This window comes from Pseudochaenichthys georgianus, chromosome 11 (assembly GCF_902827115.2).
Source record: "Pseudochaenichthys georgianus chromosome 11, fPseGeo1.2, whole genome shotgun sequence".
Lineage (NCBI taxonomy): Eukaryota > Metazoa > Chordata > Actinopteri > Perciformes > Channichthyidae > Pseudochaenichthys > Pseudochaenichthys georgianus.
In genome coordinates, this window is record NC_047513.1 from 6,157,126 (window position 1) to 6,289,202 (window position 132,077).

Below are 132,077 nucleotides of genomic sequence, written 5' to 3' on the forward strand. Positions count from 1 at the left end.
TTGCCACTATGGGGCTCAAGCAATTGTCACCTATATAATACAGATCTAGTTCAACCCTCTGAAACCCATACATTATTTAATCTGGCAGAAAAGTGTTATTAAAATAAAAATGCACAAAGTAAAACAAATCTCAATGATAGTACAGTTCCATGATAAGAAAATCAACTGTGCATTTATATAAATACAAAATGTCTCTCAGATCATTTAGTTACAATTAATTAAATTACATTTAGTTTCTTCATTTTGAGGCTGCATTCAGACAGAGGGGAGAATGGTTGGTGGTGTCTTTGTGATTTCATGCTTTGATATTAAGGAAACACTTTGATATTAATGTACTTGCATTTATGTGAACCGAGATAATTATCAGTCTTGATTCATTTACATCCCACTTGAAAACAACATCCGATATTGAACATGCAGACTGGGACAGACGTAAATAATAAGAAAGGATTGGACGGACATGTCTGGAGAGATAACAATGTCATTAATTAAATGATGTGTGTGCTTTATTTTCTGTAGTTTCCACATCCTTTTCTGGTGAATCCAGGCACAACTGCTGTCATTTGGCTTTAATTGCAGGTAAAAGTGAGTTAGTGGTATGCTGTGATATATTTACAGAAGAGTTCTCCTTAAAATAACTGCTCTTTAAATAATAAGTAAATATTCAATCATTAGTCATTTTGACAAAAAATGTTCTCTGGAAATGTTTCAAATTGTGTGGTGTGAATTAATTGGGAAAATATAAAATGTTACTAAATGATAAACTTAATTTAAGTAAGAAATGAAGCTTAGCGCATGTTCAGACAGGAAGACCTAACACTCCGTATTGCTCGTCATGGCAATACTTGCTCCCTGCATCTAAATGACAGGGAGCGCCACTCCTCAGCTAACCTATCACGCCCCTCCATTTACAAGCCTAATTATCGCACCTGTTAATCCCTCTATATATGCTCTCCCCTTTCCTATCAGCTGTCTTCCAGGTGTCAACGCGCAACCAGCAGCAGGGCTTCGTCCCAGCTCCAGGCATTATTCATCAGCTCCGCAGTCTGGCGGATTAAGCTACAGGCGGCGTTCCCCAGTCGGCTAGCGGTTCCAGCCGGCCGCCCCGCAAACCCGGACGCGGGAGGAAAAGATAAGGAAATCGGGCTCCACGGAAGTTCCTCCGGCTTAATGGAAACGGGCTACTTCACCCAAACAATTGACGCACGCCTTCAGTCTCTCAAGAGGGCATCACTGGCTTCAGGGCCGCTCAACTGCGGCGCTTCCGGCTTCACGCGGAACGGATCCTCATCGCATGCGAAGCTTTACCCATTCTGGCTTCAAACCACAACCCCTCCTGCAGGCAGGCAGGGCTCAAGCTACATCCCATTGAAGCTACTTCCTCCTGCGCCTCACTCTAAAACAGGCGTCAGGGTAGCGCTGGAAAGAGGCAGTTGCACCAAATTCACGAGATGTTTCGTTATATTGTCATGACATTCGGGGCATGCAGAGCGAGATCACTACCCCTTTAAGAGAGGGGTGTGGCGCGTGCAGGTGTGCTGGGCATGGTATGGCAGAGCGAGCGGGATTCATGTTTTCTAATAAACGAGGCAGCAGAAAAAGGAATGTCTGTGATCTTACGAAACAGAAGAGCTAAATAAATGCAACGACCTCCCAAGAAGAGCTCGCCTCTCTCCAGTCTTTCCGACTCCTGCCCCCCACTCGCCTCCAGAAACAGGTTGTTGTCCCTGTTCTGGATGGGCCAGTCGTCCTCCTCACCCGCAGCAGCTAGAGCGTCCGCCCTTTGCTTCCTGTCGGATGATGGGAGACGCACACAGTGAGAACATGCGATCTGCTGGCTGAGAGCCGCGTCCGCGTGCTCTGGCCCCAGGCAGGATGCGCATATCGGGTGCAAATCATAGCTCATGATATATCCTGTATTGCACGAAGGACACATGCGGATACGATCATTGCTGCTCATGATTCTTTCTCGTGCTTCAGTACTGCTGGTTGCTGAAGAAAAGAGGGAGCAGATTGCCGGGCCACCTTCCTATTTATATCGGAAGGAGGCCCGAGGGTGGGGTCCACCTGGCGGGTGGGCGTGGACTACAAGTGTTTCAGTGCTGCGCGGGGGCGCAGAGGGATAACCCAATAGCGATAGCCTTAGAGGGCGAAGCCATATACGAAATAGAACACATTTCATTTAAACAAGTAAATACAATCAAATTAAAACATGCAACATACATTACTGGAATACATAAATAAATAAAAAGACAGAACAATAAAACAAAACAAAAGAACATGTTGTGACGACCCCTCCCCCCTTCTGCCTGTCTGTGCTCCCTGCCTTGCTGTCCTCTGGCAGGTACTGGCAGTGTCGTCCTGTTTGTGCCCGCCCATCTAGAGGCGGAGCCTCAAGAAGGCATAAAGGCTTGCCCAGCTGGGAGGTTCACTTTCTGATCCTGATCCTGGCCTGCTGCAGCAACCTCAGCCTTCCACCTGTGTTTGTATTTTCACAAATAGAATAAAGATTTCACAAATCTGAAACTGTGTTATAAAGAATCTTTAGACTCTCTGGGATAATCCAGTCCAGATTTGATGAGTGTAGGTCTAGTGGTTTTAGATCAGGACCAGGTCTAATGTGGTCAGGATGCGAAAAAAGCACTGAAATCTCCCTTGTTTGTATTTTCGCAAATAGAATAAAGGTTTCACAAATTTGAAACTGTGTTATAAAGAATCTTTAGACCCTCTGGGATAATCCAGTCCAGATTTGATGAGTGTAGGTCTAGTGGTTTTAGATCAGGACCTGGTCTAATGTGGTCTAGATTAAAAAAAACGGCACTGAAATCGCCCTTGTTTGTATTTTCACAAATAGAATTAAGGTTTCACAAATCTCAAACTCTGTTATAAAGAATCTTTAGACCCTCTGGGATAATCCAGTCCAGATTTGATGAGTGTAGGTCTAGTGGTTTTAGATCAGGACCTGGTCTAATGTGGTGAAAATGCGAAAAAAGCACTGAAATCTCCCTTTTTTAATTTTCACAAATGGAATAAAGGTTTCGCAAATCTCAAACTGTGTTATAAAGAATCTTTAGCCTCTCTAGGATAATCCAGTCCAAATAAATCTGCTATGCAGCGATTTAAGAGGTTCAAACACGGAGGATTGTTCGCTCAGCGCTGTAGATTAAATGTCCCTTAACTTTCCCCTTAACTGCCGAATCGGATGCTCTGAATCGGAAGCCAACTTCAGCGTCGTAAACAAGTAGAGGTTGTAGTCTACAGCAGTAATTAATATATTATAGCCTACTGCTTTGGCACTAACGGTTGATAACCGTTTATGAAAATAAAACCAATTGAACTGTACTGAAATAATGACAAGTTTTATAATTGTCTTGGGCTCCTGCTGTGTTTTTAAAGCCTTTGTAAATTATCCATGCTATTTTCTATTTAGCTAACGTCGAAGTAGTGTATGTGAAATCAACCTCACAATAAGATGTGTGTATATTACAATTATTAATGTCATATTTCAAGATGATTACTTAGATATTACAATATGGTTGGTTGAGCTGGAGTTCATTATTGAGCTTACACGTTAACGTCACAGTCATCTGAAGAACGAACCCAAACCTTGTTGTTTTTATTAATTGCATTACCAAATTGATATCAAATAAACAGTAAGCATTGGTAACACAACTTCCAAAGTTACAGTAAATTAAAAAGGACCCTGACTCGGACAATACACAATCCAACATGTTCAACAGAAGAGAATAAGTTATATTGTTTGTACACATGGTTCTTTACATATATATCTGTTTGTTTAAAGTGTCCAGGTGATGCAGACAGGCTGGACCAGAGAGTGAGAGACAGAACTGGACTCCTCACAGCAGCGAACTTCAGCACAGGTATAAATACTCTATTTTTCATACTCTACAAAGAATCAAGAAAGATATTGGTTTAAATGAATGAAGTATTGACTTTAATACACTGATATACATTCCATTACACAATACTAAATACTAGATCACCTACACATCAGTTAAGTTGAGGGTTTTTCCCATGCAAAAAGTTACATTTAGATGTTAAAAAGCAATATGACTTTGTCAGCTTTCTAATTTAATGTATTGAAGGCAAAGATATTTAACACATAGTGAGAACTGCTACTATTTATCTCTCAATATTGTCTGTAAAAAACGTGGTAAAAGTTATTCTTTCAGTGAGACAACAGAGCAAGCTTCTACAGTTGCACTACGTTTTGATAACAGTTAAATATTATTTTGATAATAAAATATATTTCAATGTTGATGAATTTCATACTGTTCATTCATAATCTGATTACAATTAAAAAATAATTATATCAACAGCCCCTAAACACAGCTCTTTCATAAATAACACACTTGTTCTGCAATAATGTTTTATGTTTCCTGTCATTTTTGTTAGGAAAGGACATGCCTGAAAGACACGACTCAACATTTTCTCTTTCTCTGAGGGTCAAGAAGAACATCCAAGAGGAACATTAAAAGCTGATGTTATGAGATTTTAAGACCAGTACAGGATATTCACTAAGAAATTGTTGTGAAAACAAAGATCTGCACACCGAATATTTTTGTAGTCTACCAGGAACATCATTTGTTTGTGACGCTGCCTGCACCTCAGAGAAGGGTGGTTCAGAGAAGGGGTGGTTATAGTCAGGCTTATAAAGTGTGGCGAAAAACATAATCAGCTGATGGGATGCATCTATTTCCACATCTACACTCCATCAGCTGATTATTTCTATTTGCCTCACTTTATGAGCTTCACATCACTTGTACCTTGCACCGCAGAGTTTGCAACATCACAAATAAATGGGGCCAATCTTCAGTAATCTAACATTTTCAGTAAGAATAATGGACGAAAGGAATGCAAATGCAAATACAATTTATTGAAATGTGAACCAAAAGTTAATCAAAAATGTTTTAAATAAAAAGCACATATGGACAGAAGGTGTAAACCTATTAAATGTATAAGTAAACACATTTAGTCAAATAAAGTGACAGACTAGGCCTGTGGTATCAGCTTTGCCCAGCATGGGCTCCTCCATCAGGCCTGGTCCTCCTCGCTGAGGAAAGACCCTCAGTCCTCTCCAAACCAACAGACAGGACGTCCATCACACGGAGGTTTCTCCCTGAAGTCTCTGCAGCTCTCTGGATACCACACTGCTCAATCCGCTCTCTGGATACCACACTGTCTCAATCCGTCCACACTAGAAGTTATACAAATGCCACTTTCGTCTCATCAGGCCTGGTCCTCCTCGCTGAGGAAAGACCCTCAGTCCTCTCCAAACCAACAGACAGGACGTCCATCACACGGAGGTTTCTCCCTGAAGTCTCTGCAGCTCTCTGGATACCACACTGTCTCAATCCGTCCACACTAGTAGTTATACAAATGCCACTTTCGTCTCATTAGTATGCATGGCATGTGACAGGTCACCCCGCCCCTTTTTGGCATTTTTGACCGGAAGTCCCGCCCTTTTGACCGGAAGTCACGCCTATTTTGACCGGAAGTCCCGCCTATTTGAACCGGAAGTCCCTCCCCGTTCGACCGGAAGTCCCGCCCCCACTTCCGGCGGATGTCCCGCCCCGCTTCCGGTTTACAAAATTAAATTAAAATAAAAAAAATGAGAAAAATAAAATGCCGTTGTTTCAATCAATTAGTATGCATAGGATATATGTCCCGCCTCCTAACCACTTCCTGTGTGGTTAATCCTGTATACAGTATTGAATGTAACTACTAAGTAATGTAAATACTTGAAATTAATCAAAGTAAAGCATCTAAAAAAAAACATATATTTAAAAAAAGTCAGCCTCTCTGTTTTTGCGAACAGGACATGAGGGGAGAGACCATATGGTGGTCGAGGGGAGGGGGGAACACACACACACACACACACACTTTCCCCGCCCCTCACCCCTCTCCCGTTAGAGATTGTTTAAATAAAAGCCAGCGTCTTTTGGTCACTCTTCAATATTTTTCAAGTCGAGAGAAAATGGCCAAGAGACGTCTTGATATGAGTTTAATCAGCGAGACACCGGTTACAACTTACAGCCATCCGTTGGGTGCTCCAATCAAGAAACGAATGCAGTTTGTATGCCGGGTTCAGACGCCTACAGCCGAAGAACTTCACGAAGAATGGATTCTGAAAAATGGCGATGTTTGGGGTTATATATTCAACTATATGGCTAATGAACTGCATTTCTACAATCTGAAGAATGGAGAAACGTATGGACCCCGTAGTGTTAAAGGAAACACTGACCTCAACAGATTGGGCTGTGTTAACTCTGGTGTCTTCCCGAGATCTACACGCAACCATTGTATCGGAAGAAGTAGTGCATCAAGAAACCATCGTGGAACCACCGGTGTCCAAGATATTTGCAAAGAAAAGCAAAGAAACACAAACAGCATGCGAGATTAAAGAAGAGTTTGCATCGTTACCCCTCAATGTGAAGGAAGAAGAAGGAGATATTCCCACACAGCCAGAAGGGAGAAGAGTCCTGACAAGCACCGTCTGGGAAACTAAAAGCGGACCCTCTGGGTGTTGGTATTACCGCTCAAGCCGTTTGGTGACGTTGGGTAAGGACCCCTCTGATGATTTTGTTTTGGAGTATTTTAATTCTACCTGCGGGGTATTTCAAACGTCCTTGAGGGTGCCTCTGACTGCATGGCTGGAAATGATTGATGGAAAAGCTACAAAGCTTAAAGAACTTTTTAAACAGAGTCAGACATCGATGGACATTATACTGGTGAAAAAGACCCTCACGTTTGCAGAGGACTCCGCCCCCCAATCAACATAACAAGTCCCACCCACCTCAGCAGATCAGTTTAAAAGTAAGGACCCCGCAAGGACATTTTTAGAGAGCAGCAACCATGGATCTGAGAAAAACCAAGTCTCTCCCCACGATCTGCAGCCTGGATCAAACGCCTACAGGACCGCCATCCTCACCAACAATTTGGACACCAGATCTCGACAACTATATGGCGGGTATTGATATCACGGGGTGGCTGGATATGCCTCAACCTCCATCTACTCCACCCGAGTCTCCAGAGGAATCAACAGCAGTAGGCATTGATTCGCCATGCTTTCCTTGTGCTCCCGAGGGTGATGCTACAGAACGTGTTAGGACATCGGCATTCCTGAATACGGTAAAAGCAGTTGTAGTTCATCTGTTGGATAGAGTCGTGTACCTTTACAGAAAGGAAACATGTAACGGATGTCAAGTCGATCACCCCAATCAGATGCAGCACGAGTGTTTATTCCCTACCGGTGAATACTATCTGGATCGAAACTATGATGAAGTGGTAAAGAGACTATGGACCGTTCGTTTCATTCCAGCCATTCGGGACGCTCTGCACCAGAACCACCTTCATGTGTCGGAGAGGTGAGTCTTTGGAGCTACCGAGGCGATTCTGTACAACCTCAGAAACACCAGACTCTTTGAGGCTAAAATCGAGAAGCTATACGAACAGCTTGTAGAGAACGACGAGACCCAACTGAAGATTACAAGAGCAGCTTGGGCCTTCTGGCAGCATTAGGAAGAGTTTTTTATTTATTTTTGATACTTTTTCGTTAAAGTATGTTTTATTTTAATTTTACTTGATATAGTGTGTCCTTCCTTTTATTATTCTCTGCTTGGAGAAATGTTGTATATACATATCAATAAAATGCATTGTAAGAAAAACTGTTGTACTCATTACCTCATCGGGCTGTAACAGGAAACATGTCTGAGAAACGTGTTATGCATAGGGTGTATTACACTCCATCTAATCCAGGGAGTTTAGGAGGTCTGGATAAACTCCATAGAGCTGTACAGAATGAAATGGGTAAACAAATAAATGTAGAGATTTCAGACAGCAGTGTAGGTGCCATTTGACTGCTTGGCTGAAAATGGTTGATGGAAAAACTACAAAGCTTAAAGAACTTTTTTAACAGAGTCAGACATCGATGGACATTATACTGGTGAAAAAGAATCTCACCTTTACAGAGGACTCTGCCTCCCACTCAACATAACAAGTCACGCCCTCCTCACCAGATCATTTTAAACTAAGGACCCCTCAAAGAAAAACATTGTGTATTCTACCTATGTAAAAAGAATGTCGGGGTTGTCTCTGTATCAAGAAGATGTGTTTAAAAAAGAATTTTGTGAAAAATACCAACTGTGTGAGAGACGTCATAAAGACACTCATTTTAACCACAGTGTTTGTTCTCTACAAATGTTTTAAGATTGTTACAAAATGTAAAAAATAAAAGGTATGGAGACAAAATTAATTCAGGTGACTCTGGCTTTATTAGGAAAACAAACATATAATACAAATGGGTTAGGGGTTAAATATAACCATCGTGGACTTAATAGTCTAACAAAATTATTTTATCTGAATACATTTGTTCTTTTTAAGAGCACTTTTTGAAATTATTTATTTATTATTTCAGTGGAACAATCCAGTTTTTGTTAACATTAACGCTTTCTTCTCTTTTTCTTGTGTTACTAAGATACTTTTAAACACACTTTGGTGTATGCAACACTTGTTCAGATAAACAAGGTTTTTTCTTTTCTAATAAACTTACATATTTTAGTTATTTTATGTTACCAAGATACTTTGAGATACACCCTGATGTACGCAACACTTAACAAAGGGTATAATATGAAGTAGTTGGTAAGGAAGGGGTTTTTCTTTAAGGGTGCAAAACTTTAGAACAGGGTAAAATATTCATTAATTTGTATTGAATTGAGTTTTCTTTTTTTTGATTTTCAACATACTATATGACTTTTACATATTTCTGATGTACTATACTTTTTTGACTTTTTTCTGTAGAATCTTGACAAAACTATTACTTGTTCTTAAATGATGACCTATTGCTGGAGATGAGATGAAAAAGCTACAACGCTTAAAGAACTTTTTTTCTAAAAACTCTCAATTCTATAATTGACTCCCCCATTCAACGCAATAAGCCCCACCCCTCCGCTCAGCAAATCATCTAAAACGAAGGACCTCGCTAAGACGACCGTTGTAAACTACCCGAATCTTGCAATACTACTGCTGCTGATTTTGCTCCTTGGGCCAAAACACACAGTGAAAGCGGTGTTGGTTGATATTGTGGAGAGGGTGATACATCGGTACAGAGAAGAAATATGCAACGGGTGCCGAGTCAGTCACCCCGGCCAGAGGCAACACGATTTTCTGAATGACATGTCCGATTTTTACTTCAGAAACAATTACAACGCGTTAATGAAAAGACTCTGGCTCACCGACTTCATTACTGAGATCGACCAGACTCTTAATGATAAAGACATTTTCACGGATGATTGGAGGATCCAAGGCGCTTCGGAGGCTTTTCTTCACAATCTCAAAAATTGCAGACGCCTCAAGGAGAGACTTGAAAAGATCCATGCCGAGTTGGATGGAGAAGAAGAAGCCTAACAACCAGCAGTTGGATGGAGAAGCCAGGGATTTGTTCGATACATTGACTTTTTTCTTTAAGTAAAATAAAAATGGGAAACTACTATGCAAAACGCTCTGTATATATTGATCATAATGTAGTCATTACCCTTTTAATAAGTGTGGTGATTGGGACGATTGAAAACAGAACGAGTAGTGACCCCTGTGTAAAAAGAATGGCCGAAGTTTGTAAACTGGAAGACATTTTGGATATCGTTCTTTCTGGCAGTACTATTCCGGGTCATTGGGAAATGATTGTAAACGAAACATTTAAAGTGGTCCTGGAATCTTCATTTTCCGAAACATTCTATAACATTATCTCAGAAATGAAACAAACATCAAAAGTGTATCATGTGCTCTCATTGTATGCTCTGTTTGTAGATGTAATGCATCTTTGCGTCGAAATCAGCATACACGTGAATATTTTGACCGAAGTGAAAAAACTCCATCACGATATCTCCAGTAATAGAGAACCGCAGTGACGCGTCCTAAAACCCGGAAGTAAGTTAGCATTTTTAGCACTTCCGGTTCCTTCGTCAAAAAAGCAATGTATTTTCTCCATAGGGTTTTGGAAAATAGCTCGAAATAAGGTCTGTGGTTGACACAAATTTAAGAGATAAATCACGTTTTGTTCTACGACAGTAGATACATCAGCAGTGACCCCACTGGTGATTTTTGAAGAGTTTACGTGTCTGAAAAACGATGGTTGTTACCGAGTGGCTGAATAGGACTACAGAAATGGTCGAGTCCGTTGTACGTCATTACGCCTACACACGTAAACACTCCCGCTAAGTTTGTTTCCCCCTGTGTTCTGCTTGAAAGCAAGTACCTGCCTATCTTTAGTAGCCTATCTGTAGTCTCTTTAGTATCTGTATATCTATATCTTACCATTAGAATCTCTATTTTTGAAATGGTCATTTTTAACACCGTAGTTTTATAAATTATAGAATAATTAATTACCAGTGTTTTCCAATTTTACTCGGCAGTTCATTTCGTTGGCTAACGTTAGCTAAAGCTAGCGCTACTAGTTAGCTACGCAATGGTTTGTTGCTTTGCTCCGGGTTGCAGCCACAGGTCTTCGCATGAAACGTGCTCGTTCTATCGTTTCCCGGCCAATGTTTTCCAAAGGAGAGTCTGGATTCGTGCCATGAGGTAAGCTGACGTTACATTGTTGTCCATGTCACGGTGAAATGTAAATGATGGGTAGTGTATCGCCGTTTTAGAGATGGCACTGCTGAAAAGACCGCAACATAAGTAAAGATAATGAATACATCCTATTAAAACCTGTGTGGCTTATATGATAAGTCTAATTAGTACAAGCAGGATAACGTTTCACCATGTAACTAAAGATTGTAGTCAGGGAAATCAGTTTGACATATTGAACTAATAACAAATCACCTCTGGCTGGCAGAGAACTCTCTGCTCCATAGCTTCTCTTGGACGTAACATCACATGTACATTTTACATTTATATTCAATTTAATATTCCATCCCTAACATACTTTTGTATATATAATAACTTATATTTTGTTTTTCTTGTTATGCTGCTGCAACACAAACATTTCCCCAATTGGGATCAATACAGTAATATCTTAATTAATTAAGAAATATAACTATTATAATTAGTGTAGCAGCTGACACCTATTTTCAATATGGATTAATCTACCTTTATTTCTTTAGTTCAATTTTGATCTATAAAAATGTCAAAATAGTGAAAATGTTCACGAGACAAAGTGCAAGGTTATATCTTTAGATGTTTTGTTTTAGCCTATGTACTGTATGTCTTAATGCTCTTATATGTGACGATGTGACTTCCATGAAACTAATATTTTATATCTTCCCAACAGACGAGCTGACAGGAAGCCTAACCCCCTAAACGCACCAGGAGCGTCTGCGCTGCGCCGCGTTACGGCCGCGCCGCGGCGGTCGTAAGGATCGCGGCCACTCTAGTCAATGGGTGCTATTCCACCACACGCGCCGCGTTACGGCTCAGACGCGTCCCAGAAGCGGCTCGGCGCAGCGCTTCTCTAAAATTAGGATGAATCCTATTTTTGCCGCGGCGCAGCCGTAAGGTAAGGTCGGACAGGCAGCCCCCCCCTCGCAGGAAGTGGAAAGGTGAGCATCCGGGCCAGGCCCATCCTGCGTATATACTAATTTAGCAGACCCCCCTCCTTCATCACAACACCTCCACTACGATACGCACAATGGACGACGAGGTGTTCATAATGGAAGTGGAGAAACACACCATTGTATACGATGTAACCAATGCTTTTTACAAGGACAACATCAGAAAGGACAAGGCCTGGTTTTTAGTCGCTGCAGTTTGTGGAGTGGAAGGTAACAACTACATATTAATGTTTTAAAGTTAATTAAGAACTGCGAGGCTGCACACACGACGCTCCGCTTCCGCAACGTTTTGAAACGCGCCTGGTGTGTTAGGTCGCAGGAGGAGGTCGCAGCGTGGCGCAGCCGCAACGTAACGCGGCGCAGACGCTCCTGGTGTGTTTAGGGGGTAACACTCTAACAACCACAACATTGCAAAGGCGAGTAAATGTAAATTAAACGATTCACAATTTCTTAATTTCTTCTTCTTTCTTGCAGTGAGGTGAAGCTGACCTTGCACTTGGTGCCAGTAAGGATGCTCCTCACGCAGGTTGAATGTTTCTCCTTCCTTACTGACACAGAAGCCCTTGACTTGCAATGCTTCACTAATTGTCATTTCCCTGGCTCCGTAGGGACACTTTACCTCCAGCACAGCGGGAGACCCTTCCAGACCATCTGGAGATGCCCCCAACACTCCTGATTGGGAGAGCCACAAACCTGACTCATGGACCTGCATCTGGGTTGCAGTGGTGAATGCCCTGACGCCCTCACATTCATTCATAGTCCCCCACTGTACAGACAAAACACCACCAAGGGCCTGTTGTTGCCCTAGCACCCTGGCACTAAGGGAAGCAGTCACACGCTTTGACCTCAGGACAGCTCCAAAGTTGCTGGCAGTCAACCTTCCTTTCCTGAACCAATGCCAGTTTGGGTTGGTTCGCTGACCAGTGGTAGCCACCTGAATTGCCCTCTGTTGCTCCTCAGACAATGCCATGCTTGCCACAATTGCCTCAGGTCCCTGATGCCCAACAGATTTGAGAATTTCAGGAACAGTAAGTGTTTCCAAGCTGTAGTGTTCCTCTTCTGGCTCGAGGGAGAGAAGCCAAGACATTCCTGAGAACCTGCCCCCGAGTCTGTCCCTCAGCCAGTCACGATCTCCGGAGGTGGGCTCTCTTGTCAGCGGGTTGAATGAGTTATTGGTTGGAGGAAATAGCTCCTCCACTGAATGCGTACGTTTAGCTGCCTTTGGCTTCTTCCACTGACAGGGGGTGTCAGTGCAGCTGAAAGTGTGGATGGCTAATGCAGCCGCATGACTGCATCTCCATTCTCCACCTGGGCATTCACATTTTGTGGAGAGAATTCCCTCTTCTCCTGTAGATACCTGTGGTGGTGGGATTGTTTTATTATTTCAAATATATTTACATTTGTAATGCCTTCCTTTAATTGTTTATAGCCTACTGTATGTTTATTTCATGGATATTTCTGTGTTTTCTGGTGTGTAATATTTGTAATCTCGGGGCCTCTTCTCTTTAACGTCTACATGCTACCACTGGCTCAGATAATGAAGAACAACAAAATAAGTTACCATAGCTATGCAGATGACACACACATTTACGTAACAATTTCACCAGGAGACTATGCTCCAATTCAAACACTGAGTAAGTGCATTGAACAAATCAATGACTGGATGTGTCAGAACTTTCTCCAATTAAACAAAGATAAAACTGAGGTAATGGTTTTTGGAGCCAAGTCAGAACGTATAAAAGTTAGTGCTGAGCTTCAGTCTGCAATGTTCAAACCAACAGATAAAGCCAGAAATCTAGGTGTAGTCATGGACTCTGACCTGAGGTTCAACAGTCACATTAAAACAGTTACTAAATCAGCCTACTATCACCTAAAGAACATATCTAGGATTAAAAGACTAATGTCACAGCAGGATTTGGAAAAACTTGTCCCGTTATCTTCAGTAGACTGGACTACTGCAATGGTGTCTTCACAGGTCTCACTAAAACATCTATTAGGAAGCTGCAGTCCTCACTAACACTAAGAAAGTGGATCACATCACTCCTGTTCTGAAGTCTTTACACTGGCTTCCTGTGTGTCAAAGAATAGATTTCAAAATACTGCTGCTGGTTTATAAAGCACTGAATGGTTTAGGCCCAAAATACATTTCTGACCTCCTGCTAAAATATGAACCATCCAGATCTCTCAGGTCTTCAGGGACTGGTCAGCTTTCTGTCCCCAGAGTCAGAACTAAACATGGAGAAGCAGCGTTCAGTTATTATGCTCCAAGTATCTGGAACAAACTCCCAGAAACCTGCAGGTCCGCAGCAACTCTTACTACTTTTAAATCCAGCAAGAAGACTTTTCTTTTTGTCGCTGCTTTTAATTGAACTATTCACATCTTAAACTGCACTGTAACTTTTATCCATGTATTTTTTCTTTTAATGTTTATTTTATTAGCTTTTCTTTTTAATGACTGGTTTTAAATGCCATTTCTTAATGTCTTTCATTTTTTGTAAAGCACTTTGAATTGCCATGTGTTGAAAAGTGCTATATAAATAAACTTGCCTTGCCTAATAAAGATTTCATGTGACACATAAAATGGATTTGTTGATGGGAATTAATGTGAATAAATTAACTCTAGGTTAACGGTACTCTTGCTATAACTACTCACCGACACTATAAACCTTGTCCCTCATGCTAGCCCTGACAACACCGGTAAGCACACCTTCATCTAGGCTGCACTGTTTTACGTGTCCTGACTTGTAGTGGTTCTCTCCTCTATCTACACTCTTCTTGTCATCTTTGTAAAACGATATCAGACTGGTCATTGACAGCCATGACTGCTAGTTAAATTCAGTGTGGCTAAAATGAAAAGCTTTGTTAAAATATGCAAGCACGCGGAAGTCAAAGTCAGCTTTATTGTAAACAAATTCTACATGTGTTATACATCCAGAGATATCGTTTCCCACAGTGTGACATGTAGCCTATACATAAAACAAAAAGGGCCTAGATAAACGGGGTATACAGTTTAAAATGTTAATATATTTAAAGTGTTCAAAGTGCAGTTTCAGTGCAAGTCAGTTGAAACGATCTTAAGTTGGCGTGACGTTGAAGTCGTGCGACCCTGCTGCTGTACTGGCTTGTAGTTCGTTTATAGCATAACGTTAGCATTTCGCTTTTGGCGACTAGATTTATGATTAAAAAATTATAAAAGTAGGAGAGACATGTGGAGATTATCCGGCTGAACAAAACGTGATCCTTCTCTTAAATGTGTGTCAACCACAGACCTTATTTCGAGCTATTTTCCAAAATCCTATGGAGAAATTGCATTGAGTTTTTGACGAAGGAACCGGAAGAAGTTTACATCCTGGTTTTAGGACGCGTCACTGCGGTTCTCTATTACATCCACATTGTCCAAAATGTTACTATGGACATGCATTAAAGTCAGATGTGTCAGTCTCTTCTGTGTCATATTACTCTAGTTGTAGAGGTGGTGGGCTGAGGAGTAGCTGGTGGTCCACTATTTTTATTGGGTTGTTTGTTGGAGAAAAAAAATCCAAAATCCTTTTTTGCGCCATTCTAGAAAGTTGTCACTCTGCAGTGTGTGTGTCGCGTCAATTATGTCACTCCCCCACGACCTACGACCTAGATGACTCGGATTTTATTTATTTGGAAAATAAATTCAAGCCACCTGATATATACAAATATATACTATGACTATTATATGCTACTGTATACAGCTAATTTTATTTTAAGTAAAATCATAACTATTTTATGTAGTTTAATCATTTTTATTTAGGTGGTCACTCAGTTTTTCAAATGTACACCACTCGCCAACAGGGGGTGCTGCAGCACAAAACAGTGCAAAACACTGTGGACGCGCAAAAACTCAGTCTTTCCAACACAGTATGCGTTTGACCTTTTATTTCCAAAGCGAAAATGCAATATTCCATATTCATACACGTATATCCTTGTATGCGTGCGTGCGAGAGTGCGTGCGTGCGTGCGGTCAACACAAATTGTCCTTCTCTAGCTCACTCCCCCATCTATTACAAAGTGCGCAGGTAAAAGCAACCGGATATAAGCACAAACGTCACCACACAAATCCAATGACACGCCCACCACCTATAGTGACTCAAAAAACATGTATCGTAACAAACACAGAAATGGCCTCATATGTGGCTCCTACATTCCGGCCCCTAATTATATCAACATAATAATTACACAACTGAAAAATTATGTAGGAGACAATCAAGGAAAAAACTTTTAAGGATAAAAACGTCCTTTGTTCAAGTGTCCTTTTCTTGTTTAGGCAAAAAATAGAAAATAAAATAAAAAATATATAGTTTGTTAGCCTATGAAGGAGTGATCTTTACTATCACTTAATACAAAGTCGGAAAAAACGTCAATGTCAAGGTTTATGAAGTTCACTAATTTCCTCACGGCTCGTCTGCTTCCTGTAGAAGGCAGATCTTTGTGATAGGCATGTCTAGATAGCTAGTTTTTGTCTTCACTCGCACCTGACGTACTCGGCTTGGTTTTTAGCAGCAAAAGATGGTTAGGGGTTAGTGCTTCCAAGTCATTGGGATCTGTGGATGCTCTCGTTATGGGACGGCTGTTGATGATGGATTCGGCTTCACAAAGAACCGTGTGAAGACACTCTTCATCAAGGTTCTGTGCCTTCAGGCTGGAATTCAGAACCTTCCTCACAGATCTGATCAACCTTTCCCATACTCCTCCATGATGGGATCCAGTAGGGGGATTGAAAGTCCACTTTATTCCTTTCTGAAGGAGGGTGTTGTTGATTTTAGCAATATTCAACCTTTCTATTGCCTCTCTCAATTCACGCTCAGCTCCGACGAAGTTGGTTCCATTATCTGAGCGTAATTCCAATACTTGTCCACGTCTTGCGGTGAAGCGTCGAAGAGCATTAACAAAGGAATCTGTATCCAAGGATGAAGCTACTTCGATGTGGATGGCTCTTACTGTTAAGCATGTGAAGAGAACACCATACTTTTCAACTATACTCCTTCCTCGCTTGACCTCAAAAGGTCCAAAATAGTTAACTCCAACACGAGTGAATGGAGGTTCATCTGGAGAAACTCTGTCTCGAGGTAAATCTGCCATCTGCTGCATTCCTGGAGCTCCATTTAGTCGCCGACAAACAACACATTTTGACAGGGTTTTCCTTATAGCCACACTAGCACCAGGAATCTAGTATCTTTGTCGCTGGCTAGATAGCATGTGGTTACGACCACCGTGTCCCACATCTTGGTGTACTTGCCGTAGAATGATGTCAGAAATGTGAAGATCTTTTGCCAATATAGCAGGATGTTTAGATTCTTCAGGCATTGCTGCTCTACTGAGACATCCTCCCACTCTCAGAACACCATCTTCAAGTACTGGGTTGAGCTTGTAGATGTGACTAGTCCTTGTCACACCTTCTCCCTTTTGCAAGCCTTTGATTTCATCAGGAAACCTTTTTCTTTGGCAAAAGCAGATAATTTCTTTCTCAGCTTTTCGGAGGTCCTCAATAGAAAGAAAACCAGAGACCACCTGAGCCTTGATAGTCTGCATTTCCTTTTTCATCTCTCGGTCTTGTTGTTCCTTATTCAAGCCAGACTGAGCAAGAGTCAGACTCAATTGCTTCCTCTTCCGATTAAGGCACAGCAGCAGGTTTTTCAACCTAAGGATTCAGGTGGATCCAAGAAGAGAAGTGATTGATCAATCGGGTTACAGCATCCATCTCTTTTTCAACCTGCACAGCGTTCACATTCAGACTTATCTTGACCTCAGGGTCTTCTGGTGCCATTTCAGAGCCACCAGGGTTCCCAGGCCACTGTTCTTCAGGTCCAGTGAGAAACTGAGGTCCAGACACCCATGTGTCATCTTCCAGGAGCGTTTCCACTTTGACTCCCCTGGAAGCCCAGTCGGCAGGATTGCTTGCGGTGGGAACATATCTCCACTGAGATGGATTTGATACGCTGCGTATTTTTGAAACCCTGTTTGCGACGAAGGTTCGAAACCTTAAGGTCTCATTACTGATGTACTTCAGTACGGAAGTACTATCAGTCCAAAAGATGGAGTCTTTAAGTTGCATTTGCAGCTCCTTCCTACACATTTTGTCCAATACGACTTGCAAACACGGCAGCCGTCAATTCTATTCGAGGGATGGTTATTGGTTTCAATGGGGCCACTCTAGATTTTCCCATAATGAAGACACAGTGCACTTGTCCTTTGATGTTATGTAATAACAGGTAAGTCACTGTTCCATAGCCGTCTTAGCTTGCATCTGCGAAGTGGTGTAGCTGAGCAGAGGTCACTTCCCCAAAATCCACGGGTTTTAGGCATCTGTCAACTTTAAAATCTTCGAGATTGCAGAGCTCCTTCAGCCAACTGTTCCACTCTTGTGCAGCTGAGGCTGGTATAATATCATCCCAACCAAGTTCTCTTCTGCACAAGTCTTAAAGAATCATCTTGGCTGATAGGACCACAGGTGCCAATATTCCTAATGGGTCAAATATTGAGCTGACCATGGAAAGGATCCCTCTTCTGGTTATGGCTTTGTCCTTGATCATGATCTTGAACTTAAAGACATCTGACTCAACACACCACTGTACGCCCAATGCTCTTTCCACAGGGAGTGTGTCATTATCCAAGTCCAGATCCTTAACTTCTTTAGCTCTCTCCATCGAAGGTATAGCAGCAAGCACGTTACGTCTGTTGCTAATCCACTTTGTGAGATGAAAGCCCCCTTGAGCACAAAGTGCACAAAGGTCATGATAGAGTGCCACTGCCTCCTCCTCTGAGACCACAGATGTTAGACAATCATCAACATAGAAATTGTGCAGGACAGTGTTGAGTGCTTTGGGGCTGAACTGCTCCCGATGGTCCTCTGCACACTTTCTAAGGGCAAAACTAGCACAACTTGGCGACGATGTAGCTCCAAACAGATGTGCAACCATTCTGTACTCTTCTAAGTTATGATCTCCATTCAATGTCTGCCATGAATACAACAGGTTCCTTTCTGAATCTTGTCATGACTCCAACCAGTGTGCTGGTAAGATCTGGTCCCTGTCGGAGCTGCGCATTCAGCGATGTTCTCTGGAATGTAGCTGCACAGTCAAATACGACCCTGATCTTTTTCTTCTTTGGGTGGTATACACCATGGTGTGGTATATACCATACCCTGCCGTCACTGCGTTCCAGATCCACAACTGGCACTTTCTCTGCATAGCCCTTCGAAAGGATGTCATTCATAAAAGCGGTGTAATCAGCATGAAATGAAGCATCTTTATCAAACCTTCTCTTGAGGCTCAGTGTACGTTGTTCTGCTACTCTCCTGTTGTTTGGCATACTAACATCCCTTTTCCTTAAAGGTAAGCCAATACAGTAATGGCCATCCATCAACTTAGCAGACTTTGTGACGTACTCCATAAAGTGACAGTCCTCTCTTGACGGTCCCATCTGCTCATCCTGACTGCACTCAGGGAAATCAGCCTTTAGCTGCTGCTTCCACAGATCTTCAAGGTTTGCAACAGATATCCTATTGACAGTGACATCTGGCTGTCCACAAGTCATTTCACTACTCCTGTCTCCTCTGAGAGGTCCATTGACAGTCCAACCCAGCATAGTTTTGACTGCGTATGGGCCCCGGTCTACACTCCGAATAACTTCCCATGGCTCCAGTGCCTGAGGAACATTAGTTCCAATCAACAGGTCCACATCTGAATCAATCTCAGTAATCATTACATGTTTCAGGTGTGGCCATCTCTGAAGGTCTTTCTGCCGAGGAATGTTGCCTCGATGAACTGGCATAGTTTTCTGAGTGTAGGTGTCAGGCAGCTCACAATAATGACTGCTGTCTAATCCAGCCACATGCAGGTCAGAAACAATGTGACTTCCAACTATTTTCTCCTGACCCATTGTCCCAAGGAGAATGTCTGTTCTTCTTCCCCTGAGATTCAGTTTGTTCATCAGCCGCTCCGTGCAGAATGATGCTGATCTCCCAGGATCCAGGAAGGCATATGTTATGATTGTTTCATGTCCCTCCTTAGACTTTACTTTAATAGGCACTATGGAGAGAGTACAATCTCACCGGCCCCTGTAAGACCACTGGACTGAACGGAGATCAGAGCACTGCTTATAGCTTTTCCTTTAGCTTGCATTGTGTCAGTTTCTTTCTCTTTCTGATAGATATGAAGTATGCTTGGGTGCTTCAGACTGCATACTTTGCACGAGAGGCATTTCCTGCAGTCTTTACTCATGTGCCCAATACACAAGCATCCAAAACACACACCATGTTCCCTCAAGAAAGCGATTTTCTCACTATGAGCCTTTCTTTCCAGTTGAACACACAGATCCAGTGTATGTCCACCTCCACAAAACAGGCAAACACTTGTATCTAGTGAGCCTCTCTCCTTCATTCTTATTCCAAGTTCCACTTTTTTTTCCACTGTCGTAATAGTAGTAGCAAAGCTGCTTCCCCTCCTCCTTGAACGAGGTTCAAACTTAGCTTTCCTCACATCTTTGTTGGCTGCTGGTGGAGTATCCTGTATATCTCCAAACAGTGGATCGCTCACAATATCCACCTGTCTTTCAATGAAGTTAACAATATCCATGAATGTAGCTCTCCGGCCCTGCCTTTTCTGTAAGTCATAGGCCAGAGTTCTCCATTTGTCCCTATATTTGTCGGGCAACTTTTTTATGATGGCTAGCATATTGCTAGGCATGTTCAACTCCCACATGTATTCAAACTCTTCCATGATGTTGCAGCATCCTCTCAGAAAGAGACCGGAAGCTTGCAGAGCTCGCACATCTTCTACTCTTATTGGCTGCCATGAAAGAGCCTTTTCCATGTAAGCTGAAACAATTTTCTGTGCATTACCAAAATGCTCCTGAAGCAAAGCCTTGGCTTTGGCATATCCTCTGTCATGGGCCATATGCTGACAGCTTCTGACAAGCTCCAAAGGCTGCCCCCTGGTGTACTGTTCGAGAAAATACAGGCAGTCTTTAGGGTTGTGAGTCTTCTCCTCAATGCTGTGCTCAAAAGCTCTTATGAATACTTGATATTGAAACGGAGAGCCATCAAAAATCTGAATTTCTCTTTTAGGCAGAAAAGAAAGAGACTGTTGCTGAACCAACATGGATGTTATTGCATTTTGTCTTTCTAAGACATTCATTAAAGGATTCTGAGCACTGCTGCTTGGTGCCAGTGCTGCTGGGTGATTGCTTTGGTGCTGTAACTGTGGATGTGATTGTGTTGAACTTTGATGTATATTGGCCTCTGAGCTTCTTGTGGCTTGATGTTGCAGATGTCCATATTCTACTTCATGTTCTCTGTGCGAAAACTGTGCATCAGACTGGCCACCTGTAGGCCTGTTTGTGTCAGGCACAAATGTTTTTGCTCCAGCACTGAGTGTGGCTTCCTTTCGTCCCCTTTCCAAATAAGAATGTATGCCATTGGGACTCACAGATGTGTTACTTGCAGCACGAGACCTTCCAGAGCGTCTTAGCACATTCATTTTAGCCCTTGATGTGGCTATTTCCACTTCCATTTCCAGTTGCTCCCTCTGTTTCCTGAGCTCTTCCTTCTTTTTTATGAGCTCTTCCTCTTGTTCATCCAATGCATGCTTGTCTTTTAATCACATTTGTCGTGCCATGAGAGCGGCCATGTCAGCCTCAGCTTTGATGCATGGTGATGTTGGGAACATGTGCAATGGTGCTGCTCGGTTGTCTCCCAGTTTCAGAAAGCCATTGCTTGACATCGTCGATAAATCCATTATTGCATTTCAGTGTCTTGGCAAACCATACATTTTGTTTTTCCTGTTCGTCTGCAGGAAGAAGAGGAATTACAGACTTGTGTAACAGGATGGTTTCTTTAACCAGTTGAATTAAATGTTCAAGTTGAGTTTGTATTTGTGAGGCGTTGTCATCCCTTTGCATGAGATCCTTCATTGTTTTAATCACACTTTTCATTTTGTGAACCTTTGATTGACGTTCCTTTTGGAGCTTTTCCATTTTATTTGCCAAAGCCTTGGCAGTGAGTATCGACTCTCTCTTTTGTTCATCCATTTTTGCCACATTGACATCTGAATTTGATCCACTTATTGACATATCCTTTTAATGTTTTAATGAATGAATGACAAATGCTCCAATCCACACAACCTCTAGCGGCACAAACCATCACACGCAAGCAACAAGTCAGTCCCCAATGGACACGCAGCAGTAACTTATTCACACTGTGTTCTAACAAACATTTACACAGCATGAATGAAGAAGTCACATACTGCTCGCTTCTGATGCTGTGTGGATTGTCCGTCAGTCTTTCTTTATCCTCCTGGCAGTACGCTGAAGTTTCCTTAAGCCGCTCTCCAATACAGCGGCGAACACGGCGTTTCAATGTTTCCTTTTAATTCCACAGCGTCACAGATCGATCCTAGGAATCTCCGTAGCCTCGATTTCCGTAGATCCACGCTGTGGTACAAGTCTTTTTTTGTTGACTTAATATTGCGGCAGTAATCTTAAACAAAGTGCCGCGAGGGACTAAACAAGAGAAAAAACACTGTGGACGAGCAAAAACTCAGTCTTTCCAACACAGTATGCGTTTGACCTTTTATTTCCAAAGCAAAAATGCAATATTCCATATCCATATACGTATATCCTTGTATGCGTGTGTGCGTGCGGTCAACACAAACTGTCCTTCTCTAGCTCACTCCCCCATCTATTACAAAGTGCGCAGGTAAAAGCAACCGGATATAAGCACAAACATTTCATTCATCTCATTTCAGGTTTCAACGCACAAACCTCCTCCACCCCTTCGCCTCCTGTCTCCTAATACAGGGCCAAGCTAAAACCTTCTCCCTTCAGATCGGACCGAACTACTATCACCACCACCAGTGTCTAGACCCCGGTGGGGGGTTCATCCAACCCAGTCTCACGGCATTTCGTGTTCACCATCACGATTTGCCCCTTTTTTTCGTGTTGCACAGCACGATTTTAAAAGCAATGTATTTCTACTGGTAACGTGTTTCGTGCCTGCAGGCTGCAGCACGTCTTTTTCTCCGGTCGGGTCGTGGAAGACCGGAAGCTGTGTGGTTCATAAAAACATGTTCTTACTCAATATCAAGCCACAATTATTGCTTTTATTTTAAATCGTATAATTTCGGACTTTTGTTGCCGTCTGTGAGGAAAATAAATGGGGCTCAGAGCCTCAGGATACTGAAATCTGTATTTTTAAATATTTGTTCCTTCTAATTTGTTATTCTTTTCAAAATAACACACTGTTATTTACTCACCAATAACACACAATTATCCTTGCTTTTATTTATTGGTTTAATTCCATAATCTCGGGCTTTTTTGGTGTCCGTCAGGAACTGCATTTCAAAATAAAAATAACCGGAAACAGACGTAGGCCTATAAGGGACATTTCGAGCATCATTGCGATTGTCAACATTTCTGAGTTTAGGATGGCCGAAGACACTACACTACCCATAATCCCCAGCTATCGTTTAGGACTACAGTCCCCGTAAGGTTACGCAGAGCGTCAAACAGCTGTGTGAAATGGAAATAAACCACGCCAGACTATCCAAAACTGGAATCGAACACCCCCCCAGAACTACACATGCTGGCTATTGTGTTTCGCAAAATGTTCTATGGGACGTCTCTACTGAACGTTTTCGTTTTTCCCACAATTAGAAGTTGCCAGTATTAAACACATTGGTGTTATCAAATGTAAAACATATAATTAATAAATGGGTGAAAATCGCTTGTGTCCATAATGCGCAGCATTAAAGGTGGGGTAGGTAAGTTTGAGAAACCGGCTCGAGATCGCTAGAATTTGAAAATACACAACCGGAGAAAATCTGCCACTTCCTTATAGAGCCCCTCCTCCAACACACACGAACGCGCACATGACCAATTAGGGCACGAGATAAGTTTGTGCCCCGATGGAAGGCTGACAGGCAGGTAGGCCATCCAATCCGTTTAGCCGGCCCGGCTAAACGGATTGGTTGTACTTTTTACAGTATTACGGCTTCTACAGATGACATTTTTTTATGGATTTTTTGTCAAAGCACTTCAGATATTCATTGCTATCGGGATGTTAAGAGCATTCCATGGAATATAACAAAAAGTGTATCTCGAGCCGGTTTCTGAAACGTACCTACCCCACCTTTAATATATAGCATTAATATATACCCACATGACAGCTCATTGCTACTTTGTAATTCTACTCCACTACAATTCAGAGGTTAACCTGGTATTTTTACTCCACTGCATTTATTTGAGTTACTTTGCAGATTCTGATTAATTATGTGAAATATAAACAACCCTTAAATCAGACTTTAGTTACACGTGACCTGAGTAAAATTCAGGTAAGGTGATTGTCAAGTGCCAACAATCAGGAGAGATATTTGATAGTTGGTGCTTGAGAAGACTAAACATGTATCTGCAATTGACATGAATGGAAACAAGTAATAAAGTATATTCATTACTCGTTATTCTCTACTAATAGTTCATTAAAGACTGTATATTATGGCTATTTTGCACATCCCTTTCAAGATTTTCAAAGGTTTATTGACATATCATACACAACTACGGTGTAGTTATGCAATGAATGAAAAACTTGGGTCACAGGTTCCTCAACAGTGCATTACAAGACATCTATAAATATGTGTGTACCTCCACCATTAAACTGTCATATTCTGCACATTTCTTATTCTATCTACATACATAAGAGTATAATTCATATGTATAATTTCAGTTAAAATAAGTGCTTCAACATAGTTAATATTGCAGGAAAGCAATATATTAGATGTTAAGTACTTTGTCAGGCTTAATATTTATCTGTAGATAGATACCCCCAAAGTGTTTTTCTTATTTAAAAGAAGACCTTAATCTGTTATTTAATGTTTAAATAAAGGTTAATCCGTTTTTCTGTTTTGCACCTCCTCCTATTAATATCTGTGTACATCCTGCACTAAACTGTTTTATTGTAGAGATCACTTATAGTATCTTCTTGATTTTTTATATTCTATATTTCTATATTTCTACTTTCCCCCTATGAAAGTATGTACTCTTAATATTTTTTTAATCAAATATAACACATAAAAACAATAATTCAATAACGTGCTTTAACCACTAGGAGGTGCACACGAGGTACACACAGCCATAATAGCTTTGTATTATTAGTGTGTTTGTACAACATCTGAAGATGTATAGTTTTATGCATGCTTTCACATCTTTTTACAGCATATTGCTATACTATTTCAGACTCAGCATGAGAATTGTCGTGGTAGCGTAAAGTAATACAGACGGTTTTAGAGCATGGTGGTTACTTTATTCAGGCTTGTACTTTCCATGTCATTTCGTAGAAGCATGACCCGTCGTGTCCACATCCGGTCTCAACATCCTGTTAGCTCTATCACAATAAAAGCATAACAGCTAACACCACATCTCCCTGTCTTAAGAAAACAGAACAGACTGTCACATTTATATACTGTGACTCAGAACATGCTAAATCAGGTGATAAACTGAAAACTCTGCAAGAACCTCAGAACATGTCATCACACTTCTTTCTGCACAATCACAATACTCAAAAATAGAACATTGCACTCTTAAGGCTTCTCATGAAAAACAACAAAAAACAACCACTGAGTCAGGCAATATCTTTGTGAGCATAAGTGATCTAAACAGCAAAACACAAAAGTATTCAACATTCTTCCCTTTTCACATCGTCTTTTTTTTTCACATTCATTTGTCTCCCCCCCCTCCAGTTCACAAGTCCAGTCTGTGAGGTTTTACCACCACTCTGCCATACCTAGTGGTAGGGCCGTGTGTGTGTGTACGGACAGGTGTGTGTCCCTTGGGAGTCTGTGTTGGTGACTCAGGGCGTTCTGGAGAACCCAGTGTAGGCTCACCTGGTTGGGGTGGTGTGCTGGGTGTTGGAGTGTGAGGTGTGTGTGGTACAGTCTTTGGAAAAGGGACAAGATGGTGTCTGTTCCGCCTGATGGTGCCTGAAGGCCCGTCCACTATGTAGGAACGTGGAGCTGAGTGCAACGAAACCACTGTGCCTTGAGACTTTGTATCTGTAATCCACACTGGCTGACCTGGTGTGAGCTGACTTAGATCTCTCACACGGTGTCTTTTGTTGAAATGTGCAGTGTCCTTCACCCTCCTCTCTCTTTCTTTAGCTGCCACAACAGTGCTGTCTGGAAGCTTTGGGTGAGTAGAGAGGGATGCTGGGGCACTGGAGTGCGCAGTCTCCTGCCCATGAGGAGCTGGGCAGGACTGTAGCCATTAGCAAGTGGTGTAGCTCTATAGGCCAACAGAGCCAGATACGGATCCTTAGCTTTCTTTAGCAGCTGTTTCACAGTCTGAACGTGACGTTCCGCCTCCCCGTTACTCTGAGCGAACCTAGGGCTACTAGTGACATGTTTGAACCCGTAGGCTACTGCAAAGTCCTTGAACTGTTGACTGGAGTACTGGGGGCCATTGTCACTAAAAAAATTCTCTGGGACCCCATGTCTAGAGAATATTGATTTGAGATGCACAATAACATCCTGAGATCGTGTGGGAGTTAGTTTGGCAATCTCTACATACCTAGAGTAGTAGTCCACTACTAGTAGGTAGTTATCCTGGTTGAGTGTGAATAAATCAGAACCTACTTTTTGCCATGGTCTCTCTGGGAGCTCACTGGACATTAATGGCTCCACAGGATTGCCACGCTCTTTGATGCATGTTTTGCAATTTCTCACCAGCTCGTTTAGTTGGCCGCTCAAGCCAGGCCACCATAACGTCTCTCTGGCCCGATCTCTGCACCTGGTCATCCCCTGATGTCCCTCGTGTAGTGCATCGAGGACAGTGTTGCGCATCGCTGTGGGAATGACTAGTCTGGAGCCCATGAGCAGGAGTCCATTATGTACAGTAAGTACAGCTCTATCAGGTCAGTAAGTTTTAACTGGACCTGTGAGCTGGCTGCGGTCAGGCCATCCTCTCTGACAGTGTGACATGATCTCCGAGCAAACACTGTCTTCCTGCAGTCGCTCTCTCAGTTGTGCCATGTATGTTGAGCTGGCGGGCATGTTATTGATGATTTCATCCACATAGATGTTTGTGTCTTCCATTAAGTCGTTGTCTGTCAGTTTTGAACTTTAGTTTTGACTGACAGGTGAGCGTGAGAGAGTGTCGGCTGTAAACAGCTCTTTGCCAGGTGTGTGTGAGATTGTGTAACTGTACCTCATGAGTCTGAGTCGAAACCGCTGGATCCTGGGAGGAAGCTCAGTTAGTGCCTGGTGACCTAGCAGGCTGACAAGTGGCTTGTGGTCAGTTTCCATGGCAAAATGTTTCCCAATTAGGAAGTCTCTAAAACGCTCGCACCCCCATGTCAATCCTAGCGCCTCCTTCTCCACCTGGGCGTACCTCTGTTCTGTCTCTGTCATAGAGCGCGATGCGTACGCGACTGGTTTCCACTGCTCTCCCTCCTTCTGTAGGAGGACCGCACCCAGTCCGTAGGAAGAGGCATCCGCAGACAGTTTCAGCTCTTTGTTGGGGTCGTAAAGTGTCAGCACTGGAGGTGATGTGAGATCATTTTTCAGCTGGTCAAACGCTTTCTGTTGTGCACAGCCCCAGACCCACTGATACTTCTTTGAGAGAAGGTCTCTCAGCGGCTTGTCCTTTTCGGCTAGACCTGGAATGTATTTTCCCAGCTGGTTTAACATTCCCAGGAAACTGCGAACCTCTCCTGTGTTGGACGGCTCTCTCATGGACATGACAGCCTTTCCCTTGTCTGGGTCTGGCTGCACGCCGTCAGCTGACAGAATATGACCTAGGAACTTGACTTCACGTTTGCTTAGCTCACACTTCTCCATGTTTAGTGTGACCCCGGCGTCTTGGAGCTTGTTGAGGACAGTGTGTAGTCTGATGTCGTGCTGCTGTTGATCTCTCCCCCAGATGAGGACATCATCCATGTGACATACAACCCCCTGCAGCCCGTCGATAATCATTGACATGCGCCGCTGAAAATGTTCTGGGGCTGACGCTATGCCGAAGGGCAGTCTGTTAAAAAAGTCTGTTAGTAAAAGCGCCCAAAGGGAGTTATGCACGTTGTGTACAGTACCGACTCGGGGGACAATGGAATCTGCCAAAATCCTCTGTTGGCATCTAACTTGCTGAAGATCTGGGCTCCTGCCAGAGATCCAATTGTCTGCTCAACTGAAGGCAATATGTATTTCTCTCTGCGAACTGCTTCGTTGAGGCGGGTGAGGTCGACGCAGATGCGCACTGAGCCAGTCTTTGTAGGCACCGGAACCATGCCCGAACACCAGTCGGTCGGCTCTTCAACTCTGGAGATGACCCCAATGTCCTCCATTTCTTTGAGCTCCTCTTTCACTTTGTGGAGTAGAGGGATGGGGACCCGTCTAGGTGTGGCCAGGGAATAGGGAATGGCGTCTGGCCTGAGTTTAATAGTGTATGGCTGCTGCATCATACCTAAACCCTGACACAACTTTGGGTAGGACTCTTCCATCACTGACTTCTCTATGCTGTCTGCTCTGTAGACTAGTTTAAGCTTTACACTTGCTGGTCTGCTTAACAAGGCTACGCTTAAGTCATTGACAACGTAAACATCCTCCTGTATCACCTGCTCTCCTTTGCATAGTGACTCTCTGTATCTGCCTAAAACAGATAGAAGCATGCGACCTGGGCCAAATAGTGGTCTGTCAGGCTTAGCTAACTGTGTGTTGCTCTCAGCAATGGCATAGTAGGTCTGGGCTGGAATAACTGAGACATCAGCTCCTGTGTCTATCTTAAACCTGACCTTATGGTCCCTTATAGTCAAATCAGCATACCATGGGTCTAAACCTGCATCTACTGAGCCTAGGAACAAGGGAGTGTCATCATCATCATAGCAACTTTCTGTTTCTACAGCATGTACTGCTTTGGTAGATTTACATACTTTACTGTAATGACCTCTCTTTCCACATGCATGACATGTCACCTCTCTGGCTGGGCACTGTGCATTTGCATGACCAGGGAACTTTCCACATCTGTAGCATGACTGGCGATCAGATGATGGCTGTGGTTTTGTTGATGGGTGCATTGGTTGATGAGGGGACTTTGGGGTGAATGGGTATTGTCTTCTGCCTTTTGTTACTGCATCAATGTCCATTCTACCCCCTCCTCTGAGGTCTGTTTGCTGCCTTTTAATCACTTCGGACTGTCTGGCCATATTGACTGCTTTTTCGAGCGTCAAATCCTTGTCTAACTGCATCCTCTCAGCTAGACTGGTGTCTCTCAACCCCACTACGAGCCGGTCTCTTATTAACTCGTCGCGGAGTGCTCCGTATTTGCAGTTTTCTGCTAGGGCATACAATGCAGTAATGAAAGTGTCTACAGCCTCGTTTGGTTGCTGCACTCTCTGATTGAATCTTGCCCTCTCATATATCACATTCTTTCTAGGCACAAAGTACGTTTCAAGTGTGGCTTTTACCGAAGTGTACTGCTGTCTCTGTGCGTCGGATAAATCATGACCCCGTAGGATGTCGTCTGCTTCATCCCCCATGCAGTAGATCAGCGTGTTCACCTGGTTAGCTTCTGTGCTAAGATGGAGGTTGCTGGCCAGTCTGAATCTCTCGAACCTACGTATCCATCGCTCCCAGTCCTGAGGCTTTGCAAAGTCGAATGCTTCAGGTGGTTGGATGGTGAACGTAGCGCTCGGAGGAGCGTTAGCATTAGCCTGTAGCTGGGGAGGTTGTGGAGGCTGTGCAGCCGGTGCGGCTGCAGCTCCGTCGTCGTCTAACATCTCGCCGCTTGCAGACGTTAACTTTCCACAACTCTCTTTCCAACTTCAACCTAGCTCTTTACCGCTGCCCACGTTCTGACACCATGTCGTGGTAGCGTAAAGTAATACAGACGGTTTTAGAGCATGGTGGTTACTTTATTCAGGCTTGTACTTTCCATGTCATTTCGTAGAAGCATGACCCGTCGTGTCCACATCCGGTCTCATATATCCTGTTAGCTCTATCACAATAAAAGCATAACAGCTAACACCACAAGAATCACTCACCTTTCGGCGAAATTCGCCGTTTTGAATCCAAAATAGGTCGTTTGTGTGATTCATGTAGATCTGCAATAAAAATATGTTTGGGGTATGGGGGGGGTCTGGGACCCGGAGTAATCTGCGGCCGCGAGCTGTTATGTGCCATCATGACACGCATGGTGTTCTTTTTTTATATATTATAATGCAGCGCGAACTGTGTGCTCGAGTCTTCCTGCCTGTTGGCTCTGCTGCTCCGCGATGATGGTCTAGCTTCAGCAGCCACATTAGCTACGGGTGCGTTCGTTAATATTAACTGTGCGGTCCGGAGTCACTGTGGCACAGACTGGACCGCTGGTGAACAGCTGTTAGAACGGGTCGTTCAGGTGTTCAGAGCAGAGCTCCCTGTCGGAGCGCAGAGCGTGATGTGCACTGAAAAGTTTTTCTGTCGCAATATTATCGTTGAGCTAGCTAGCTAGCATACATTGTCACTATCTGCTAACGTTAGCTTTAGCCTTCGTTTTCTAATAGTTTTTTTTCATAGGCGATAAACGGAGGTGGTATAAGTATAGCTCTTGTACTTGAGTAAAAGTAGAAGCACTCAGATATTGTACTTCAGTAAAAGTAGAAATACTCAGATCTTGTACTTCAGTAAAAGTAGAAGTACTCAGATCTTGTACTTGATTAAAAGTAGAAGTACTCAGATCTTGTACTTGATTAAAAGCAGAAATACTCAGATCTTGTACTTGAGTAAAAGTAGAAGTACTCAGGTCTTGTACTTGAGTAAAAGTAGAAGTACCAGAGTGTAGGAATAGGAATACTCTGTTAGTAAAAGTACTGCATTCAAAATGTTCCTCAAGTAAAAGTAGAAAAGTATTCTCATCAAAATATAGTGAAAGTAGTGACAGTAAAAGTAGTCATTGTGCAGATTGGTCCATTTCAGAATAATATATATGATATGTTTTATAATGATTGATCATGAAAGTGTTCTCAATGCTGGTAAAGGTGCAGCTAGTTTGAATGAATTTGTAGACTGCAGGGTAGCTTGTGGATTTACTCCAGGTGGAACTAAAGTCTGATTCAACACTTGATTAGATTTCACATCATTCATCCAGATCTGTGAAGTAACTAAAGGTATTAAATACATGTAGTGGAGTAAAAGTACACCATTTACCTATGAACTGTAGAGGAGAAGAAGAACAAAGTAGCAAAACATTGAAATACTTAAATAAAGTACAAGTATCTCAAAATTGTACCCAAGTATAGTACTTGAGTTTATGAATTTAGTTACTTTACACCAGATGCCATAAAGATAGAAAGACTCAGCCTTGCACAGAGGCATGACAATAGATTTTCAAAATGCTCAACAGTGCTGCCAAAATTATAAACTGACTGCTACACAATTAAAATAAATGCTTTTATATATTTCTATTAGATGTGACTCTTTACCATTTCTGTTATTATTAACACTGCTGCTTTAGTTGTTTTGACTGCTAAAATCCTCTGTTATTCCTCATTTTAAAGCCGATATTCTGTGGGGTCGGGGGGCTCGGGTCCTTGTCACCTTTTCAATACCTGATGAGTTTGCATCCCTGATAATACTTAGTAAGGAGGTCATAATATTTTTGACTCATGGCTGAAGTTAAGTTTCTCCAGCTCTCCCCAGGTTGGCAAAAAAATGCATCTCAAAATGCATCAGATTGATGCTTTAAAATATGGAATATTCAAAATGTTCTTCCGGGGGAGCATGCCCCCAGACCCCCCTAGAGGGATAATATCCTTCTCACCTTTTTTCACCCCTGACCCGTTTTCATGCCTGATTCTTACATTCAAAGAAAATCAGTAATATCTTTAAAAACTACAGTCCTTTTATATCAGCTGTGCACCGTTATGGTGTAAATATAACCTATCTATGAATTAGATTAAATGTAAAAGTCAGCCGAATTAGTGTTGATACTGCAAGGAGACGTATTGTGTGAAGAGAAATTGAAGATGTTGTTTAATTGTTGATATATTTATGATCCACGTCAACTATTCAGTTTCGGCGGCATTTCTTCCAGTTTTTCCAAAGGTCTTCTCATCAGGGCTCTATAAATAAAGAACTACGGCAGATCTGTAATATGTAATGCAGCCGAACCGTGTATTACAATGCCGTTATAGCGGCTAGCTAGTGTAACGTCCGAGCCATTAGTAATTATGCTAATGAAAACATCAATCGTTATGTACTTTTATATTACGTTGATGTACTGTAACAGGATCTAGTGATGGTTTTGTTCAGCATTGCCAGCTTCACTGTTGAGCTTTATGTTGTGCCCAGCATTCTCTTGTGCTCTGAAATGAAAATGTGGATAAGCATAAAACAACAGTAAAATAAACACTACAATACAACTTGTTATTTGACACACACAAGGTTGTTCATTTGTGTGTATAAATATACAACACAGGCTATATACATATATATATATATATATATTTACATATACAAGTATAATTAATACAACTGTTAATTTTATTAGAGTTTTGACACATATATCTTTATTTATATATGTATAAGTATGACAACTTCCTCGGGCGATATCACATGGTATACAGTAGCTAATTAATCTGGGTCAAAACGTGTTGTGCCCACATGCAAAGGTTGTAAACTCTGGCTTATCCCTGCGTGGTATTATAGTAATAGCAAACAGCAACGTTCAACTCCTCTAATGGTATATTGCAAGTGCAATAAGAAGCTACAGGGACGTTAATCTACGTCGGTAATATTAACTTTATTTAATACAAGATTGACATCATACAGCCCCTGTAGTATAATATTTTACAAATGATGAATTACAGCAAACATGTGCAATATATCCATTATTACAGCTCCGTGGGCTGGCAGTAAGGCAATATGGGTCCGTTCTTATTGTGCATCCATGGGTAAAGGTAAAACTCATGTCGTACTGAACACGTAACATGAACGTGCCGAGCGGCGCGGTCCCGTGGGTTGGATGCGCGTTCATAATGCAGAGGGAAATAACTCTCAGAATAACGTTATTAGCACATTTTTACAACTTGAGGAACGAATGTTTTTAATAAGGGCTATACAAGTGTTCATACTGGGTAGTTTATTTAGTTTAAAAAAAATTATCAAACGATTTACAGACCACTCTTTCCCCATGTAGATCAATGGGAAAAAGTGTTTCCGGGCCTGGCAACCAAACGGAAGTGTAGTACCGACGTTTGGCCACCACGAATATTTTCATCTGAGTCCGGCGCACATCCTGGGTGCTTGGTGTTCGCCCTACCATATGTGTTCGGGGTCCGTCACTTACCAATGACGTCACGCATTGTGATTGGCTGTACGGCAATCGCACGCTGATTGGTGTAACTAGGGACGCTGACTAGGGTATACCGGTATACCGGGGATAACGGGTCACAACCGTAAGCGACCTGTTATCATTCAGGAAATGACAGCGAGGCATCTGGGGTGTTTTCTCCACATAACTGCTCACGTCACTGTCATTAGTATTTATGTATACATACTAGGGCTGTACCCAAATATCCGAATATTCGTTCGTTGGAGTACTATTCGGATATTCGTTTTGTTTGTTTTTTCCCCGTTTTTTTTTCATATTGAATTGATTGAAATCTCCAATATCAACGTAAGAGCTTGTGCCTCTTCGGGGGGTTCTAACACTTAACCATAAATGTTATTGTTTACTTTCTCCGTCTTTATATGTAGATATCACTTTTCTCCGTTAATCTCCGTCACATTGTTTCCATAGCAACAACAACTTCCTGTCAACAGCGCTACCTCTCCTTCAAAATAAAAGCATGTCCATAAATAGGAAGCCAAGCCAAATTACACTTAAGACATATACAACTGCAACGAAAGTAACAAACACAATGCGATATATTTTTCAATTTCAAATAACACAAATTGGGTTACATTAACAAATAACTATAAAACAACAATACTGTAGAATAACAAAATGAATGCCGTGAATACACCGAAATACACGTGTTGAAGCGGTTCGCTGCTGATAACTACGGCAGTTAGCGCGGGCCGACTATTTGGACAAAGTAAAGAATGATGTGTATGTTTAAATGTTAGCACCCCCCGAAGAGGCTCAAGCTCTTACGTTGAGTCTGGAGTTTCAATACATTCGGAATTTGGCCGTGTAAAATGTCCTCTTGGGTTGCCGTACAGCCAATGCGTGACGTCATTGGTAAGCGTAACGGACCCCGAACACATCTGGTAGGTCGAACATACAGTGGGGCAAAAAAGTATTTAGTCAGCCACCAATTGTGCAAGTTCTCCCACTTAAAAGGATGAGAGAGGCCTGTCATTTTCATCCCAGGTACACTTCAACTATGAGAGACAGAATGGGGGGAAATAATCCAGGAAATCACATTGTAGGATTTTTTATGAATTAATTGGTAAATTCCTCGGTAAAATAAGTATTTGGTCACCTACAAACAAACAAGATTTCTGGCTCTCACAGACCTGTAACTTCTTCTTTAAGAGCCTGCTCTGTCCTCCACTTGTGTATTAATGGCACCTGTTTGAACTCGTTATCAGTATAAAAGACACCTGTCCACAACCTCAAACAGTCACACTCCAAACTCCACTATGGCCAAGACCAAAGAGCTATCAAAGGACACCAGAAACAAAATTGTAGACCTGCACCAGGCTGGGAAGACTGCATCTGCAATAGGTAAGCAGCTTGGTGTGAAGCAATCAACTGTGGGAGCAATTATTAGAAAATGGAAGACATACAAGACCACTGATAATCTCCCTCGATCTGGGGCTCCACGCAAGATCTCACCCCGTGGGGTCAAAATGATCACAAGAACGGTGAGCAAAAATCCCAGAACCACACGGGGGGACCGAGTCAATGACCTGCAGAGAGCTGGGACCAAAGTAACAAAGGCTACCATCAGTAACACACTACGCCGCCAGGGACTCAAATCCTGCAGTGCCAGACCTGTCCCCCTGCTTAAGCCAGTACATGTCCAGGCCCGTCTGAAGTCTGCTAGAGAGCATTTAGATGATCCAGAAGAGGATTGGGAGAATGTCATATGGTCAGATGAAACCAAAATAGAACTTTTTCGTAAAAACTCAACTAGACGTGTTTGGAGGAGAAAGAATGCTGAGTTGCATCCAAAGAACACCATACCTACTGTGAAACATGGGGGTGGAAACATCATGCTTTGGGGCTGTTTTTCTGCAAAGGGACCAGGACGACTGATCCGTGTAAAGGAAAGAATGAATGGGGAAATCGTGAGATTTTGAGTGACAACCTCCTTCCATCAGCAAGGGCATTGAAGATGAAACGTGGCTGGGTCTTTCAGCATGACAATGATCCCAAACACACCGCCCGGGCAACGAAGGAGTGGCTACGTAAGAAGCATTTCAAGGTCCTGGAGTGGCCTAGCCAGTCTCCAGATCTCAACCCCATAGAAAATCTTTGGAGGGAGTTGAAAGTCTGTGTTGCCCAGCGACAGCCCCAAAACATCACTGCTCTAGAGGAGATCTGCATGGAGGAATGGGCCAAAATACCAACAACAGTTTGTGAAGACCTTGTGAAGACTTACAGAAAACGTTTGACCTCTGTCATTGCCAACAAAGGGTATATAACAAAGTATTGAGATGAACTTTTGTTATTGACCAAATACTCATTTTCCACCACAATTTGCAAATCAATTCTTTAAAAATCAGACAATGTGATTTTCTGGATTTGTTTTCTTCTCATTTTGTCTCTCATAGTTGAGGTATACCTAGGATGAAAATTACAGGCCTCTCTCATCTTTTTAAGTGGGAGAACTTGCACAATTGGTGGCTTACTAAATATGTTTTGCCCCACTGTATATGGTACCTACACCAGTTGTTAAACAACATCGTTATGGGGAAATGCAAGTTTGTGTCCAAATGGTTGGAAGATAATGAGGAAGGACAATCAATACTGTATAGTAAATGTGAGGTAAAGTGTGTCGCCAATGTAACCGGTTAAAACTCCAAGTGGCAATGAGGTCTTAAAATGTATGGAAAGGGTCTTAAAAAAGGTCTTAAAAAGTCTTACATTTGACTTCAGGATTCCTGCATATACACCGTACCCTGTTACATGATTCACTAGGAATTTCTCAACATCTCTTGGCAGACACAAGCCTTTCATACTATCAATAAGGGATTTTTTGGACCAAGCACTAATCAAAATATTGACACTGAAAGCATTAAAAAAATAAGTATGAGGAAATGTAATTTAATTTTCCTTTGGAATTTATCAGATGTTTCTTCCCTTCAGTGATTCATCATTCTCCACCGAAATCTCAATAACATGCAAGTCATGATGAGCTTTTGTAGCCTGTGTAAATGTGTGAAGCGACATGCTGTATATGGTCTGGTGCTCAGGTTTTATGTGGCAATGTATCTCCTATGAGCACGGTAGTCCATTTGTGCCTACAATCAATGAACTGCAGATATACCTGTTCAATACTATTATTAAGACATGGCTATAACAATGGTATTTTAGTGACCAAAAGATATTCAATTAACCTTCATATTTGACAAATAAAAGCAGCAACTCTTTACATTTCAAGCTGGAACTAGAGAATATTTCACATTTTTGCTTTACACTCAATATTTCCAGTAAGTTTAATAAATAAATGATAGGAATAATACATTTAATTGAACATCTAGATCTTAACATCTACGAGATGGATTAACCTGAAATGTTGAACATGACATGGATGATCACTTGACCTTTATCTCTGGCATGAAGTTAAAATGTATCGTGTAAATAGTCTGGACAACTTATAAATAGATTGACATTTCATTTATTGCAGACATTCCTGATCGTCTCAGGATCATTTGTATTAACTTTATTGATCCCTTGATCTTAGTCTAATATGTGCATGCTAACATATTAAACTAAGATGTTGAACATTGTTAGCTTTCGTCCTGCAAAACATAAACATGTTAGTATATAAATGTTAGCATTCATCTTGAGAACTACATCTTTTCTATATACTCTGCAGAGTAATAAATGAATGTCAGACTGGTTGAAATGTTGTTTAGTGTTTTGTTTAGTTGACTTAAAAATTGCAATACACTCTAGGGGAGACACTACAGGGTAAACACATTTCACTAATACATAACACCATCAAAATACCCCTGTTAATAACTTTTTTTAATTAGAAGTTTTCTGAATGTGCACTATCTTATGCTAACTTTTGAAAACAAATCTACAGACGCAAATGAAGTGTTGTAAAATGTCGTAATGAAGATATTCTATGGAAGCTAAATAGCGCAAACTCTCAAAATTCACCAATGCACGAAAAATGTGATTCTATGGTGTGTTTCCTTAAATAAATTGATGTTGATTTATCACATTTGTGAAACAAGTAGATATAATTATTATAATATCACACCAAGCTCATCCTTTTACTTATACCCCTATCCACATGATGGCTTAGTGTGAGACTTAGCTAGTTCCTTTCAACCAGTTTCCGTTTAAAAGTGAATGTGAAGTCCCAACCACTCACCTCTCTGTGAATGGCTGCCCTCACAGAGACCCTTTGTTTATCACGTGACATTAGACACAGATCTTCAGCCCTGGTATCAGTCAATGAGGCTAGTTTACTCATAAACTATCAACAGAGCTGCCGTGCAAACAGCTCCCCTGAAGTCCATGCTGATGTTCCAGAAGAGAACAGGTTTCAGCGCGTTCATGTGTAAGGACGAGTTTTATTTCCTGCTTAAGGCAGTTAATGGTAACAGGGTGGAAGAAATAGGGATTTTGTTTTATCTCTTTTTGTTTGCATCTTTGTAGGCATTAGAGTTGTCTGGTTATGGATTTATTTCAAATACTTGATTACAGATTTTTGGGAGATAGAAAAAATTGGACCACAAAAAAGATTTTGGGGTAATTCCATGGGAGAATATCTACATTATTTCTGATTTGTTTCCACTCTTTAGATCCAGCAATTTACAAATATTTCAATTTATTATTAATCTGGCAATTATTTCCTTGATTAATTATATATTTTCGTTAAATAGACAATCCCAGTTCTCTTAAAGCGATTCTCGACAATTATTTTTCTGTCGATGGACTAATCATTTAATCAAGACCGATCGTTGCAGCTCGAATACAGATACAGGTTCGACACGTCTTAAAGATCCAGAAAATATGTCAGTTTTGGTAATTCTTTATTGAAAGAGTGAGATAATAATTCTGGTAACAAGTTAAAAGGAAAACAATGGGATCATTGAAAAACAATGGATTCATGGAAAGGCCTATATTGCACATTTCTTCAGAGTGCAAATACATAAAACATCCCCCCATTGATTTTAGAGGCTGTTTGGGTCACTTCCTGGTTCAATGGCTGTTACAACCTGTTAAGCCCTGGAACAGGGGGGCCACCCAACGTTTTTTTTGAGACTGTGTCTCAGGTCTTCTTAACATTTATGAAACTATTAATGTGTACCACCAGATTAACGGGAAGAAACTCAGCTATCTGAAAATATGAACAATTTTTACCAAAACAAAACAAGTCTCATAAGAAGCGTCTAAATTACCCCTGAGCTGACTTTGGCACAGAACTCAAGATAAAGATACCCTTATCACTTATCGTAACTGCACATACAATATATCCGATTAAAGCTGAGACTCCACAGATTATATAGGTATATAGTATCATCACTGAGCGATCCGAACTCGCGACAGGGGAAGCAAACACAGACATCACAACACGTACCTTTACGGAGCTTTTACGGGAGATCGTCTCACCGTAGCTGTCAATCTGATCAAAAGACGCGTTCAATGGCATTAAAACGAGAAAAAAAGCGGCTGATTTGGTTAATCCATAGGTTAATAATGTGTCTGTCGCTTTTGAAAAATTATTTATAATCCATAATTCCATTTTTATGTAACTATCGGAGAAAAAGCTGCTAATGGTAGCCAACAGAGTGTATGCAGCTTCCGGTTTTGGCCACGCGTCACTCTCACTCCTTATTTGATAACGTGTTTGTGTGTGTAGAACTTTCCCTCGATTCCATTGGCTCCAGCGGTTATAAAGAGATTTCATTCGTCAAAATCGACCAAGGGGGGCCAGAGATATGGAAAATCCACCCAAATGACCCCAGAAGTGTTTTTTTTGTTGCTAAACCTCTCTAAAAAGGTCAAATGTCACTTATTTTGCATCAATCATGATACAGGGTACTTATTATATGTTGTACTTTGGATTCCTAAAGCTTTTAGTCTACTAACCCATCATCTAAGGTTAGTTTTCACTATAAGTACAAAATAATTTTTGGACGGACACTATCATTTACAGTTTTTTACTATGTTTAATCTGAATTTTCTTTAAAATAAAAACATCTATATTGATTCTGACTTTTCTACATCCAGCTCACAGGTTTATCATTACTTTGAGAGGAAAGATTATTAATGTAACCCTTTTAGAAGGGAAGATATAGTAATTTGTTCTGGGAATGTCACTTTCGAGCCTGAGACCTGAAAAACAGGCTCAGGGTTGATAAGTGTAAGCGACTGTGCCATGAAAGGAGGAATACCTTGATTAACGATTATGAAAACAAAACGGCATGTCCAAACTAAGGTTCATTTACAAGTCTCTGTCACCTAAACACACACTAGTGGCAATAAAGGCTCAACACAGTCACTGATGTGCAGTGTGGCCAAGAGGAGGGGATGTACGGGGAGCAGGTGCTCCTTTGAAATAAGGGAGACAAACGGGTCCAACTGCTTTCCTGTCCTAGATTCATCTAATGCTTTCTACATTTATGTAAGACAAGAGGGATAGAACGGTCAGTTTTACTGAGAGAAGCCACCTGGAGGCAGTATAAAGTCATCTTATTTCACTTCAATTAACTAGGAAGATGCCGTTATGATAAAGTTGAATATGTCTTCTTTAAGAAAATGTGTGGTAAAATGACAGAATCAAAATGTGCTTTGTTGTTTTGGTGTACAACATAAAAATAGTAAAAGGAAGAAATCAGAAAAATACAGAAGTAAAGAAACATAAATAAAGAATAGTAGAAAATGAAATAAAGGTATGAAAATATACAATAAAATGATGTACATTAAATGTTACAGTGAACCCGATAGGTCAACTTTGAACCAGGAAGTGACCCAAACAGTTTGAATAATTACTTGCCAATGAATTACCAAACACCATGGGACCCCTTGGTCCACTGATTTAGATAATAAAGGTAAACTAAACAAAACCAGTCTGAATGTTATATTGTCACATCTTTAATAAGAAAGGTGCAGACCCTGAGATTTTAATAATGCTGGATCCTACCTTTGCTATAATGAAACAAAAAGGGTCTTTGCGTGCTCTCTCACTTGTTTGCCTTGAGACTATACGCCCCAAGTATATAACAAAGTCTTGAGCCATAACTAAAGGCATGCAAGTAATCATCATTTTCATTATTGATTAATCAATAATACTTTGTAAAATGTCAAAAAGTATGGAAAAGTGCCCATTCCAAATTCCTTAAGCTTATGGTGCGGTATGAAAACACTTGTTTTCGCTAAGTCACAATTTGAAACTCAAAGATATTCAGTTTGCTATTAGAAAACAAAGAAAAGCGTAACATGCCCACAACTGAGGCACTGGAAAAGGCAAGAGTTGGCATTTTCTATGTAAGAAATACTTAATCCATTCATTTAATTATCAAAGATGCCAAATAATGTTCTGTTGACCTTTTAAACTAAGATATAAGTGTAACATATTGAGGTGTCCCTTTTAATCTGGGACATACACATATAAATCATGGCCAAAACTAAGAAAACAAAACTTGGTTTGTCATTTATTTATTGATTAATTTGATTTCAAGTTTGTTGTTTGTAAAAAGGACTATTCACATAATACAAAGTTTCATAAGTTATGGTGTTTTTCAATACATTTTGTAGAAAAAGTGTAAAATTGGTGAAAACCTGCAATCACAGCCAATAGAGAAAGGATAACAGCATCAAATCTTCCATTGAGTAATGTGGCCAAACGAGCTGACCTGGGTACAGAGTGGGAGGAGACAGAGGAGCATCAGAATGGGCTGAGCCTCACCTGCTGTATAACTGTATCTTCAGCAGAGGAGAGCACAGAGAGGACACAGTGCTCAGGTCAGAGAAGGATGTGTGTAAGACTGAACAAAAGTGACCTGAGAGGGAAGGAGGAGACACATGAGAGGAGTGAAAGACTGAGCTTGACCATAGCACCTGTGCCTATAGTCTAAATAACCTTTTCAGTAAGTGTTTTTGCAACTTCCTCCAAACATGGGAGCTACATGGCGATTTGCTCTTCTTCTCTGCATGGTCCTGATGTTGTCCAGAAGCCTCGCCAATGAAGACACAGGACTCAATGCTGGGACCACCTCGAGCCCCGGGCACCAGACGGACTCCGGTCATGGGACTGGAGAAGAGGACAGTAGTCATGGAGAGAGTGGACACGAAGGAGAGCCCATCACTACTCTACCCATCGTGAGCTGGAAGTGGCACCATGTCTCCACTCCGTACATCGTGGTCCTGTGGATCCTGGTCAGCTGGCTCTGCAAAATCGGTCAGTCCCAGCAAATATTGTCCATGGAGGGGTTCGAACCACAAACTGTTATTGGCGTATTTAGTGTGGTTGTAATTTAATTCGAGTGATATTGGATGATAGATTAGTCTGTCAGTGGAGAATGAACATTTTCAAGGTTAGGGTGGTTGATGGTAGCTGTGGGAGAAAGACTTAAATTAAAGGGACAGTTCCAACTTAAATTAAAATAAATGTTAATATGTACTCTAACCTGAGTGTTTCTCACTTGCTTTATGTGAGTTGCCGATTGTTTGAGATCTGGCCGGAGAGATGTTTGCCTTCTTTCAAATATAATAGAACTATATAGCATTCGGCCAGTTGGGCTCAAAGCAAGCAGGTCTCACTTCACAACCTGGTTACTCAAGATAAATCATTGACCTCATTGTGATCACTTTCATAGGAACTTATTTTCTTCCGCCAAACTACGCCCGCCCACTGGGTATTTATTCAATATTACCGTTTTAAAATGGATACAATTATATATAAATCAATATTTTGGTTTCAAAGAAAACCCTCTTGCATTTTGGCTGAGGTGTTTCAAATGAAAATGCTTTGAAGAGACATGGACGAAATCCATTTCTGAAATAATGAAGTGGGCGAGAACAAGCTTGACCTCTATTAAACTTCTCAGCAGGTGAAGCCAAAGTACTTGTGTGTCCTAGAACACTGTCATTAGCATTGCATGTGTTCACAACAGAGGCAAATGGGTTGTTGCAGTGTGGACAATGTAAATGCCGTTATGTTGACCTGTGTGTTTGTGTACACCTTCACTGACATAAATATGGGACTGTGGTCATCTGTAAAAGTTGCAGGAAATGAATGGTGTTGATAACCAAACAATGTAGTGCAAGTAGTTACAGTCGTTAAGTCTGTGTTGGAAGATTCTGTGCTGCAGCACCTCTTTTCACCCTCTGTCTGAAACCAGAGCCCAGCCTGCTCTGATTGGTTAGCTGGCCGGCTCTGTTGTGATTGGTCAACCGCTTAGAGATGTCCCGCCTCACGTATGTGTTAGAGCGCTAGCTAATAGAGTGTTACACAGTGTGGGAGACCATTTACATGCACACAAACCTATATAACACAGTACAGGAAAGGGAAAAAAACTAAAGAATAATTGGGCTATTTTCTCAAAACTTTAATTATGTTTAGAACCTTGATGTGCACATTTGGTTTTAAGCGTGCTGTGAATTTCTAGAAGAGCATAGTTGTTGATGTTTGAGGAACTTTTTTTGAAAGGCACTTTAAAAAGAAAGAAAAACTTTCATAAAGTACATTTGTGTAAACTCAAACAATATGTGCACAGTATAAATGTTGACTTTATACTTACTCACACGAGGGCACACAATGGAATCAGCTTTCTTCAGATCTTATTTCCTCTTTCCAGAGTCACAATGTAGGCTTTCTTTCATCCTCCGCATTGCTCTGTACTCATCCAAGAACAATGGACACTAAACGCAGGTTTGTTTATCTGTTACAGGCTGGAAGTTTCCTCCTTACTTTCACTATCTGCTCTGATCTCATTTGACTCATTATACAACATCATTAAATCCTCTTTCTAAAACAGTTTTGCTTTAACTTAAAACTAATCACACATTTGACATTCCTTAAATGGAATAGCATCACACTAAATCACACATACACTTAAGCTTTTGCTTTGTCCCAAATAACACATTTTCATAACAGCCCAACAAACAATAGCACAATGATCCTTTACTCTAGCTACTGTACTGTACTGTACTGTACCCCCCAGACACAACTTCTATATGACCTCTCTTCCACCATGAAGTTGACCTCTGCTAAAAGTGTGCACAGATCTGTGATGACCTTCTAATGATTGAAAGGTTTAAGCTAAAGGCCAGCCACTGTACAGCAGGATGATTAGGTCATTAGTTACTAAAGCTGAATTGGTCCGGTCATGCTCGACAGTGCAGCTAAATGCATTTAGAGCACATCATGAGCCAGAGGTGGGATGTGATTAAAAAGGCTACATTTAAAAAGGTACAGCACTGATATACACATGCTTGTACTCATTTCATGCAACTTTATAATTGTATAAGTTTATACGTTTTTCACAGCTTTACGTACAGATTACAAATGTTGATCCCTTTTGTGCTCAGTGGATTTCTAGTTGAACACTTTAAAAAACCTCTTCAGATGGAAAAGGCACAATGCTGAAAACAGTGCAGTTTGTTTTACTAACTTGTGAAAATATATATTATATTTCTCAAATATTTCCATATGAGAAACTTGAGATGTTTTCAGATAAACTCATTCACACCTGTTTCTGTGTGAGAGCTTATATCAAATCATCAAACCAGTCCATTTTACCAATGAGACTATTGTCCTTTGTCCTCAAACAGGATGGGACACCTGGCCTAAAAAAACATCCAGTAAAGTAATAAATGCTTGGGAATTCTGGGAATTAGCACAGTATGTACTTGTATGTAGTAGTTTTAGTAAACTAATATACCTTGACTTTGGAGAGGGTCATTGGAATTTATAGGAAAATGCTGTTGGTATTCTATATGTTTCTTATAGTCTGCTCTAATCTCATGAAAAGATGAAAACCAACAATGTCCATCTCTTCATACTTTACACCTTCCTCCCCCGTGTGTTTCTCAGCACCAAGCCCACTGAGTTCTGCTGAAGACATAGATCTTTAATCATTTCTCTCTAATAGTTACATTGGATATGTAGCAGTAGACAAAAGTTCCTCCTTTAATATTTTATTATGAAGTGGTGCACAATAGCACAATGTAATGACCACCAGCGTTAACATTGGTTCCCTATGTGCCGCCACATTACTCACCCAGTAGAGCTGGTAACCCATGTGGGGCTCACTCCACACCGTGGGGGCCGGTGTTTGATTCCATTCTGGGGACCATTTGTGTGTTTCTCCCCTCTAGTAGCTTAAAAAATATAATAAATAAATATTGGTTACCTATTTATATATTACGCCTTGCTTTCTCTTTGCAATTCTCCCTTCTGCCAAGTAGGAATTGCCAGTAAAAGATATTATGGATAGTTATTTTGTATTCCCTGTTACCTTTTACCGTTGCCGAAGAGTATTAATGCAAATGCTGTTGAAATAAAAATAAGGAGGAAAAAAACAAATTGAGTTTGCCCTTCGTTGTGGTTTGGGCAGTGGCGAACCGTCAGGGCCTTCAAGGTATTCAGCGAATACCCTGGAACACTGAGATAAAACAAACACAAAATCGATTTAATTATATAAATCAAATGTACTAAAATGTATATAAAATGAATAAATGAGAATCGTATATGCGTTGTTGATCTGTAATATTACAGTGTTACGTTGATTTGTTTGTTCTTCTCGGTCCATGCACTACACATTTCAGTGGTTTTGTGTTAGAAAAGAAAGCAACCAATCAGATCTTGTTCTGGGTCTCTGGGTAGAATATCCTTCAACCAAGTTATTCTATATCCTTGATAGAAGTGGCGAACCGTGTCTATCACAACTGGACCTTCTGTAGACACACACACCCCCCGCCGGAAAAAAAAAATGCAGCTAATCAGCGTCGTCAGATCTGATGGTCCAAGGTGTGTGTGTCTACAGAAGGTCCAGTTGTGAAAGACACGGTTCGCCACTGGGTTTGGGGAAGTTAAAAAGGTCATCTGTTTCCACCTTAAACAGCTGGGTACAAGTAATGTGCGGGGTCAACCCACATCTGGCTGCTCCTGCTGTTTCAGGTGAGCTTAAGTCTTGGATAGAAATCGATAGCATCGTAGCTCCATTAAATCATAGACTCTCACGTCAAGAACTGGGAGTCTTTAACTAGGATTGAGTAACATCAGCGTCAATCATTGCTTGAGATGAAGCCCTTGGAAATGTTACTAAACACAAACACACACACACAGATAGGTGTTGGCTTAACATCAAATGACCTCTGCTCCATCACTAACTCCCTCAATGCCAATGCCTGTGAGACACACACATGACAAACCTGAGTTGATCGGAGACCGGAAAGACCAAACAGAGTAATGACTAAGTGTTCCAAACGTGACTGAATAACCAGAAACCTTTCTTGGACATCCGTTACTCATCCCTTAACCTTCCAACCTAAACACACACACACACACACACACACACACACACACACACACACACACACACACACACACACACACACACACACACACACACACACACACACACACACACACACACACACACAACCTTGGTCATAGAGGCTTCTGCACTCTTCTGAACTGCCTTCACACTGCTGACCACAGACTGTGGAAGGACACAAAGTCACAGTCTGAGCTAGAAGGATAGAGCACTAGAGTAGTGAAAAGATAATAACTGATAGTAAACTAGAGTGAGTGAGAAAAAAAAAGGAGGGATCAGAGGTGTGACACTTCAGTCTGGCCTTGGGACAGACATTTCCATTCCCTGACATCAGAGATAAAGGACTCATTTGTTTTGGTTCTCTGTTTTTTTATTAAATTGGTCAAATGCAACGCTGTGGATATGTACACCTCTGGCTGCTGGGGCCAGTGTTGCTCATCTTCCTCATCTCAGGAGTCACAAAGGTGAAGGGGGACGTGGTGCATCAAGAACCCCATCCGAAGCCGCCATCTGAGTTCAAATCAAATCAGACTGAACACGGCCATGGATCCAGCGTCATCACAGGAATTCCCGTCGTGACTTTTAAATGGCACCACGTGGAGACTCCTTATGTTATTACGTTATGGATATTGGTGGCTGGCGTGGGTAAATTGGGTATGTAAGAAACAGTTGAAATGTGCTAGAAAGTGTTTTTTATGCAGGCTGGTAAATATGGACTACAAGTAACTGATTTCCAGCTTTGTAAGAAATCTTCTTCTCCTTTACTTTAGTAAAAGTAGTAATACCACATTGTAGAAACACTCTGTTGAGTAAAGGTTTTCTTCATATAGAGTGGATGACATTGCCTTAAATGTTCCTCTATACCACTGAGCAGGACTGTAATACATTTATTTTAAACTTTATTGACTTTCACCTCAACATTGTACTTAAGTACAATATTTGAGTACATGTACTAAATGACATTCCACCACTGCCAGTTCCTAATATTTTCTCATCTCACAAACATAACAATGAAATAGAAAGCAAAGCTTCAAAGTTAATATCATACATAGTTTAAATGTTGCAGTTTGACAGATTCCTTTGAAACAAGATGATGTTGAGATATTTTTAACCAGCATGTCAAATAACTACAATATTCCTTTTGTAACATACCCTGCAATACTCGGTTCTTCTGCATGTAGCCTAAGTTTTAATTATTTGTATCATCTCGTCATGGAATTTTGTTTTGTAACTTTCTATATAAGGAGCAAATATGTTTTTGCCTTTAAGTGCCATAAAAATGTTTTAACTTAACGGTTTCTTTATGACAAATTCCTGACATGATATGTCAGGTATCAATCAAAGCTATTTGTATTCACAGTAACACTTAGCATAATAGGGGCTATATGTGAATGCGTGTGAGTGGATTAACAAAACCAAAACGTCTAACTTTAGTTTTATTTCATGTTCATTTAGAACGCCATTGTTAATAATTAAAATATGATTGAGAAATTGTTTATTAGGGTCTTTAACAATGAGAAAGGATGTCTTGGGTAAGTGTATTTTTTGTAATTGCAGCATGATATGTCTCTAATATTGTAACGAACAGTGTCCCTTCCTGCAGAGTGAACATGAGCGTGTGTTATCAAAGCAGCAGGTTGTTCCTGAGAACACAAGAGTTTCTTCTGTTTTTACTGCAATAGAAATTCCACAGCTTGCCAGGAAGAGTGTTACACCTTTTATAACCACCTCATTGTATAATATTGGCTTTTATTGAACACCACAAACTGTATCTAAGCTGTATCATGTTTACACAGATCTCACTTGCTCTGTAGGCTCAAGCACAAATACAAACACTGCATCATGTTAGACCTTCATCCAAATGTTCCATAACTTCAAATACTTTTGAATGGAACATATTGGCACAACAAAACCGGAGCTCTGTGGACTGGAAACAGAAATCGTTTTGAAATGGGTCTCCTTTTATGCTTCAGTTAGTTTGATTATTAAATAAACTTTAGTGACACTTTGACAGACCATTAAGTTTAGTTAACCTTAAGCAAAAGTCTGTGTTTAGTTACTTGGAGGGATTAAGAAACCTTCATACGCGCCACCATGATGGTTAATCATATGCCCAGAACTAAAAGTGGACCCTTCTCAGTCGAGTGCAACAGTTGATCATTTGCAAATATTGAAACCTCACAAACCGTTGTGTTTTTATGGTGTATTTATGATGCAATGAAAGAACCGAGAATCAATTCTATTCATTTCTCTTGTCAATAATTCATGTCTTCTCTTTCCTTCTTTTCTCTTTTCTTCTCTTCTCTCAGTGATTGAGTCCAACCACCATGTGACCAACATCATCCCGGAGAGCGCCCTGCTCATCTGCTTCGGCTTCGTCCTGGGGGGGATTATTTGGGGTGCCGACGGGGTGCAGACCTTCACGCTGACCCCGAACGTGTTCTTCTTCTACCTGCTGCCTCAAATCATCCTGGACGCAGGCTACTCCATGCCCAACAAGCTGTTCTTCAGCAACATGGGGGCCATCCTGATCTACGCCGTCATCGGGACCTGCTGGAACGCTGCCAGCTTGGGGCTGTCGCTGTGGGGGTGTCACATGGGAGGAGCCATGGGTAAGAGACACTCCAGCTGTTAACATGTCGGGGCCTCAAACGCTTTAAGTCACACTGAGTTTCATTTTGAGTGGGGTGGAAGATAAGAAGTGGTTATTGATAGTGACACAATAAGCTAAAGAGGCAAGAGTTGTCCACTGGGGAGGGGCGGGGGAACAGAGGGGGATACATGATGCAAAGATACTGTACGAGGGGAAATGGATAGATGAATGCTGGTGTTATGAAAACAACAGAAAGTTAGCAATTAGCAATTCAATGACCATACATCTGCTTCCAAGTTTTGGACTCCAGAACTTACTGGAGGATCATCTCATTTTCAACTTGGATCAAGTATCATAGTATCGATATGAATAATTAGGTGTGCTACTTGCTAATTAGGGACGGGAGGGTAGTTAGGAAAGATTACAAGAGGAAAGGGAAAACACTAAACAGAAAAAACTGAAAACACCTTGTGAACCACATTTAATTGCAATCCATCAAATAGTTATTGAGATGTTGCAATCTGGAGTAAAACTGTGGACTGTCAGACCTACTGTACTTAGCCATCCATAGAGCCTTGCTGCTTGTGTGACTATGAACATTGAATTAATAGAGGGCAGGGATTGATTCAGCAAGCCCCGTCATTGGATTTTAAGGCAAAAAACAGTTTGCAGGCATGGGTGGAGTCCTGAATGGGCACCTAGGGGCCAAAGAAGCAACATGGATAAAGACATTGGGAAAATAACCACAAAGTCACACAAAACTAAAAAAGATGCATAAGAACTACAAAGACACACTAAAAGATCTCCGTAAATTGTAGGTATCTTGCTCCTCTGTAGGACCCAGAGGCCAAGTGTCTCACAGTAGGCCAATGATTGTAGGGCAATTAAAGAACCTGATTTCTTACATATATTAACTAAAGCCACATGTGGTGTATCTCTGTGCTGCAGGCGACCTGGACATCGGCCTGCTGCAGTACCTTCTCTTCGGCAGTCTGATCGCGGCCGTGGACCCCGTGGCCGTAATCGCCGTGTTCGAGCAGGTCCACGTCAACGAGGTGCTCTTCATCTTGGTGTTCGGAGAGTCGCTGCTCAACGACGGCGTGACCGTGGTTCGTATGCTATACGCTTTAGTTTTGTATTGTTTCTTGTGAAGCAGAACAGGTTGTGAGTTTGCTGAGACATTCATCATTGGATAGTCCACTTCTCAGATTTGAATGCAAACAGTGTGCACTTCAGAGTGAGGACCTTTACCCTGACTCAGGTATTATCACCTCGTCTGAATCACTCTGCTCTTTAAGGAAGTTGATCTGATAGGACATTTTGCTTGTATGCGTTATAAATCATTAAGTTCCTTTCTATACATTGTTAAGCAATTAGAACTGAAAAAGAATAACATAGTGTTCCTTTAAACTTAACACACCTTACTGTCAATAATCCGAACCAAAATATGAGGAAATACCAGCAAACTACTGTTTTTTCCCCCAGTTCTTCAAAGATTAAATTATATGATATGGACATTATTACTCAGGAGTGTAAACACACCTTTATTTGAAGAAAATACGGAACACAATCTGTGAATTGGGAGGGACAATATCATCTCATTTCAAAACACTGTATTATTTCTTAACTTTTAAAACAAGGAGTCTGGTAAATGTATCTGCATAGAATAATATCACACAAGTACAATAAGAAGGGCTCAAATCACAGAAAACCATGTGCACAGCCATTCAAAGACAGACCATTATAAACAAATTGCATATAAATAAGATGAATAAATAAGGACAAGTAAAAGCATTTCAAATGAATAGACGTAGATCAGTCCGGTAATTATTCTATCATTGATTTTCCTCATTTCCTTCTTCTTCTCCTAGGTGCTCTTTAATGTCTTTGATGCCTTTGTGTCGCTGGGAGGACCACAAATTGATGCAGTGGAGATCATTAAAGGAATAAGTAAGGAGTGACATTTACTTACCGTTTAGTATGGAATAATGTATGTGGGTGTGTGGTGTGTAGATGGTCCTAAAAAATTAAATTAAATGTATTTAATTGATCTAAAAATGAGGCCTTAATTGATATTAACTTAAATTCTAAGATTGAATTGTTTATTTCTGACATTCATTCATTCATCTGACAAATCATTTACAAAATGCCTCTCACATTAATGTCACACAGATTAGTTTAGCCAACACATTTTCTGCTATGTCCAATTCTTTTTACCATTTGAAGTAGATTTTTTGGACCAACAAAGTCATGATTTACATTAAGTGTGTAAACAAAGAGAGTCACACACAGCTGAGAGCTGCCGAGTTTCATAAAGACTATTTTAAAAAACAACGGTCTGATTTTATCATTGCACAACAATGAACTCAATGGTTAGAGGTTATATATAGTAATATAATATAATAACAGTAATAATACAGTAAACTATTAACACTGTACATATTCTTGTTTGCCCGTGGATGACGAGGCTCCATTAAAAATAAACCTATTGTTAGTGAATTACTGAGTTTAGGCACGTTAATAACGTTTTAGTGAAGTTGACTACAGCAAATTCATATTTGTTAGTGCTTTCATGTCAATTTGGCGAACATATGATACATTAATGATCGTGAGGATCAGGGCCGGCCCTAGACTTTTGGGGGCCCTAAGCGAGCTTTGGCTTGGGGCCCCCCTCACTCTAGCGCGTTCTCACAACACGGAACCAACTTTTGTCTTATGATGTTAGCATAAGCACACATATTGTATAAATAAGCATGTAAACACCGTGGACCTAATACTCCCCCGGGAAGATTTGTTTTTAAATATTGAAGTTAAAAGCATCAATCTGGTGCACTTTGAGAGCAAAATTAAGAGATCTATGCATACATCTCTCAACACCCATTTGAAACATTATTTTTATTTATTTTTGCTAGGGGGCCCCTAGTGGCTGTGGGGCCCTAAGCGGCCGCTTATGTCGCTTAATGGGTCGGGTCGGCTCTGGTGAGGATGATGATTAAAAATCGTTTGTTTGAGCCGGGCTGCATTTCCTGATGAAAAAACAAACCGATTGTTTTTGTAGTTGTGGTACGCCAACGTGGATTAAACAACATTATTTTGTTAAATACAAACATGGGGATGTTTTGTAAATGATTACATGCAGAGCCGGCCCGACCCATTAAGCGACATAAGCGGCCGCTTAGGGCCCCACAGCCACTAGGGGCCCCCTAGCAAAAATAAATAAAAATAATAATAATCTCAGTACACCGTCGCCGTGATAAGTATGTTTAATTAATTTTGTTAATATGCCTAGATTGTCTACTCTCAAAGTCATGTATTATATTATAGAGTCAATAATATAATACATTAACTGTGCTTTACCTGAACCTCATCATGACATTAGAGAGGACGGCAGGATTGTAATTTCCCGTGTTCAGTGAATGCAACAGAGGCAAGACTCCCAGGGGTGCCCAACCTTTTTTGAACCGAGAGCTACTTTTAAAGTTGCCAGTCTGCCGAGATCTAACAGTCCAAATAGAGAGGCGTAGCCATTACTGACAGCCTACTACCAGGTAAATACACACTTCTACTTGTATAAAACTGACCTTTGTACGATGACTACTTCATAAAATACTGCAGATCCTTTATCTTACCTCTTTCTAATCTACACACATATAAGTATTTAACTGAAGTAACACAACAGTGTTGTTGATACAGAGTTGGAGTTTATTCACACGTCACATACTACAGTGGGTAATGTCTTCAAGAAACATTGAACAGTGCTGCCACATATGACACAGGAAAAAAAGAAAAGACACGGAACCCTTTCTTTGTCATTATATACAAATAGGGTTGCTACAAAAGTATAAACTAGGCTTACTAATAAGACAACTCAGATCTGAAGCTACACAGGAATCTGCTGCCAAAGTGCAATAAAAAAGATAAAATTAATAGAATCAAACCCTTTTTTTGTTACATTTTAGTAGAGTATAAAAAGAAATGCCTTTAAAATAGGATGCAAGCAACACTAGTTTCTTAACCTGAATTGATAATAGACTATAATCAATTTAAGTTTGCATTCTTATTGCTACGATGATCTCGTAAGAACTCAGATGCTCGATTCCGTTTGCTGGGTAATATTCTTTATTGTAAATAAACCAAGCTATCCAATAATGACTACTAGGATCTACTAAGATTCTACATCGAATCACTAGGTTCTACTAGGTCTTGTAACATGGTTCTCTGGTACACAGGCATGGAGATAACGACAAGACAAAACGAACCAACACCAGACAAAGGGAGAGAAGGACTAAATATACATATTAGGTAATGGGGCACAGGTGGACACAATCAGGGGCGGGAACAACAATCAGTCTAGCTGGTGCCACACGGACAGGAAGTGCCGACACCTGGAGAGAGAGAGAGAGTATAGTAATTATCATCAACAGACCGATAGACAAAACACAACTAACAGGATACTAGCACTAAACCACGTATACCATTTTGTACAATAATTATAATGAATAAATTCAAACAAACTAAAACTTACAGCTGATTAATAACTGTATCTAACTTGAGTTTTTATTATATCAAAAACCTGTTGAAATGCTACTGTTATTTTTACTGTCCCCAAAAAGCGCGTCGGCAGCCTCCAGGAAAGCTTCTTTCACAACTTCGCCATCTTTGAAAGACTTCATGTGTTTCGCAAGAACGTGACTGCACGATAAGATGCTATGGTAGCAGCTGTCACTACCCGATCCGTCCCCCTGCCCGATCGGTACTGCGCATGTGCGAGATGGTCCGCCATATTGGACAGCTCCGGACGGCAACCCAAGATGGACACTTGACACAGTGGCTTTTAGCAAAGCTCAAAAACTCGAGAGAGATGAGTCACGGTACGTCCACACAGCAGCTTCAGAAGCAACTTCCACCGCTTCCAACGCTTCTCTGCCCATTGACTTTGAATGGGGATGACGTCACTTTGCCTCGCTTTTCCCCGAACTGCATTGTGGGGGAGCGAAGCGAAGATTTCCAGGATGTCCAGGATCTCCAGGATTCAAAAGTTGAGCAATGTTCAACTTTTGAAGCTGAGCTGGAAGCGCCAGCCAATCAAACACGTTTATGCAAATCTGACAGTAGAAGCGCTAGCCAATCAAACCGCGTGTAAGCAGGGAGAACCAGACCGCAGTTCATTTCCTCATAATCCAAACGAGAAATTACGGTAGCAAATCACCCAGTTCTTTACGACCAGAACTATTAACGGGATACAAACCGGAGGAACCAGGCATGGAGGGAGGTGGCAGAGACAGTGGGTGAAACTGGTAGGTTTTCGCCTGTTTGGGGAGTTTATATATATATATATATTGCTCACATAAAATCCCCGGGGTTTTTTGCTTTGTATGTCGGGTGCGGGAGATTCATGTGATTGATTGTTGGTCGCATTGCTCGCAAAAAATCCCCAAGCTGTCGCCCAGCTCCAAGATTTTCAAGATTTTTGAAAAGCTGCTGTGTGGACGTACCGTTATTGTTATTACAACGTGACTTCACTATTATTTAACAACTCTTTTTATTGGGTTATTTTATTTGGGGTTAGGTACATTGTCAGAATAAGTGAGAAAAGGATTTAACTTCTGTTAGACAGCTATCATACTGAATACATATTTACTGTGAATGTATGCAAAAATGTATGGCATATGGCTATCTAACAGAAGTTAAATCCATTTCTCACTTATTCTGACAATGTACTTAACCCCAAATAAAAGAACCCCATACAAAGAGTTGTTAAATAATAGTGAAGTCACGTTGTAATAACAATAACTCATCTCTCTCGAGTTTTCTTTTTGAGCTTTGCTAAAAGCCACTGTGTCAAGTGTCCATCTTGGGTTGCCGTCCGGAGTTGTCCAATATGGCGGACCATCTCGCACATGCGCAGTACCGATCGGGCAGGGGGACGGATCGGGTAGTGACAGCAGCCTTGCTCTTGTTGTTGGGCCTGGTGAAAATGGACTGCTGTGCATTTAGCTGTCCTTTCAGGCCCCTCCCCTTTTGGAGCGTAGGGCAGAATTAGGAGGGAATTCCTTCTCGTAGCATTTGTGCACTGTTTTGAAATGCCGCTCCTAAATTACCCTTCTTCGATAAAGCCACGCTCGCATTGCAGATGAGACAGATGGACTTTGAATTGGAATAGATAAAAAAATAATCATCCTCCCACTCGGAGTGAAAATTATATATTTTGGGCTTTTTTGCTTCTGCCATAAAGCCACACCCCGACACATGGGGTCACGCCGGCCAATCACAAAGCTTTGATGCGTTCAAGTGCATTATTCTGGCACAGGAAGATTATGTTATAGGACATTAACGATAAAACAGAATATTGTTGTTCTATTTTTAGACACATCTCGCGATCGACTGGGAATCACCCCGCGAGCGACCGGTCGATCGCGGGGTGATTCCCGACTAGTTGGGCACCCCTGCTCCAGATCAACCAGAGAGTTGCATGGAAATAAACATCTGTCTCATTGGCTGACTGGTAGTGAGCTGTGACAATGTTTAAACTGTCAGTCAGACTCAGAGTTTTTGAAGATGGACATAAGAAAAACATTTCTTAAAAAAGACGACAATTCTCAAGTGGTGGTTCACTCAACAACCCCAGAGCCACGACTTGAGCCAGGTAAACAAGGTATGTAAATGTCAGTAAACTTCCAAGTTATGCGAACATATAAGCAAAGCATAAATTACAGCTACGTTGACATTACTTTGAATCGCGGGGTTAAGCTAAACCGTTAGCAAGTAGCTATAGCTAGCCAGATATATTAAATAAACACGTTGTCATAAAATCTAAATGTTGTGTTTTTGAGCGTTACCTAGTGGTTTCAAAGAAAGCTCTCTGGGAAATGTTGACTTACTGTTCGACATGAAGCTAGAAGCTACCTTACAGTACACAGTTGATCCTGAGTCCTATCAGTTAAAGTGTTTCATCGTTAGCTTAGCTAAGCATCAACCTAGCACTGAAATATATGGATGTTATGTGACAGTATTTCTGAGAAAAAGTCAGCTGAAATGGTGGCATAGTTGCCACTGCTTTACGTGTCGACAGCATGTTTGAACGTATTTCAAGGTTGCCAACTTTGGGTACTTGGCTGGAGTGAGATTTTGATATCATGGGTTTAATTACACATATGCACACTAAATGACTGCTATCGTGTCAGTAGCGGGACCTTAGCATATATATAGGATATACAAATACACAATATTGGACACAGACCATAAAGGGCACAAAGTTTCATTCACTAATGAAAGTCAATCACATGTTTGTTTCCACTGTTTTATTGTGTGCATAGGCCTGTCGCGATAAGCAATTAATTGACTTATCGTAGGCTACGATAAATAAAAATGAATTCGATAACTTTTCTGACCTCGATAAATTCCCATTTACATGAGGATGTGACTAGCAGTTTGAAAGGATGTACTTGAATTATTGTTATATATTATCATTATGTCAGTGGTCTAAAATGGTCATACAACGGTGCCGACAATATTATCGTTTATCGCAATAATTTCCGGGAAAATGTATCCAACAAAATTAATTATCGTGAGAGGCCTATACATGAAACACACACACACACAAACAAATCTACAGACTTACTCCAAACTGCATATTATGCCCTGAGTCCCCTGCAGTTTTGCTTGCAGAAAGGACTGCTCCACCCCCAGACAAAATGCCACACCCATATAATTCCCTCATTTTATTGGACACCAGCATGTCAGGTGACATTGTGTATATTTAAAAATATTAAAAATATTTAGAGGGCCAGTGTGAGGTCGAAAAAAGTGGTGTGTTGCCTGAGGGCAACAGTATGCCATAGAGAGGGTTAACACACTCTCACTCTCATATACTCTTTGACTCTATTTTGGCCTAGTAGAACCATGAGTAGAACGTGTAGGAATGCACGAGTCAACACGTTCCATGCTCTCTTGAGAAATCTGATGTACAAATTAATCTGTCGATTGAATGTTTCTCATAACTCTGTCATTATGCTGCTTTTAAATCCGTGTCTCAGTGCTATACGATACCAGTCACCTCTGTGGAAACATTGGTATAACTGCCTTTTTTAATTTATATTTGAGTGTTGTATGTCTTTTAATAATGGATCAAGAGTCTCTTTAAATAAAGCTGATGATGATGAATAAGCAGCAGACTTTTACTTTTTTATCATTTCTACTTGGCGTCTAGTGGCCGGGCTTGCCACGGAGCCCGGTCGGGCCCAACCCGAAAAGGCAACGTGCGCAACACCTCCGCTTCTCCGTCCCGCGGGCCCACCACCTACGGGAAACAACGATGGGGTCGGGTGCGCTGCCAGAAGGGTGGCAGTGAAAGCGGAGGATCTCGGCGGACGACAGAAGCTGGCTTTGGGGACGTGGAACGTCACCTCTCTGGGGGGGAAGGAGCCGGAGCTTGTGCGGGAGGTGGAGCGTTACCAGTTGGATCTGGTTGGGCTCACCTCTACGCACAGCGTCGGCTCTGGAACCTTACTTCTGGATAGGGGTTGGACTCTATTCTTCTCCGGAGTTGCTCAAGGTGTGAGGCGCCGGGCGGGTGTGGGGATACTCACAAGTCCCCGGTTAGGTGCGTCGTTGTTGGAGTTTACCCCAGTGAACGAGAGGGTCGCCTCCCTACGCCTGCGGGTTATGGGGGGGAAAACTCTGACTGTTGTGTGTGCTTATGCACCCAACAGCAGTTCAGAGTATACGGCCTTCTTGGAGACCCTGGAAAGAGTCCTGTATGGGGCTCCTGAAGGGGACTCTTTAATCTAGCTGGGAGACTTCAACGCACATGTGGGCAATGATGGAGACACTTGGAGGGGCGTGATTGGGAGGAACGGCCCCCCTGATCTGAACCGGAGTGGTGGTTTGTTACTGGACTTCTGTGCTAGTCATGGATTGGCCATAACAAACACCATGTTCGAACATAAGGATGCTCATAAGTGTACGTGGTACCAGAGCACCCTAGGCAGAAGGTCCATGATCGATTTCGTTATCGTATCATCGGACCTGAGGCCATATGTTTTGGACACTCGGGTAAAGAGAGGGAGGCGGAGTTGTCCACTGATCACCATCTGGTGGTGAGTTGGGTCGAGTGGCGGGGGAAGCCTCTGGATAGACCTGGTAAGCCCAAACGTGTAGTTCGGGTGAACTGGGAACGTCTGGAGGAGGCCCAAGTTCAGGAGGCCTTCAACTCACACCTCCGGCGGAGCTTTTCGGGCATTCCTGTGGAGGTTGGGGACATTGAACCAGAGTGGTCGGTGTTCAAAGCCTCTATTGCCGAAGCCGCGGCGGGGAGCTGTGGTCTCAAGGTCCTAGGTGCCTCAAGGGGCGGTAACCCTCGAACCTCCTGGTGGACACCGGTGGTCAGGGAAGCCGTCCGACTGAAGAAGGAGGCCTTCAGGGATTTGTTATCCCGGGGGACTCCCGAGGCAGTTGCAAGGTACCAACAGGCCCGAAGGGCAGCAGCCTCATCCGTGGCCGAGGCAAAGCAGCGGGTGTGGGAGAAGTTCAGAGAAGACATGGAGAAGGACTTTCGGGCGGCACCAAAGTTGTTCTGGAAAACTGTCTGACACCTCAGGAGGGGGAAGCAGGGAACCATCCAAGCTGTGTACAGTAAGGATGGGACGTTGTTGACCTCAACTGATGGAGTGTGAGGGCGTTGGAAGGAACACTTTGAGGAACTCCTGAACCCGACAACTCCGCCCTCTATGTTAGAGGCAGAGCTGGAGTATGACGGGGATCAACACCAATCTCCCGGGGGGAGGTCACTGAGGTCGTCAAACAACTCCACAGTGGCAAAGCCCCGGGGGTGGATGAGATCCGCCCGGATATGCTGAAGGCTCTGGGTGTTGAGGGACTGTCATGGTTGACACGTCTCATCAATGTTGCGTGGAAGTCGGAAACAGTACCGAAGGAGTGGCAGACCGGGGTGGTGGTTCCCCTTTTTAAAAAGGGGGATCAGAGGGTGTGTGCCAATTACAGAGGCATCACACTACTCAGCCTCCCCGGGAAAGTTTACTCCAAGGTACTCGAAAGGAGGGTCAGGCCGATTGTCGAACCTCAGATTGAGGAGGAACAATGCGGATTCCGTCCTGGTCGTGGAGCGACGGATCAGCTTTTTACTATCGCAAGGATCCTGGAGGGGGCCTGGGAGTACGCTTATCCGGTCTACATGTGTTTTGTAGACTTGGAGAAGGCGTATGACCGAGTTCCCAGGGAGTTACTGTGGGAGGTGCTGCAGGAGTATGGGGTGAGGGGGTCTCTACTCAGGGCCATCCAATCTCTGTCCTCCCAAAGCGAGAGCTGTGTCCGGGTCCTCGGCAGTAAGTCGAACCCATTTCCGGTGAGGGTTGGCCTCCGCCAGGGCTGCGCTTTGTCACCAATCCTGTTTGTAATATACATGGATCGGATTTCGAGGCGTAGTCGTGGGGGGGGGGGTCTGCAGTTCGGTGGACTAAGGATTGCACCACTGCTTTTTGCAGATGATGTGGTTCTGATGGCTTCATCGGTCTGCAACCTTCAGCACTCACTGGATCGGTTCGCAACCGAGTGTGAAGCGGCTGGGATGAGGATCAGCACCTCCAAATCTGAGGCCATGGTTCTCAGCAGGACACCGATGGACTGTCCACTCCAAGTAGGGAATGAGTCCTTACCCCAAGTGAAGGAGTTCAAGTATCTCGGGGTCTTGTTCTCGAGTGAGGGAACAATGGAGCGTGAGATGGGCCGGAGAATCGGAGCAGCGGGAGCGGTACTGCAGTCGCTTTACCGCACCGTTGTGCCAGAAGGCAAAGCTCTCTGTCTACCGGGCCATTTTCGTTCCTACCCTCACCTATGGTCATGAAGGATGGGTCATGACCGAAAGAACGAGATCGCGGATACAAGCGGCCGAGATGGGTTTCCTCCGCCGGGTGGCTGGTGTCTCCCTTAGGGATAAGGTGAGAAGTTCGGTCATCAGGGAGGGACTCGGAGTTGAGCCGCTCCTCCTTCGCGTCGAAAGGAGCCAGTTGAGGTGGTTCGGGCACCTAGTTAGGATGCCACCTGGGCACCTCCCTAGGGAGGTGTTCCAGGCACGTCCAGCTGGGAAGAGACCAAGGGGTAGACCTAGGACCAGGTGGAGGGATTATATCTCTTCGCTGGCCTGGGAGCGCCTTGGGATCCCCCAGTCAGAGCTGGTTGATGTCACCAGGGAAAAGAAAGTTTGGGGCTCTCTGCTCGAACTGCTACCCCCGCGACCCGACCATGGATAAGCGGGAGAAGATGGATGGATGGATGGATCATTTCTACTGGATCTTAGTATGTAGTAGTATCATGCGCAATACGGGTGTGTGATTGACCAACCGGCTCCCACTGCTCTTCTGTCTGTTAACGTTGTTAAGAGTGGTGGGGGCAGGGAGGGAGCGGATCTACAGCTTGAGCAGCTGTCAACTCAACATTGTAAATAACCAACCAAAAACGATCGCCGGTTCATCTTGTTTTTGGCGTGAGAATAGTTTGGGCAGCGTGAGAGCGTGACATTGAGAGTGAAAGCGTGTGTCACACGCCAGATGCGTGAGAGTTAGCAACCCTGCGTATTTGCAGCAGTAAATGTGGCTGTTTGGCCACTGACGTTGCCATAACAACACCTGAATATATATGTGCAACCTCTTTTTGTGACAGATTTTTGCATGAAATTATAATTCTTCTGAATGATATTCCTATTGACAGCTAGTTTCTATGTGAACATTATGAGATGGACAGCCAGAGAGAATAAATGAAAAACAGTTATGAAATACTATATGACAGTAAAACAAGAATACAGTTTAAAAGGGGAGTGATTTGTAAAATATCCATAAAGAAAAATCTGTTTACAGTTCTGTTTCATATGGGTGTTGAGAGATGTATCCATAGATCTCTTAATTTTGCTCTCAAAGTGCACCAGATTGATGCTTTCAACTTCAATATTTAAAAAAAAATCTTCCCGGGGGAGTATTAGGTCCACGGTGTTTACATGCTTATTTATACAATATGTGTGCTTATGCGAACATCATAAGACAACAGTTGGTTCCGTGTTGTGTGTAGTGAGAACGCGCTAGAGTGAGGGGGGCCCCCAAGCCAAAGCTCGCCAAAAGTCTAGGGCCGGCCCTGATTACATGTCTCTTATTTAGCACAGAATATGATCCTATCCGTGACATATGGATCTTAACAAAGATCTGCGGTAGATCTATCAGCTGTTTATTTCACATGAGTTCCAGTGTGGCAGCTTTCTAATCACTGCTCCCCCATGATCCATTGCCGCTGGTTTCATTATAATTTATCAGGGGGGGTATCAAGTCATGCGGGGGGGTTTCCTTTCAGCGAGGATCGACTCCGTGCCGATCACTGCGGTAGGGACGTCCAAAATTACCTCTGTATGTTATATTAAACATTTGGGAAAACGTTTCCCAATCGTATTGATGTTGTTTTTCAATATTGGTTATCGTGAAGTTGGTCGTAAATGTAATGTTGAGTGGCATTAAATAAGTCTTAACACGTTTTAAATCTAACTTTCCTTCCTTGGAACCCTGGCATGAAGACACGTTTTCAGAACATAACTTTTTACACCTCTCTCTCTGCAGTTTCCTTCTTCGTGGTGGCGTTTGGAGGTTCTCTCGTTGGCTTTGTGTTCGGCCTGCTGATCTCTTTTCTGACCAGAGGCACCAAAAACATCCAGATCATCGAGCCTGGCTTCGTCTTCGTGTTGGGATACCTCTCCTACCTGACCGCGGAGATGCTGTCCCTGTCGGCCATCCTTTCGTCAGTTTGTTTTATTACTTTTGTGTCCATGTTATTACACCCTCTGGGCGAATGAATCATGGTTCCCACAGGTCCTGAAAGCCCTTATATTTGTGAATTAAAAGGGAAAAATCAAGGCATTGAACCTTTTTGAAAATAGACATAGGCTTAGGTATTTTTTGGTGAAATTATTGAAATGATGCTGGGTAATCGAATTTGAGGAAATTGGGCCCATAAGAACTTATAGGAACCCTGATTTATGGAAGGAGACATTAATCCATAAAACTGTTTATTTATAATAAATGTATTCCTGTGTTTTTGGTCTGTAGGATCGTTTTCTGTGGCATGTGCTGTCAGAAGTACATCAATACGAACATGGACGAGCGGTCCGTCACCACAGTCAGATATGTGATGAAGGTGTTAGCCAATGGATCAGAAACCATCATCTTTGTATTCCTCGGCATCTCGGCCATTGATAAGACAATCTGGGTGTGGAACACTGGCTTCATCCTGCTCACGCTCTTCTTCATCTTCATTTACAGATTCATCGGTGAGATTTGTATCTTTTGCTGTCAGCAAACAGTACGATATCTTATATCAGAGGTCACAACCAGTCTGTATGTGTGTGTGCTGCAGGGGTCTTTGTCCTCACCTGGATCCTGAACAGGTACCGACTGGTCCGCGTGGAGTTCATAGATCAGCTGATCATGAGCTACGGTGGCCTGCGAGGCGCTGTCGCATACGGCCTGGCTACGATGCTAGATGAGGCCAAGATAAAGGAGAAGAATCTGATGGTCTGCACTTCTCTAATCGTCGTGTACTTCACTGTAATTCTTCAGGTAACTATTTGAATTTAGTCACCAAGCTAAAGAAATGTATTGGCACCTAGTGTTCTACTTCTCTCTATCTTTTAAAATGTAATAATGGGCACTACAATATACATTTGCAGAACTGTTTGCGTTTAGTTGTTCCCTAAGTCAGAACTGATAGATTTTCTCAACATACTTACAGTATACGGTGGCCGACAAGTGCTAACACGCTACAACGGCCCAAAACATTTTCATTAGGACAAACGGCTGCAGTTTCAAGAACAATGCAAATATAAAAACACAAATGTGCCAAAAATCATGCAAATGAAGAAACATCTTCACCAACGGGCATTTAGAAAACAATCATCAACTTGACCAAACATGCGCAGCGTTTACTACGAGCACTGCATACAAAAAGAATCACTCAAACTTAAAATGTACGTTTTATTGGTTTATTTTAACAATGTGAGCACATGATTCTTTCGATATTATTGCAGATCTGATGTAAGCTAGCTAACTTAGCTAACCTATTCATTTCAAATATACTGACAAAACACTTACAAATGAAAGAAAGCAGACAAACTCTGCAACAGTGACAGGTGGCCAACTTTATAATTCCTGAATCCTTGCTATGCATCAGTTTGTTTGTGCAGCACTTTTAGTAAATGATGCGCATGTTTCGTCAAGTTGTTTTCTAAATGCTGCGCGCGCATGTGTTATCCATTTGGTGAAGATGTTTCTTCATTTGTATATGTTTTGGCGCATTCGTGTTTTTTATTTGTATCGTTTTTAAAGGAGCAGCAAGTTTTTCCTAATGGAAGGTTTTTTGGCCGTTGTATCGTGTTTGCACTTGTAGGCCACCGTGCATACTGCATGTAAAACTGATCTTTAACTTCCAAACGTAGTAACTCTGAAGGAGTTTAAAGCAAGGGTGACATATTTTCAGTCCAGCAGGTCTATGTGCAAATTAGTTTTTGATCATTTTAAATAAAACTTTAATCTATGTATTTTTGGGTTAATTGTTGAAACTCGATGTTGTTTCCATTTTTTTGGTGTCCCTTTTAAGTTATATATATATATATACGATCTCAAAGGGACACCTGATTTTAGTAAAGGCTAAATAAATAAAGTGTTTTTGTAGCTTTCCTCCACAAACACAGCTTCATTTGGCAATCTCTCTTTCGGTTGCAGGGAATAACAATGAAGCCTCTGGTCAACTGGCTTAAAGTAAAGAGGGCTGCAGTGACTGACATCACACTCGTAGAAAAGCTCCAAAACAAGGTAGAGCTCAAAGTTAAACAGCAACAAGAATAATAAGTTACATGGCTGCACTCCAGCTGTTAAAGAATCTCTGCTCCTGTTGTGCAGGTGTTCGATCACATGCTTGTAGCAATAGAAGATATCTCTGGACAAATAGGACATAACTACATGAGGGACAAGTATGTAAAGACATCTGAAAATATGACATTAATAAATTAGATGAACTGTTTACGTGAAGCTTTAATCATTTCCTCTTTCTCTCTGAAGGTGGAATCACTTTGAGGAAAAGTGGATGTCGAGGATTTTGATGAAGCCGTCGGCGAGGAAGAGCCGCGACTACGTTTTCAACGTCTTCCATCAGCTGAACCTCAAGGATGCTATGAGCTACGTGGAGGAGGTGAGGAGCACAATCAGCCTCAAGCCGATTCAAGTGTAATTTGTCCAGGTGGACACATTTTATTGTCATGATCTAATAACCCATGCGACTCCATTTTTTAAAAGTTGCTCTGGAGGACAAAATGTCAAACAACAGCTATACCATTATATTTTAAAATATTTTCAATTTTCACTTAATGTCTTAAATCTTTCAACCAACTAAAGTCTTAATCAAAGCCTCCAAATAATTATACCTTTTCATAATGTTAACCTTTTATATGCAAGTTTGTTTTCAAAATACCACTGTTGATTTTGAATCATTCTGATTTGTTCCTGCTGGAAACCAGGAAAAAGCAAACATTAGTATGCATGAATGGATTTCAGTGAAGACATCTGTTGTTATCTTTTGTAATCTTGTTGCAGTTCTGACAGCCGCGGCGTTATGGGTGGGCCTACTGGGCCTAGGCCCACCCACTCTGGCACTGGCCCCACCCATTCATTGATCAAAAATGACTGGGCGAAAATATAGTTTCCAAAATTTTTGATCAAAATCAACAATTACATAATAAAATAAAAGCAAACATGTGTTTCCCTTTAAAAAATAAATAAAATTAAAAGCAACATTAATTAACGTAATCAGGCCTAACTCATAGTCGAAGCGCGGGAGCAAACACATCGTAGAACGTCTCGCGGCCGCGCGCAGACAAAGGAGGACAGTGGACTGGACAGACACAAAAAATATACCGCACTCACTAACGATGTCACAACAATCGATGTTCAGGTTTTTTTTAAAGAGCAAGAACAGACAACGGAACCACCACATTCATCATCCTCACAGGTGCCGCCTCAGAGAGATGAGTGTGTTTAATGTTGTGCCCGCTTCGCTGCCCACTGGTATGAAAAGTACACATTCTTGGAGTATAGCATTAGCAAGGGCAGTGTGTTTTGTAAAATGTTCCAGCATTTTAGAGAGAGAGGCGGGGCCGGCGGAGAAGATACATTCAGTCGCCATGGTTACAGGGACTGGAAACACATCGACTATGCTCTCAGTAAACACGAATGTCATTCTAGGCATAGCCTATTTTTATTAGATTATTAACAAAAATCGCGAGAAAACATTTGAACAGGCTCAGCCGAAATTACATTGGCCCACCCACAATTGAAATCCTGGCACCGCGGCTGAGTTCTGAGTGTCTGTATTTGTCTTCAGTTCATCATTGACAGACTTTTAATAGGAGCTGAGGTTGAACTTCCCAGGATTTGGGGGAAAATAACCTACAACATTGCAAAAATATATGCCATATGCATTAACAGAGCCGTAATGATTGGAAAATTCAAAATGAAAAAGCCAGAAGTGTCCGTAGTAAGGCACAAGGGTCAAAGAAAACAGACGTAAGCTCTAGTGCTGATCTAAGTTCTCTCCTCTCGATGTTGCAGGGTGAACGTCGAGGCTCTCTGGAGTTTATCCGCAATGAAACTGCCATCATCGACTTCAAGAAGAAGTTTTCTGACGACTTCTCAGAAGTCATGCCTGACATCACAGCGGGCACGTCAGACGATCACGGTGCAATGTCTCCGATGAGGTGAGCAAATAATTAGCCTGATTCACACATCAATCACACGAGAAGGCAGTCTATAAATACACCAACAAGTTCAACCAGAAAAATAACCTAATCACAAAACTCTTGAATTCCTTTCATTAGTTTTATTCAGTTTCAATAAATATAGATTATTTATAAGCAAAAAAAAACTAGCATTAAAAGATTTGGATTGAATATCTCCTTACATGATATCTGCTTAGACACTGCTCCCTGGTGACTAAAAGCAGTCACATCATCTTTTCTCACCCTTGGAAAAGCGACTGTGGCTGCGAGGGAGTGTGGTCGTCTTTCAACCAGAAGGTTGTGGGTTCGATCCCAGCCCATGCAGTCAACATGTTGATGTGTCCTTGGGCAAGATACTTAACTCTGAGTTGCTCCCGATGGCATGGCCAACGGTGTGTGAATGTTAGGTCCTAGAGCAAGTAAGATACACTGCTCTGTATGTATGGGTGAATGACATAGTCTGTAAAGCGCTTTGAGGGGTCTTAAAAAGACTGGATAAAGCGCTATATAAGTACAGTCCATTTACCTTGGAAACAAACCATACACATAGGAATGATCTTGCACAGACCATGCAGATCCAAATCTCCACCAGATTTGATGAGAACCATAAATGAGTGTTGTACTTTTGTGTGATAACAACTGACATATTTAATTCCTGCTGGAGAAGAGACCCTGTGCCATCGATAAGCCTGGACATGCACGAGCAGACCATGAACGGTATGAGGGAGTCAGAGGACATCAACACTCACCACCTGCTGCAGCAGCACCTGTACAAGGGCAGGAAGCAGGTAGACATACTCAGTCTCATTACTATACACAATAAAGGGATACTACAGCAATAAAGTATTGCACTTCCATATTGCTCTATGACTCACAAGAGTACATATTTAGTTTTTAAAGGAAGATTGGTCAAAATGAATGCTTCAGAGGGCAAGATATCCAGATTTTAAGTCACTGCTAGCACCAGGAATGGGGTAGCCTTAATTTCCCATAATGCAACATAATGGCTTTATGCCACTTGCCATATAATAACCCACTTTCCTACAAACCCTGCCTGAGTTCGTCATGATCAGTTATTCTTTAAAGTGAGAATGATCAAATTGTCAAGTAAACTGAACTTGTTTTTTTATTTTGTGTAAAATCCCTTCAAAAAAAATCGTATTCTCATTTTCTCTCTCAATTTCTGGCGTGCAGCACCGCCACAGATACAGCCGGAGTCACTTCAACACCAACAAAGATGAGAATGAGGTGCAGGAGATCTTCCAGAGGACCATGAGGAACCGTTTGGAGTCCTTTAAGTCCACGAAGATGGGCGTCGCTCCACCAAAGGCGATATCCAAGCACCCAAAGAAAGACCAGCAGCACAAGGTCATTTCATTACGTACATGGGATTTTAGGCAATTCCCAAAAGGGCTAGGTATGGCTGCTGTTATTAATAAAACAGGACAACATGATTATATTTATTAAAGTATTCCAAAAATGTACACTAAATGCAAATACACCCAGCCCTAACAGTACAAATGTGCGTTTTATTGATGTACGTTTCACATTTTGTAACTTATTTTCAAGTTGTTATTTAAAGATAAACTGATTATTCTACCTCCTGCAGATGCCAAATGGAAAATCAAGGGACAAAAGTAAAACCAACTATTCTGGTGATGAAGGTTTGTTTCTGTTTTCATTTTAAAGGAACTTGTTAATTATACGCCTGGAGCCAAAGCCCATGTGTTTCATGAAAACCTGCTTTTTGAAAAACTGTTTTTAATGTTCTTTCTAGATGTTGAGTTCTCAGAGGGAGACAACGCCTCTGGCTACGAAGCTTCAGGCCATTCATTCCCAATGAGGGTCACCTACAGGGCAGGAGGTCAATAAACCCATTATCTATTCCACTTATCTTTAACCTGTGATGGGAGAACTACTAAGAGTACCAATACAACTTTTTATAAATAAGCTATTACATGTCAAATAAATTCAGTCAAATTCGTATATATACTGCATATATATAAGTATTTAAAACAGAACAAAGAATATTTAGAGTATTGTTTTTCAAGAGAAAATACCCCATTTGAATACAGTATATACGACAATAATAGAATTTGAATGCATCTCCAAGTCTGGAAATATGTTACTGTTGTAGATGCCTACGTTTGGATTAGTTTAAAATACTTGTACAGTTAGGTATTTTAGAGTTGGAAATAGTTGGATAAGAAGGAATTAATAAAGTTACACTGCATGAATGTTTAACAAAAAAAAAGTCTTATAAGCTTTGCAATTTTTGTTACATTTTTTAGAAGTTAACCTCTTGTGGGCTTCAAACTGTTGAGGGAAATCCCTCTTTGGTAAAAGTACCATTAACTCCTTTTAAATATATCTCCCCCAAACCCTGTCAGCACTAATCAGTGTCTCTTTCTGGTGCAGCTGGAATAGAGAACCCGGCCTTCATGCCGGACCTGTACCCCCTGGCCCCGGTGCAGACCCTCCCCTGGCTGTTGGAGTCGGAGCTGGACAGCAGCAGGGTGGCCCCCTCGCAGCGGGCCCAGGTCCGGCTGTCGCGGGGGCCCAGCGACCTGCGCCGCCTGGCCCCTCCGCGCATCAGCACCCGCTCAGACAACTCCTTCCTGCAGGCCGACGTTCCTCTCACGCCTCCACCCCCAGCCACGCCCCCCCCACCACCATACTATTATGATGGCTCCATGTAGCAGCCTCCAGGAGACTCAGAACCTGACCTCAGACTTTGCACCGTCTACTCTCAAAATATTGACTAGGGAATGTTTTCTTTTCCGGCCAGATGCTTAATCTCACTCCTGAGTGTTTATACGAAACATTCACAGTCCCACAACCTTTGTGCCCCCCCCCTCAGCTCCTCCTGTTGCTCTAACTTCACCGTCCACTGAGCAAAGGGAAACAGCACAGACCCCGTATGCACTGTGGTTATTCAGCAGCACTTCGTAAATCAGTCCCTATGGAGTATCTTATCCGTGAATGTGATGGAGAAACCTTTTTTTAAGAATATAGATATTTAGAAATTGTGTGTTTATAAAGTGATCATTTCATTAGAGGGAAATTCCAGCTCTATCATTTAAAATGTAGTGTTTTTTCCTATTTATCTCAGACCTACGGAAGTCCTTAATGGCCATGGTTCAAAAATTGTATTTCCTTCGTCTTTTCTACAATCATGAATTAATTTCATTGTTCTCTCACAAGTTATTCATGTCATTATCTGGAAATAAAAAAAATAGTTTTATCAAAATAATAGGATCATTTGCAAAAAGATATCGAGATAACAATAACTTTCTCAAGAACGAAAGAAATACGTTTAATGCTACACAACATATCTCGTTATCTGGGGAAAACATTTGTTTTTGGGGGAAATTAACATAAATAACATTCAAACTTGGGAATACAATTTATTGAATTTGTTATTACAGGAAAACATGGTTTATAAAATGTTTGAAGATGGCTGTTTAGGGCTTCCATACAGAACAGTGCCTGAGGTTGAACCTGAATAACACCATTGTAAAAATGTCACATGTATGATAAAGACATATTATATTTATTCACACATCTGTGCCTAAGCAAACTGACAAATACTGTATATTATATATTCCTCCGGCATAGAACACTTTTACTGACTACTTTGAATTGAATGCATTTTAACTATAGATTGAAAAAATGAAAATCAAATATTTGTACAGTCAAATTGTGTATGTGTGAAATCATTTGTCAAAAATGTATCCACAGCTGATTTGATAAATCAATAATCATTGATTAATTCATTTATCAATAAAAAAGCAAAACACGGGCTGCTATTCTCTTGTTTATATTATTATCTGTAACTGCTGATAAAAAAAGCTTTTTGAGCTAAATCTGGCATATTTAAATCCAACAGATAACTAGAATTAACACATCATATAAATACCTCATTCGTGAAATTAAGGTTTTTTTTTTAAACGCTGCGACTCTTACCCATACATTAACAATATTAGTAAAACCCCTTACAATTACGTTTTAATGAATCACTCTTTAATATTTACCAAACATTCAGTCAAATTCATTTACCACACAATATTACACTTCTCATAAGTATCCAGAAATGTTTTTTTATACAATTATTTAATAAAAAAAAGATTTACACAGATTTCATTATAAATAGTCCATTTCTGATGTTTCCACCTGCTTTGTGACGTAGTCTAAGATGATCTTTTCATTCCCAGAATCCTTCAGGTAGAAATGGGATCCATCCAACATCCTGATGGTGAAATCTCCTGAAGTGATGCTTTTCCACGCTGTGGATCACATTCATAACTATAATTAGTGACATAATGAACCTGGAAACAAGTACATTTACAATCAGCACATACAGCATGACATGTGTTTGCTTATTGTCTAATATGTATGCAAACAATATTAGCTTTAGTGTCACTGCAGGCTATTGTTAATGAAGATGAAGTGTATTTATTCTATTCAAAAGGGATAGTGCATAGTTATAAACCACAAAAGTGTCCATATCAGATTCTAGCTTTAATTTGCATCTTCAGAAGCTGTTGTGCCAGATTAAAAGGCACAATAACAAAACATAAAGAGTAGGCATAATAGAAGGTAAATAACAAAGAACACAAAATATCAGATCCCAAATGTATGCTCGTCAGACAGAAGCTTGTCAAGTAGACCATAAAATAGGTTTGTGTGTGATTTTAAGACTCTTGTTCTGTACATGTGAGAATTAATCAGTAATATTTCAATATTCCGATGCAGAAAACCAAAAAAATCTGCTACATTTTATAGCTAGAATGCATTCCTGAAACCAAATGTTCTATTCCTGCAGAACGTGAGAGGAATGACCTTGTAAGTCATGAGGAATGTCGTCCTTTCCATCAAAACAGGTGAGCGGGCAGGAGAGGAATGGATGTTCTGGCTTGTTGCACCTGCAGGAGAAATAGCAACAACACACATTACAAACATTCATTCTGCATCTGGATCTGACCTCTGAAAAGTATTTCTTATATCTCGATTAAACCAACCCAATTGATGACGTCCAGTAAGAGCATTAGGTTTGGATCTGGCACTGGCATTATATTAATTATCTTCTCATTTGCATTTCATTTGAAAACAGAAATGTAACATCGGATGAAGCTAAAATAGTTGTTACATTTTTTTTTAACATATTACAATTCAAAGGGGGTTGTGTATGGAAGCTAACAAGAGACAGAAGTATTTGAATTTTATTAGAAACCAAATTTATAGCATTGAAAATAATTACTTTGAAAATCATGTATCTGAATGTGTTTGCTCCGAATTTACCTATGTGAAATAAAAATGTAAAAATTAAAGTGAAAAAAATTCAAATGTTCAAATTCAGATCCCAAAAATTCAAGTGAAAAAAATTCGGTGTATAAAATTCGATGTCCAAAATTGCGATGCAGCATCATCCGGGCTACTCAGACAGGATAAGCAATCGAGTCCTAATGCAATCAAACCGACTTCTGGCCTATCAGAGCACGGCTTTTTCAGTCATGCGATCACAACAACCCGGGAGAAAAATTACGGAGCACTGAGGTTACCTACTGTAACCCCAGCTTCGATGAGTAAATGGTGTAGCCCTCTAAGGCTATCGCTATTGGGTAATCTCCCTGCGCTCCCGCGCAGCACTGAAACACTTGTAGTCCACGCCCACCCGCAAGGTGGGCCCCACCCTCGGGCCTCCTTCCGGTATAAATAGGAAGGAGGCCCGACAATCTGCTCCCATACAAAATAACTTTTCTTCAGCTATTCGTAGAGCCAGTGGGGCCCAGCGCTTAGAGGGCTGCGCCATTTACTCATAGAAGCTGGGTTAAAGTAGGTAACTTCAGTTCTATTTCGTATATGGCTTCGCCCTCTAAGGCTATCGCTATTGGGTTAAGGGCGAAGCATGATGTAGTCTGCGCCGCACTGGGTCCGCCCGGCACTAGAAGCACAGACACACCTGCTCAATAACACCCCCCTGCCTGTTGTGCCATGCGTAATGGCGCATCCCCGCCCTGGAACATAGCAAACATGCCTATCTTCCTGACGGGGTGAAGGCTGGGAACAATACATACCGGCCGCTGTGAGAAAGTAGAGACGAAGGTCCCACCTTGCCCAGCGATCATAGAGGGGGAACAGCTCTCTGCGTGTCAGACAGGTAGGAGAGCGCTCAGCTGGATCCCTGACGTCACTCACTCTGACCAGGCACTCCGTACAAAGTGTGTCAGAGGAAAAAGGAACATCCCTCCTATAAGAGGGAAAAAGGGCCGCTCTCCGCATGCCGAGAGGCAGGCGAGGGACGCACAGCTGGCTCCCTGACGTCACTCACTCCGACAGGACACCCAGTACAGGGTGTGTCAGAGAGGAATGGGAGAGATTCCTCAAATAAAAATGAATAAATGAACAGGGGGAAGACCAAGATGCAGCCGTGCAAATGTCTTCCACTGACGTTCCTGCAAAGCAAAGCCGCGGAGGAGGAAATTCCTCTGGTGGAGTGCGCTTTGATATTCTCCAGGGGCTCCACCCCAGAGGAGACATATGCCTGCGCCACCGCCTCACACAGCCAGTGTGACAGCCGTTGTGCAGACAGAGGTTGCCCGATCGAGCGCTCTCTATAGTGCACACACAGGCGCTGAGAACGGCGCCAGGCCGCCGCGCGTGCCACATAGCACGACAGCGCGCGCACCGGACAGAGGAGATGAGATGTGGCTTCTTCCTCCAATTTGTGAGGAGGCGCAAAAAACCCGTCCAGGGTGATCACTCTTGACCTGAAGGAGCTTGTGATGACCTTTGGCATAAAGGCTGGGTTAGTGCGTAACACAGCCGAACTGCCATCCCCTTGGATCCGGAGGCATGACGGGGCCACAGAGAGAGCGGATAAATCACTCACCCTTTTCGCTGATAACATTTTAAGGGGAACCTGCTCTAACGGTTCAAATGGGGCTTTGCTTAGTGCTCGTAACATCAAAGCCAAATCCCACTGAGGCGCCAGTGCGCGTGATACCGGTCTGAGTCTTCGTACTACTCGCAGAAAACGTTTCGTCAGTGGGTGACTGAACAACGTCCCTACTCCGAAACCCACGTGACAAGATGATATGGCAGCCGCATATACCTTGATTGTGTTGAAAGACAAATTCCTGTCCAACAACAGCTGGAGGAATGACAGCACGTGAGGCAGGGGGCACGTGATGGGGTCCAGGCTTCTTTCTACACACCAACGCTGGAACGCTGCCCACTTGGCTGTGTAGGACGCTCTGGTAGACGCGGCCCTGGCTCCCTGAATGGTGCGTGCAACATCTTGAGAGAGACCCAACCTCTCCAAGTGTTCCAAGCGTCCCCACGCCACGGAATTTCCCATGGCCTGCCTGACAGCATACGCTGTAGGCATGGAAACCAGGAAGCGCCCGTGCGCTCCGGGGCAATTAGGATCACTGACAGCCGCTCCTCCTGCACTCGGTGGAGGGAGACGGGGTAGGAGTCGTCCGACTCCTGCCCAGCACTCGGCTCCAGAGACATGCTGCCGTCCCTGTGCTCCTGGACGGGCCAATCGTCCTCCTCGGCCGCAGCAACTAGAGCGTCCGCTCTTCGCTTCCTGTCAGCTGATGGGAGACGGGCACAATGTGAGCAAGCGACCTGCTGGCTGAGAGCCGCGTCCGCGTGCTCTCGCCCCAGGCAGGATTCGCACATTGCGTGCTGGTCATAGTTCATGATATATCCTGAGCCACATGAGGGACAATCACGGACGCAGTTGTTGCTCATGATGATCTTCAATTTCTGTGCTTCAGTAACTGCTGGTTTGCTGAAGAAAAGAGGGAGCAGATTGTCGGGCCTCCTTCCTATTTATACCGGAAGGAAGCCCGAGGGTGGGGCCCACCTTGCGGGTGGGCGTGGACTACAAGTGTTTCAGTGCTGCGCAGGGGGATTAACCAATAGCGATAGCCTTAGAGGGCGAAGCCATATACGAAATAGAACAGTGGGGCTCGCCGCTCGGGTAAGTAGTCAGTTTGTGCTCTTTATTTTACAAGCAGTGAGGGCTCGACAGCATTTGTATCTTACATTAGCTAGCTAAATGAGTGAAGTAGCCTTGTGCCTTGCTGTTAGCAAGCTCCGTAGTGTTATGCTGTGTTCGTTATTCTCGCGTCCAGGAGAGGCTTTAAAAGGAGACTAAATGGAGTCTCTGAGAAGGTTCAAATGGTTACTTTAATTAAAAATATGGCGCGGTAATGTTACAAACAGAAGATTGTTCAGTCAGGAGAGAAAGGCTGCAGCTTCTTCTCCCAATGGCGGCCGTCAAGAAGAGAGCTCACAAGCCTTCGTCTTTCCCGCTTGCTGGCTGTTTGCTTCTCCTCTCTGGGAGCTGTAGTGACGTAGGAGACTTCCCCCCTCGTTCCTCTGTGTCCGATATTGCGTTAAACAGAGGATTTCGACATTTTACATTCATTGCTTACTTCCACATGCATTTTGTCCTCCTTATCTCTTTCATAACTTTATATGTAATACATGTTAACGGCATCAATAGCCACTTAGTCCCGGATGTCGTCATGAAGGATTTTCAGAATAAAAGCTTGGTATTGAGAACTTCTGTTTTTTTCCAGAATAAAATAGCATTTAAACTGACGGTATGTTTAAGCTACATTATGCTCTGCTTGTAACATAAGGACAACAGTTCCACACCGGAGTTGCCCAAAACAATCATTTATTGTATGCAACACAGTGGTTACAAACAACAATAAAACAGAACAAAGGAGCGGTGTCCTGCTGCACCGAGCAGGGCAGCTGAGAGAGAGCGAGAGCCTGTTCTGCAGCCCTCTTATATCCTGTAATCAGCACCACAGGTGGGTCCCATCACTGCTGATTACAAGGAAACACACAGGTTACAGCAGCACCACCTGGTGGACAACCACAGGGTTGTCACACCCCCCTCCATAAAAGAAGTGTCCCCAAGACACTGAAACATCCAAACAAATAACCGAGCTTATACTTACAGCTACTACATGAAACATACCTTTATTTAATTTTTCCTTACAAAATAGTTTATGTTTATGTTAAGCTCCAGGATAATTCGGGGAAACAAAGATTTTTTGAGATTGCTTCAAATGAACCACCAAAAGATCTCCATCTACTCGCTGGTAGGAGAATATATAAAGATCTTAAAGTCCGTTACGAGAGTCAACTTCCATTTGTGGCATGTACTGAAGGTCTGCTGAGGAATGGGAGCTTCCAAACCCGAGCGAACATGCAGGGCAGCTCAGACGAGGTATTTGAAGCTGTAGGTGGCGTCGCAGGACAACCTCGAGCCCTTTCAGCGACAACACAGGTCCTGGCGGTGAGGCCTCTTCATGTGCCGCAGCTTCTGCTCACAGTTGCAGGTAGTCTGAGAGCAGTCCTTGCAGAGGATGGGCTCCACCCTGTAGGGGTTAAACCCAACCTGACACTTCCGGCAGAGCTGCTTGTAGTACACCTTACTGGTTCCAGGGATGCACCAAATATACGCACTCTCCCACCAGATGTTGCATTTCTTGCAGTGGAAAAAGCCACACCTCTGCTCCAGGAACTGAAAGCTGGACCCCTTTGTAGACCTGTGGAAAGTTGTCTTGAAGTCCTTCCTGGTGTCCTCTTCGCCACTGTCACCCTTCTCACATTCATGCCCTGACTCAACCTGATCCACGGATTCGTCTGCTTCTCCTTCACCTTCACCCGCATAGCTGAGTTTCTTCCTGGAGATTCTGTGGTCAAACACGGGGGAGTAGATTGACACAGGCCGCAGGAAGCACATGTGGCTCACCGGTGTGGTGCAGTACGGGGCCTTCCCCTCTGCTTTAACCAGCCCCGGGCTCTTGGGGGACTTTGACAGGGGCACTCCCTCTGAGCAGAACAGCGTTTTATGACCCAGCGAGCACTGCACGGTTTTATCCACTTTGACATTCACCTGCACGCCGCACTCTTTGGTCATGACTTTCCGCAGTGGGACTGGTGAACTGGGGTGAACCTGGGACAAAAACTCCTGCAAAGTTGGATCCTCCTGCTGCTGCTTTGCCAATTCACTACGAGAGAGAGACAATGGAACAACAGGTAGCGCCAAAACAATATTCTCAGAAATGACTTTTTTATCTTGTGCTTTATAGGTCTGGGCTCGTGTTACTGCACAAGCTGGAACTACCTTTGTCAGCTTCTTCTCAGGGTCAGCACGCTCGCCCCTCACTGGCTTAGAGGACACCACTGGTGAAAGAGGCACATCAGGCCACACTCTGCCGCCAGCCAAGTCATTTCCGAGGATGACTGCCACTCCCGGAACAGGCAAAGATGGCCGGACTCCCATGGCAACCTCACCCTGCCGTAAATCACAGGACAACACCAACCGATGCTTTGGAGCAGACAACAACTGCATCCCCATTCCCTTGAACCATACACCACTTCCAGTGTCCGTTACCGAGGAAAATGGAAGAACACCCTCACTTATGTAAGAATCGATAGCACCTGTGTCTCTCAGTATCTTAACAAGAAAATTTTGTTCACTTCCTTGCAAAGACACATAACCCTCTCGTATGAAAGGGGCATACCCTGGATCAATTTCATCTGCCAACTGGGAGGGGCGAGGTTTCACCTCTTGCAGGGCTGGTCCGTAGTTAGAAACCGCAGCAGCAACTGGTTGCGGGGTAGTATAGAGTTTAACCGCTATAGCGTCATCCCTAGCGTCATCCCTAGCAACCTGGTGGGGAGAAGCTGCAAGGGCAACAGGCCTGGGAAACTGAACATTTTGGAGTCCCTTGGTTTTTGCAAGTACTGGGCATTCCTTTTTCTGGTGTCCTTTACCCAAACAAAAGTAACAAGTACTTGGATCTACTTTACATATGGGGTCACCAGACCAGTTATTTCTGCCCCCCCAGTCAAATCTCTCCCCTGAATGAATCTTGTGTGTTAACGTGTATTCATCAGCTAACACCCCGGCGTCTGTTACATTTTTAACCTTATTCTCATTCAGGTACGTAGCAACACGTTCTGGAAGAATATCTTTTAATAGTTCAAGAAGGAACAGTTACCTTAAATCATTAAGATGTACTACTTCGGAAGCCGTGACCCACCGATTAAATTTCATCGTCAGCTCCCGAACAAGTTCCACATAGGTCTGTCCTTCTGACTTCCTTAGCTTCCTGAACTGCTGACGGTAGGCCTCAGGCACCAACTCATAAGCTTTTAGCACTGCAGTCTTTACCCTTAAGTAATCTTCACTGTCAGCCATACTTAATGCAGAGAATGCTTCTTGAGCCCTACCAGTTAACACACACACTGTAACAGCATTGTTTTCTCTGAATCAGACCACTGTCGTCTTTGGCTAAGTCGCTCAAAAAGTCCAAAAAAATTATCTACAGTCTTCTCCTCGAATTTCGGTAACAACCTCAAGTTATAAGCTACATCAAAAGTAGCTGGTGACACCCCAGAAGAAAGCTTACCCTCTTGGATGAGGTCCAACTTGTAACGCTCTTGTTGCAATTCAGCTTCCCGCACCCCTGTAGTTAACCTTACACGCTCCATCTCAGTTTCCTGGTCACGAGCTCTAGCCCGGTCCTCATGAGCGAGACGTTCACTGTCTTGTTGGTACTGCAGCAGCATTATTTCCTTTCTCTGTTCAAATGTCATTTCACCAAAGTCAAACAAAGAAAAACCTGCACTTCTCTGCCGCTCTGGATTTATATCTGCCTTCGCCAACTCCTCCTCGGAGCCATCATCGACAGCCCCTGCTGGCAGAATTTCTTGCAGTATCAACTGGGCCTGTAACATAGTCACTATGGTGTCTTTACGACCCTGCTTTGGAACGTCTACCTCAAAATGCTCTGCAATTTTTAACAGTTGGTCTTTAGTACATTTTTCTAGTAGTTCCACACTGGGACACTTCACAAAATCTGTCAATGTAGCCATGATTATGCAAACTCCCTTGAACCCGGTGCACAGACACCTAACAATATATATATTTTTTTGTAACTGCCTACCCAATATTAGCCATCTTGTCTCACCCTAGTCTTCATGCATGCCACAACAGGTGTTTTAAACACTTACCCAATGACCCGGTAAAGCCCCAGCGAAGCTGTTACTCACCAAGACAGCCACGGACGTGTACCCATGACAAAAAAATGTCAAATCATGTTTATGCACAAAAATAACAAACAAAAATAACAAACCAACAAGCTCCCATGAAGGAGATGTTGCTTATGCCTATCAGGAAAGGTACTTCCAAAGCTACTCCTTAATGCCCCACACCAGGAACAAACTGTCTACACAATCAAGGCAAACAAATCAAGTAAACCACTATCACCTGGTTCTTGGACGGGACGAGCCCCCATATGTTACAAGCTGGCTCTGCTTGTAACATAAGGACAACAGTTCCACACCGGAGTTGCCCAAAACAATCATTTATTTTATGCAACACAGTGGTTACAAACAACAATAAAACAGAACAAAGGAGCGGTGTCCTGCTGCACCGAGCAGGGCAGCTGAGAGAGAGTGAGAGCCTGTTCTGCAGCCCTCTTATATCCTGGAATCAGCACCACAGGTGGGTCCCATCACTGCTGATTACAAGGAAACACAGGTTACAGCAGCACCACTGGTGGACAACCACAGGGTTGTCACACTATTAAACATTGATTTGAATTTCTAACAGTAGTTATCATTAATTGAAGTGAATCACAACGTTACCGTGTCCTTTTGTGTGTGTGTGTGGGGGGTTTGACGGTTTGCAAAGTAACGTAACGATCACTTCGGTTAGATAAGTCAAGTAGACCATGCTACACGATACGAAATACTCTCTTACAAAAGGCCTGCATTTAAACATGTTAATGTTACTTTAGTAAAAGTATGCTAGTATAATTACGAAAGTGTTGTTAAAGTATTTAAAGTAGACACAAGTTATACTATTATATTATATCATTTGTTTTATTGTTATTACCGATGCAAGAGTTGACTTAACTGTTGTAGTTGGAGCTCATTTTGAACAATGAGCTAACTAATGATTACTTTCATAATGGTTTAATGTGCTGACTATTTTCTACATTAATAGATGAAGGTCTGGTTTGTTCAAACTCTCAAAATAGTAGGACATGCTGTCATAATTACCCAGTCCTAAGTGACACCTTTAATATGTTAAAGCTGTTACATAAATGTAGTGATGTAAAAACTAAAATATTCAAGATAGTGTAGTGGAAAAGAGATAATGTTTTTAAAAATGTTTTACTAAAACAAAATCTCTTGTTTTGGACTGACAGTAATGATTCAAGAAATAGTAGATAAATAAATACACACATCAATCTGTGTGCATTTGTTGTGGATGGAACACAACAAATGGTGCTCTTACCTGTGATGCCTCCTCCACACATTATAACCAGACTGTATCATTCAAACTATAAGTAACTGTTGGGGAAATATTTTCCAAGGCCCATAACTTTGACCCAGTTTATCAGTTCAAACTGTCCTGACTGAGCACACGCACCTCGTAACCTTGGCTGCTGTGCTCTCAGTGTTCTGTCTCCCTGTTCCTGCCTGTTGGCGTCAGCTGATAGAGGTGTTATGATTCTATGTTCCTGCCTGTTGGCGTCAGCTGATATGATTTTATCTTGTTATGCAGCATGTTGATGATGATCTCTGAACTAGCTAAATACATGGGTCTGGGGTAGAGTTCTTCAGAATTGACGTGGCAACTCTACCGTGAAGTCAGAACCTCTGGCTCTTGGACTTGTGATGTGAATTCTCCGGCCGAAGCTCCAAATAAACCATCAGTGTTTGACATCAAAGCTCCTGCTCTTCCCGTGTCTCTCTCCTGAGTCGGTGACTCCCACTGCATTGCTCCACAGAAGTTTCCCTTACAGTAACAGTTCTAGCTACTTGACTTTAGACAAACAATTCAAAAGACAAAATCAACAATTTATTGAAAGACCAATCTTTATTTTACGGTGCCTCTCCTTTTGTTTGTATTATTAAACCCTGTCAAACTAAAAAAACTGATCAACTCAACAGTTAACTTTATATTTCTTATTGTCCAAAGCATCTATTTCACTATTTGTTCCCCTCTCATATTCACAGGATGGATGATTAGAGACTTTGGGGGAGACCTCAGCTTTATGAACGTCCTGTCTGTTGGTTTGGCCAGAGAGGGCTGAGGGTCTTTCCCTGCGAGGAGGACCAGGCCTGAGGTTGGAGGACCTGCACCAGCTGCACCTACAGAACTTAGCCCATGCTGGGCATAGCTGTTACCACCTGCACAGGCCTAGCCTGTCACTTTATTTGACAAAATGTGTTTACTTAATCAATTAACAGATTAACATTTAGTGTATTTTATTTCGTTTTTATTTAAAAAAAAATTGTGATGGTTCATGCTTGATAACTTTTAGTTCACATTTCAATAAATTGTATTTGCACTCCTTTTGTCCGTTATTCTTACTGAAGATTGGCACCATTTATTTGGGCATATCCAGTCTCTGTGAGTGCTCTGTTTGATTCTGAAATTGTATATATTTATATAAATATATACATAGGCTATATATATGTGTGTGTGTGTGTCCGCATCTGTAGCCTGTTATTGTCTCATTATACCGCACTGTGAATGAATCAAAGTAAATATATAAGTCGTCATGAACACATCTGTCCATCAGACAGAGGGCTGCGTCTCTTTAAAATGACTGCTCAGAGGAGAGGAGTTCTCATTTCTCTAACCGCCTGCTGCTTCCCCTCCTCTCTCCTCGGTTCTCCTCCTCTCTCCTCGGTTCCCCTCCTTGGCTCCTCCGCTCGCATCTCCTGTAGTTGGGTGGGGAGAAGGGGGTATCATGCACCCCCCTGAAATATACTTTTAATCAGATTTTCTAGATTGAAAAAATGGTGTAGAAAACGATTAGCTATGTTAAAAAGTTGAAAAATTGTCCCACGTATATTTTTTTCCCAAATTAGTGTTTATTTACCCTAAAAATCGAGTTTCACTCTTTTTACACCTTTCACTATATCTCAGCCATTATTGCAGATAACTGAACAAATAAGGTATCCAGATCCATGTTTTGAGGGTCAAGGAACACAATAAAACTATTCTTAAAGTGATCACATGTGTCTGTGGCATGCTATTATGCTAATTAGTGCCGCCATTACAATAAAATAGCATTTTAGTCTTGTACCAAGAACGATGTATTTTGCACCGACCGAGAAATATTCTTATAATCAGTGTTTCCTAAGTGGAAAAAGTATGTAGAAAATGATGAGCTATGTTAAAATGTTGTCTGGATGTCCCACATGTATTTTTTATGCAAATTAGTGTCACAATTGCCAACAACGGAATGTTCACACTTTTCACTCTCTCAGCCATTATTGCAGATACATGAACAAATAATGTGTCTAGACCCATGTTTTGATGGTCAAAGATCACAATAAAACTATTCCCAAAGTGATCAGATGTATCTGTGGCGTGCTATGCAAATTTAGAGACGCCAATATTGCAGTACAGTAAGTGAACACATAGGGTGTCCAGACAGATGCTGTGTATTTAACCAATATTTATTTGTTTTGTACTAGCCTACAGCAAGGGTCAAACATCATAATATAAGTATTGATGTGACTACTCTTTCCCATTCCAGATAAGCAGTCAAGGTTTGGCTCTCCACTATCTGATTAATACTCAATTTGAATCATCGTTTTCAATGCTATCATCAGAGTCAAATTCCTCTTCCTCTTCGTCTTCCTGTTCACGCTCTGTCGTGTCCAGGAGATCAAGCAGGGAGGTTGGCAGGACAGGACCACAGGACCACCGGTCTCAACACTCCATCAGTCCTCATCCATCCCTGCTCCTCATCATAGGGGTTTGGTTTTTCTAATTGGTTCATCAGCTCGCTTGTATAGAGCGACGCGATGGTTCACACGTTGGACGTGCGGCTTCAGAGCATCATAGCATGGAGGAAGGCGAGCCAGGTCAACCTTAGACTTGGCAGTGAGTTTATCGTCCTGCCCCACCATTTTGAGCAGCAACTTGGCACGGACTACGTCCACTGAAGACTCACGACTCTCTCCATATATCAGACAGGTGAATTGCTCCAACTGCTTCAGCACCTCAGGCTTGACATTCCAGTTGTCGCCGAGTTGACTGAACGCCCTGTGAAACTTCGGGTTCTTCTCCAGCTTTTTCAAGGGCCCCACCTTCCCCTTCCCTTTGAAGGCACTGGGGCAGTCTTCTCCGCTGAACACATGGAATCCAAGAAGTGTGGCACAGTAGTCTTCTCCCAGGGATTCTGCGAGCTCAGAGAGGTTGAGAAGTTGTCTATGTTTCCCTGACCCCGTATCCAGGTATATAGTCAGCCTGATGGCATGAGCGTGGTAAAGAAGAATCAAAGATATCTGTGTCAGGTGTTCAGACTACAGCATTCTTGTACCCAGGGGCAGCAGCATGATGAAGGTAGAGTACCACCCTTGTATCAGTCTCTTCCTGGTTGCTGTAGATAGTGGGGAGCTCACGTACCTCAACCTGATACACAATGAGACATTGCACTTTGATCAACAATGACAGAGACTAGACACAAATCACAGATAATCACTTGGAGTATAATTAAACCATCAATCACTTTTAATATGGGCTTTCAATTTACCTTGCCATTTGAGGAGAGAAGTTGACGGGCTCTCCCTTCCACGACCAGCCCTGTCATTTCTATTCTCTCCAGCCTTGAAGCTGCCTGTTGATCACTCCATACTCGCAGCAGGAGCTGGCAGAGTTGCTTTTTGTTGACATCATTTGTGAGAAACATCTTGAAGTCATATGGCTTCCTGGTTGCTGGTCCAGCCAAAATGATCTTCTCTGAACTGCCACGTCTCAAGCTCTCCTGTGCTTTGATAGATCCTGGATGGCAACTGTCAGTCGAGAACAAAAAGTGCTTTTTGGCCATCATCTGATCAAGCAATTGTAGGCATATCTCCCCACAGGTTGGAGGAAGGTTGGTGAGGACATGGAGCAGAGCCATGCCATCCTGGATGAACAGGGCATCCTTAGGGTATGGCAGATCCTTTGGGGTGGTGTCCGCCAGAATGTAAAGAAAGGGTCCAATCATAACCACATGACGGACAAATGTATCTGGCCAACACCAGATGATGGGTAGGGCTTTCATACAGACACCAAGATCAAATGTATTCAGGACCCACCTCTGATCCACCTGATCAGTGGCTAGCTCATAACGCTTCAGTAGCTCACGAACAACTGTATTGTCAGTGATTGGTTGATGGATGAGCGTGCCGTGAAGTAGTCCACTGTTGGTTTTCTGAGTGGAGGAGTACCAGTTGCAGAGGTGAAGCCCCCAAGTCCAGGCACAGGCTGCTGTCCATTGCTTCCTATGTGCCTGATAAAGAGCCAGCTGTAGTACACTTGCATCTCAGTTGCATAGACTGTGTCATTCTCTGCTGGCGGTGTGAATGATGAGCCGTCATTAAACTTTGGGTCGGCGCGAGTGAAATACAAGGGTGGGAGTGTTTCTGGTGTGTTGACTTTCAGGCTACGCTGTTGCGACTTGTCGATGACGGGTAGCATTCGGACCTTGTTGCTCTCAAACCCAGGCTTGACCACCTGGACCATGATTCCCCCAGCACTGTTGACAATGTTGCTGCCGTGCACACTGGGCGTGGTTTTATTCAAATTGTCCCACTCACAGTGGAATACCATGTTTCAATCTCCTATCACAATTGCGGGTGTCCGATAGGATGAGACTTTGTCCAGGACCTTTGCCAGGGCAGTTTCCAACTCCAAACCAAATCCATAGCTTTCAGTAGTGCCTGTGTAATATTGTGGTGAGCTGCTTGCTTCTGAACAAGTGCCTGACAGTCACACAGAGTAGAATGTGTTTTGGTAACTTCCATTCTCCCTCTGACCTCGTCCGGTTTCTCAGCATGGTTATGGCTGGCAAGGAAGACATGGAGACGAATGAAAAGATGAAGCGCCTGGTATTCTCCATTGGGCAATAACTGTGCCATGCAGTGTCAGACATTCTACTCTGTGTGACTGTCAGGAGCTTGAGACTTCAAGATGTTTCTCACAAATGATGACAACAAAAAGCAACTCTGCCAGCTCCTGCTGCGAGTATGGAGTGATCAACAGGCAGCTTCGAGGCTGGAGAGAACAGAAATGACAGGGCTGGTCGTGGAAGGGAGAGCCCATCAACTTCTCTCCTCAAATGGCAAGGTAAATTGAAAGCCCATATTAAAAGTGATTGATGGTTTAATTATACTCCAAGTGATTATCTGTGATTTGTGTCTCTGTCATTGTTGATCAAAGTGCAATGTCCCATTGTGTATCAGGTTGAGGTACGTGAGCTCCCCACTATCTACAGCAACCAGGAAGAGACTGATACAAGGGTGGTACTCTACCTTCATCATGCTGCTGCCCCTGGGTACAAGAATGCTGTAGTCTGAACACCTGACACAGATATCTTTGTGATTCTTCTTTACCACGCTCATGCCATCAGGCTGACTATATACCTGGATACGGGGTCAGGGAGACATAGACAACTTCTCAACCTCTCCGAGCTCGCAGAATCCCTGGGAGAAGACTACTGTGCCACACTTCTTGGATTCCATGTGTTCAGCGGAGAAGACTGCACCAGTGCCTTCAAAGGGAAGGGGAAGGTGGGGCCCTTGAAAAAGCTGGAGAAGAACCCGAAGTTTCACAGGGCGTTCAGTCAACTCGGCGACAACTGGAATGTCAAGCCTGAGGTGCTGAAGCAGTTGGAGCAATTCACCTGTCTGATATATGGAGAGAGTCGTGAGTCTTCAGTGGACTGATGAACCAATTAGAAAAACCAAACCCCTATGATGAGGAGCAGGGATGGATGAGGACTGATGGAGTGTTGAGACCGGTGGTCCTGTGGTCCTGTCCTGCCAACCTCCCTGCTTGATCTCCTGGACACGACAGAGCGTGAACAGGAAGACGAAGAGGAAGAGGAATTTGACTCTGATGATAGCATTGAAAACAATGATTCAAATTGAGTATTAAATCAGATAGTGGAGAGCCAAACCTTGACTGCTTATCTGGAATGGGAAAGAGTAGTCACATCAATACTTATATTATGATGTTTGACCCTTGCTGTAGGCTAGTACAAAACAAATAAATATTGGTTAAATACACAGCATCTGTCTGGACACCCTATGTGTTCACTTACTGTACTGCAATATTGGCGTCTCTAAATTTGCATAGCACGCCACAGATACATCTGATCACTTTGGGAATAGTTTTATTGTGATCTTTGACCATCAAAACATGGGTCTAGACACATTATTTGTTCATGTATCTGCAATAATGGCTGAGAGAGTGAAAAGTGTGAACATTCCGTTGTTGGCAATTGTGACACTAATTTGCATAAAAAATACATGTGGGACATCCAGACAACATTTTAACATAGCTCATCATTTTCTACATACTTTTTCCACTTAGGAAACACTGATTATAAGAATATTTCTCTGTCGGTGCAAAATACATCGTTCTTGGTACAAGACTAAAATGCTATTTTATTGTAATGGCGGCACTAATTAGCATAATAGCATGCCACAGACACATGTGATCACTTTAAGAATAGTTTTATTGTGTTCCTTGACCCTCAAAACATGGATCTGGATACCTTATTTGTTCAGTTATCTGCAATAATGGCTGAGATATAGTGAAAGGTGTAAAAAGAGTGAAACTTGATTTTTAGGGTAAATAAACACTAATTTGGGGAAAAAATATACGTGGGACAATTTTTCAACTTTTTAACATAGCTAATCGTTTTCTACACCATTTTTTCAATCTAGAAAATCTGATTAAAAGTATATTTCAGGGGGGTGCATGATACCCCCTTCTACCCACTAGACTACTGTGGGTGGGACTAAGTCTCGAGGATAGGAGTCGAGGAGGGGAATTAGTGAAATGAGAAAGGGCCTAAGTGTCTCTTAGTGAATGTCCTGTGCTGCTCTTAAATCTCATAACATCAGCTTTTCCTTTCCCTCTTGGATGTTCTTCTGGACCCTCGGAGAAAGAGAAAATGGTGAAGCAGTCCTGTCTCTCAGGCCTGTCCTTTCCTAACAGAAATATCAAAAAACATATTATTGCAGGGAGGTGTGTTTGTTTGTTCAGGGGCTATAAATATAATGATTTTCTTTATTTGAATGTGTTTTTTAAATCCAACAGTGTACTACAAAGATAATCAGATTATGAATAAACCGTTCTAAATTCATCAACATTGAAATAAATGTATTATTAAAATAATATTTAACTGTTATCAAAACTTAGTGCAACTGTAGAAGCTTGCTCTGTTCGGTTGTCTCACTTTTAATGTTTTTTTACAGTCAGTATACAGCAGAGACAAAGGGTCGCAGTTCTCACTATGTTCAATAATATTTGCCTTAAATACATTGAAATGTGAAAGTTGAACAAAAAAGTGATGTTGCTTGGTAAAATGTAACCTTTTGCTAAGAAAGTACTCTCAACATCACTGATGTGTAGGTCATCTAGTATTCAGTCATGTTTAATGGCATGTGGCATCAGTGTATTAGAGTCATTACTTTATGCATTCTTTGTAAAGTATGAAAAAGGTATACCTTGGAATCCGTGCTGAAGTTCTCTGCTGTTAGGAGTCCAGATCTGTCTCTCCTCCTCTGGTCCAGCCTGTCTGGATCACCTTAAGGCAGCATTTCTCAAAGTGTGGGGCGCGCCCCACTGGTGGGGCGCAGAGATGTGATAGGTGGGTCGCGAAAAAAAAAAAAATAATTCAAATTTTTTTTTGACATTTTTTTTTCAAATGTATTTATTATTTATACACTGGTGGAATATCAAAACAACGGAACGCCCGGGGTGCAAAACGTATCAATGAAAAGCGACCCTCTACCACACAAAACAACACCTGTAGATAACCCAATTTGTGTTCTTTGAAATTGAAAAGGATATTGCATTGTGTTTGTTACTTTCGTTGCAGTTGTATGTCAGTTAAGTGTAATTTGGCATGCTTTTATTTTGAAGGCAAGTTTACGCTGTTGACAGTTGTTGTTGCTATGGAAACAAGAAACGTTTCACAGCGGGCGGAACTTGTCATAAAGTCCGCGATAATAAAGCCCACCCATTTAGAGGGAAGATATGATTGGTCAATTGTACTGTCATTTGACATTACTCTCGTTCAGTTACTATAGCTGGCCCTCTGTGAATTCATAGCTGGACGTCCAATCAGCTCCTGTCTTCACAGACTCGCAGAGAGGAGCTTCTTTCATTTAACCCTTCACATTCAAACAGAAACTGAATAGGCAGATTCAAAGGATTTATTTCTTTGGAAATGTTATTTTAAATAGAATTTAATCAAGTTATTTTTGGTAAAACTATTGACAAATATTACTAAAAACATATTTAAAAAAAATATATAAAGAAAAATATAATTTGTTTTAATGTTTTTAAATATTATTTTGTAGAATATCTTAGGCCCTCAGAGACAGGCTCGCCACTGGTAAAAATCTCTCATACACACGTGTGAAACGCTCTCACAGACACACACAACAGCGTTGCAGTCGGGAAGAAAAGCAATGTGGAGCGAGAGAGCGAGAGAGCAAGAGAGAGAGCACACCTTTATCTATTTAATAAAGTTGTACAAAATAAAGTAAGAAATCATTCCAATGTGTACTATAGGACAGTAAAAACTTTAAAAGGGGAGTGATTAGTCAAATATGCATAAATAAAAAGAAAGAATGCTAACTAGGTAACATAAGATAAGAATAAACAAGTTTAAATGATTTGTTGTGATCATATTCTAAAGATGTTTGGATTATTGAAAAGTATACAGCTCCCTTTCATCTGAGTGTTGAGAGCTGTATCCATACATTCATGTTGGGCTCAAAGTAGGGCTGCTCGATTATGGCAAAAATCATAATCTAGATTATTTGGGTCAATAATTGATATCACGATTATTAAAAACGATTAACCATTTACTTTGAAAAACATCAATTTATTGAAGAAAATAATTTGAAAAGTATGTTTTTAACAGTTGATTACCCTGAACTTTAAGTATAATTCAACTGAAAAACCTATTTAAAAAATAAATAAAATCGTTTTATTTCGATTATGTTGTTTTCATAATCGTTGCAAGCCAAAATCGTAATTGCGATTAAAATACGATTTAATTGAGCAGCCCTAGCTCAAAGTGCACCAGATTGATGCATTCAACTTCAACATTTAAAAAAAATCTTCCTGGGGGTGCATGCCCCCGGACCCTCGAGGATGTGACGTCCACCACCAAATAAAGCAGGTTAAAATAATTAAATTGCATACATTTTATTTTAGTAAACACTGAAAACGGGTCCCACAGACCCAAACAGCACTCAAAGGTTAAAGGTAAGCATATAATAATGTTAAAATGTGCTAAATATATACACTGCAAAAAAACAAAAAAAAGGAGTAAAAGTAGCTCACGACTTGTTTTATTTTTTGAAAGTAACCCTCATCCTAAAAAAAGTTGGAGACCCCTGTTATAGAACGATACATTTGACAATTTTAAGCTTGGCCTATCATTTTATTGGAGCGATGAGGAACAGGTGGGGCTTGCAAAGGCCCACCTGTTCAAAGTGGGGAATGACAGAAAAAGTTTGAGAACCACTGCCTTAAAGAGCCTGTGACACCATCCCAACAACTGTTGTGCAATGAAATATTGGGCTACTAGTAATCTCGAACCGTCAGTTTAAAAAAGAAAAAGCGATACCGTTTCGTTAAATATCAATAATTTCGAACATCGCGGGGAAATTCCTTCACTCATTTTGAAGTTTTGGGGGAAGCCGGAAGTGACGTCAATGCGGGAACGCTTCGAGAGCCAAACACGGACAAAGTGTGTTGTGTCATGCGTAGAAATGGTGAATTACTGAGTTTAGGCACGTTAAGAACGTTTTAATGAAGTTGACTACAGTATATTCATATTTGTCAGTGCTTTCATGTCAATTCGGCGATATAAACATAAATGATCGTGGTGAAGATGATTACATTAGGATTACAAATCGGGAGTGAGAGCTGCTGAATTTCCTCCCGTCGGATGTGATATAAAAACAAATCGATTATTTTTGTGGTTATAAACTCAAGTGGATGAAACTACATTTATTAGTGCTTTCATGTCAATTCGGCGAACATATTATACATTAAATGATGAGTGAGGATGATGATTAAAAATCGTTTGTTTGAGCCGGTCTGCATTTACTGATGAGAAAACAAACCGATGCTTTTTGTAGTTGTAGTACACCAACAACGTGGATTAAACGTGTGGTTTTTTACCACAATGTTGGGGAAATTAATGGATAAAATGCACGGATTATTATTATTATTCCCACTCCGATCGGGACACGAGGTCCACCGTTTCCCCGCAGCGAGGCTCCCCCCGTTGACAGTTTACGTGGGCTGGGTGCAGTGGCGGACTGTGGGTGCAGTGGCGGACTGTGGGTGCAGTGGCGGACTGGCCATCGGGACGAATCCCGATGGGCCGGTACCGAAGTGGGCCGGTCGGATAAGTAACTAGCACATCCCCCATAGGCGGCGCGTGAGGCTCAGGTTTGAGAAGGCTAAACAACTTATTTTACCTGACGCTGCCCGCCTCCGGCGTCTATAGAAAAGAGATCCACTCAGTGTGCGGAGTTTAAATCTCTCAAGTCATATTACAGGATAAAGGAAATACAGTTTAAACTGCCGTATGCAGAGAAGTCGCCGACGTGTCGCACTTATCATTCATATTACATCATCAATCAGATCATCGATCATATAATATCATAATATATCATATATGTCCTGATCTGAGTCAGCTTCTCCAGCCTCATCTGGCCGTGCAACACTCACAGTGTCACAGACTGGATGCAGAAGTATTATTTAACACATTATGTTGACGAAACACTCGAGACAAATGTAATGAAAGTCAGATCCACTCGTGTCTTAGACGTGAACGCGCTCTCAGCTGGAGAGAGAAACCCTGGCTTGATTTACCGAGTTGATAACCAGCGTCGTAGGACCGCTTAGCGAGATCTCGTTTGTTAGTTTGTTGTTGTTAGTTTGTTTGTTACTCAAACATATCCAGGGTCTGTTGAACTGGCTTCGTAGTACAGGGCACAGGTGGCTAGCAGCGCTAATGTCAAAGACACAGACATTATACATTATATTTGTATTTTACATCCCCCACTCCCCCCGTTGACAGCTTACTAGCGGTACCGAAGTGGGCCGGTCGAGAGTCCCGGGATGATTGTTAGTCCCAGTCCACCACTGGCTACATGACCATATGATCGCCCATATTGACGCACCTCATTCCTAAACTTAGAAGATACAACATAAACCGATCCTTCAGCCTCATATGAGCTCTCAGACACGTTAAACATTAACCTGTCATCGCTGTCTGAGCTTGCTGCTGTGTGCGCCGTCGTGCGTTTACATCTGACTGTATATATATAAAGGTTTACATGCAGATGCTGGGATCCTGAACGGTGCAGCTGGAGCGCTGTGCCCGCAATGACGTCACCCATCATTTGGCGGGACTTGAAGAATCCCAGAGAAGATCCAGAAAATTGTCAACATTGAAGGCAGATTAATGGTTATCAAAGTACAAATATCCAAAATCAGTTCAGTAACGGTTTTCAAGGGGACAATATGTACTCAAATTGATGGGTTTGGATGATGGGGGAAAACCGTGTCACAGGCTCTTTAAGGAGACTTTGAACAAACAGATGTAAAGTTACATGCGTGGGTTACAGACTTCTTTACATGCAAACAACTTTTTATCTTCTTTTAAAAACAGGTCATAATCTTATTGTTATACTTAAGAAATTGCTGGATATCACAGTCCTTATACTGTATCAGTTTGATTGAGTATTATTGTGTAGGTCCTTTTTATTTAACTGTTACTTTGGATGTGTTTCTCATGAGTCAGTCAAATTAATTTGTTTTCATATGCCATATTCATATGTATCACACACGTAAGGGTAAGACACAAATCTATTTAACAAATGCAATGCAATGGATAAGCTTAATTTTCACTGAAGTCACAGATAACGTCATATCTAATATTTAAACAAATAATTTCCTTGTCACTAAAGCATTGACTACGCTATTCATCGTCCTTAAATGCAGGCATTACGTTACATGTTCCGTTCTACAGCCACGATAAGGCTGTTTCTCAAGTGTGATGATAATACAATTAAAAGAGGCATTGGTAATAATATTAAAAACAACAATGTTTGGGTCGTTCGTCGGATAGGCGGTTAGCTGTAATAAATAACTCCAGTTCAACAAACCATATTACAATATCTAAGGGAGCGTTATTTCTGGACCATCTTGAAATGTGACATTCATATTTTAAAGATACGCACATTTCATTGTGAGGTTGATTTAATATACACTACTCTCTTCAACAATACGTTGACGTTAGCTAGTCTATTTTATGCTATAGTAGAGCATAGCGAATTTAAACAAACCTTAACAATGCATACAGTAACCTAACTAGCAAACTAACTTAACTATCTAACGTACAAGGATGACCTTATTTTAGCAACCTTGCACAGAAGCCTTTTGGTATACAGTAGCATCCCATTTAATGTTTTACACTCTTGGATGCTACGCATAGCATCGTTAGCACAGATGGAGCTACCGATTGCTCAAATGCTAACCCAACTCTAAACATTCATTAACGTTAGCTTAATAAAAACATCAGTAACATAACATAAAGTACGCAGGGTTGACTTACCGAAGAAACTGCATTCATGGACGGTCTGTTTTAACCGCAGATAAATCCTATATTTGCATGACGAATAGTCCACCAGGAACCAACACAACAAACACGGCCGAGTTCAAGTAGTGTTCTCCTCATGAGCTGAGCCCCTGTAGTATCTGAACCACAACGCTCATAATACCCATGGATGTATAATGAGAACCATATTACCCCTCCTGTACCTGGGCCCGGGGACAGGATGGAATCAAGAGAGCTCAGACCCTCACTCATATAGAGGTCGGAACATGTTATAAGTATAAATAGATACAAGCATAAATAAATGTAGGAAAAAAAACATGAATAAATAAATGAATACATATGTTGCAGTGTTTTCAGGGAGCTTTAGTGTGTGTGCTGTGGCTCAGCTGGAAAGCAGTTGACTCATGACCGCAGGGTCGCTGGTTCAACGACTGAACAATACGTATTTGTTGTTGTTTATAAAAGCTACAGCTAAATGAGATAATGTAGTTAATAAATGTATTGTTTGATATGGTTTAGCCTTTCTCAGACTACAACGTGGTTAAGTTTATGAAGGAATGCAAATCCCTCTTTGCAATGTTTACCAGCCTCCTTAGGCTTTTCAATCACAATCATTAAACTGTAATAAAAACAATATTGTTAGCATGAAAATATGATTTAATGTTCGTTGTTTAGAGTTATTCTAAGGCTTTACTCAATGGGAACTCGGTATGAGATACAGCACACTGTTGAGATGTCCAATCTGCCTGTTTTACACACTTTGACCAGCAGGGGGTTTGTGTTCAGATGAAGCCCATGATGAAGCCTCATGAGATGAACCCTTTTGCGAACCAATTGGCTGAAAAGCTTCAAAGCTTCATAAGGCTTCATCTCGCCATCACTAATGATAGGCCAGAAGTCGGTTTGATTGCATTCAGGCTCGATTGCTTATCCTGTCGGGGTAGCCGGATGATGCTGCATCGCAATTTTTTATGTCGAATTTTACACACCGAAATATTTGACGTTGAATTTTTTTCACTTGAATTTTTGGGATCTGAATGTGAACATTCGCATTTTTTTAACTTGAATTTTTACATTTTTATTTCACATAGGTAAATTCGAAGCCAAAAAAATTCAGATACATGATTTTCAAAGTAATTATTTTCAATGCTATAAATTCGGTGTCTGATAAAATTCAAATACTTCTGTCTCTTGTTTGCTTCCATAGTTGGGGGTTGTTAATATCGCAGAGAGAAATAACGTCAACAGCCATAAAAGAAAACCTTTTTTTTAAGAAATAAAAATGTTATATAAATCAGTTTATGAACTATAAATGCACAAGCCCTCTGTAAAAACGACAGAACGTAGATAGGATAGCAATAAAACTAGGAAGTTGACTTTATGTAAATGCTACTAAACTGGAGATGTCTGGCTGAGAGTGCAAACACTCCTCAAGATATGCTACATTTCATACATTTAGCCGACAATGCAGATGAATAGTGTAACATGTGTTTAACTAAAACATGACAATGAAACTTCCCCTGTTTGGTACGACTCTCTTAGTATTTTAAAATATCAGGAAGTTATGTTGAATTATGCAAATGAGGTCCGGACACTTAAATATGTATTTTGGATGCTAGACTGAAAGAACTGTCAGCCCAAACTCTAGGAATTTCAGAGCATGAAAAAAAGTACTTTGCCTTTAATCTCTCGCCTTAAAATGAATGGTTGAGAAGAGATCAGTAATAAAGATGTGCCCCACCTGTAGTTCTCCACAACGTGCAGGTCGGCCTTCAGCGCAGGGAGGAAGAGCTTCAGAACCTCCGGGTTGGCCAGCAGCTCAGGAGGAGTTCCTCCAATCGAAATCATCCACTGCAGGAAATCCTCATCTGATAGGTCGCTTCTCTTTGGGGCTTTGATACGCGTCTCTGACTTAAAGACAACATATGAATGGTTCATCAGCAATACCAAACAGGTATCTTCTAATATATATATATATATATATATAGAGCTATATATATATATATATATATATATCCTAAGAGTTTACATAAATATAAAAGGAGTCAGATGGTTTGGCCGTAAATATCCTGTAAGTTTTACTCACCTGTCATTTATGATTTCATGGTGTCTTTAAAGTTTTGCCTCCTTGTATTAACAAAGTTAGTGATACTAAGTGGATAATCCTGGATTAATACATTTAAATGTATTAACTTACGTATGGTGCCGAGGCACCAGACAGGAAGATGTGCACAGGTTCCAGGTTATGCACTCTCTTCAAAGCTTCTGCCACAGCAAAACTGGTGAAGGCACCAAAACTGAAAACAGATCAGGATAGATAGATGTTAAGAGAAAACAAGTTGTGATATAACTTATCAATCCTGTATTGGTGACATACCTGTGTCCAAACAGAGCGAAGGGCTTCTCTTTCAGCAGCGGTACCAGTGCAGCAACGACCTCGTCCACAACCTGCTGCAGGCTCTGATGGAACGGCTCTCTGGATCGGCTCTCTCTGCCGGGAAGTCTGACAGACAACACTGAGGAGGGTGATAAAACAAATAGTTGGACAATTTCATTGGAGGGTTCTGCATTTGTTCTTATTTATTTATGAAGCTTTTTTAAAACCCTCCAACCTATCTGGTGCAAACAAGTACTTTTTGTTACTGGGCCCCAAACTGTATACTTGGAATAAACATCAAAAAGACTTACATTGGTCTCATTAATACTGCTGAGACAATTGCATTGCTTTTTTGATAAACCTACTGATAACTTTCATTGCTTTCTAATTTTATTTTATTTTTTATTACAAATATATCCATGTATTCTTCTTATATTGCTTTTTTCTTTTAGCTGTGTCTTTATTGGTTGTATATACCAAGACACCATTAAAAAAAAGTGTTCTCCCTCAATGTGTTTTCTGAGGTTAAAAATAATAATGTTATAATAATACAAACAAATATATCAATAATAATAATGAAAGAAAATGTATGTCTTGTACAAAGCACTGTTCAGTAAAAAGTTCAGATACAATGTGTTATCACAGTACAAGGATATCCTTTTAAAGTTCAAGTCCCATTCCCTTTTTTTACGTTACCTTTTGTTTAACCAATTATATTTGACTGTACAATAAAGACTACACTGGCAACATCAACAAGCATCTGATAAGTTGTGAATATAGTGCTAACGGTAGAGATAAGCAGGGCAAAGTGCAGCAGTAGGTACCTTCTATGGAGCTGTGGAGGACGTTCCCCCAGCGAGCGTAGTGTATGGAGCCTCCACCCGCCCAGGGGAAACAGATGAGCCGGGCCACAGCGTCTGGCCTCTTCCTGAAGCAGCTGATCACCTTTTCCATTCTACTGCAACACAAGAGCAACATCCAACAGTCACTCACCAGTCACATCTGCTGGGAGTTAGTTTATGTTGAAAAGGGGAAAAACACGTAATATTGTTGCTGCACCACCAACAAAATACTGCTTATTATGGGTAACTATAAGCAGAGGTGGGATGTAACTAATTACATTTACTCAAGTACTGTACTTAAGTAGAGTATAGAGATACTTGAGTATTTCCATCTTGTGGTACGTTGTACTTTTGCCCCACTACAATTCAGAGGTAAAGTGTGTACTTTAACTCTACTACATTTATTGAATATGTTTAGTTACTATGTAGATTTTGATAATGATGTGTGATATTATAACTCTTAAATCAGACTTTAGTTCCACCTGGAGTAAATTCACAAGCTACCCTGCAGTATACAAAGTCATTCAAACTAGCTGCACCTTTACCAGCTTTGAGAACACTTTAATTATCAATCATTATAAAACATATCATATATGTTATTCTGAAATGGACCAATCTGTACAATGAATGAGTACTTTTACTGTTGATACTTTAAGTATATTTTTATGCTAATACTTTTGTACTTTTATTTGAGTAACATTTTGATTACAAGACTATTACTTGTAATAGAGTATTCCTACACAAGAGTACTAAGAACAAGATCTGAGTACTTCTCCCACCTCTGAGTATAACAATGTTAATCATACCTGTTTGTTGCAGGCAGCTCCATCAACTTCTCCCAGGAAAGCTGTGCTAATTCTTCATGCTAAATCTAAATGCTATCACTTCCTGGTTATTTTCTTCTATGGTACTTCTATGGAGCTGTTGTATAAAGTTTAGTGTGTATTCTGGAGACATCTACAGTATGGAGTGTGTATGTCCATCATTATGAGTAGGCTTTCACTGAGCTATTAATTAATAATTTCATAATTTGTAATAAGTTAAATCGTATATAACATATATCGATAGGACAGGATACAACAACAAATACACGCAGTTATTTAACATCATTCATGACGTAAATAGATGAGAAAAGGTTTCCCGGAAGTGACGTTGTTTTCTATAGTTGGTATTTCCCTATGGTATTTCCTGACGGATTTCCCTCGGAGGTAGAGGAGGCAGCAACAGCATGGTCAAGTTAGACACAATTAAACAGGCAAATACCGAAAATACCACAACCTTCCCTGATAGATTGATAGTATTGATCTGCATTTAATTTTGAAGCAATACAAAATACTTAGCGAAAGTAGCAATACAAATAGCCTACACTAGTAAAATCCCTGCATGGACAAATGCAGATGTATTCAGGTCTTCAAAATAAAGGCATTTTCAGAAGTACTATCTGTAAGTCAGGACCATTTGTGCAGAATGGACCTTTCAAACATGTGTATATCAATATGTACTTTTGTATATTATTTTAGTGTACTAACACATTGAAATGCAAATTATTGGTTTGATTTATCCAGTGTTACAGAATTGGACGACATCAAATATGTATATATTAATTTAATTTGTAAGGACTCTAAAATAATTAAATAAGAAGGAATACTTACTGTTAAGGAGGGTTGACATTCAAATAAACATAGACTCATTTCAAAGATACATGCATTTAGTTTATTTTAAATATTTGTACTAGTTTACTGTATATTTTGTATGTAAAATCTTAATAAGAAAAATGTGATGGAGTAAAAACCAAATATAAACATTCAAAGTTGAGGCGAGTCGAAGCATGTAGTAGGCCAGTTTATAATGGAAGTACCTCAAATTAGTGGACATTTGACTTATTTACAAGGCTTTGACAAGGCCCTACAGTACATCACTTATTCTTTGTCAGCAGCTCAACTTTTCTTTTTAATTATGCACAATGGGATTACTTACCAAAGGGATGCCAACTCTCCTTTTGATTATTATCTTCAACATGTTTTAATGCTCTTATGCCTGCCTATTTTTATTTCTATGTTATATAAAAAAAAAAATCTTAGCATACTCTTCTCTTCTTGTTTTTATTAATGTTTTGGTTTATTTTCTTGATATCAAAGCACTTTGAAAGATGCTATATAAAATTCAATAGGACAGACCAGAACCATATAATAGAACCGGTTCTCTCTATATGGCGCTGGGACAGACTTGTGCTTTTATGTTGACAGGGTATTCCGGATGTCTTGATTTCATATTCTCGCTAGCTTTACATTAGTGAGCAAGAGGGCGGTGGAAGTGCAGATTTCAGACCGGGTACTCGCCAATACCGAGGAGGACGCCGGGGCAGTGAACCCCTTATATCTGTTTGATAAAGAAGAACAACTCCAGGATATTCAAGTTTACCAACCGGGACGACGGATTCAGCCGGTGACAGGGTAAATATTCATACCGGTGCTTTGTGTCGAGTTGCCAGTCAGTTGCTAGTTGTCGTCGGCTAAAGCTAACTGTCGCTGTTAGCTTAACCACCGTCAGTTAAATTTAACCAACTCCGAATAAAACTGTCACAAACAATTCCAACTCCAAACATGACGTCGTTTTTCTTTCAGATACAACATAAAGAGCTTCCAAAGACGGATTAGGGTACATTTTGTACTACTTTGAGCTGTCAGTTTCGGTAAGGCAGTTCGGTGGGGAAGAATACTTCCAGCCGAGGGGACCCCTCAAGCGGCCCGCTTACACTCAGCAGAGACCGAAGCCTGGGGAGCAGGGAACCGCGGAGCCGGAGTGCGGCGTGTCGGCCAGCGGGTAGCCGAGTCCTAACCTGTGCGGGGAGAAGTAATCACTGGGCGCCGGGTCATCCGGACAGAGACCTCATGAATGGAAATCGGAACAACAGGTGGGATCCCCCGACTAACCGCCATGCTTAATTTGGTGTTCAGGTGCTGCACTTGAGTTATTTGCAGACAGTGTGCAGGCTAGACACGTTAGACCCCCATGAGTGAACATTTGGGATCGGCAAGTTGATATCAGCATAGGTTGTAGATGTACTCAGATCTTGTAAATCAGTAAAATTAGAAGTACCATAGTGTAGGAATACTCTTTAACAAGTAAAAGTCCTGCATTAAACATTTGTACTCGATTAAGAGCACAACATAATTAGCATACAACAAATGCTTAAAGTAACAGAAAGTAATAGTACTCATTATGCAGATACCATGCAGATGATGCAGGTACATATTGGCCCACTTCAGAAACATATATAGTAATGGATTATAATGATGCATGTGTCACAGCTGGTAAAGATGGAACCTGTTGAATGACTTTCTATACTGCAGATGTAACTTAAGTCATATTTCAGTGATGACTATATTTCATATCATTATTCCACAAACTGCAAAGTAACTGAAGGTATTAATTAAATGTAGGTGAGTAAAAGTACACTTAAACTCTGTATTGTAGTCGGGTAGAAGTACAGAGTAGCAAAATAAATTAAATACCCAAAGTATACAATTTCCTCCAAAGTGTACTTAAGTACAGTACTTGAGTAAATGCACTTATTTACATTACACCATTGGATATAAATTGTTAACACTGGCAGTGGTGGAAAGTAACTAAACCATGTACTTAAGTGCCATGTTGATGCACTAGTACTCGATTATTTCCTTTTTATGCTATTTTATTCTAATTTAGAGAAAACTATTACTTATTTGATAACTTTAGTTACTAGATGATTTTCATAAATATAACCTTTAGCACTTGCCAAATTAAAATTATAAACGCATAAAGAATCACTAACTATAATCCAATTATCCAATCTATATGATTCTACAGTACTTTCACTTCTGGTACTTAAAGAAGAACAATACTTTGATACATTTACTTAAATAATATTTTAATTCTATGCCTTTTGCTGGTATCAGACTATTTTTGCTCTGTAGTATTACTACTTTTCTAAGTACACTAAATGCAATGCAATGTAAAAGTACACAATCTGAATACTTCCTTCACTGTGCACTGCACTGCATCATGGGCACTGGAGGACAAGCAGCTCAGCTTGAAAACCCCATTCAAATTCCCATCTCCAGCTCTAACGGTCATAATATACTGGCTTTATTGTTACTCAACGGAGTTTTACCGGTCATATTTGCGCCTTGGTGTGCACGTGTGTTTGTAGGTATTTCCCCAAACCAGTCCCGCAGGCTTTTCTGTATCTTCTCTACGTCATTCTCTGCCTAGCTGTCAGAGGCAGGTGGTGATCCCGTCAGGTGTGCGTGAAGCCTGAAAGGGGCTGACTCACTTTCAGTTGTGTGTGTTTGTGGGTGTGTGTTCATCTTTTTTGAAGGGCAGGCTTTCAAACCAGCTGCTGCTATAGTTACCCTAGCTATTGAATAATGTTCAGTTAACAGCTCCCTCTCATAATTACAAATCAATTGAGCGTGGATGGACGGACGTTAGTCAATTTAAATTGGTTGCCAAGGGGCACACATTGTGAGTCACAGCTTTTGTATTATTGATGTTGTTGAGGCCAGTAGTGGATTGGGAGGGGAGAAAAGAGGTAGACTGAAACTGACCCATTCAATCTCCACAAACTCCACCCATTTTTCACCTAATGAGCGGTAAAGAACAAAGCTATCAGAGAGAAACATACATTTAGCAAACAGTGTCAGCCTGTCCAAACCCAGAGACATGTTACATTTATAGTGTAAAGTAAACATAGAAAAGCTGTAAATCCTCATGATTAAGGAGCTGGAAGATAATAATGTTAATCATAATTAGCTTTATTAAAGGGGCCCTATTGGGCTCAATTTCTGACTTTTTACTTGCATTTAGTGTTTCTCCTGGGACATGTCTCCATGCTTTAATGTTCAAAAAGCTCTTTATTTTTCTCATACTGCCTGTGCTGCAGCACCTCTTTTCACCCTCTGTCTGAAACAGAGCCCAGTCTGCTCTGATTGGCTAGCTGTGATTGGTCAACCTTAGAGATATCCCGCCCCTTAGCCTATCACCTACAATGTGTTGGAGCACTGGCCAATAGAAGCTTCAGTGTTACATAGTAAGGTCACTATATGAGATCAGTGTTTCCCCTACCATTGTCTTGGAGGGGGGCTGCGCCCCCCCCCCCTGAAATTCAAGGTGTTTAAAAATGTGTTTAAAATGTGCACCAAATTGCAACTAATCTATATCTACTGTCACTTTTCACATTGAACATGTGCTCTTTTATTAAATAAACTAAACGCTTTCATTTGTTGTGAGTTTAGTGTTTGTGACCCTAAGAAACACTAATGCATGAATCAATAACAATAGTCCACAGATCCTCTCTTTGCTCCAGAGGATTTAAAAAAAAAAAAATATCCCAATGCTGCTGTCTTAGTTGAGGATGTTTTCTACATTTCCTCGAAAGAAAATCTAAGTTGGGATTTTGTGTGTTATTGATGATTGAAACACCTTTCTTTAGTTTTTCATAAAACTTAAGACATTGAAACTAAATCGTTCTACAGGCAGTTATAAAAAAGCAAGGAGAGAAGGACTCGCTATGAGCCTTTATTTTGTCAGTCATTACACACAGAACTAACAGATCTTAGTTCAGAACTAACGGGATCTTCTTAAGGGCAGATATAGTCAAAATGGATTGATAAAAGTATTAAATAGCACCATCACTGCCGCAATGAAAGTGGTAAATGATATTACGAGTATTTTAGATAATAAGCAGAGTTGTGCAGCTCTATTTGTTGACCTATCCAAAGCTTTTGATACCATCGATCATCGCATTTTGAAGCAGAGGCTGGTCAGTATTGGCATATCCAGCCATGCAGTGGGGTGGTTTGTGAACTACCTCTCTGAAAGGTCCCAATGTGTTCAGTTTGATGGGCTGTCTTCTGAGTGGTTACACATCACTAATGGTGTACCACAAGGTTCAGTTTTAGGTCCGCTATTATTCTCTATCTATATTAATAGTTTAGGTGAAAATGTCGAAGGAGCAACCTTACATTTTTATGCGGACGATACCGTTATGTACTGTGCAGTTCCCTCGAATAACGAGGCTGTTGTTAAATTACAGGCTGTTTTTAACATTATTCAGGCTCAGCTCTCTGAACTAAAGCTTCTTTTAAATGTGGATAAAACCAAGGTAATGCTCTTTTCTAAAGCTAAAGCTAAAAATACACCGGAGACTGCTTTGGATATTGTAACTACGCAAGGAATACAACTTGAAGTGGTTACCTGTTACAAATACCTTGGTATCTGGCTTGATGATTGTCTCTCTTTTAAACTTCATGTAAATAACCTGCTTAAAAAACTGAGGGTTAGGCTAGGTTTCTTTTTCAGAAACAAGTCCTGTTTCTCGCTTGAGGCCAGGAAAAGGCTAGTCACTGTGACCTTTTTACCTGTGCTGGACTATGGTGATTTGTTATATATGAATGCACCTGCCAATTACCTGAGCAAGTTAGATGCTGCGTATCACAGTGCTCTGAGATTTGTGACAAATTGTAAAGCACTTACGCATCACTGTACCCTGTATACCAAGGCGGTTTTGCCATCACTTACTGTACGGAGGCTCAGTCACTGGTAGGGATGTCCCGATCACCTTTTTTTGCTCCCGATCCGATTCCGATCATTTGATTTTGACAATCTGCCGATACCGATTTTTCCCGATCCGATCTTTATGCAATGCATTAAGAGAAAAAAAAGGTAACAGATAACGGCTGGTCATCCAACGCGATGAATTCAGCTATCTTGGCTGTTATTGTGTTGGCCTTTTCACTGTTCTGGGGCAGTTTCTCTTTCCTTTTAAAAGTCTCTGAAAGTGTCGGTTGTTTCAGTGCCGTTACCTGAGTGGCCGCTGTGTACTCGTCGTGTTGTTGTTGGTGTTTGTTTCTCAGGTAGCGTATTAGATTGGTCGTGTTGGACGTAGCTCTGTTCTTTCCACCACGCGGAACCTCCACCTTGCAAACATTGCATCTGGCTGTTACACTGCCTTTGCTTTCAATTTTATAATACTTCCAAACTCCTGACATTTTCTCCGTCCCGACTCCCGAGTCACGAGCTGAACGTAGCCTCTCGTTAGCTTACTGCTACTATTAGACACTGCGCCCACTCTGTTGCCAGATTTCAGAGAAATAAGCAACCAGGTCTATGAAAACAAGCCCAGAGAAAGAAACACATACATGATGTTGTGTAATTTTAAACCAAAACTAAGTCCTCAGGATGACTTTAAGACGTGAACATGGTCATTTTTGTTTTGTAACATTAAATAAAAAAAAAATATTTTAGAATAATAAAAAAAAAATCCCGATCCCCGATTTTTTGAAAATCACGTAATCGGCTCCGATCACGTGATCGGATCGGGACATCTCTAGTTACTGGTACTTTTTCATTTACAAAGCCAAGTTGGATAAACTACCATCTTATATCTGCTCCCTGATCTGTCGGCGAATTGAAAGTACTTATTGACTGAGATCGCATGCTGTGGTTTTATTAAATGTGCCAAGTGCTAGGACTGTCTGAGGGAAGAAAGCTTTTAGATGTGCAGCTCCACTAACACGGAACAGCCTGCAAAAAGAATGGAAAATTACCAAGCTAGTACCACTACATGTTTTTAAAGCTCGGTTGGATGCTACAAAATCAGATGCTGTTGGTACCTGTACATGTGGTTAAATATGTAAATTGTAATCCCTGTACATTTTGCTGTATGATGTCCTTTTGTTGTTCTGTTGTTTATGTGTTTATGTCTTCTTGTGGAACCTACTGCTGCAGGTCTCCCTTGAAAAAGAGATCATTGATCTCAATGGGATTTAACCTGGATAAATAAAGGTTTTGAATTTAATTGAAATAGACAATATTGAAAAATACCTGATAATAAAAGAACCAAAAAATACTGAAAGCATTGGAATGACGTGAAAATAAGAAACTGATAGTTAAAATAAAGTAACAAAAGTTACATTTCATTAAGTTGTCTGGCTGCCCCAAATCATTCACTATTCGCATATAGTCCAATATATAAAAAGTTTGCCATGTTGGAGTGCTGTCGGAATTTATAGTGAGAATTATTAGGGATGTGTATCGAGAACCGGTCAATACTGGTACCTGATTGGACGGTATCGGTATACCGTTAAGCCGCTGGACAAACGGTGCTGCCATCGGTATATGTGTTACGTCTACTTCCTTAGTTTAACTTTAAACCATTCTGGCTGGTTGGGAACCCTCATCCCGTGTGATGTATCCGGTTTGAGACCCTCTGATTGGCCACTGTAAATGCCACTCGTCATCTCTCTCAACAGCGCTCTTATTATTGTTGTGAGACTCCCGCAGGCATGGCGGACAGAGCGAAGCGATCGAAGGTGTGGGTGCACTTTAAAAAAATGTAGTGGCGTCGATAGTGCAAGGCAGGGGCGGACTGGGAAGACAAATCAGCCCGGGACTCTCGACCGGCCCACTTCGGTACCGCCGGCCCACCGCGGTACCGCAAGTAAATTGTCGACCGGGTGGGGGGGTAGACAATTTACTAGCGGTAGACATTAAGGGTAAATAATGTCTACCAGGCCCGGAGCATTCGTCCAAAAAAAAAATAATCGACTAATAATGAAGAAAATTAACACATTTGTTGCAATAGTAATGTATGCACTAACTAAATTACTACTTGTACTACACAATTTTAATCATCAGTTCTTCCTCATTTTCCTCAATTGTTCATATTTGGTTTATTAAAATAATGATATTGTGGTCATTGTTAAAAAATGTCTGCTATTATTATTATTATTTGTATAATGCACTTTCTGCCTTCCTGTCATTAGGAGTTAGACATGTAATGGCTATGTAATTTATTTGATTAGAACCTGAACCTTCATTATCCTAAACTGCTGGGACATTTTGCCAATACCTTTTTATATTGTCTACTCTTCACTTACTTGTCAGCATTGGTCGGCATTGATGTACAGAGCCGACAGAAGACCTTGTTTATATGGGCATCATATTGAGAGGTGCAGCCAGTGACGCGTCCTAAAACCAGGAAGTAAGCTGATAAGGTCTGTGGAAAACAAATCTGTTTGATAAATGCACGTTTTGTTCAGCCGGATAATCTCCACATGTCTACCCTACTTTTATAATTTTCGAATCATAAATCTAATCGATAGATATAGATTATAAAAGGGTTTTAGGACGCGTCACTGCAGCCAACTCCATCGATCAAGCTGAAACTTTCTCTCCCTCTTCTTCTCATACTCATGTCACTCCTTTAACTCCTCCGGTGACTTTCTTTTATTTGAAGATTGGTTTTTGCCCGGCGCTTGGCCGGTTACCGCTGGTATTAAAAACATTTGGCGAATGGTTAGGTGGCGCGATAGTCTGTAGTGAAGGAGCGCGCTACCGCTGCGCTCCGCAGCAAACAGCTGTTTGCTTTTAACCCAACAACAACGACAACCGACTCACGGAACGCTATGTTGTAGCGTTGATAAACGAAACTATTTAACTAAATTGCTAGTCAAAATACCAATACCACAGGACCATTTTTTTAAAGCAATATTTTTAGTGGTCCGAGCGGGCAAGTGGAAAGTACGTTATGCTGGCCCGGGGTGTCTAAATAGTGCTTCCGGGCCAGCGGGCCATTTAATGTCGAGCCCTGCCGGTTACCGGCCGGCCCACATCGTCCGACCGGCCCACTTCAGTACCGGCCCATCGGGATTCGTCCCGATGGCCAGTCCGCCCTTGGTGCAAGGTGCAATCTATGTACTCAATTAGTTGCTTGTAAAGGGGGTAACACAAGCAACTTAATGAAGCATTTGCAAACGAGACACTCATTGAATCTAAAACGGTGCAGCGTGCGTATTTGACAGCCTAAACAATGTGGTTGCTAGCGATAGTGCTAGCGGGCTTCAGCCGCGCCGTGTGCAAACGTGACCTGAGCGAAGGCTCGCAGGTAAGCTGCTGCGCACGGGTAATATGTTTCGTTTACCTGAGTGCAGTCTTGCAGGCAAATCACCTTGTCTTTTTTTAGTTTATTAACACTGACAGTGTATTAATGTGAGCTCCTACACCTATATTAATTTGCCCTTTCATTGAATGCTTTATAAACCAGTTAAATTTACATATGTCATTGTGAATTGGAAAACTGCATTTAAATGTTGTTAAAGGTCAACGTTTCAATGTATGGTTTAGCAATTGTTGCTCGTTTACTAGGAATTGTCATATTTTAAGCTCAAATACTTTGTTCTATGTTTAAACCTTCAGACACATTTTGACGTGTTTCAGTTCAGCAAATCATTTATTTTGTGATGATTTAAAAGTACAATCCAGAATAATATACGTACTCGCCTTTATCTTTTTGCCATCTTAGCCTGTTTACCAATTTCTTCATATCACAGTTTTGCATGATGTCACTGTAGGACAATGTTTGAAGGATCTCTTGTCGAGCTAGGTTGTCAGTTTGAAATGTCTGGATGAAGATGTAACCGATTTACAAATATTAAAAAATGCTTCTTTTCATCCTCTGTCTGAGGGAAAACCCCAAAAAGCATGATCGGGCGAGCCAGGCCCCTTTAAGATATGTTATTTATTTTTGTCTGCTTCTGAGAAGCTAATGTATAAGTTATAGTTATTTCGGCAAGAACATTACAATAAAATGACTGTTTAATCTTCACATCTTGTATTCATGTATATAATCTTGAGCACCAAAGTATTGAAGAGTATCGAAAAATACCGATACTGATGAGCAGTACCGGTATCGATAAAATCCTAACGATACCCATCCCTAATTATGATACATTATAATACCCTTTATAGTCTACTCGGTGTCCCAGAATCATGAACATTAGTGTACAACTGATGGTGACTAAGCAAACATTATATACATCATGAAGGAAACGTAATGCAAAACAATATGTCTATAATGTAAGCAGAGCAGCCTACAACACTAACAACCACATTGTTTTATTAATTTGAGAGAAATTATGCTTTTATCACATAAATACATGTCTGTATATCTATATGGATAGACTAGCAGCTGTAGATCTTGAAGGTTTACAATATGCATCAACAATGATGTAATTAGTAGTACACACAAATCCCCAAAGTAGTGTCATAAAGGTCTTTTTTATGTTGCTCATGAGCTTACTTTATAGTCATCCATATACAATTCCTTTTGAAGTGAATAGGGAGTGGCGAGTGATTCTAGACACAGCCTTGGTGACTGGAGCTCCAAGAAGATCAGACAAATCTGTTGTGCTCCCGTTTGCCTCCTCCATGTCTTTAGTTGCCATGGAGAAACTGTAGCAACACGGGCGACATCGCCATAGGAACGGCACAGGGGAGGAAGCGACCTGGGGATGCATCAGCAGAAAGAGAAGTGTCTCTGAGAGATGCGTGGTCAGGGTCAGCCCCGGGGCCTGACTGCTGCTCGTACCACTCATTTCACGGCTTCATTCATCAGGATTTATTTTTCAGTCACACTTTTGTACTTTCATTACAAGTGAAACACTCGGAAACAGAGACTCTGTCATGTACGTGTGTGTGTGTGTGTGTGTGTGGATCCTCTGAGTCACATCTATGGAAATAGTGTGGTTGTGTGATTTTCTCTTCGCCGACTGTACTTTCCACTTTGGTGTGTGTGTGTGTGTGTGTGTGTGTGTGTGTGTGTGTGTGTGTGTGTGTGTGTGTGTGTGTGTGTGTGTGTGTGTGTGTGTGTGTGTGTGTGTGTGTGTGTGTGTGTGTGTGTGTGTGTGTGTGTGTGTGTGTGTGTGTGTGTGTGTGTGTGTGTGTGTGTGTGTGTGTGTGTGTGTGTGTGTGTGTGTGTGTGTGTGTGTGTGTGTGTGTCTCCTCCTCCAGTCTGGCACAGGCCATGTCACTCAGAAGAATTCAGTGATCGCTGAGCTCTATTTATTTGAAATGCCGCGTAACTCCGTAACCTTCTGACATGTACTTTATCAGAATGACGGGGGAACCGGCGCCGCTCTGTTTGTTTCAGTTTGACATGAGGCAATCTTTGACGTCCCAGCACCCAGCGTCTGCTCTTTGCTCCATATTTACCACTTCCTTCCTCTCTGAGCTCGTCTGAAAGGGGAGATCTCGTTCATGATTACTGATCTGGGTATAGCGATCGTAAAAAATGGTGATCATTTTTTAAATATCGAGGTAGATAGTCTAATATACAAGACAGCCAGAGAGCGACATACATTTTTAACCTTATTTTGGCATGTGTCGTTGTAGGAGACGTTGGAGCACCCGCTGAAGCCCAAGCACTTTTTGCGTTGCCACGGCGACCTTGCTATGGCACTCTCGGCAAGCCCATCAAGCTTCTGGCTAACTGCTTCCAGGTGGATATCCCCAAGATCGACGTCTATCTGTATGAGGTGGACATCAAGCCAGATAAGTGTCCTCGCCGGGTCAACAGGTAACAGGAAGAGCTTCAGACTACAAACAATGGCACTTTATTTATCCCTGAAATATCTTTGAGCTGTGAAAGATTAGATTCATACTTGATGTTGATTGGAGATGTGTGTCCTCCCGGGGTCTTTGTCAGGGAGGTGGTGGACTCCATGGTTCAGCATTTCAAGGTGACCATCTTTGGCGACTGTCTGCCAGTTTACGATGGGAAGAGAAGCCTCTACACTGCCAGCCCACTTCCTGTCGCCACTGGTGGGGTAAGACTCTTCACTTCAGTTGATGGGGCCAACAAAGAACTTCACAGTTTAGTTGGGTTGTAACAAATATTATAGCTGTAGTATAGCTTCATTCATAATGTTTACAATACACTTGTATTGTATTATACAATTTGAATGATTGCATTCCAGTGGTGGCTGCGTAGGATTGTTTTTGACTTGTATGATCCAAACATTTACAATAAATCCAGAAAGTAGATCTTCCCAAAATCCAAAACATTTTTATAACTACCAAAATGATCTGCTTCAATCCATATTTGTTAGTGTCCCTACAAAAACAAGTTATAGAGTTATATTCATGATAGAAAGTTTATCCCCAAAAAATAATCAACTAATTTGATCTGAATGAATACTTTATTAAAATGGTTTGTTTGAGGATGTTTCATTTATGTATCGACTGATGACGGCATATTCAATTACAACATGCATTTGAAGCTTCAAACTCAAATGAAACAAACAAAACATTTATGGTTAAATGATGTGAATAACTTCTCAAGTCAACTTTTCAATTGGAGCCTTAAACCCAAATCTACCAAAGTCATATTTAACTGTGGGCTTTTTATCATTGATCCTTCAGCCTAACAGTTGTGTTCCTCTCCAGGTGGATCTGGATGTCACCCTGCCAGGTGACGGTGGAAAGGACCGCCCGTTTAAAGTCACCATCCGCTTCGTGTCGCTGGTCAGCTGGCACATGCTGCACGAAGTCCTGAACGGACGCGCTGTGGCCGAGCCCGTGGACCTGGAGAAACCCATCAGCACCAACCCTGTTCACGCTGTGGACGTGGTGCTGCGACACCTGCCCTCCATGAAGTGAGGCTCCTCCCTTCTGCAAAGAGTTGTTTTTCAAAATAAACACTTTTTTTTTTTATAAGAATATTTAAAGGAAAGGAGAAATTCTGATCCCCAGCATAACTACTTGAAATCGTATTAGGAGCTTAGTTTAGCTACATATTTAAGATAATTACCAGTCTCTTTGAATCAAGATAATTAAGATTATTATATCCTGTAGATGTACGATATTACAGATTGAGTTTTAATGGCAGGACGTTGAAGATAAGAGTTTGAACTCAATGGCACTGAATAAAGCATGAGAGATTTCTCTTCCTCATGAAATATGATCCAAGGATAGTTGCATCCTGGAGCTACTGTATTACTTTATTATTCAGTCTTTTGACCACAACATAGTTATATATTGTGATAGATGGGGAATGTGGATTTTTTTTAAGTATGGGGGTTTGAAGAAACATTCGCACATGGATAAAAAACATTGTTGATTTATATACCTCATAAAATGCCATTTGGGAAATCTATAACCAAAATAGCTTTTAGTAACATGAAGGATTCCATTACTCAGGCAGCACTAGTGCTTCGCTGCACCCTGTGAACCACTCTGCAACTCAAACTCCTGGTCTATTTGTGTGCTCCACTAACATATGCCTTTGTGAACCTCATCAGGTACACGCCTGTGGGACGCTCCTTCTTCTCCTCCCCAGAGGGCTACGACCACCCGCTAGGTGGAGGAAGAGAGGTGTGGTTCGGCTTCCATCAGTCAGTACGGCCAGCCATGTGGAAAATGATGCTCAACATTGATGGTGAGAAAGCATATAGAGGAATCGTTTTTTTTGGAAATATGTAAAAGTGAATGCAATTATTTTTTTTTTTTTTATTTTTGTTAGATTGGAAGATAATAACACTTAAGTCTTTGAAGTAAATGTAGGCCACAACCAGCGTTTGGTTAGCTTAGCTTATCGTAAAACTGGTAGATACAACTTTCTGAGCTCTTTCTAAAGTCAACAAAACCCCACCTGCAAGCTACTCAACATCTCACCAAATGATATATATTTTCTTTATTTCTTATAAAAACCAATGGTTCAGAACAACACTGAAGTTTTGAATGTGCTCGACTGTACTAGTATTGTCATCACCACCATCAACCAGCAGATACTTGAAGAAGTGAACGTGCCAGGCGAAGTCATCATATGGATTGTCTAAGTTGTTAGGGGTATCCTGTTAACACGACCCCTGTCTTTCCTGGGATAGACATCCCTCATCTGTAGCTCCTCATGTGGTTTCTTCCATTCTTTTCCCCCTCAGCTTTTTGATACCAAAGTGTTTCCCTCTCCAAAGCATGGGTAAAAAGGGACAGAGGGTGCCTTATGCTAATGTGTGTTTTGAGATATTTGGCTGTATAATGAAATTGACTTGACTTAAATGGAAATCTCTAGAGTTCCTGTGAGGTTGATTATGGCCCAATTCCAAACTGACCCCTACACATTCCCGCTCTCAGCTGAATGAGGCTCCTTCTTTCAGGTGGAGGGTGTATATACAGAGGCATGCTTTGGGACAAACTCCCCTCTCCCCGGCATGTACTTTTCGTACATTTCAAATCAGTCTCTCGGGGGAAAAAGAAGAAATTATAACAAAATTCAAAAACAATTTAGCAGTGTTTCTCTTTTTTTTGTAAACCTCTTTTCACATTTAAATCCGATGTTTATGAGCTGCTTGGTTTTTGCAACCGTCCCCGTACAAAACTTTACAAGACTTGTACCATTTTGTAGACAGAAGTTTATATGATCGAAGTAAAAACAATAGAAATAAAATGCACAGACCAATTTGAACAGTGTGCTTCATGATGGATACAAACAACATTGCACATAGTTAGGTAGGGCAGCTGGTTCCGTCGATGCAAACTAAGCTGTTGGGGGGCTTCATAACTCCCACTCCCCACTGGCTGGTTTGGAATGACACCTAATGTGGCAGATGCTCCACACGAACGCTCATGTGGAGTGATGGGGTGTGGGGGTCGGTTTGGAATTGGGCCTATACTTCCTTTTCACAGAGTAAGGCTAGCTGTTTTCCCTGATTCCAGTCTTTATGCTCAGCTAAGCTACCCAGCTTTGGGCTGTACCATTTGGGTAATCTCTGTCTCATGGCTCTAAATAAAGCCTCATCCAGCTGCACCTGAGTTATTGCCTTCATGACTAACAGTCTGATCTCCTCTCTTATCTCCTCAGTGTCAGCAACAGCGTTTTATAAAGCCCAGCCAGTCATCCAGTTCATGTGCGAGGTCCTGGACATTCACAATATTGACGAGCAGCCCCGCCCTCTCACCGACTCCCACAGGGTCAAGTTCACCAAAGAGATCAAAGGTACGTCACCGAGGAAAGTGCACTGAGCTGCAGTACGAGGAGACCATGCACTGCTTTGTGTGATAGCATCAGAAGATACTTTGACTTGTTGATGTTGTTGTTGACTATTCAGCGTTTCTTTTTTTATTTGATGCATAAAGGAGGTACAGATAAAAGCTGAATCTTGGTCAAGTAGGCATCTAAGCCCACTCAGTTGTTCCACTCTAATGAATAAAAGCTTCAGTCACCTACATGTTGCTGATTGCCCTGACTTCACAGGTCTCAAAGTGGAAGTGACACACTGTGGAACCATGCGTAGGAAGTACAGAGTCTGCAATGTGACACGACGCCCCGCCAGCCTCCAGACGTATGTGTTCGCATCGCTGTAGCTGTTAACTCGCAATCAAAGCTGTCATTAACAGATTCGTGTCGCCTTCGAATCCTCAGGTTTCCGCTGCAGCTTGAGAGCGGTCAGACAGTTGAACGCACCGTGGCGCAGTACTTCAGAGAGAAGTACAGCCTGCAGCTCAAGTACCCCCACCTGCCCTGTCTGCAGGTGGGCCAGGAGCAGAAGCACACCTACCTGCCCCTGGAGGTAAGGACTGACATTTAAAGGGATGCCGCGGCCAAAGCTGGTCAAATCAGTTTTTGGACGATACATCGTAAAACATTTCTTTTCATTGTGGATGGTAACGTTTTAAAGACAAGACAGTTTTAGTGTAAAACAATATTCGAAGTTTACTGTTTCAGACAGTAGAGGATCTATTTTCTCATAATCAAGTGTCGGTGTCATCTACAATAAATCTTTGATTCATATCCAACAGACTGCTTGTAACGCTTGCCTCGGCATGTGTGAAGCTTAGTCTGGTTCCAGACCGCTAAAAGTAGCCCAGATCTCAGAATTGTTCGGATAATTTAATTAAAGAATGTCAGGAATTGTTGCTGAGATGCAAATAACATTTGGGAAATGTGACAACAATAATACAAATTCAAGCTGAATGAATGAACTGGAACAAAATGGTAATTTCTTCAGAATCGGGTTGGATCAAAAGAGGGATTCATTCATTCGTTCAACCTTTATTATTTATTTTATTTAAACGTGTGGAATTATTGAGGGCATGTTCTCATTTTCAGTAATGTCAAGAGTACAATAAAGGAAGAATAAATATGAGGTCAAACTGTAACATGAAAGAGAGGTGTAGTTTTCATGCATGGTTTTAAATCCACAACTGAAATGTAAAAAGAAAATGCAGCATCAAAGTTACTCAGGACTTCAAGTCGACTACTGGAAGGACCAATGTGCAATGTGATTAGCCTGAAGTTGAGCTGCCATTTTCCATGTAGGTGTGCAACATTGTACCTGGTCAGCGCTGCATTAAAAAACTGACAGACAACCAGACGTCGACCATGATCAAAGCCACAGCGCGCTCTGCTCCAGACCGACAGGAGGAGATCAGCCGGCTGGTGAGTGTCCCGTGCTCATCAAACAAAACGGCACAAAGCTTCCTTTCTTCTTTTTTCCCCTGTAAATTAAATGATGTCCTCTCCTCTCAGGTGCGGAGTGCAAACTACGAGGCAGACCCGTTCGTGCAGGAGTTTCAGTTCCGCGTGCGAGACGAGATGGCTCAGGTGACGGGCCGCGTCCTGCCGGCCCCCATGCTGCAATATGGCGGCAGGGTGAGCTCTGAACCCTTTATGGTACCTTCCCTTTAAATCACGCTTCATATGCATGTGTGTGTGTTTTAACGTGTGTGTTTGAGACACCTGGGTCTCCTCCAGTTGGTCAGGAAATCTGATTAAAAGGATGACTTAACATTTCATGGCTCAAAATATCAGTCGGTGTGATTCTTGCATAATGAAAGTTTGTTATCAATATGACCTATTTATAAACTGAGACACCGTCCGGTCGTCTGTGGAGGCCCTTAAAAAGAAAAGGAATGGATATCTGATTTGCTCACACTCTGATTGCATCTCTTTCTATAAATGCGTATGAACTTTAACTTTTGATATTTGCTGTTTTGAGAGATCACATAGAGAAGCTTTTTTCATCAAATGCTCTGGTGGCATGTCTGCAACACAATTCTGTTTCCTTGCAATCCACGCTAAATGCACGACCTGCTCCGAGAACAATTAGTCTTAAAGCCATGATCGGCCTTTTCAAAGAATCACTTGAGCTTGATCTCCCACTGGCTGCCTGAGCTCTTTACGCCTTTGAATCCAAACACTGTCCTGTCCTCTGTACTGTACGTCTCTGTGTGACTACCAGCCCCAGGAGATCAACCCTGCACTGTCGTTGCAGAACCGCACGGTGGCTACGCCCAGCCACGGCGTGTGGGACATGAGGGGGAAGCAGTTTCACACCGGAGTGGAGATCAAGATGTGGGCCATCGCCTGCTTCGCCACCCAGAGGCAGTGCAGAGAGGAGATCCTCAAGTGAGTTCAGCAGGACGAGGCCTTTTATAGCGCGTTCCAACACTCAGGCAGAGCAAGGTGCTCCACACGTTGTTTAGCTAAGCATGACATAATTAAACTGCAACAGTCATATCAAATGACATTTAAATACATTTAACAAAAGTCATTAAAAAGCCATGAGAAAATGTTTTAGTAAAACAAACTAAAATAGAATCAGACGAGTATAAAAAACAATAATAAAAGTTAGCGTTACATAAGTTTAGTTAAGTTGGAGTGCTAAAAAATATACACGTTAAAGGAAGGATAATGAACATTTATGGATATGAGATGATAAGAAATGTCAAATGCATTTCATCTAAAACACATTTAGAAGAACAGAGTTGTTATTATGACATTTATTTTTCTGAGAATTGAAAATACACTTTAACACATATTTACTCCTAACAATAAACATGCGATGAAGTTAAAAACATAAGGCTGGTCCTTTTGAAGGAAAGGTGTCATGGAGGGTAATGTGTTTCTTCCTTTGTGTTCAGGAGCTTCACAGACCAGCTGCGTAAAATCTCAAAGGATGCTGGGATGCCAATCCAAGGCCAGCCCTGTTTCTGTAAGTACGCCCAGGGAGCCGACAGCGTGGAGCCCATGTTCAGACACCTGAAGAACACCTACGCCGGGCTGCAGCTCATCATCGTCATCCTGCCGGGGAAAACACCCGTCTACGGTACAAAAATGAACATTTCTCTAAAACAATAGTCAGTGTGTGTATAGAAAAGTGAGATCTTGACCTCTTGACCTCACATCATGGAGCCTCAATTCAGTCGTATGACGTTTGTGAGGCATGTAAGTGCATGCATTAAAAGTGATTGCAGTGTTTTAAAGGAATATCCCCTCTCTGTGACCCACAGCTGAGGTGAAGCGGGTGGGGGACACCCTGCTGGGCATGGCCACGCAGTGTGTGCAGGTGAAGAACGTGGTGAAGACGTCCCCTCAGACCCTCTCTAACCTCTGCCTCAAGATCAACGTCAAGCTGGGAGGAATCAACAACATCCTGGTTCCACACCAACGGTAAAATCCACACGGCAAGAAAAGATCCACTAATGGCGCGTTTCCACTGCAGGCCTCGCTCGGCCTCGCTCGGTTTGGTTTGGCCTTATTAGGCCCGGCTCACTTTAATGCTGCGCTTCCATTACAGTTTAGGAACTGGGGTAGTTACTATAGTAACGCAGTGTAGGCGGAGCCCTGACGTCATCTTCAATGAGAGCCCCAGAAAACAACACAGCCGTTAGCGGTTAGCACTCAGAGCTCACAGCTCCTCATATCTGTTCAGAAACTAGACAGAAGTTAAACAAGTACAAACCACAGACTGCCTGTGTCATGGCGAATACAGTCGCTGGTTTATTTATGTCTGTAGGCCGTTGTTGTGAGTGTGGACGGTCGGAGCATATATAACGTTAGCTTAGCCAAGCTACATTTAGAAAACACGCATTTTAAAGGGTTTTTCGCCTGCCGTCTGTCTGCAGACTTGTCAAAGCATTAATTCATGGTTTTTACTAACCGGTATCAGTATGTTGTTACGTCGGCATCATTTAGAAACGTGTATTACAATTAAATCAGGGTCAAATATGTTCATCTTGTTGTAGCTGTAGCCCCCTTGCCAGCGATTCTCTCTCTAGTTTAGCATGCTCAGCCCTACTCAGCCTGGTTGTTCCTGGCCCTAGAACCACGATTTTATGGGGCCAGAAAAACTGTGAATTAGGAGCCGCTAGCCGGTACTAGGCCAAGTGGAAACGCAACCAAAAATGGGCCCCGCTCGGCACGCTTAAAGCGAGCTCCGCGCTGCAGTGGAAACGCGCCATCAGAGCTTGTTGGACCTTGCTGCATGGACTTATCGGCCTCCTTTAATTAGCATTTAAAGATAGTTGTAGCACGTTGTCACATCGACATGTTCTTCTCTTGGCTCACTCTGAAAACACTGTTGAGCCACGACAGATTGATGGTGAGGTAATGTTGTGTCTCTTGTTGCCCACGCAGACCCTCTGTGTTCCAGCAGCCGGTCATCTTCCTCGGGGCCGATGTCACGCATCCTCCAGCAGGAGATGGGAAGAAGCCATCTATTGCAGCGGTGAGACGTCGCTTCAGAATCAGCCATTTGGACAACTTGTATTTTCCTCTTAGCTTGACCTACTGATGTCAGACTGTCTCTTGCCGGAACATTCATTTTATCCTTATTTTGGACTTTAATGAACATTTTGTTGCAAGCGCAAATTATCACTATTATCAATGCAGCACAAAGCTACTTGTTTGAAAATCAGAAGAGTGTTTCCTTTTATATTGTTAGGTCCTAATGTAAGAAAAATGGCCCATTTGTTTTCATTTTGTATTCATCGCACACACCAGCATGAAACACATTTACTGTTAACAAATCTGATTCTTAAATGAATTCCAAAAATAATCGTTTAATAAATTGGAACTATTTGGTACATAAAGAAAAAAATACATTTTGAAAATCATTTATCTTACTAGAAACTAGTCACTAAAAAGATGGACATATCTGTTGTGAGTCGTATGATGTAGGAACTATTCTACACTTGGTGGAGGTGAGCTGTCCTTTATGGTAAGGGAATGGCATCTCCACACAATTGACTTCCTGTCTGATCTTCCAGGTGGTGGGCAGCATGGACGCCCACCCAAGCAGGTACTGTGCTACGGTGCGGGTCCAGAGGCCCCGACAGGAAGTCATCCAGGACTTGGCCTCCATGGTGAAAGAGCTCCTGATCCAGTTCTACAAATCCACCCGCTACAAGCCAACCAGGATCATCTTCTACAGGGACGGGGTGTCAGAGGGGCAGTTCAGACATGTAACACTCTATTCTTTCTTTTGACTTACTTATTATGAAGCCAGCCCATGATCTAACATTCTAGATGAGCTGCAGGTTATATACATACTAGTAAAATGATTGTGGTTTCCTGTGCAGGTGCTGTACTACGAGCTGCTGGCCATCAGGGAGGCTTGCATCAGTCTGGAGAAGGAGTACCAGCCGGGCATCACTTACATTGTGGTCCAGAAACGCCATCACACACGTCTCTTCTGCGCAGATCGCAACGAGCGGGTGAGTGACACAGAGGAGGGGCAATATTTCTGCTACTTATTATTCTTCCTATAGCTGCTTACTCCACCTGTTTCCTATCCTACCAATACACTACTGTATGTTTTGCACATGTTGTTTTAGTGCAAAAATGCACTTTTTATTTTGTTAAACAAAAACAACAAACATTGATTCTTTTTTTTTTTTTTTTGGGCATTTTACGTTTATATAAATATGTATTTGTAATATCTATTTAGTGCACATTCTTACTTTAATTTGACATATTTATAAACATATTTTCATTATATTTAATTCTCGTTTTGTTACGTTATAAAATGGAGCAACTGTCACAAAAAACCGTTTCTCCTGGCATAGATAAAGTGTTGTGATGAATTGTTTTGGAGTAGAGGCTCGTGAACTGAGAGTAAACAAAGAAAGATTTGAAACTGCTGCTCATGCATCGATTGGATTTCCTCTGCAGTTTGTCCCTCTTTGAAATCAGTTTGTTAAATGACCTGCAGGTTGGACGAAGTGGGAACATTCCTGCCGGCACCACAGTGGACACGGACATCACTCACCCCTACGAGTTCGACTTTTACCTCTGCAGCCACGCTGGAATCCAGGTACGCTTCACACTTACAGGCAGAGCCACTGGAAAGTCTTTTAAAGTGATTTGATAAAGTGCAGGAAGAAGATATCGTTACACAAAAAGTAGATTCTTTTTTCTTTGGGGGAGTATGACATGGTGCCGTGATATTGGTCATGCTTTCCTATGTGTGCATTACCTTCACTGTATAGACTGATATACGGCAGTACACTTAGACTGACTGCTGCAGATTGAAGAACCTTTTAAAGCCATGCTGACACTCTCTTTAATACGATGAACTGTTCTGCTTCTGAATGTTATGTTTACTTGGACCAATCAGCTGTGGAAAAGTATCAAAGGCTATTTCACCTTCCACCACACCTGGTTAGATAGACTTGTGCTGAGCAGCCAGGCCTCCAGCACCACCTAATGTTAGCCCCGTCTCCACGGAGCTGCTTTCTCTCGGGTGTGATTAACTGGCCTTGCCCCCCCCCCCCCAGGGTACGAGCCGACCGTCCCACTACCACGTTCTGTGGGATGACAACTGCTTCACCGGAGACGAGTTCCAGCTCCTCACCTACCAGCTGTGCCACACTTACGTCCGCTGCACGCGCTCCGTCTCCATCCCCGCCCCGGCCTACTACGCCCACCTGGTGGCCTTCCGCGCCCGCTACCACCTGGTGGACAAAGAGCACGACAGGTAGGGGGGAGGGACACTTTGTTTCTGAAATGAGATTTGATTTGCAATCATTTTAGACAACATTATATGAAAAATCTAAACATTGCACTAGAATTAGTAAATCTGAAAATGTCAATATGTGTGTTCAGAACGTCCTTCTGTGTAGAGAGTGAAGAGTGCAGGTGAGCTCACACAACCCTATTTCAAATTATTCTTATTCTGAAACACCATTATTATGGATAAAAACACATGCGATTGCAAAGCTTCTAACAAATCAAAAAACATAACAAACACATTCTATCTGCCAGCTCAGTCCTATTGTGAACCCGGAAATGTTGAGGACCCCAAAGTCTTACAATAGAAATGTATAGTAGGGGTCCCCAGTACATAGAAACTGCAGAATGCAATTAGCATGTGTTGGGCCATTTTTACAGTTAGCATTTGGAAGTTGCGCTAATTAGCATTATAGCCTATTTCTACAGTTGGCGGTTCATTGAGGATGCTGAATCCATTTCTTACATTTTCATGATCAGAAATGGCAGTTGAACCAGAAACCGGCTGTATTTAAACTCTCGTTGGGCTAACTTTGATCAGCTTATGCTAATTGTGCAAATTGCCCAACATATACATGTTAGCATCCGGCAGTTTCTACGTGCTGGGGACCCCTACTGTACATTTCTAACATAACACTTTGGGGTCCTCAAACATTTCCGTGTTCACAGCGATGGCAAGTTGGCTAATAATGTTAAAAGACACAGAAAGAGCACTTACCAAATTAAATACAATTAACAAAATAAAGTGAAAAAACTATCATTAAATAAGTAAATAAATGTATCTTCATTAATATAATAATTATTATTGTGTGTGTGTGTGTGTGTGTGTGTGTGTGTGTGTGTGTGTGTGTGTGTATATATGTATATATGTATATATATGTATATATATATATATATATATATATATATATATATATATAGTTAAATATGTAAAATATATATATATATAAAAAATGTTATATATATAAATGTATTATACTCTATTTGTAGTAAATGATCATTTCCACATATATTTTCTAAAGACTTTGAATTAAGTGTGCTTCATAAGAACTTTTTGTGTGGCATGATTGTATTTATAGTTAAACCTTATTTCCTCACGTGTCTCCCTGTGGTCTCTGCAGTGCGGAGGGCAGCCACGTCTCGGGGCAGAGTAACGGCCGGGACCCCCAGGCGCTGGCCAAGGCCGTTCAGATCCACCACGACACACTGACCACCATGTATTTCGCCTGAAGCCTCCACTTTCCTCGGCCGCCCCCCCACCTCCGTGCTGCTGCAGCTGGATGGCGGCGGCTGTGACTGCAGTAAGGATATAATAAGCCAGAGAGGAGTTACAGCCACATTATGCAATCTGAAACCAGCCAATAGTCTCTGTCCCGCTCCCTCCTCCTCTGTTCTACATCACCATGGATTCTGTCCTTCTTTTACTCTCCACTTTTGACCGCAGTTTATTTCCCATGTGTCCAAGCAAGGCGGAGCAGCAGGGAATCCAAAAACTGATGATTTTATGGTGCATGGGTGGAGGCCGAAGCAGTGACTCGTTCCTCACGTTGAGCCTAACGTCGCTGGTTTATTTTGTGACGGTTTTACATGTTTGTTTGCTTGTCTAGATACAAAACTATACGTGTTATTTCTCTGTCGAGCAAATGTGTGATTGCCATTGTTAGAGTACGCTCGTAAACACAAAAGCTTGGCCCTTTCTTCTTCTGTTGGTGTCTCTCCTCAAAGCTGCCTTAGCGGTTACTCTTCTGTCTCCCTTTAAGCCAACGTTCCTCAGTCATTCTGACAGTAAGAAACTCTGCACTCAGACGCTGAATGAATTTCTTATTTTTAAACAAAGCCACATCGACGGGGCATTGTGTATCTGGATGCCTTACCGCGACTGTTAGAAAACAAGGCCACGGACAGTTTTAAACTCCTCTCCTTCGTAGTTCTGCTCGTGTTGAACCAAACCTTTCCCGTGTGTTTTTTATTCCTCTCGCTATTTATACACATTTTTCTGCTTAAGTTACATTTACAGCAATAGAGCAGAATGTTCATTACTTCTGACGACCACACATTTTTGACTTTTCCCCATTTTTACAGACCAATTTAGTTGTGGAGAACTCTTTTTGGTGCAATAAGGTGTTAGCGCAGACGGTGTGTATGTGTTGGCGTGTTAAAACGGTTTGTTTCGAGTGCGTTTTGGCAAGTGAGCTTGGACTCCGGAATGTATTTGAAATCCTCATGGAAGTCGGGACGGATGCTGCAGACGTGAGGTCTGTTAGAGAGATTTATCAAAGTGCCTGAATCGGTTAGAGAGTGATCCGTGGACAGGTGGAAGGGTTGGGATCTTATGGAGGTTAGTGCGCCTCAACGCAAGCCACAAGTCTGTGTGGTTCATTTAAATATTTAGTTTTCTGGTGATCAGAAGGGGGTTACCTCCATGTCCACTTAACACGCTGATTTCCTTCTGCGGAAATCATTCAAAAAATGCTTCAATCGGTTACCAAGGACAACAGTTTTCTCTGATTATGTTGCTCTTAAAGGACACAAAGTTCTAATCATTTAAGGAAATGCTCAATATTCATAGTTTTTTTTAATGCAATTCTCTGTTAAATATTCTTAGTGTAGATTATGGCCCTTTGAATTGCCGCCACTGAAGGTCACAAGGTAGACCTTGAAGGTTTTTTCCTCATCACAATAACAAATCTACATTTAAAATCTGAACTCACTCGGTGGCAGTTTGATTAGGTACGCCTGTAATATTATCTTACACAATCTCACACTATTGTTTTTTAAACAAGTGGTTTATGGTGCTATAATGTTCAGGTTTGGTTGACGGTGATCTTACGAATTAGTATCGTTTATTACTGTGGTCATAGTGACGGTGGTGATTTACAGCATCACTAACCAATAATAAACACATCATAAGAACTGGACATTACGAACTGGGCTCTGCCATCAGGAGGATCTGCAGAGCTGGATTACATTGAACAGGTGTGCCCAAAAGTGTTGCTGCCAAGTGGAGATTTGAGTCATTTCTTGTAGCACTAATTTGTTATTTCATGATCTGAAAAAGAACCAAGTTTCTCATTTTAAGATCAAAAAGTAGAAAATCTAAATAATAATCTCACTTATTGCGTCTCTGGCCTTCAGTGGAAAGGCAGACTCTCCCGTGTTATCTGAGGGGACTCGCTGCCAGTGGAAAACTAATATTACATATTCAGATTTCACTCTCTTCATCCTTTGCATTTTTGTTGCATTTGTTTTCAGAAGAAATCCGGGCTGGGTATCTCCAGAGCCAGTTTCAGGAGTGTTCACGGTTCTAAATAAGGCTGCAATTAAGGACTATTCTTACCTTAAATTAAGTGTTTTGTCCATAAAACGTTAGAAATGTCTGCAATTTCCCACATACCAAGGAAATATATAGTTGTGACCGACCAACTGTCTAAACTCCAAAGAAACTGTTTAATAACATTAATACGACTAAAAGAAGTTGCAAATTCTCACAAAGTTAGACATTTTAGCTTGACAAATTCCTTAAAATCAAAAACAACGGTTGGCGATGGTTGCGAAATAGTAATAATAATTTCAAGACCAGTTACTAAACAATAATAAATCCTTTGTATGTTGGAGAAAACGGTGTCATTATGCAGTCAGGAACCCTTGTCCTGACACGTTTTGACTTCATCTCTTAATAATGCCTTGAATCGCTCACTGTTGCCAGATTTCCTTTAATGCCCAGGCTGAGGGTGTTTCTGTCATGGCCTTGCAGTTCAGTTGAAACAGAGGAAGCCTTCAGGTTTCATCTCTTGGACCAAACCATTGTGCCTGGTCAGGGGGTGGAGGACTTGAGGAGGGGCCGTACAGCACCTGGCTGATGACCTCTGTACTGCTAACTGTGCTAGCCGCGTGTCACCACAACCAAACTAAAGCTGCTATAGAGAAACATATATTTAATATTTCATCAGATACATATATATTAATACGGAGAGATTAAGAGGATTATGGTATTTTACTGCACTTAAAGAGACGCATGTGTTTTTATGGTTAAGCATTTTTAATTCTGAGATATCACGACCGTTTGTCCCGCTGTGTGTTTGTTGTCCCGTTGCAGCTGTTTCTTAATGTCAGACATTACCAGCATTTGATTTTACTTGAAAGAAAATTTAGTCGTGGGCATGTTGAATATTGTTCGCTCGAGCTTCTGCCTGTTTTTAAAAAGTCTATATGGAGCCTTATTAATCTTTTCCTGCTCGGCGTCGGCAGAGCTGGAAAGCCTTTTGTCCTTCAAAATAAAAGTATGACTTGAGATATATTTATATGTAGAGATATTAATGTAATGCACACACCACTTATTTTTTTTAACCAAGTCCTATTTGACGCAGAGGCTGTACGGAGATATGGCGTTTAATAATAGTGGTATTTTTTCCAAATTTGATAATGCAATAGGTTTACTCGTGTGATGTTTGCCGCGTGGAGACTTGTCATGTCAAGAGCTGGGAGGAACCATTAACCCTCCTGTCAAAAGATCCCCCCCTCTCCTTTAGTATCATCTCCAACAGTCATTACACTTTTAATAATTGTCTCGATGCATGTGCTGCTTCAAATTTAGTTGAGTTAATATTCAAGAGAGGAGGAGGGTTGATGGTTCATCCTCCGATCGACGTTAACAGACTGTGCCTTTCCTGACGGTGCTGAAAAAAATCAAAGAGATCTTAACTTTCAGACGGGGCGCTGAGGCCTGTTGATAAGTATTCATACATGACGATACTGTAAGGCGTGACTGTTTGTTTTGTGTTTGTGGATACCTCGGACATATGCCAAGAACAGAAAATATGCAGAGCTGATCAGTGTGGAGCTGACAGGACCAAAAGGCCCGTGGGGGGCGGGCACTCGAGCACAACCCCGAAACGTTTGTAGAGAATCAAATCTTGTAGGTAACGAGTAGCTCAGTTGAGACTTTATGTAGCATTATTTATTTATTTCTCAGATGCCTCCCTTTACTGCCTGTACACCCATTACCCCCCCCCCCCATGTTCATCTTAAGTGGACGGCAATAATGAAGCAATCGTCTGCAACCCATTTCTGTGGCCTCATTAGTGCGTGCATCATTGTCTTTTATCTTCTAATATGAAATTACGTTTACAGATAGCGCTAGTTCTTGGGGTTGAGTTATTTCTCCACGAGTGCCCGTTTCCCCACAACAATAAATCTTGAACCCTCTGCGGTTGGCTGCATATCATACTCATAAACAAAACGATGTTTGGGTTTCACAGTATATTAATGTGCTTCTTTTTTGCCTGATTACTAAATGGTGTCACTTTTAGAACTAAAACTGTACGTCAAGACCTTTTTTTTGTCTTAACACTCATCTGATCCTGGTCCTAAGTTGAGCCTTTTTATTTGGTTGTCATATTTAATTTTTTGAAATAAATACTCTATGTATGAAATGTGTTTGTGTTTTAAATATGTTCCTACGCAGAAGTGTATCACATGAATACTGTCAACACAATCTTAACATTAGTTTCAGCTCTGGCTTGCTCCAGCTGTCATACATGCATTTAAATGTGTACGGTCACATTGTACGTGATAGGCTAAGGGGTGGGACATCTCTAAGCGGTTGACCAATCACAACAGAGCCGGCCAGCTAACCAATCGGAGCAGACTGGGCTCTGGTTTCAGACAGAGGGTAAAAAGAGGTGCTGAAGCACAGTATGAGAAACATAAAGAGCTTTCTGAACATTAAAGCATGGAGACATGTAGAGACACTACATACTGATATACACCTGAACATCAGCAGGAGAGGACTCTTTAAAGTAGAGACACTACATACTGATATACACCTGAACATCAGCAGGAGAGGACTCTTTAAAGTAGAGACACTACATACTGATATACACCTGAACATCAGCAGGAGAGGACTCTTTAAAGTAGAGACACTACATACTGATATACACCTGAACATCAGCAGGAGAGGACTCTTTAAAGTAGAGACACTACATACTGATATACACCTGAACATCAGCAGGAGAGGACTCTTTAAAGTAGAGACACTACATACTGATATACACCTGAACATCAGCAGGAGAGGACTCTTTAAAGTAGAGACACTACATACTGATATACACCTGAACATCAGCAGGAGAGGACTCTTTAAAGTAGAGACACTACATACTGATATACACCTGAACATCAGCAGGAGAGGACTCTTTAAAGTAGAGACACTACATACTGATATACACCTGAACATCAGCAGGAGAGGACTCTTTAAAGTAGAGACACTACATACTGATATACACCTGAACATCAGCAGGAGAGGACTCTTTAAAGTAGAGACACTACATACTGATATACACCTGAACATCAGCAGGAGAGGACTCTTTAAAGTAGAGACACTACATACTGATATACACCTGAACATCAGCAGGAGAGGACTCTTTAAAGTAGAGACACTACATACTGATATACACCTGAACATCAGCAGGAGAGGACTCTTTAAAGTAGAGACACTACATACTGATATACACCTGAACATCAGCAGGAGAGGACTCTTTAAAGTAGAGACACTACATACTGATATACACCTGAACATCAGCAGGAGAGGACTCTTTAAAGTAGAGACACTACATACTGATATACACCTGAACATCAGCAGGAGAGGACTCTTTAAAGTAGAGACACTACATACTGATATACACCTGAACATCAGCAGGAGAGGACTCTTTAAAGTCGAGACACTACATACTGATCTACACCTGAACATCAGCAGGAGAGGACTCTTTAAAGTAGAGACACTACATACTGATATACACCTGAACATCAGCAGGAGAGGACTCTTTAAAGTAGAGACACTACATACTGATCTACACCTGAACATCAGCAGGAGAGGACTCTTTAAAGTAGAGACACTACATACTGATATACACATGCACCTCAGCAGGAGAGGACTCTTTAAAGTAGAGACACTACATACTGATATACACCTGAACATCAGCAGGAGAGGACTTTTTAAAGTAGAGACACTACATACTGATATACACATGCACCTCAGCAGGAGAGGACTCTTTAAAGTAGAGACACTACATACTGATCTACACCTGAACATCAGCAGGAGAGGACTCTTTAAAGTAGAGACACTACATACTGATATACACCTGAACATCAGCAGGAGAGGACTCTTTAAAGTAGAGACACTACATACTGATATACACCTGAACATCAGCAGGAGAGGACTCTTTAAAGTAGAGACACTACATACTGATATACACCTGAACATCAGCAGGAGAGGACTCTTTAAAGTAGAGACACTACATACTGATATACACCTGAACATCAGCAGGAGAGGACTCTTTAAAGTAGAGACACTACATACTGATATACACCTGAACATCAGCAGGAGAGGACTCTTTAAAGTAGAGACACTACATACTGATATACACCTGAACATCAGCAGGAGAGGACTCTTTAAAGTAGAGACACTACATACTGATATACACCTGAACATCAGCAGGAGAGGACTCTTTAAAGTAGAGACACTACATACTGATATACACCTGAACATCAGCAGGAGAGGACTCTTTAAAGTAGAGACACTACATACTGATATGAACCTGAACAAAAAGTTACAAAAATCTAAAAATTATGCAATAACATATTTTGTTTCCCTGTAAAGAACATCCGAGTAAAAAGCCTAAGCATAATAGAGCTGATGTGCAATAGTAATGTGACAATTGCCCTAAACATGTGTTTCATAACAAATGTATGACCACCATTTTTTTAATAATGTCATTACGACTGTGTGCTGTGGTAGAACTTAAATTGAACGCAAATAGGGGGTTAAAACAAATATGATTCTTGTCAGACGGTAAGAAGCCAGTAGCATGACGCCGAATGATGCTCTCAGGGGTTTTTGGTCAGTCGAGCCAATAAGCAGCGACCTCTTCTGAAGTGATATCCAAAATGCATCAGCTTTGGGATCATGAGGAAATATGATTCATAAAACTTAGTTTAAAAATGGTAGGCCGACACAATAAACGAATACATGCTGTACTGGGTTCAGAATACAACAGACACTATAAAGGATGTTATCAGTGTACATGCATTCTGTGCGTTCATTATTACTGACAGGAAATGGCAGGGGGACCGTTATCAGTCACTTCCTGTTTGAAAGACACACTTTATAACGTCGTTGTGTAATCTCTGTGTACGCTTCCACCCGTTTCATGCCTATAACTCCGAATGAGCTCTCCAATGTTCTCTCTCCGCTTCCTGCTTATGTAACGCCCGCTGGGTTTTAATTGCGTTATCCCTCTCTCCTATAAAACACTCGTCTCTGATTAAACAGTGCCCTTGTCAAACTGAGTCACAGGAACATGCTATTAAACCAGACGCAGTAAGATTCTGTCCTGATGGAACCGGCTCCATCTGTACCCGATGGTCGCACGTTGGTGCTTGTTCCCTTTGGAACGCCACAGTTTTCTTCAACAGAAAACACGATTTCCTGTTTTTCACGTTACTTCTACAGCTTGAATAGGCATAAGACTACCGTATAATTGTAAGTATTTCCCCCCTTCATGTATTCCCATTTATAAATACAAATATTTTTGAAGTAACAACGTTGAGGACAAAGCCTTTACATTTGAGGTTTTATGAAGTCTTTGGTGACATTCCCCAGATAGGTGACACATTTTCGGGAAGTGAGATCCAAAAACTTAAATGACTGCTTAATTCAATGGATGTTTTTAAATTCTGATGCATTTTTGGATGAACTCGGCAACGACCCGCTATTTGACTTAATAACAATAATAGGTTCAGATCTAATGACTGATCATGAACCAGTGGCAACGTTCTATACTGTAGGATCCATGAGATGAACTCTCCGAATACATTTTAAACCCTTATCCCAAGGGATCATTTAAGGTGGTACCAGAATGTTTTGGTCCTTTTGACATCTGTAATGTTGATGAACATGAAACGTATGCATGCCAATACCCTTCACTAAATTACAGCTTTTAATTGACGCTTGAAAACCCCAGAGAATGAGCAGACACGGAACAAAAACTAAACGTGCGCATTAAGCGTTAGTTGTATTTTCACCTGTAATAATACGGACATGAGACGAGCTAAGCCGTCTGTTAGCCACAGTGATTGGTTCAACTCAAATTTGCAAAGACATTAACATGAATCATTTCTCCAGAACTTTCATGAACGGGTGCCTCCTTGTATATTCAGTCTTGGATGGCCTCATTTCGAGGGTTGGGGAGGAGGAGGGCCTCCACACCTCAGGATGTGCAGCGTGGCCATGATGTTCCTGACGCAGTGGTTCAACATGCTTCTGACGGCCGCTGAGGAGAAGTAGAAGATGAAGGGATCCAGGCAGGCGTTGAAGGTGCTGGAGAGCAGCGCCACGTCCCTCCACTCCTCGCTCTCCTGACGGACGAACCCCACCACGTGGGAGGCGTTGTAGGGCCCGAAACACACCACGAACACAATCAGCGTTCCGAGCGCCAAACCGATGGCCCGCAGCCTCTTCCGCCTGCCGATGTTGGGAAGCTTGGACAGGATGTGGATGAAGTTGGCGTAGCAGAAGCAGCAGGTGAAGAAGGGGACGCAGAAGAGGACGAAGAAGAGCTCCAGGCGAACCGGCAGCAGGATCTTCAGCTCCTCCTCGGTGAAGTTCAGGTAGCAGGTATGTGGAGGCGGGGCGTTCGTACCGGCGGTGCTGCCTTCGTCCTGGTCACTCTCTGCCCCGCTGCTCCACTGGGCGTAGGGCATGATGTAGACGATGCTGAGGTTCAGAGAGGTCACCACCCAGAACACCAGGCTGGCGTACACGGCGTAGCGAGGTCTGCGACACAGGGTGTACCTGAGGGGGAACGCCACCCCCAGGTATCGCTCCACACTCACAGCGGTGAGGAGCAGGGTGCTGTTGTAGATGGTGACGTAGAACAAGAAGCCAGTGAGGGGGCAGAGGGGGTAGGGCAGCAGCCACACCATGCCGTCAAAGGCCTCTTTCATTTTAAAGGGCAGGAACGCCAGGAAGATGAGGTCTGAGATGGTGAGGTTCAGCAGGAGGATGTCGATGGGGGCGGGCTTGCGGCGCACCTTTTTGCAGAAGGTGAAGAAGGCCAGGATGTTGGCGGGGACCCCCATCAGGAAGGTGACGATGTAGACGGAGAGCAGCAGGCGGTTGCACACCATGGCGGCTCACCGGGGACTCTCAGGCTCTGGGGGCAGGAAAACACGAGTTATGATTCAGAAGAAAATATTCCAGGCTAATTCTTCTCATTGTAAATATTTTTATTTCAAAGAGACATCCCTTTTTTAAGTTTAAGTTTTGCTTGATAACTATGAAGGGCATTTCTAAAGCTTGGTCTCATTTGCAGCCACAATAGTGATTTGGTAATGGCAGCCACCGACCACTTTGGTCCAGACTCAAATATCTTAACAATTTATAAATGAATTGCCAATCAATGTTGTTCAAACAGTCATGGTCCTCAGAGGATGAATATACTGACTCGTGATCCCCTTCCAATAGATTGCAAATCAAATTGTATTCATGTCTGGATAAAAGGAATCAAATCAAAGATGCTTTATGACCAAACAAATGCAAAACTAATGATATTCCCAGCAGCCTCAGCTGGAGTTAATAAGCTAACGTTAGCATGCTAGCACGCTAAATTGAGATGATGAACATACTGTAGCAAATGTTATACCTGCTAATCATGCTTGTCACCTCCATTCAACACATTCCCTGAAGGAAATCAAGACATAATTAATATAAAGATTTAAAAAAAGGAAACAAAGTCAGAAGTCTTTTCTTCTTCTTTTTTTGAGAACATAAAATGTTAAAGGCTAAAGTTGTTCCAGGTACACTTAAACTAAAAAGGTCAACTTTTTCAGTGGTAATGTCAAACTAACTACTCAAAGAAACTACTATCATACATTCATAATTTAAATAGCGCATACATCCACATTAAATTGCCTTCAGGTGCCTTGAGTGTTGTATTTTATGTATTTTTACTAATTGCCAAAACATTGAAGAAAAGACTAAAACGCTCACCGTCAGCTGCCTTCCATCACTTTCCAACTTCTCTACGCTGTCTGTGGAAGGCTGTACTCCAGCCCAAGCCAATTGCTTCTATATACATATGTATATCTTTTTTTAAATGAGATCAATCCTAAGTGTTTTAGCATTTAAAAGGGTAAACTCAAATTAGAGTAAATTGTTGTGAGGGACTATTTTGTTTGTTTCTGTAAAGAAGGTTAGGACAGTGTGGGATTGTCTGCCCAAAGAAATCAGTGCCAACCTTCGTCTTAATCAAATATCCTGTCACAAAATACAAGTGTCTTACATTTGTATCCATTTTTATCCAACAATGGAAGTCTGATACAAACAAATAAGAATCTGTACATGCTTTGTATGCAAAATATATCCTAAAGTACACCATTAGTCTGTTGGGAACTACAAATTAAAAGCATTTACCTTCTCCGGTTTTTCTGCAAAACTTAACACCAAATAGCTTCGCCAAATATGCCTGATACAATATAGATATACACACTTATGAGTTACTTTCAAATAGTCAATCTCACCTGTGTACAGCTGGATAAACCTGGCTCTCCATCACGGTGCGGCCGTCCTCTCCGATGCAGACCGTCTGATCAGATTACTAAGGCTGTCCCGCTGAATATCTGCTATCTCTCCTTCAATAAGGGGGAATTCACAAGCTCGGGCTTTGTTCTTCCCGCTCTCCAAACATCATCTCCTAGCAACCGGCCATACGTTCGCTGTCATGCAGGTGGAAATGTGTTGTGATAACTTCTGTGAGAAGCGTTACCGGTGACAGAGAAGTGCAGGTGCTGCATCGGGGAGAATGTATCCGTGTGGTGTCCACCAGAGGACTCGGAGGTCCATCGACAGGTTCCAACAGAAACATGAGTTCTGTATCCACAACCATGCTTAAACAAACATGCAGTGGCTGCAACGAATCAGCAACACCTTCTCTAACTGTATTTACAGATGAGCTGAAATGAAGTCCTGGAGCCCTCATCTAATAAGGGTTTCTCTTTTTATGAATCAAACATTATCGCATTATGCAGAGGTAGAAGAAGTACTCTGGTACTTCTACTTTTACTCAAGTACAAGATCTGAGTATAGGTTTACTCTGTTACAGTAAAAGTCCTGCATTCAAAATGTTACTCAAGTAAAAGTACAAAAGTATTGGCATCTAAATATACTGAAAGTACCAAAAGTAGTCATTCTTTGATTGGTCCTTTTCAGAATAATATATATGATATGTTTTCTAATGATTGATCATGAGTGTTCTCAAAGCTGGTGAAGGTGCAGCTAGTCTGAAGTACTTTGTAGACTGCAGGGTAGCTGGTGGATTTACTCCAGGTGGAACTAAAGTCTGATTTAACACTTGGTTATATTTCACATCATTCATCCAGATCTGTGAAGTAACTAAAGGTATTAAATACATGTAATAGAGTAAAAGTACACAGTAAGCATTTCATGCAAATACTCTAAAGTACAAGCATCTCAATATTGTACTTAAGTGTGTACTTGGTGACTTCCCACTTCTGGTATTCTGTATATATTTAAAAAATTGCATTTACATTCCCAAAAAAATGAAAGAAGTTGTGAATTGTTGTAAATAATACCCAAAGCTATTCATAAAAGATGCTTATATGAGTCAAATGTATCTCTATTGCAAGTTCTGCTATCAAATCTAAAAATGAAAACCAATTCTTATCAGCAGCTCCATCAATGGTTGGTGGTAAGATGAGTGACAGCAGTTATCAGTGGCGTGTTTGATTGGTTAAGGAGGTGATATGTAAACAGTGTTGTTGTTAAATACGTGACTGTCAGGTTACATTTGTATTGTGTGATTTCATTAATGATCCTAGATGTTTAATGTTTTTGAATGTTGCTTATAATTCTTGCTGTATTTTCTTAGATGTAAGATGTCCATTCAATAATAACACATAACTCATTAGGCTGATTTAAGATCTATGATGCTTTGCTCACAAGTCTTTATTTAAAACATGACATTAGTATGTACCTTAACAGATTTACTGAAACATTCCCCACTCTGTCTTGATTTGAACAAAACTGAAAATTATTTTGTATCTCCATGACAACCTCCTCCAGCTGTGTCCTCCTAGCCAACAGAAAGTCATATTTTAATATAAACTTTAGTCTTTAAAGATAAGAGACAATCTACATAACACATTTGCAAACATCCAACTTAATTTAATTTGACAGTTTATCTAATGAATATGTCCAGAAACCAAACAGATCTACATTGAAGTCTAAAACTGATTTCAAACATCAAACTGTTGATACACCTACAGCCTCAGAAGTGGTTTCACTTTTAACATCAGAGGAGCACAGGTGCAACACGAACGACGTGCTGCAGGTGCCAACACAAAGCACAGTATGTCTGGTGCACCTGTGTGTGAAGTCTGTTATGGACCCCCCCCCCCCCCCCCCCAAAGGCCCTTTGGAAAGGTAACGAGCCGTATGGTGTATTCATTGTGGAGTTTGAGGTTAGAGACGACACGATCCAGACACCAGATGGAGCCACGTGTCCTCACACTGACCTCCTGATGTAAAGCTAAGCACGGTTTACTGGTCTAAAACTAAGGTTTGATTAACTACTGCGTTTATTTGAGAATCTTTTTCATTCCAAAGATGTGAATTTCCATCTCTGTTCATAGTTCCTTCTTACTGTATAAGTATCAAAAACATTGACATAACATAGGTTATTTTGACACTGTATGCTGTTGGCGAAACAGCCTGACACTCCGTTTTTCTTATTTCATCTAAATGTGCTGGATACATGTCAGGAGGACTTTAAGTGCATCTGAACCAGATGAGCGGTGAAGTGGACCTCTTCTGGAGCCGCTGAACGGTACACACATCGGCTGCCCGTTTCCATCCTGTTCCTGCTTTTGGATCCGTCACATCTTCTTCCCGGGATGCCTTTGGCCTCCCCCCCCCCACTGGGACCTCACTCATGGCTTTCTTTGGTCACCTGGGCCCCCGCCTGGCTCCTCTCAAGTAGTGTTTGTGGTGCCCTTGCATTAGCAACACCATTAGCGCTGTGAACTCGATGCCGACACCCCTCAATCCGGCGGAATTGGCTTTGCCGTCCACACATTCTTCCCATGAACCCCCTTGACGACGCTGGCGACAGCATCATCATGACCACGGGCTCCAGGAAGACATTAAAGGAGCTGGTCAGCATGGCGTACGTCCTCCACTGAACATTTGCATGTTGAACAAACCCCACGATGTGTGAGGCGTTGTAGGGGGCATAGCACACCACGAACACCGCCAGCGTGGAGAGAGCAACAGTCAGAACCCTTCTCTTTCCCATGGGGCGCAAATTGGATCGCCACACCAGGGTGACGCAGCGCAGCGTGCAAAACGACGTCATCATAAGAGGCAAAATAAACAAGACGATGGCCATCTCCAGGCGTAAAGGCAGAAGAACAGCCAGCTGGGTGTCATTGAAGTTGCCGTAGCATTCTAACGTGTCACCCTTAATGGAGACAAAGTTAGGCCCTCCTTCCGTCACCAGGGCAACACTGAGGTGAATGAGCACCAAGACCCACAAGGCAACGCTGATGAAGCAGGAGTTCCGAGCATGGCGGTATCTCTTGTAGATAATCGGGAATGCGATGCTGAGGTAGCGCCCCACTGTCACCACGGTGATGAACAGGCAGCTGGCATACATCGAGGAGAAGAGGAAGAAGCTGTAGATCGGGCAGACGGGTGCTGGTAGCATCCAGTTCTGAAGCAAGGTCTCCAGAGTCTTCACAGGAAGCCAGACCACCAGGGCCAAGTTGGCCAGGCACAGGTTGAGGGCGTAGACCACGTTGGGCGTGGCGCCATGTTTGTGGGCCTTGCGCACGTACACGAACAGGACCAGAAGGTTGGCGGGAAGACCCAGAAGGAAGGTAATGGCATAGACAGTGACTGCAACGCAGTCCTTGTAATCCAACTGCATGTCTTCAGTTTAGGACTTGGACACTGCGGAGAGGTACAGGAAGTCCAACAGAATGGTAGCACTGCCTCTGATTTACCATGACAAGGACAAATCTAGAAAAGCTGACGGGAACGTCTTGACTAAAACACACACAAAAAGCAGATTTCCTGAAAAATAGTTAGGATGTTCCCAAGTCCTCTTCTTGTATTAATCCCGTCTTCATTATACATTCTCAATTGGTGGCAGCATTGTCCGTTTCCGAGCTTCTGTGGTGCCAGGATTCTCCATCTCTGAGATGCAAGCAACTTCTGTCTGAGACAGTGGCAACAAGAGTGGGCAGGAAGGGGGCGAGGTGCACTGACATCATGACCGATAAGGAAACGCATCCGCTCAGGCAGAAGTAGGGGGCATTTAGCAGGCACCAGTCTGCCTTAATTGCCCTCTCAGTGTAGGGCAACAGACAGGTAGCATCTGGGCCCTTAAGTGAAATGATTCAGAATAATTCCACGTGTCAGGAAGCACATGGCCGGCCCCTTAAAGCCCAGGCTGTCTAAATGAACTGAAGAGCCAGGCAGTAAAGTTGTAAATGTGCTGAAGTTGATGGTCGATGCGAGAGCACGACGGGTTGGGCTGTGGGAAAAGATGAGTTGTTCGTGGCGCTTCTCACTGTTTTATGACGGGGAATGAGTTTTTTTAGTGTTTGTGTGCGTGTGTGTGAAAGTGAGTGTAAGAGGAGAGTGGGCGTGCCAGGCAAAAGGCTTGTGGTGAGGAAAATGGAGCAGAAAATCCCTTTTATTAGAGCAGACTGCTGTGGTCGAAAACACGACTGTTGGCTGTTTGATTAGTCTATTGATCCACTGCTAAAGACAAATATGTTCATACTCT

The 132,077-nt window shown here is 41.8% G+C and overlaps 5 protein-coding genes and 1 pseudogene across 12 annotated transcripts; 2 read left to right on the forward strand and 4 right to left on the reverse strand.

Annotated features, from left to right (window-relative positions):
* The first annotated feature begins 40,685 nt into the window (after positions 1 to 40,685).
* On the forward strand, positions 40,686 to 68,467 carry LOC117455009 (sodium/hydrogen exchanger 3-like). 2 transcript variants are annotated; one of them, XM_034094347.2, is made up of 16 exons: positions 40,686 to 41,148; positions 47,560 to 47,862; positions 48,792 to 48,952; positions 49,715 to 49,793; positions 60,458 to 60,635; positions 60,944 to 61,164; positions 61,251 to 61,453; positions 62,615 to 62,704; positions 62,792 to 62,862; positions 62,951 to 63,080; positions 64,496 to 64,641; positions 65,330 to 65,450; positions 65,857 to 66,030; positions 66,272 to 66,326; positions 66,440 to 66,526; positions 67,081 to 68,467. In XM_034094347.2, the coding sequence occupies exons 1-16, from the start codon at positions 40,866 to 40,868 to the stop codon at positions 67,359 to 67,361; spliced, it is 2,583 nt and encodes an 860-aa protein (XP_033950238.1). In that variant the 5' UTR covers positions 40,686 to 40,865; the 3' UTR covers positions 67,362 to 68,467. The 2 variants fall into 2 exon arrangements, with proteins under 2 accessions (XP_033950238.1, XP_033950239.1); XM_034094348.2 differs by lacking the exon at positions 40,686 to 41,148 and adding an exon at positions 45,384 to 45,904.
* On the reverse strand, positions 68,057 to 94,502 carry olah (oleoyl-ACP hydrolase). Of its 2 annotated transcripts, none has more exons than XM_034094349.2 (7): positions 94,412 to 94,502; positions 93,588 to 93,721; positions 92,764 to 92,902; positions 92,584 to 92,683; positions 92,128 to 92,297; positions 69,505 to 69,587; positions 68,057 to 68,948 (listed from the first exon to the last, which is right to left on the reverse strand). In XM_034094349.2, exons 1-7 carry the CDS (start codon positions 94,432 to 94,434, stop codon positions 68,806 to 68,808), a joined length of 792 nt encoding a protein of 263 aa, XP_033950240.1. In that variant the 5' UTR covers positions 94,435 to 94,502; the 3' UTR covers positions 68,057 to 68,805. The 2 variants fall into 2 exon arrangements, with proteins under 2 accessions (XP_033950240.1, XP_033950241.1); XM_034094350.2 differs by having other exon boundaries at positions 93,588 to 93,718; positions 94,412 to 94,494.
* On the reverse strand, positions 73,289 to 76,443 carry LOC139434848 (zygote arrest protein 1.S-like; annotated as a pseudogene).
* Positions 94,503 to 95,886: 1,384 nt separating the features above from the next.
* ago3b (argonaute RISC catalytic component 3b) lies at positions 95,887 to 121,640 on the forward strand. Of its 6 annotated transcripts, none has more exons than XM_034093928.2 (21): positions 95,887 to 96,058; positions 96,230 to 96,519; positions 105,819 to 106,002; positions 106,132 to 106,252; positions 106,872 to 107,080; positions 107,726 to 107,862; positions 109,285 to 109,419; positions 109,678 to 109,765; positions 109,846 to 109,993; positions 110,743 to 110,862; positions 110,953 to 111,096; positions 111,665 to 111,831; positions 112,347 to 112,531; positions 112,716 to 112,875; positions 113,842 to 113,932; positions 114,474 to 114,668; positions 114,786 to 114,920; positions 115,418 to 115,519; positions 115,983 to 116,182; positions 116,311 to 116,343; positions 117,336 to 121,640. In XM_034093928.2, exons 2-21 carry the CDS (start codon positions 96,501 to 96,503, stop codon positions 117,442 to 117,444), a joined length of 2,682 nt encoding a protein of 893 aa, XP_033949819.1. In that variant the 5' UTR covers positions 95,887 to 96,058; positions 96,230 to 96,500; the 3' UTR covers positions 117,445 to 121,640. The 6 variants fall into 6 exon arrangements, with proteins under 6 accessions (XP_033949819.1, XP_033949821.1, XP_033949822.1 ...); XM_034093930.2 differs by having other exon boundaries at positions 111,698 to 111,831; XM_034093931.2 differs by having other exon boundaries at positions 110,953 to 111,075; positions 111,698 to 111,831.
* A 3,440-nt stretch (positions 121,641 to 125,080) lies between these two features.
* On the reverse strand, positions 125,081 to 127,856 carry LOC117455460 (free fatty acid receptor 3-like). The gene is made up of 2 exons (XM_034094979.2): positions 127,789 to 127,856; positions 125,081 to 126,422 (listed from the first exon to the last, which is right to left on the reverse strand). The coding sequence occupies exon 2, from the start codon at positions 126,394 to 126,396 to the stop codon at positions 125,440 to 125,442; it is 957 nt and encodes a 318-aa protein (XP_033950870.1). The 5' UTR covers positions 126,397 to 126,422; positions 127,789 to 127,856; the 3' UTR covers positions 125,081 to 125,439.
* A 2,355-nt stretch (positions 127,857 to 130,211) lies between these two features.
* On the reverse strand, positions 130,212 to 131,222 carry LOC117455469 (free fatty acid receptor 3; the record flags this gene model as incomplete). Its single annotated transcript, XM_034094987.1, has 1 exon — positions 130,212 to 131,222. A coding segment is annotated over one exon (1,011 nt), but the record flags the coding sequence as incomplete, so codon positions are not given.
* Between the last annotated feature and the right edge of the window lie 855 nt (positions 131,223 to 132,077).

What these genes read in the sequence shown, in the direction of transcription:
- LOC117455009 (XM_034094347.2), top strand. Translation starts at nt 40,866, where the DNA reads ATGGGAGCTACATGGCGATTTGCTCTTCTTCTCTGCATGGTCCTGATG. An exon ending in TAGAAAAGCTCCAAAACAAG is followed by an intron (nt 62,705 to 62,791) that starts GTAGAGCTCAAA and finishes CCTGTTGTGCAG; the next exon opens with GTGTTCGATCACATGCTTGT. An exon ending in CAACTATTCTGGTGATGAAG is followed by an intron (nt 66,327 to 66,439) that starts GTTTGTTTCTGT and finishes TGTTCTTTCTAG; the next exon opens with ATGTTGAGTTCTCAGAGGGA.
- olah (XM_034094349.2), bottom strand. Translation starts at nt 94,434, where the DNA reads ATGGAGCTGCCTGCAACAAACAG. An exon ending in CTGGTGCCTCGGCACCATAC is followed by an intron (nt 92,298 to 92,583) that starts GTAAGTTAATAC and finishes GTTGTCTTTAAG; the next exon opens with TCAGAGACGCGTATCAAAGC. An exon ending in CACGTTGTGGAGAACTACAG is followed by an intron (nt 69,588 to 92,127) that starts GTGGGGCACATC and finishes TTTCTCCTGCAG; the next exon opens with GTGCAACAAGCCAGAACATC.
- ago3b (XM_034093928.2), top strand. An exon ending in TGAGCTCTGAACCCTTTATG is followed by an intron (nt 111,097 to 111,664) that starts GTACCTTCCCTT and finishes TGTGACTACCAG; the next exon opens with CCCCAGGAGATCAACCCTGC. An exon ending in CAGAGGGGCAGTTCAGACAT is followed by an intron (nt 114,669 to 114,785) that starts GTAACACTCTAT and finishes TTTCCTGTGCAG; the next exon opens with GTGCTGTACTACGAGCTGCT.
- LOC117455460 (XM_034094979.2), bottom strand. Translation starts at nt 126,396, where the DNA reads ATGGTGTGCAACCGCCTGCTGCTCTCCGTCTACATCGTCACCTTCCTG.